The sequence below is a fragment of the Acartia tonsa genome, chromosome 7 (genome assembly GCF_053477335.1).
Source record: "Acartia tonsa isolate MP-2025a chromosome 7, ASM5347733v1, whole genome shotgun sequence".
Classification (NCBI taxonomy): Eukaryota; Metazoa; Arthropoda; class Copepoda; order Calanoida; family Acartiidae; genus Acartia; species Acartia tonsa.
Window position 1 is genome coordinate 49,914,172 of NC_137266.1, and position 144,179 is coordinate 50,058,350.

A 144,179-nucleotide genomic window follows, 5' to 3' on the forward strand; every position below is an offset into this window, starting at 1 on the left:
TGCTCCATATTAATAGGAATGTTGACAAGAAGTTTCAGCCTTATATATTTTACAGGAGCCGAGCAAATCAGTTTTGAAAAATAAAAGCGGCTAAAAAGATGCTTAAAAGCAGTCTGACCGCTATTGATGTTTTATACTTAATAATGCTTCATATCAATAAGATTGTTGACAAGAAGTTTCAGCCTTCTCTCTTTTACAGGTGCCGACCAAATCAGTTTTGAAAAATGAAAGCAGCCAAAAAGCTGCTTAAAAGCAGTCCAACCGCTATTGATGTTTTATACATAATTATGCTCCATATTGATGGAAATGTTGACAAGAAGTTTCAGCCTTCTCTCCTTTACAGGAGACAAGAAAATCAGTTTTTAAAATTTAAAGCGGCTAAAAGCTGCTTAAAAGCAGTCCGACCGCTAACGATGTTTTATACTTAATTATGCTCCTTATTGATGGGAATGTTGACAAAAAATTTCAGCCTTCTATCTTTTGTAGGAGCTGAGAAAATCACGTTTCCCCCAAAACGTTTCTGACAGACATACATACATACATACAGACGGATATTTCAAATTATAGAGTAGCTTCGCTACTAATAAACGGCTACCCTCCTGCCATATTGTGTATTTTTAAGTGTGGTTGTGTGTCATAAAACTCGTTTCTAAGTGCGTGTGTGTGTAACAATGTGTGTGTACGGTGCGTGATTTTCGAATTTGATTTTCGCTTATCATCCGCCTGCTAAAAGAACAAAAGTTTCTAAAAAACCAATAACAAGTATTTTTTTAGCAACTTGTTTTCCAATTTATAAAAATAGAATTACGAAGAAGGCTATCGTGTAAGCTAAATCAATTTTAATAAAACAAGTGGCTGCGCCCCTTTGATGCAAAGAATTAATATTCAAATGGGACAAGAAATACTCTCAATCCATCCCAATAAAACAGTCTAAAACCATCATAGGTCCTATGTAAAGCTATGTAAAAAAAAATAGATAAAAAACAATACTAAACTGTTATATAGTAAAAGTAAAACTTTTCTGACTTGACATATTTTACAACATTTTTATTGTGTCTGAACTGAAAAGAAAAAAAATGCCTAGTCTTTGAGCTGCATAGAGACTTTAATCATAACGATCTTTTAGTGACGAACAATCAAACATACTGACATAAGCTAGTTATACAGTAGCCCCCATTCTTCGAAATATTTTAAAAATTTGCTGTTTTTAGTCAAAATAAATTGGTTAGATTGTAGAACAAATCTGCAAATTTCTACAACTTTCTACGATACCTTAGTATTTTTACCTTTACATAGTTAGGTAGTTATAAGTTAAAATGTTAGTAAAAATAATTAAATTCTTACGGCTAAAAGTTGTAACATACAGAAATGTTCCAATATTTTTGTTGTTAATATTATGCTGTTGGGGTTTTGTTATTATAAATAACTTATCATCAAATGTTATAGGTAAAACATTTAATTAGTATATCTAAAATGTTTTTTTTTTCGGTAGTAAGCCAGTTATACTGTAATTATAAAGTAGCCACGCTATATGATATATAATAGTGTCATATATCCTCTTATAAAGGACTTTAAGTTTTTATGTTATACATTCTAAATAATCTTAAATTTTGACTCTTCTTTTAAAATTATTTTAAAGCGAAGCTTTTCTACATTTAAGGTCGGTATGTCCGCCCGAACTGTCAAATCTGTTTGTTACGTTAGACATGGTGTAATATTCATATTGATTATATTATATTAATTTTATAAAAAGGTGAAGGGGTTCTGTGCTCGACTTGGTTCTTTCAGGAAACCGTCAAATCCTTCAAATCTTAATATCTCAATTTTGCTTTAGATGGATTTGATAATAATTATGGGATGGATTGTGACGAGCTAAGAGAAGTTATTCAGGTTAAAGATAGATAGATAGATAGATAGATAGATAGATAGATAGATAGATAGATAGATAGATAGATAGATAGATAGATAGATAGATAGATAGATAGATAGTTAGATAGATAGATAGATAGATGGATAGACAGATAGATAGATAGATAGATAGATAGATAGATAGATAGATAGATAGATAGATAGATAGATAGATAGATAGATAGATAGATAGCTAGATAGATAGATAGATAGATAGATAGATAGATAGATAGATAGATAGATAGATAGATAGATAGATAGATAGATAGATAGATAGATAGATAGATAGATCACGCTTCGTTTTTTATTAAATGAATAAGTTGGGGTACAATGTTTGCACTTTCGATATAAGTAAATGATAATAAACAAGGATGACAACATCCATAAGTAGCGAAGCACAAAAATTATGTATAAGAATTCAAAGATTAGTAGTCAAAAACATGTATATTGGGGAAAAATCACGAAACCTTTTCAACATTTGTTTTTAATTTTTTAATACTTATATATCAGTATGATGACTAACAGACTGACGGTCAAAGTAAATTACATACTGGATGCTCAAAACAACGTAAAATTTTTATTTTGATATTTTTAACTAAAAAAATTTTGAACTTGGACCATAAACACCAAAGATATGAGGAAAAATGAAAATAATATAAAAAATAGCCAAAAAACTGCAAAAAGGCAGTCTGACCCCATTGATGTTTTCTTGAAAATACAGGAAATTTAATTTTGATATCTATAACTGAAAAAATAGATAGATAGATAGATAGATAGATAGATAGATAGATAGATAGATAGATAGATAGATAGATAGATAGATAGATAGATAGATAGATAGATAGATATATAGATAGATAGATAGATAGATAGATAGATAGATAGATAGATAGATAGATAGATAGATAGATAGATAGATAGATAGATAGATAGATAGATAGATAGATAGATAGATAGAAAGATAGTTGATATTAATTATGGTATAGATTGTGACTAGCTTAGAGAAGTTATTCAGTAGAACATTTATTTTTGAGACACAAATTCTATTATATTAAGTAGTAGGGTTTTTAGTCTGAATCTTAAGATCTCAATAACTATTGAACTACTGGGTTCTCTATTTAATTTAATCAAGCTTTTTATGGCTCCTGTGCTGATTTTGGGGAAAATTTTTTTAATGGTTTAAACTTATTTCTAGCCCAAGCCTGCCACTTTTTTATACCTATTAAAGCATGGGCGACAGATAGACAGACAAAGCAATGTATAGACTAGATGATATGCACACAGGTCAAAGAAATCTTTACTAAAATTTCAGTTGTCTATCTTAAGTAGCAGCCAAGTAATTCCCACATAACGTTCAATACTGACTGACGGTCGGACAGGCATAGTGAATTATAGAATAACGTCGCTAATTAATTTTAGGTTTGAAGTCATATTTTTAACCTTTAAGATATGTTAACCATCTATCTAAAGGGATAAGACAATGGCTGATAAATTAATCTACATTCCCAATGATGTTGCAAAAAAATATCAATTCTGTAGATTAAAATTAGTGGTCGAAACAATAACCTATGATAGATAGATAGATAGATAGATAGATAGATAGATAGATAGATAGATAGATAGATAGATAGATAGATAGATAGATAGATAGATAGATAGATAGATAGATAGATAGATAGATAGATAGATAGATAGATAGATAGATAGATAGATAGATAGATAGATAGATAGATAGATAGATAGATAGATAGATAGATAGATAGATAGATAGATAGATAGATAGATAGATAGATAGATAGATAGATAGATAGATAGATAGATAGATAGATAGATAGATAGATAGATAGATAGATAGATAGATAGATAGATAGATAGATAGATAGATAGATAGATAGATAGATAGATAGATAGATAGATAGATAGATAGATAGATAGATAGATAGATAGATAGATAGATAGATAGATAGATAGATAGATAGATAGATAGATAGATAGATAGATAGATAGATAGATAGATAGATAGATAGATAGATAGATAGATAGATAGATAGATAGATAGATAGATAGATAGATAGATAGATAGATAGATAGATAGATAGATAGATAGATAGATAGATAGATAGATAGATAGATAGATAGATAGATAGATAGATAGATAGATAGATAGATAGATAGATAGATAGATAGATAGATAGATAGATAGATAGATAGATAGATAGATAGATAGATAGATAGATAGATAGATAGATAGATAGATAGATAGATAGATAGATAGATAGATAGATAGATAGATAGATAGATAGATAGATAGATAGATAGATAGATAGATAGATAGATAGATAGATAGATAGATAGATAGATAGATAGATAGATAGATAGATAGATAGATAGATAGATAGATAGATAGATAGATAGATAGATAGATAGATAGATAGATAGATAGATAGATAGATAGATAGATAGATAGATAGATAGATAAATAGATAGATAGATAGATATATAGAAAGATAGTTGATATTAATTATGGTATAGATTGTGACTAGCTTAGAGAAGTTATTCAGTAGAACATTTATTTTTGGGACACAAATTCTATTATATTAAGTAGTAGGGTTTTTAGTCTGAATCTTAAGATCTCAATAACTATTGAAATACTGGGTTCTCAATTTAATTTAATCAAGCTTTTCATGGCTCCTGTGCTGATTTTGGGGAAAATTTGTTTAATGGTTTAAACTTATTTCTAGCCCAAGCCTGCCACTTTTTTTTATATCTTTTAAAGCATGGGCGACAGATAGACAGACAAAGACTAGATGATATGAACACAGGTCAAAGAAATCTTCACTAAAATTTCAGTTGTCTATCTTAAGTAGCAGCCAAGTAATTCCCACATAACGTTCAATACTGACTGACGGTCGGACAGGCATAGTGAATTATAGAATAACGTCGCTAATTAATTTTAGGTTTGAAGTCATATTTTTAACCTTTAAGATATGTTAACCATCTATCTAAAGGGATAAGACAATGGCTGATAAATTAATCTACATTCCCAATGATGTTGCAAAAAATTATCAATTCTGTAGATTAAAATTAGTGGTCGAAACGTATGAACACTTAATGAAGCAACCAAACAAAAATCACTAAATTCCCCAAAGTTGTTAAGAAAACGTTATTATAAACTCTGGGAACTAGTGTAATAAAGAGCCCATTGTCTCCTCTCTCTCTCTGTATGTTTTAACTTTAAGTTAGAACTAAAATCTTTATAATATTTTTATTTAGAAAAATGTGACCCAAGGGAAAGACACAAAATTTGTGGATATAACCTATAACAATGTCATAACAATGGTAAGAATAGGGTTAGATCAACAATAGAAAGTTTGTCATCTCTTTCAGATATCTTCTTTTTTTCTTTATGGGGCCTGGAAGCATTCCATGGAACCTAAATTTTCTAACACTACAAATTACTATCCATAACTAATACTTAGTCTGTCAGTACTTCTCTAAAAATTTATCTGTAAGAAATGTGCATTTTTTCAGCTGTTAGAAAAGATAAGTTGCAGGAATTTTGTATGAAGATTCATATAGCTACAGACAATATATTCTACTATTTATTATGTCTGTCTGTCTTTCTGTTATGTTAAGTTTGAGATTCATATTTTATTGGAGAAATGTGATTTCTTCTCAGTTGCCATATTTAATGGCTGTTCCCCTTAAACTTATACTAAAGTGCTTCACTGCTTATGAATGTTGTTATCCTTGTATTGCATTTTCATTTTCACTGTAAGCGGTCGTGTTTTAAATGTAAAACTCTTCTATAACTAAGGTCTGTACGTCACAAGTAGCTATTTTTGTTAATTTAGGCATGTTAGAATTGTTCTATTGTTTGTTTGTTCTACCGTTTGATTTCAGAGCTTTGCTTTATGTATGTTGTCATCCCTGTTTAACAAAGCTTTTACTATTTCAGGAAGATCTAAACGACAGAAATGCAAAATTAGATGTGATATTTAAAATGAGGTAAAATAACTGTTCTTTTAGTTTTTTTCTTTTAGAATATATATTTAATTTATTTTATCAAAATAAATATTGTAAGGGCATCGATCCCATAAACCGAATGTTTGGTACATTTAAAAATATAAATTAGTCACGGTGGGGAACTAAACTAAGTTTAGCTTCATTTTAAAAAGTATAAGGGTAACAATTTCATAGTTACTTTGAAAAGAGGTAATAAATAGATGAGATGGGGCAAACAAAACTGACATTTATTTTTTAAGACATTTCCATTTTATAATTAATAAAAAAATTGTCTTAAATACTATCCTATCAACTTTTTAGGCCATTGTTGAATTGCTTAGATCCAGATGAAATTTATTTATCAGGTATTTATAATTGTATAGCATTATTAGTTCGGTTACTATATACCCCTTTTTTTAACAATGTCATGGCCATAGATATTTTATATATTTTTTTATAAAAAAACCTTTGTCTAGTGAAACTTTAGATCTCATAATCGCTAGACTGATTTGGTTCTCATTTACAGTGAATATGGGAAGGTCTATCTATACCCATTTTTGGGGGAGGGAACCTCCACCCTCCAAAGAAATATCATCCATCTGGATAAAATACCCCCTAACTAAAGTTTTTTTTTTAATCTAATATTTAAAGTGAAGTGGCTCCTCCACACCACACCCTAATTACTTTGCTCTAGTGATCCTAACTAAAGTTGCCTCTAGAGGCGTAGCTGCTAATTTTTATATAAAAAGAAAAAAAGCAATGGATTATTTCTAGATGTATTAAAAAAGGACTATTTTGTCCCACCTGCAAGAAGAGATGAAAAATATGTTTTAGAGAATGAGCAATGGTTGGGTAAGTAATTTTTGCAAATACCATAACAACATCCAAAAGTAGCGAAGCACAGAAAATCATGAAATTGACAAACGGACCAAATGGGTTATTGTAGAACAGAAGAAAAGAAAGAGAGAAAATGTACAAACTCAAAGAAAATTCGCGTAATCTTTGAAGATAATGGTCTATGTCTTTTGAAGCAATACCGATAAACAGAAGGACAAAGCAATGAATGACCAGATGCGCAAATCATATGTCACAGGAAACTTCATTGAAAATTTCAGCTGTTTGTCTTATATAGCTGTCGAGAAGATCCCACACTCCCCATAGCATTGCGGACTGACTAATGGACTTAAAAGGATTTATCTACAATACTTAAAAATCTTATATTTAAAATATGGCAGGGGATAATTTTATTGACATAAATAAAAGTACTTTAAATTAAACAAAAAATTACTACAAAGAATTTCTCACTTTGTTGAATTGTTAATAAACGTCTTTATTTTGATAGATATGAAATATGAATGCAACCAACAAGCTTTGGATGTAATGCAAATGGTTTATAAAAACAATCTAACAGTAAGTTTTAAAATAATTTACAGCCAAAATTAAAGGGGGGGGGGGACCTAAATTTCAATATTATAATAATTTTTTAAAAGGTAAATTCTTTAGTGTGGGGATATTGGGCAGTAAGTTACACTTGTACCCAAAGTTTTAACATGTTCTCATTGGTTGGTTTAAAACTTTGGGTACTCTTTACGAAATTTTATTCAAACCAATAGTGTCAAAACTTTTCAACTAACAGTTTTAATCTACAGAAGAGTAATCATGTTTGACATAAATGGGAATGCATAACATTTTATCGTCTTCTCTTATCTCTTAAGATCCATAGATCTAATCATAAGGAGTTAAAATTAACTTGTGGGATCATGGAAAGAAAACGAGGTAGCTGATTTTATCGTAATTTCACAGTAGCTTATGATAGGCTATTTTAGGTTAGGTAAAAATCAATGATTACCCCGCAGGGTTAGTAAATTGGCCTCGCAGGGTTATAGTGCCCGGAAGGGACTTGAAATGAGAGAAAAGCTACTGTGAAGATAAACGAAACCCGCTACTTCGTTTTCTTTCCATGATCCAACTTGTGTTTAGGGAGGATTTTTCGTGGAGGCTGGGGCTGCCGACTGTGAATTTTCTGTCTCACTCCCTCTAGAACATAACTACAACTGGACAGGTTATTTTATTTACTTCTAGCTTATACCTTATTTATGGGTTCATTTTACTATTTTCTCTGATAACTTTCATTTCTTATCAGCAATATGAATAACAAAGTAACTCTAGGTATTAGAGTAAAACACTATAGGGAGAAAGAGTTAAATAACTGTATCTCTCCATAGCAACCACCTTGTGCAACCTTTCTATTGGGTCATTGAAAATCAACCAATGGTGTCACTTATAATAACGCAGCCAAGTAGCAGAAAATATTTTAGAAGCAGACGAATGAGGTCTTTGAAAAAGAAAGGGAGGTAGTTGTCTGTATATACATCTACACTGTAGATCTGTTCTCTAGGCATTTCAAATGGCAGGCCAAACAGCAAACAACTAAAGATTACTTTTTTGAAAACATTCTTTTTTACTGATATAATCAAGGATATGCCCAAAAACTGGCATATTTTGTATTTTGGTATTCACAACTCTTTCACATTTTAATGAGAAAAATTTATCAAAATTGATCCAAAGTGCAGTTCCAAATTATAAATAGTTACACTAAACCACTTTTTTTTTTTATAAAAAATTAAATATTTTTCAGGTGTTTTGATTGAAACAACTACATTCTTCTTTAACAAATGTAAAAAGGTAGGTTAAATGGAAATTTCATAGTACAAAGAAATATTTCAATTGAAGAAAACTGGTTGATGCCAAATAAAATTTTGTCTTTATTCAATCAAAAGTTTATCAGATTGTTAGCAAAAGTACCAAATTTTAAGGGACTGGTTTGAAAGCTTAATAAAATGATTCTCTGAAAATGAATTAGTCTAAACAATGAATGAAGATTGTAGAATATAAGTTGATATTATGACCGGAAGGAAATTATCGTCGATTTAGCTTGCTAACATGGAACACGTTTATTAGTCAGTTCGTTTATTCAGTAGGACGGGATGGGGTAAAGGGGGGAATCATTATCCCAGCACGCTGCAAGTTTCACTTTAACATGTTAATCTGTTTTAAGATTCAAGTAACAATATGTCCATTCCCCCCATCTCCACTGATTCCAAATATTTATCTCACCATTCCACTTTTTCTTTTATTTTAGAAAAGAAGGAAGTCATATTTATTGAATCACTGCCTTGGCACACAGACCAGAGCTCATTTTACAAAATTCAATATTAGAAGGTATGGAATAAGACTCATTTCAGAATTTGCATTTGACAAGTCTTGTAAATTAGTATTTTTGATCTTTTTTGGTCTTTTTGCAAACAACTATAGGATTTACTGTGAAGTTTCTTGAAATGTTGAAAAAACCTATAAAAGTTATATTTACCTGTAGAATAAATTAATTTCAGTTCCAAAAATATGTACATAAAAATAAGATGATATTATCAAATAAAATGTACTTTTGTTCTAATTAAATGAAATCTTATTTAAAGGACGCCTGCAAGAAATACCACGCTTAAACTGCTGAAAGACTGCCACAAGTAGACCCAATACCCGAAATTTAAAGCCTTCAGCTTCAATAACAAAAAAGTTCTAAGCATTTCAAAAAAGCATTTTATATACAATGGAAATTTTGAAAGATTTCCGATGCTCATAAAAGAAAAAACAATATTAAATTACGTCGCCTAGACACAAAATTATAACCTTATCTTTGTCAAAAATTTAGATTGCCGGTAACTGATTACATTTTTAACAAAAATCATAGCGGAAACAAAGGGGGAAACTTCTGCAAGCTCAGCTGTGATTGGTTGCTAAGCTGATTCAGCCTTCTGGTTGGCTACAGTACACTCGGTACAATGCAAGTTAAACTTAATTTTTTTAATGATTTTGACTATAAAAATTTGTATTTTTATTGCAAATATATAATTAGTTACTGGCAATGTAAATTTATGACAAAAATAAGCTTATAATTTTGTTTCTAGGCCACGTAGTTTAATTTCAAAATTTCTAACATTAGCATTCAAATTCTTTCAAAATTTTCATTGTACATAAAATGTCATTTTAAAATGCCTAGAACTTTTTTGTTATAGAAGCTGAAGGCTTCAAATTTTGGGTATTGGGTCTACTTGTGGCATTCTTTCAGCAGTTAAAGCGTGGTATTCCTTGCAGGCTTCCTTTAAAATATCCCAATAGGAATAATATTTTGAAAGGCTAATACAGACAAATTTTGACAAGAACATTATTATTTAGTGCAGGAAAAACCAAGGATAATCAGTCTGCCATGGGTGGATTTAGTGGGGCTGATAGTGCCAGTGAGTATGTTTTTCCGGTAGGTGCTAGTTTTGTTCATCTATATTTTCATGTTTTTATCATGTTTTAAAATAATCACTTCAATGAGTTGACTAAAATCACCAACTTCCAAAATTATACATTTATCCTTTTACTAATTTATATTTAAAAGGCATCTACAATGTCATTAAGTACCACACAGTAACAGTCATATGCTTTGACTGATTTTGTTATAAAATAGTATTATTTTGACAAAAAAAATTTTTGTTCGTGTATTTATTGTAACAAGATTGAAAAAAAATCCCTTGCATGATTCAACTAAACATGTAGGTGCAATGTTTTAATCTTGAGAGCATATTACAAGCGGCTGGCAAGCCTACTGTAAATCTGTTCATACTGGACATTGAGGGCTGGGAGCTGGCTGTGCTGAGAAGTATCAACTGGGACCATGTAGACATTGAGGTAAAAATTGTCGGGAATCTAAAGGGATAAGACAATGGCCGATACATTGATGTACATACCTAATAATGATACTCAAAATTACCATTTCTGTAGATTACATTTAATGGTTAAAAAGTTTGGACACTCAATTTAATGAACCAACCAATTAAAATTCCATAAAAAGTCCCCAATGTTGTTAAGCCAACGAATAAAAAATGTTATCAAAAAACTTTGAGGACCAGTGTAATAAACAGCCCTATGTCCCCTATCTCTCCCTGAAGAATTGTTGTACTTACATACAAATATCTCTGTAGTATATTCATAAAAAGGGACGCGCACCAACTATTCTATTCCCCAACAAGGCAAAAAATCAACACATCAGGCACCGAAATTTTTCGTTTATTGGCATAAACATCATCAGGGTCTAAAAAAATATTAAATTTTTTTCACAAAAAAGTATAAGAAATGGTTATATACACAATAACATAACAAATCATTTTAGCAAAATGGTCAAAATTTAAAGAAACAAGGACAATTATATCAACAAAAAGCGTAGTAACAACAGGACTATGTAAATTTAAAATATGTAATAAAAAAATTCTATAAAATAAAACAACTTACATGGTTATTTATATACATTTTTTCACATAAAATTTAGCAGCATCTTCGTGCATTGTCAAGAATAGAATGAGTTTTTTGGGGGAAAATTAGTTTGATAACAATACAGGCGGTCAAAATGGTCAAAATTTGGGTGGTTGTTGAAAATCATCTGTTTAAAGGGTTAAATAACTATTACAAAAATGTCTCTGTATCAGAATAAGATACAATTATGAGTAAGAATCTTAGCAAATTGGTCCAAATAGTGAATCTGGAGGGGATTTTACTATAAAAATATAGTTTTATTATTGGTATTAGCTGTTGTTTGGTTCAGTTAATCCCTAAAAAGAAGCTGGGTGTTGGTAAAGGACCAATAAAGTTTTTTTTTCAAAGGGTGGGGGATAGACTATATAAGTTTGAAGGAATTTTAATTAATATAATAGATTTGAAATCTGCATAAAATTTTAAGGTTTTTTTATTAAATTCGTTTTTTATTTAATTCTTTATTTAACGTCGCAAATACGATTTAAGTTAATTTATTTTGACCAATAGGAAAGCTAGATTGAAACCTACCCGCGCTCTAATTGGTTGAATGATGTACGACACTTAAGCTTCTCCAATCAGAGCGCAGATAGTTTTCAATCCACCAATCACAGATGTCAAAATTAATTAACTTAAATCGTATTTGCGCCTTTAAATAAAGAATTATATAAAAAACGAATTTTATAAAAAAAAACCCTTAAAATTTTATGCAGATTTCAAATCTATTATATTAATTAAAATTCCTTCAAACTTATATAGTCTAGTGGGGGAGTAGCAGGATCGAACCTTTCTTGCTTTTAGAGAAATAGCCAACAAAATAAACACTCATAACTAAATGATCTTAAAATTATTTTTAAAAATCATTTGTGAGAAATTAACTCCTACATATGGCTTAAAATGTTAAGGTTCTATCTGTAGAAACTTTTTTGGCAGGCGAATTGATGAAAGGTATACTTTAATCATTAATAAGATATAATATTTAATTTAATTGTTAAAATATTTGTGATCATATTTATTCAATTTCAAAATGCATTTTTAAGTCAAAGAAAATGACACTTGTAAAGTTTTTTCTCGTATTCATTCGAATCCGGTGGATAGGAACCGGTTCTCATCCATACAAAAAAACTATGTCTAGCATCGTATTATATCCAGCTTTCTACGAATATAAAAATGTACAATCATAAGATTAAAACCAGTTTTTTTAGCCCGTGCCTTCGGCAACTCGGGGCTAAAAAACTGGTTTTAATCTTATAATTGTACATTCTATATCCGCGGAAAGCCGTTTATAATACGATGCGAGAAATAACTATTCTCTTGGTTCAATATACCTATTGAACAATGTACTTATGAATATCTAGAATATTAAATTGTTAACACTAAATATTTTTTTATTCAGATTCATCTCCACAACTTATCATAGACTTTTTAAAAGACAAGGGATACACCAGGTATATGCGTGTTTATTTGACAATACCTTTCCTTACTTAAATATTATTACTCTTGTTTATTCAGCAAATTCCATTTGAAATTGCTAAAAATTTTGATCTTTAAGTGGCATAACTTGTTTTGTGATTTAACTGAAGAGAAGTGAGTAAGAAGGGGGGAAAAGAGGGAAGTTGGTTGTAGGAAAATTATCACTTAGAATCCTTGTCCCTTGTTTTCTACATGCTGAATAAAGCATGATATTACTTTAATTTTTAACATTTCTAACTCAATTAGTGGTTTCCCAACTAGCCAGTAGAGACTTTGCTTCATAGAAGGAGAAGTCCATCTTTACGCATATAAAGCTTCTCTGAAAAGAAGAAGCCAATCAAAATGACATTTCCTCATTTTTTTGCTCAAAAGTAAAACTAAAAACACTTTCTATATTTTAGACTAGTTGCTTTGCCCCTTGCTTATGGAAGAGTTGGGGAGGTTAGAAATAGCCTAAAACCACCTAAAACATTTATAATTTCAGATTTAAGCACAGAGAAGGAAACTACAAAAGCCCGAAAAACAAGCCACAAAATGATATGTTTGTTCGTAATGATATTGTTCAAAAATATAATGTTGTTCAACTACTGTGATCATAAATTTAGTCACAATAAGACAAAAGGGGGGAGGCCGTTAATGCAACCATCTCGTAATCAGTGATTAAATGGCACTTAGAATTCGAATTTCAATCTGAAATTTTGCATGAGTAATCCTTGGTAGGTCTATTTTCCCTAAATCGAACAAAAAGTTGGAAAAGTAACGGCTGGCGGCTGGCAGCTTAGCCGTTTTTTGCCTATTTTCAGGGCAAATTCATCATTAATTACGTCCGAATCAACTTTGAAACATATTTTTGGTTTAATTCATGGTAAATGATAGCAATAATCATTTTTTCAATTTCTAATACCAGCTGCTAAACGGCTAGAACCGGCTGAAAACGGCTGGGAGCTGCCAAGAGTATTAAGGGTAGATATGGCTTGTGACGTATATAGGGGTAGGTTTTTATGGATGCTGTACTCAAAAATAGTGGCCGCCAATTCATATGGCAGCTGGGTAACAGCTGCAGCTCAGCTGGGAGCGGCCAAGAGTAGAATGAGTAGATAGAGATTGTGACGTGTCTAGGGGTAGGTTTTTATGGGTGCTAAGCTCAAAAATACTACCAAAAATAGTGTAGGCCCATCAATATGGAGGCTGGGTAATAACTGCAGCTCAGCTGGGAGCGGCCAAGAGTAGAATGAGTAGATAGGGATTGTGATGTGTCTAGGGGTAGGTTTTTATGGGTGCTAAGCTCAAAAAAAACTACCAAAAATAGTGGTGGTCCATCCATATTGAATATTTCAGTATTGATTTAGTTGTTAAACACCTGAAATTGGCTGAGAACAGTTACCAACAGATAAAAGTAAAAGTTTAAGACATAGCTTGTGATGTGTTGGGTAAGTTTTTATAGGTGCCAAGCTTATTAATACTCCCCAAAAATAGAAAGGTCCATCCATATGGCATCAGGGCAACAGCTGCTTCTCAGCTGTAGCTGTTACCCAGTGGCCATATGGATGGGCCCCCAATATTATTGGTAGTATTTTTGAGCCTAACACCCCCAAAAAAAGTTAAAAAACCTACCCCTAGAAATCTCACATGCTATATCTACAACATATACTTTTGGCTGTTGATAACTGTTTTCAAACGTTTTTGGTAGTTTTCAGTAAAATCTGGAAATTAAAAAAGTGTTACTAGTAATATGTCCATGAAATAAAGTTATAATGTTATTTGGGAGAAGTTTAATTCTACTGAAAAAATAAAGGGTGGGGGGAAGGTTTTAATGCAACAATCTCGTAATCAATGATTAAATGGCACTTAGAATTCGAATTTCGATCTGAAGTTTTGCATAAATAATCCTTGGTAGGTCTATTTTCCCTAAATTGAACAAAAAGTTGGAAAAGTAACGGCTAACGGCTCAACCGTTTTGCCATTTTTTTGGGAATATTAAGAGCAAATTAGTCACAAAACCTATCTACACATAATACTTTTTGTCGCTCAAAAACCTTATTAAACGGTTCTAACCGGTATCTGTTGGTAATAAAAATTTAAAAAATCGTTATTGCTATCATTTAACATGAATTAAACCAAAAATATGTTTTTAAAAGTTGATTCCTACATTATTAATGATGAATTTTCCCTGAAAATAGGCTAAAAACGGCTAGACAGCTGAGCCGCCAGCTGTTACTTTTCCATCTTTTTGTTCGATTTAGGGAAAATAGACCTACCAAGGATTACTCATGAAAAATTTCAGATCGAAATTCGAATTCTAAGTGCCATTTAATCATTGATTACGAGATGGTTGCATTAACCCCCCCCCCCCCTTTTTTTAATATCCTTGACACATCACAAGCTATGTCTTTTTACTTTTACTTTTATCTGTTGGTGACTGTTCTCAGCCAATTTCAGCTGTTTAACAACTAAATCAATACTGAAATATACCCCTTGACACGTCACAAGCCCTATATACTCATTTTACTCTTGGCTGCTCCCAGCTGAGCTGCAGCTGTTACCAAGCTGCAATATGGCTAGGCCGCCACTATTTTTAATAGTATTTTTGAGCTCAGACCTACCCCTGTTACCCAGCAACCATGTGGATGGACCACCACTAATTTTGGTAGTAATTTTGTGCTCAGCACCCATAAAAACCTACCCCTAGATATGTCACAAGCCCTATGTACTCATTCTACTCTTGTCCGCTCCACACGGTTCGTTTTTTATTAAATTAATAAGTTAGAGTACAATGTTTGGCACTTTCGATATAAGTAAATGATAATAAAAAACCCATAAAATACGATAATAACTTCAGAAAAATTGATGAAAATAGTTATTATACTAAATTTTGTTTTTTTATTTTTTTTGAAAAATGTCACAGCAGAAGATGAAAAATGTCGTCTTAGTTTTTCTAAGGGATCTATATTCTCTGAAATCTAAATTATTAAAATAATTTTTTGGTAAATGATTATATGATATATGTCAAACATTTTATCAGAAAAAATATTTTAAATTATAAAGTAGAAACCTGAATAATTTTTCTTGTGGAAATAGTTTTCTGCTAATGTTGATAAACATATGTCTGCTAGCATTAAGATTTTTGTACTGCCAATACACGTTGGGTTTTATATTTAAAGAATTTCTTTAAAATGTTGTTTTTTTACCTCGTATACCAATAACGAAATATTTGCTATCAGGAATTTGGGAACATTAAAAAATCATATTGTAAAGCATTTGAATTGACAAAGGTTATGCTAATATTTTACCATTCAAGTTTATTTAATATTTTAAAAAATAGCAAAACCCTCCAAGTTGTAGCTACTTTTCCTGAACATATGATTTGAAGAATATGATGTGGTGTAATGTCACAAGAGGAAATTTTAATATTCATTAAAAAAATGTTATTTTTGCATATATGTAACATTTTAATGTGTTTGATGGCTCAAAAGAAAGATAATTAAAATTTATTTCATATTTTATAGTTTAAATTACATTAGATAACCTAGAAATAGTAAAAAGGCCCCTTTCTTTTTTTGTCGCAAAAGAGAAATTAACAAAGATTTTTATTAAAAAACACCTTAGTGTAAAAATTAAAAAGTTTAAATATGGTCATAAAAAGATTCAATTAGTTTATTAAATGTTTCATTTTCATTAAATAACGATTAATTTCTATTACAAAGAATAAAGTGTAAAAAGATGTTCTCGTTTTGATTTTAAGTAACTTAAAATGCATTTTAATACCTTTTAATGATTTATTTTTTAAAACATCATTTTATAAAATGTTATTGATTTTTAAAGTTATATATTATAATGTTTTTAAATTTTGTTAACATTTTGTTTAAAATGTAGAAAATTGGTAATTCTAAACATTCAAAAAATGATTTCATTAAATTTTCATCAATTAAATTGTATGTTTGATGAAATTTTCAACTGATAATTAAAAAAAATCATTTAAGTTTTATTATATTTTACTTTGAATTGTTTAAAAAATATATTATTGTCAAAAAAGGAGAAGTTATACTTTCCTCAATAAAGACCTAAAACATGAAAATTAACACATGTAATGAGATTTTTTTGCTTTCAGGCTTAATTTTAAGTAATTATTGATATTTTTTGTAAATATTATTTTATATAAAAAGTTTTAAAACTCGATTTAAGTAGTGGTGCGAAAAAAGGTTGCAAACTTTTGCAATTTTCTTGCCAAAAATATGTTCTCGGATTTTAAAAATAGCAAAGGGTGTTATTAGACGTACTTACAGATACATTTGCTAAGTCAATTTGGCCAAACACTAAAATAAAGTTTTTACATCTGAGGGTGGAACAGTGTCCAAGCTGAGCTGAAGCTGTTACCCAGCTGCCATATGAATGGGCCGCCACTATTTTTGGTAGTATTTTTGAGCTCAGCACCCATAAAAATCTACCCCTAGACACGTCATAAGCCCTCTCTACTCATTCTACTCTTGGCTGCTCCCAGCTGAGCTGCAGCTGTTACCCAGCTGCCATATAGATGGGCGGCCACTATTTTTGGTATTATTTTAGAGCTCAGCAGCCATAAAAACCTACCCCTAGACACGTCATGAAATTCTGAAAATGAAGAACATAATATTAAGAAATTAACTTTTAAAGTTTTAGATTAAGGTAACTCTTTCCAGTTATATAACTTTTAACATAAATGTAATTGAGCAAAGATTAGGGATCGCAAAATGCAACCAGGGATCTAAAGGGATAGGACAAGGACCAATAGATTGATGTACATTTCAATGATGATTCACAAAACCACCCCCTCTGTAGATTACAATCAATGGTTCAAAATTTTGGACACTCAACTTAATGACCAACCCGTAATTTTTTTTTATAAAAATCACCAAAGTTTTTAATCCAATGAATAAGAAAACGTTAGAGTACACTAAAAAATCATATATAGCAACGTATTACAGACACTTTCCCAAAAATAAAAAAATAAAATCTTTCACAATTCCTTTTGACGATTAAAGATCCTTGCTAAAAACTTTAATAACTTTTTTGTACTAAGATAGGAGGAAATGTCCAGTTTTTATCTTACTCAAGACACTTTTATAATAATTGAAACCAAAAGATTCATAGGCGTCCAAGGGGGGGGGGGGGGGGTAATGGGGCGATTACCCCCCCCCCCAAACGATTTTGGGGGTGCCCAAAAAAATTTTCATTTTACCCCCCCCATTTAAAATTTACCCCTACCCTGGGGGTGCCGTAGGCAACCCTAACCATTTAAAAAATAAAAAATCTATAATAAAAAAAATTTTGCGCGCTTCGCGCGCATTTTTAATACTAAATATTTAATAAAATTTAAATTACCCCCCCCAAAAATTTTACCCCGGGGGTAAATTTTGGGGGGGTAAACTAAATTTACCCCTGCCAACAGATTTCAGGGGGGGTAATTACCCCCCCCAAGCAAATTTTACTCCCGGAGTAAAAATTTTGGGGGGGGGTAAAAAAAATTTGCGGCCATTTTACCCCCCCCCCAAAAAACGAATTCCCCCCCCCTTTAAAAATTTTTACCCTCCCAAAATAAAAAGCTTGGGCGCCCCTGAAAAGAATAAAATTTAATAGAGCAGCTACTCTAAGTTTAGGTCTGTTTAAGGACATTTAAAGCTCATTGGAATACCTTTTAACTACAACCAAAAAAAGGCCTTTGTAAATATACAAGATTATACCCTGCATAAAACTTTTATTAACAACTTGGGTAAAAAAAAATATCTTCAGTTTCTTAAATCAAGACATTTTTGTACATTTCACAACCCAAAAAAAAAGTAAGTGACCGAAGGCCCGGGCCAACAAATCTATAATTATTAGTAGTAAAATTGTCTCTGATTTGATAAATGATTTTTATGTATTCCACAGAACCGGTTCTATCTGAATTGCCATTGTTTTTAAAAAGCTATCGAGCACGGCAGGACTCGAACCTGCAACCTTTAGATCCGAAGTCTAACGCCATATCCATTAGGCTACGCGCCCTGTTGTAACTTGATGTATTGTAAAAATATATTGTTTTATCCATTTGTTATTACAACTAATGTTCTAATGTATTATCAACTGCCTGTTGAAATTTGTTTTAAACAAAGTAATACTTTTACTACAAGTTTTGAAATAATTTCTTAGTATTTCAGAAGGGGGAAAGTTGGCGTCAATTTAGGTTGCAAACATGGACTTCATTTAATGATCAGAGATGGGTTTTTGAAAGATGAATGCCGCGTTTTTTTCGATTTTTTTAGACATTGATTGATTGAACGAGGAAGATAGAATTTCAACAAAGTATACAACTTAAGAATTCAAAATTTTAAAATTATTATTTTAGCCATTTGTATAATGTCTAATACAGCTCTAAAAAGATGCTTTAATTAATATGCAGCAAAAATGGATTGAAGATAATTTGTTTTTCATCTATGAAGGCCGTACCAACAAAAGTGAAATAATTAAATAAATTGTTGTATACTCTGTTTAAATTTCGCGAATTAAAAAAACGCGGCATTAATCTTTCAAAAACCCATCTCAGTATAGTTCAGAACCTGGTTGAAATTAAAGCTATTACTCATCAAAATACATCGAGCACGGCAGGACTCGAACCTGCAACCTTTAGATCCGAAGTCTAACGCCATATCCATTAGGCTACGCGCCCTCTGGCAACTTGATGTATTGTAAGGATATATTGTTTTATCCATTTGTTTTTACAACTAATGTTTACATTTATTATGAACTGTCTGTTGAAATTTGTTTTAAACAAAGTAATACTTTTACTACAAGTTTTGAAATAATTTCTTCGTATTTGAGCAAGAGGAAAAATTGTTGTCAATTCATGCTAACTTGAACATCACTTATTGATCAGTTTGTCCATCCAGTAAGAAGGTATAGGGTTAAAGTTGATGAATGGGGGGGGGGGGTATTTTAGCCAGCTACGAGATTTACTTTTTTAGAGTACATGATGATCTGGTGTTAGATCAAAGCAAAGATAAATGCATTATTGCTCTAATGTATTATCAACTGCCTGTTGAAATTCATGTTTTATAAAAGTATTACTTATACTACAAGTTTTGATTTTTTTTTTATTTAGGCTGAGAGTTCATGCCACCTCGCCGTTACGGATTAAAATGAAATCATTATACAAACATTATGAAATTATATATTTAAATCTCTATGGATAACATAAATATAAAGTATGAATATATGAACGGATGAACAAACAAAGTAAGTGACGGAATAGACACCAATAAAGAAAGGAGAATCTTTCCAACAATATTCAGTCAGACAGACAGGCAAACTCATGTCAGACAAAGTTACTTAAAGAGTAGTTTCGCTATTAAAAAAAAGAAAATATTTGACAACAGTTAATATTTATTTAAAAATAATACACAATATTACTACAAATTTATCAACAATTATTATATGAGTATTTTATTACATTATAAATTGATTTTTATTATTTTTGTACAGATTAAAGTGATTTTTATTAACATTATTAACATTATCACAAGTATTTTTAAGAAATATATATGTTACTTTGTTTTTTTAAAAATGGTAAGCCATCATTCCCGTATTATCCGAAATAGTTAGTATTTGTAGTGCCTATAAAAAGAATAAATTTAAAACTATTGGGCGAAAAATCGCAAATGACATCATATTAGAATAAGAATTAAAATAATATGACGTAATTCGGGATACTTTGGCCAAGCGCATATTAATTCATATCTTTTTTAAAGACACTTTAAAGAGCTTAGAATTTGGCCTTAGAATTAATCTACAATGTTCATATCTAGTAGGAAATGATAGAACACCTTAGGTGGATTCTTTAAAAAAATTGCCCCACTAATCACTTAGTGGGGCAAAATTGTTTTCGTGAAAAATCCTCCAAAATCACATAAAAATTCTACAAAAATTAAATAAAATCTTATGTTAATAACCCTTCTATGATTTTGTTTAATTTGTGTAGATTTTTAATGTAATTTTAGTGTTTTTTTCACGAAAACAATTTTGCCCCACGATTAGTGGGGCAAATTTTTATTAAGAATCCACCTCAGAACAATGAAATATGCATGGATCTAAAGGAATAAGACAATGGCCGTTTAATTGATGGTACATCCCCAATGATTATACACAAAATAACTTCTTCTTTAATATTATTATAAGTGGTTGAAACGTTTGAACACTCAAATTAAAACTCACTTAAAGTTCTTAAAGTTGTTAACCAACCAATAAGAAAACATTTTTGTAAAATATTGGGGACTAGTGAGATAACCAGCTCATTGTCAATTCCCTCCATGAAAGCATGTCTCAAACATAAAATGGCTTCAATTCCCTATACAATCTTCAAACAATCTAAAAAGACAATTGTTTTATTGCGTAAGTTCTTTTTAGCTTTTTGAACAACAAACAGAATAAATGTTATTTTTTTTCTTCCTTTAATCTTCCAACAAGGAAAGCTTTTGAGTGTTTTAATTTAGGGATATAAAAAAATTAGACAATGGCCGATAAATTTAAGTACATCCCCAATGATGATACACAAAATTCCCTCTTGTTTAGATTAAATTATTGGACACACAACTTAATGTATAAACCAATCAGAATTTAATAAAGTCCTCAAAGTTGTTTAGCCAACGACTAAGAAAACTTTATTATAAAACTTTGGGGACTAGTGTAATAAATGGCCTAATGTTCCCTTCCTCCCTGGTCTAAATTACATATTAGTTTTTCAGCATTTACAGTCATTTTAAAAAGATGAAAAAATATTTGTTAAAATCAATTAGACTTTTCAAAAGTTTTAGAGTAAGTTTTTGGAAAAAGATGAAATACTTAAATTTTAATATTTTAAAAGATAAATACAGTTAATAAAAACTTAATCTTTTCTTAGAATATGATAAAAATGTTAATCTTTAGTTAATTACGAAAAATATATTAGAATATAATACATCAAACAATTTTATTAAAATACTTTTACTTTAATATTAATATATTATAATTTACAGTAATCACAGTAAAACATTTTTACAAATTAATCTTTAGCTACTACAAGACACTTAGTTATATAAAAATACTTTTTTTACTTGGTTCGACAGCCGCGCGACAGCCATAGTAACCGTTATTTAGTACTTTAAAAAAAATTAGAAGAACAAAGGGGAATAGTCCCTTTCGTGGCAACGCCCATTAAAGGGCGATTCGTCGTATTTTTAAAATGGCTTTTGATGGGTTATTTTAGGTTAGGTTATATTGGGTTAGGTGAATGCCTCACAGGGTTAGGCAAATGGCCCCGCAGGGGCTGGAAATAGGAGAAATGCTACTGTGGAAAAAAAACAAAGAATCGCCCCTTAATGAGCGTTGCCACGAAAGGAACTATACCCGATAAGTAATGCTTTTTTTTAACCATTTACCATTGACATAATCTAATAAACAATATTCTATTTTCTTCATTTAAGTGTGGATTTTATATCAGAAAACCCCTGTATATAAACGGCTTACGTGCAGCTGCCAAACTTGCTTTTAAATAAAATTTTGAGATTTTTTAGTAAAATATACTTTTTATTATTTTTGAGCACACTTGAGATATCTTTTAGTTTTGTGAAATATTTAGTTAATTATACAAAATTTAAGTTTTTAAATTTTACATGATGATTAAGGAATCTTAAAAGATAAGACAATTCGTCGATGAAATGAAGAATCTACCCAATGATTTAAAACTTAGTTAAACTTTATGTAAATTAAAATTATTGGTAAAAAGTTTGGACTAGTATAATATCCAAAAGGGCTATTGGGGTTGCACATTCACTAATAGTTATTTTATTTTGTTCATATTCAAATAAACAAAAAGCTTAAAATTAATTTGAAATATATAATATTGGTGCAATTTTAGGTGAGTCCAATAGTGGCTGCGTTACTGCAAAGAATACTATACATAAACATGTGTAATTAGCTGTGCTGGTATCTTATCAGTTTACTCTTGTGCATACAAGCATATATGTAGCTTACATGTTGTGCGTTCATTTCCTAACATGTATCAAATCTTTAGAACCCAGAGAGTGAGAGAGAGAGAGAGAGAGAGAGAGAGAGAGAGAGAGAGAGAGAGAGAGAGAGAGAGAGAGAGAGAGAGAGAGAGAGAGAGAGAGAGAGGGGGGACAATGGGCTGTATATTATACTAGTACCCAAAGTCTTACAATTACGATTTATAATCCGTTGGTTTGACAACTTTGAGGACTTTAATTGAATTTTGATCGGTTGCGTAATTAAGTTCATTGTTCAAACGTTTCAACCACCAATTGTAATCTACAAAAGGGGCGATTTTGTGTATATTTAGTATAGGGTTGTACATCAATTTAGAGGTCATTGACTTATCCCTTTAATTACCTGATTAGAAACGCATATTATAAGCACCTTCCCCTATCATTATTCATCTATTCTGATTTAATTGAAATTATATTTCTTTGAGAATAAAAAGCACATATTAGTTGTGAAACTAAGCGGAAGTGAGTGCACACCGACATACATATAAGTCACGGATCATATACTTCCATTTACTTGTTCTCCGCTTGATAAAAATAAGGAATAATAGATTGGGTATTTGACAGGGATCTAAAGGGATAATACATTGGCTGATAATATGATGTACATCCCTAATTATGATACATAAAATTACTCTTTCTGTAAATTGCAATAGATGGTTGAATTTTTGGACCCACAACTTTAGGAACCAACCAATAAGACTTTAATTAAAGTCCCCGAAGTTGTTCAGCCAACGAATACGGAAACGTAATAATAAAACTTTGGGTACTAGTGTAATAAACAGTCCAATGTCCCCTTCCTCCCTAGTATTTCATGTTTGGTTATTAGGAATAATATTATTGTCATGTATTTGTACATTTTGATATTTTGTGCATGCATAATAGTTATTTCTCGCTTCGTATTATAAACGGCTTTCCGCGGATATAGAATGTACAATTATAAAATTAAAACTAGTTTTTTTTAGCCCCGAGGTGCCGAAGGCACCGGCTAAAAAAACTGGTTTTAATCTTATGATTGTACATTTTTATATTCGTAGAAAGCTGGATATAATACGATGCTAGACATAGTTTTTTCGTATTGATGAGAACCGGTTCCTATCCACCGGATTTAAATGAATACGAGAAAAATAATTTATTATTCCAAAAGTTTAGTTTTATATATTTATAGTTTTATCCCCCCTCTTCAACAATTAAAACTCCTGTTAAAAAAAATAAGGCGTTTCGCACCAATAATTATTTTTGTTTTGTTTGCTTACACAAATATCAGAAAGTTACTTTGGATTAAGTTACATTCGGCCTTTTAATATCTTAAAAAAACATCCTAAATACAAAATGTACAAAGCCTGAATATTTTTGTATAAACCATATGGGTATTATGTACCAAGCAACAATACCTTAATATACTTTATTGTATTTTAGAGTTCTTACAAAAAAAGGAAAAAAATCATTTTTTGCACAATTATTTTAGCTTTTAGTATTTTAAAAATTACTTATCGGTTAAAACTTAATCTTATATTGTTTTTTTTTTCATTTTTAATTATAAGGGCATATTCCAGTGATAAGATAATGGCCGATTAATTGATGTACATCCCCAATGCCGATAAACAAATAAACCACTTCTATAGATTATATTTAGTGGTTGAAACGTTTGGAAAGTCAACTTAATGAACCAACAAATCTAAATTCAAGAAATGTCCCCAAAGTTGTCGACCCAACAAATAACAAAACGTTATCATAAAACTTTGGGGACTAGTGTATCAAACATCCCGATGTCCCCTCCCTCACTGCATTTTGAAGTTTTGTATAAATACTGTTTTGTTTTGTTGTGTAAATAAAGCAAAAGAACAAAAAAATATGATATTAAGAAACTAATATACAATATACTTTACAGTTTTCTTCAAAGACCTCTTTGAAAAGCACTATGAAATATTAATTGTTTATTAAAATTTGTATTCTGCAAATAGGTATTCTATTCACAAGCAGCTTAATAATAATACATACTATAACTAGGATGACAACATCCATAAAAGCGAAGCACTGAAACGGTAGGACAAACGGACATTAACACTTGTATAATGTCAGAGTTAAATAATCAGAATATAAATGTATAAGAGTCGATGCAAAATTGTAAGTAAATTTGTTGAAAAACTGCTTGATACAGAATAATGTTTATGGACATACTTACATTTTTAGGACTTAATTATAGAGTTGCTTCGCTTATACTATTGTACTTTGATGTCCCAGGAATCAGTATACAAAAAAATCAGATCGATCGGATAATTAGATCATATAAAAATTTGTTGTTAAAAAAGTAAAAAAAATCAACATGTTTAAAATGGACGTACGGACATTCTGGTAATGATTATAGAGTTGCTACGCTTTCTAAATCGTACCTAACTACTACAGGCATCACCATGCAAAGTTTGAAATCGATAGGACAATTCTAACATGCCTAAATTAACGAAAAAAGCTACCGACCGACCCTAATTATAGAAAAGCTTCGCTTTTAATAATTATAGAAAAGCTTCGCTTTTAAAAATGAGACCTTTTTTTTTTAAAAATACAAGTTAGGAAATGATTTAAAATTAAAAGTAATTTGCAAATTTTCTGCTATAGGGACAAAATAGGTCAAATTTTGGTACCGCCCCCCCTCCCTTACAATTGGTTTTGTTTTACCTATGCTTTCTTTGGGTGGGTTAGATCCCAAAGTGTTATAATAACTAATCTTTTATTCGTTGGCTTTATGACTTTCTTAAAATCTGGTTGGTTGGTTCATTAGGTTGTGTGTCAAAACGTTTCAAAAACTAATTATAATCTACCGAAGGGGTAATTTTGTGTATAATCACAGGGAATGTACATCAATTCATCGACCATGTCTTATCCATTTGAATTCCTGTTGTATAAATCAAAATCGTATCGAAAATAATATTTTCAAAGTTTCTGGTATCATCTTGTACAAAAATAAAATCTTTGGAAAAGACATAATAGCCGTGGGATAAAGTTTTCTCATCAAGAAAATTAATTTGTTACGTTGCTGACCACAAAGTAGAAAAATAATTTTATACAACAATTTTTCCAGTATGGCTACGAAACCGAATAATATCCGCTGGATTAGAACCGATTCTCAGTCAAACAGAAAATCATGTATAGCATCGCATTACAGACAATTTCCTACGGAAATTAAAATAGAAATAATAAAAATAATACCATTTTTGTTAGTCCTTTCCTTCGGTCCCTCTGTGCTAACAAAACTGATTTTAAATTTATAATTTTTACTTTTAATATCCGCAGAAAGCTGTCTTTAATACGAAGCGAAAAATAACTATTACAAGACTTCCGTATATGTACTGTTCACAGTTTACACAATTTAGACTGTGATATAAGTCAACTTAACATATGGAACTTACTTTTAGTGTTATTTAATGTGTAATTTAATATTTTATGTGCCCTTTGGACAGCCCCTGTGACCACAAAGTATCGGTGATTTTCCTCAATTTGCTTAATCAAGTACTGAATCCTACCCCATATTTGAAATAAATTGAATATAGGCTAGAAGGTGGGGTGAGGTTTTTTATTTTGTATGTTTATCAAGTTATATTTGGATCTGGATAGCCCCGTAGGGTTAGGCAACACAATAGAGCCCCATGCAGGGGTTAGACTTATTTGGAAAAAACTTCAAACTCTCCAACTCTCATCCTTTAATTTAATTTTAAAATAAAAATAGTTGAAGGTTTTAGTGCTCGAGGTAGAATAGATTTCTAATATGAAATATGTACCTAAGTAAAACTAATTTTGGTCAGATATCTAAGGGGATAAGACAATAGTCGATAAATTGATGTATTTCGCCAAAGATGATACACAAAATTACCAATACTATAGATTACAATTAGTGACTAAAACGTTTGGACACTCAACTAGAAGAACCAACCAATAAGAGCTCTATAATAGTCCCAAAAGATGTTAGGTTAACGAATAAGAAAACGTTATTATTAAAATTAATTTAAAATTAAAAATTCCGTCTCTGAAGAAAATCTAATTTTGGTAAAAGGAAATTGTACGAACATAGTTGCTTGGTAATCGCATATAAATCTTGGATTTGTGTCATTCTAACCAGGGAGGGAGGGGACATTGGGCTGTCTATTACACTAGTCCTCAAAGTCTTATACTAACGTTTTCTTATTTGTTTGCTGCACAAACTTGTGTCCAAACGTTTCAACTACTTATTCTAATCTACATAATTAGGGGTAATTTGGTGAATCATAATTGAGGATGTACATAAATTTATCGGCCATTGTCTTATCCCTTTAGATCCCTGCATTCCTACAAAATAAAAACCAACAAATAGTTATCAGGTTAGATTCAGAAGGAAAAATATATTTTATGATGGCCCTGAAGCCACAATTGCTTTAGGTTTCACCTTTTCTCTTTTTTTTTGGAAATTCATAGCTAGGGCAATGCAATCTGAAAATTTTATACAAATTTGCGGCTGCTTTCAGAAGGGTTAAAAAAATATCCTAAACCTGTCCTGTGACCTAAATCTAAAATTAAAATAGCCTAAATCCATCCTGGAACCTATGTGAAGCTCCACTGAAAAGGAGAACTTAATATGTTCAGTGGTTATTGGAATCTTAAGGTTCAGGCAAAAAATACTTACTAATTTATATATTAGGATTTGTTTTTCATTCCAATTAAATCATAATGCCTAAAACATTTAGAAAATCAAAATTCCATTATATAAAGTAGTAGTAGTATTTTCTGTGACTTAATATTTTGAACTTATTGAGTTTGTGGTATAAAATTTTTCAAATTAGAAAAAAATGAGGATAACGCCCAAAAACTATTGAATAAAATATGAATAGGAACAATATTAATAAAATAGTAGTCTTTTTTATTATTTAATTACCCTAAAGTCTGGAGATCATTGATAGAGATGGTAATAAAATCAATTTATTAAAATGTTATTATGACGAGTATTTTGTGATGTCTTATGGCAAAGTAGCCACAATTTAGCATAATACAAAAATGTATTTATTATTACTTGGATCTTAAACCAAATTATCATGTACTCTAATAAGTTAAACTTGTAGCTAGCTAAAATAACGATCACCTCATCCACCCCCTATACCTTTACAAATCACATATGAACAACATCTTTAAAACATTCGTCAAATAATATTTTGGGTCAGTAAATATACAACTTCACTGCTTGCATTCAGCTTGTGGTTTTAAATATCTATTTAATTTCTGACATAAATTTTAGGTGTTTAAAAACTAATTAGATCATTGAAAGAAAATGAAGTAGTGGGTTTGTCGTATTTTCGCAGTAGCTCTTGATAGGTTATTTTAGGTTAGGTAAATGTTAATGATTGCCCCTCAGGGTTAGAAACTATTCCCCGCAAGATTAGACCAAGGGACTTGAAATAGGAGAAAAAATACTGTGAAAATATGACTACATCGTTTTCTTTCCATGATCCAACTTATTGTAAAAAGGTTTAGAATATTTGTCTATGTCTTATATTTTTAATTAATTAAGGAATTCATTAAGAATCAATCATTAATTAACATAAAAAAAAGAATTTGTTTGTAACCCTGATAAATAATCATTTTTAACTATAATTAATTATGTTATGTTTGTTTATTGAGTTTTACCAAATATATATTATAATTTTTATTATCAATTGTCACATATATACTTTTTTATGTTCAATAATCTAATAAAAATTATTATATTTTCACTTTTATATCTTTTTATAGATTTTTTTCAGGAACTTTTGTGGATTTTTTATTTTTTATGTTTAGTTGAAAGCAGTTTCCTTATTTTTAATTTTTCCATTTAGCGCATGTGGAGTAGGGGCGTGGGTGTGTTCCGGGGGGAAAGTCAGTTTTCCATTGGGTGTCAGGTTCGACTCCTCTGCCCCGATGTTTGTGGTGAGGTGTACATGATCATGGGGTTCTTGATCAATGTCCTCCGAGTCGCACACAGATATACAGATCTTGTCCACTGCGAGACGGCTAGCTCTGCAATATAAAAGAAATAAGGTTAGTTGAAGAGTAGAATGGTTAGAAAAAAAGAATTAAAACTATTAAGCTGTATGCTTTTATTTTTTTCTAAAAGATCAGTTAATTGTAATATATATCATAATAAATGAAATTCTGCAAAAATAGATTTTATATTGATTTGATATATCCTTATAATAAAGTAACATGATGTCTATCGATTTGTTTGTTTGTTTTTCTGTACCGAAGGATCTCGCAAACAGATCAGGTTATCCTTGACAAAGTAGCTTCTCATAGGTCCTGGGAAGTTTTATAACTATTTTGGGGGAGAGTACCACAAACCTCCCAAGAGCAATCGCCCCTAGAAAAATTACCCTCCCCCCCCCCAAAAAAAAAAATTAAATATTATGTTGTGGAAGGGGGAGGTCGCAGAGATCATGTATAGCATCATATAGTAGGCAACTTTCCACTAATAATAAAAGTTAAAGCCTAAAATCAATACTTTTTTTTAAGCCCGGGCATTTGGCTCCTCGGGATTACAATAATGGTTTTGACCTTAATTTTTTATTTCAATATCCGCAGAAAGCTGTTTTTAATATGAAGCGATACGTAACTATACTTTTGTACTGTCATTTTTTAAAAATCTTATATAAAATGAGCTTATAACGAAAGAGTATTTTAATCCAGGGAAGGAGGGGACATTGGGCTGTTTAATATACTAGTCCCCAAAGTCTTATAATGACGTCTTCTTATTCGTTGGCTTATCAAATTTGGGGACTTTTAAGGAATTTTGGATGGTTTATTAAATTGAGTGTCCATACATATCAACCACTAATTATAATGAAGAAAAGGGTTATTTTGTGTATCATCATTGGGGATGTTCATTAATTTATCATCCATTATCTTATCCCTTTAGATCCTTGATTTTGATGATTAATAATTTTGGTCTAAACTCATCTTCCTTATATACCACCTAGGTTCCGTAAGTAAACGTATTTTAACAGGGATCTAAAGGATCTAACATTCCAAATGATGATATACAAAATTACCCATTTTGTAGATTAAATTTAGTGGTTGAAACGTTTGAACACTCAACTTAATAAATCAACCAATCCAGTTCCATAAATTCCCCAAAAGTTAAGCCAACTAATAAGAAAACGTTGGGGACTAGTGTATTAAACAGCCCATTGACCCCTCCCTCCCTGATTTTGATGATTAATAATTTTGGTCTAGACGCATCTTCCTTATATACCACCTAGGTTCCGTAAGTCTATGGATAAACCGATTGGTAAAGGGACCAAAAATAATGTACTTTTTTATGAAACAAATTGGGGAGGTTATGGTGTATGAGGGTATTATTAAATATCAACTAACAGTCCACCAAGTTGACGGGTTTTCAATCAATCGCGTTGCTTTGTAAAAAAATATTTAACAAATGTTATAATTTGTTGTTGTTATTGTTTAGCAATTTCTTTACATAATATTGTGTGTAATCGATTAGTCAAATGCGCTTATTAGGTCAACCTTTTTCTTATTAGGACCATTTCTTTTTATACATTTAGATATAATTACAAATTAAGAACAGTTTGACTTAATAAGAGTATTTGACTAAACGGCTAAACACAACTCTTTGGAAATATGTGAAAAAAGTATCCCATTCATTTAAAGTATTTAATACACGATCCTACTCAATTCAATACTTTTTTCAAGGAATATAGCGACAACGCATATCATTAACATGCTTATTTAGTCCTTCCTAGAACCCTGCTTTATAGATATGTTTTTGTGTTAATGTTTTATATATTGTTAGCAACAAAAACCTTTTAAGAAACTTTATTCAGGGACAGTTATAAGAATTCAACGGGAAACGTTTTGAAACATAGTCTTAAATTATTAGGCTAGCTTAGATCTATATGGATTATTAATTAGAGGGCTCGGCAGCCGCGCTTTATTTGCCTGTTAGCCTCAGTTTTTTTAGTGAGGCAAAATTATCCCCTCTAAATTTTTAGTGAGCCTTACTGATTTTAATGAGGCAAACTGATTTTAGTGAGGCAATTTTTTAAAAAAGAACTCACCACTGATTTATAATATAAAATACAAAATATATAGCCTGTCTGTCTCTCCATTAAAGTCTCCTAAAGCTCTAAACCTCTAGACCAGGGGAGAAGTGGGAGATACAAAAATTTTCAAAATTGAAAAAAAAATTCTAATAGGATAACGCCCTTTTTAAAATACTTTAAAGTATATCTATCTCTTACTGAACTTATTTACCACAAGATAATCTTGTCTATTATGTACGGATTAATGATCTTACCTAATTTAAAAAAAACTTTCTGTTAAGAATATAAAACATTAATGTGCGAGAGGGGGGACAATGGGCTGTTTATTATAATAGTCCCCAAAGTTTTATTATAACATTTTCATAAAATTTTTTGGTTTAGAACTTTGGGGACTTTTTGATTAAATTTTGATTTTTTTCAAGTTGAATGTTCTAACGTTTTAACCACTTCTACAGAAGGGGTAATTTTGTATATCATCGTCACAGACATCAATTTATCGGCCATTGTCCTATCCCTATAGATCCCTGACAGCAATGCCATATTTAAAAAATCACTTTTTATTTTGTTAAAGTTAAGATTTCACATTCTTATTTGAAATTTAAATTTGATATTTAAATTTAAAAGATAAAATTTCTAACTGTAATATTTACAATATTTTAAAAATATTTTGAGGAAACTAGATCTTCTTAAAATGATATCATTTTTAAATATTGATATACCAGGATGTTAACACCATTTAAAGCAAAGCTTAATAAATATTACAATAGGAAAAAGCTAATAAGTAGTTGCACTATTTTAGATGTAGCGGCTGGCAATCAGTTCAGTAATTTACGAAATCTAAAACAAAAAAACAACAAAAACTATAATACTTTATACTTTAGGATTTATTGGAAAAATAGTTAATCTACATTTTCAAAATGGACGTCTAGACATTTTTGTTTTGATTGTAGGGTTGCTACATATTTAATATTATTCAAGTATATAGCTTGATATTAGATGGACGGTAAGAGTATAATAAACTGATTGAAGAAAATTAAATAAAATATTTTTACAATAAAGTTGAAGAATAGAGAGGTCATGGGTTAAATAACTTTATAACCCCATCTTAGAGAGACCCTATAACACAATTTAGCTTATGAGCTTTCTGGCTGCTGAATATAAACTACCGTCTGCAAACTTTTAGGTCCTGGCAATGGAGCCAGGTAGTTGTCTGGAATATACATTTATACTTATTATACCCATTATATTTACCTGCTTAGAATTGAGTCCAGAGTGGAATTCAGGTCTTCATTTTTGCAGACCATACCTAAAAAAAACATAAAAATGTGAACATAATACAAAAAATGTGCGTTTGTCTATCTGTCTGTCTGCCTAAAAAAATCAATATGATATGACAAAATAGGATCTATCACTTAGAATAACAAAAGGTAGACGTACAATTTTGATTTGCTTTTTTTATTTTGAAATGATGGTACTATCAAGTTATCAACCTCTTGGCCCACCGGGTATGTTGAACGCTGCAATTTTAGATTTATTCTTTTTAAACATGAAAAACGCATTTTTTGTATAACTATCTATGATTTATGTAATAAGCAACAGCAAGAGAATTGCTGAAAAACAATTTTTCAAATTGTTACAAGATAAAAGTTTGGAAGATCAATACTAGAAAACATTGTGTGTACAGTTTTCTATGCTTTAGGTTATATGCTTTATAAGGTAGAGGGAAGGGGTAATGTTTATTACCTTGGGAAATTTTTATTGGTTGGTATCTTTAGTTGAATGTTCAAAAACTTTAGCCACTAATTGTAATCTACAGAAGGGGTAATTTTGTGTATCATTTATGGGATTTACATCAAAAATAAATACAGCGACGTACAAAATGTGAGTTGTATTGTTGGTCACAAAACTTTTTATGTTGAAACTGGAAAAACAAGTTGTTCGTATGAAAGTTTTATGTATATCTCCCTTATATAAAACTTATCTACATCAAAATTTTAAACTTAAAGAAAATAAATAATGTAGAGTAGGTAAATAAAGAAACAACAATTCAGAGCTGTTGAAAAAATAGGAAAAAAAGCTTCAATATTCAAACTTAAAAGGATTAGGAAAGAATGGTTTGGAAAAAATAGACTAAACCATCCGAACGCTTAAATCTGAATATGAATTAGTCTAAAACCATCCCAGGATCTATGTGATGCTAAAAAAGAGAACCGAATCAGTTTAGTATAGTGATTAAAATCTCCAGACAAAAAAAACTTACAACATACAAAATAGCTTGACTGTTATTTCTCATAAAAAATGTTAGGCTTTTTTTGTACATTGTTTGTACACTTAATGAGTAAGTTTGCTTTAAAGATTCTTACATAATTTATTTTACATAAGTATGTTAAAGATAAATTTAGGTTTTATGCAAATAAAATGAGGATTTTTTTTTAAAATAAGCCTAATTCATGAGGAAAAAAATAATATTGAAAGTAAACCCAAATTGGATTAATAGTTTGTAATCTATATCCCCAATGATGATACACTAAAATATTACTACTTCTGTAGATTACAATTAGGGGTTGAAAATTTTAGAAAATCAACTAAATAAACCATCCAATCAAGATTCAAGTCCCCAAAGTTATTAAGCCAACGAATAAGAAAACGTTTTTGTATGAGTTTGAGGACTAGTGTAATAAACAGCCCAATATAACCTCCCTTCCTGATATGTTAGTTTTATTTTTCATATAATTATAGGTAACAATTAATCAATTTTAGAGAAATTATTGAAAGTAGAAATAAACTAGGAGAAAAAAATAGTTTACCTGTGTTTAGATTTGTAGTTCTATTGTGTAAATTGTTCATTTGTTTAACAACTCCATGGCTTCGTCCACTTGAACTAAAAATAAAACAAATACATTTTTAAACTCTTTAATTATGACGGAGTTTTCGCCGCTAAAAGGCCCTTAATTAAGATTATATAATCAAAGCAAAAGTAGTATTCATTCATAATTAACATACCTAGAAAATTACAAATAATTTCTAAAAAATGTTACATATAATATTTCTTTGTAATTAAAAGTAAAACAAGAATGACAACAACAATAATAGTGAAGCTCATAAAATTCTACTTAATAACAAATAAACATAAATGATCATACCTAATTGTTTCAGAAATCCTAAATTAAACTTAATCTTTAAAACCAGGTTATAGACGTAAGGACAGAAACACTGTACACTGTACATGTAGAAAAGTTTTGAATTTAACAAATTCTTGGTAGTTTGTTTGGTTCTACTTAGTTGTAGGTAGTTTGATTGGGAGTTCGTGGAATACCAATGCATTTGTGGAAGAACTTATTGTACATACATGTAGAATCATTCAGTAAAATAATAATTAAATTTTTAAAAACGAAGCTTTTCTATGACTAGGGCAGGTCCGTCAATACGTGCGTTTGTCCGTCCAAAACGGTTAGCTCTTTTCGTTAATGTTATAATTGTTCTCCCGATTTAAAAATTTGCATGATGATTCTCAACACCGTTAGGTACAAATTAGGAAGCGTAGCAACTCTATAAACGTTACTAGAAAGTCCGTACGTCCAATCCTCCATAATACCTGGAATCTGGAGAGGCATTAGCATCCTCTGGAGTGGCTATCTTACTGCTTCCATTTACACGGGGTGAACTAGCGATGCTGAAATAATAAATACAAATTAAATCATTTAATATTTTAATATAATTCATTAAGTACATTATAACAGAACTAGTTTACCACTCTGTTCTTCAGATAATAAATGTCAAGGTTTTAGGCTATTTTTTTTTTTAAGAAACCACTAGTAAGTAATAATGTCCAAATAATTCCAAATTTTAACTTTAAAAATGTTTTTTATTTGTATTTGTTAAACATGTATATTGATTTATTGTGCATTTTCCTATCCATTTTTCCAATGTTTAGGAATGATCACTTCTTCTAGCATTTATGTTTAATTAAAGTGTTTTAAGCTCGATTAAATCTAAAAGTAGCGAAAAATAGGGTATTTTTATTATGAAATAGTGAAGTAAACCAGTAAGAAGTGGCCTTACAACGAAGAAATTCGCAGATGTAGAGAAAGCCTAAAATGCTGCTTAAATGTAATGTGTGACGTCATAAAAATTCATCTCTTTTTTGAGGTTTCCTTTTCCACTTTTCCTCTCATCCTTTCCTTTTTATGACGTCACATGTAAAGACATTTTAGCAGCATTTTATGGTTATGGAATAGACAAGAAAATCACCAATAAATGACACCTTGACTTTATCAAAGCCTTTAATGTACTATCAAAAATATAACTGTAAGGTATATTTTATGCAGTGTTGTAGAGCCTGAACTGGAGCCTTTATTTTCAGAGTGGCTCCAGCTACGGGGGAAGCTAAAACAATATCTTGAAAAAAATTATACACCTTGATAAAATTTAATGTTTGAACTTTATAATTTGGAAACCCTTTTTAGTGTTTTAAGTCCATTTTTCTCAAAAATTGAACTTTTAAAACCTTTAAAAAACAAAACTTTTGGTTCAGTTTTTATTGATTTTAAGCCGTTATTTTCAGAGGCGGCTCCTAGGAGCCGGAGCTGGAGCCGCAACAAAATCAAACGGCTCTACAACAATGATTTTATGAATTGAGAATATTTGAATAAAAGTAATTTCTGAAAAGGTGAAATGTCGATTATACTCTGTATGCTTTTTGAATCTACATTACTTCAATTTAAAAGAGACTTGCTTAATATGTGCTCAAATACCAGAACTTAGCTCTAGTATATTTAACAAGGATGACAACATCCATTAGTAGCAAAGTAAAACACATTATGAAAAGGACAAACGACAAAGTTAATTGTAGAGCAGATGTTGAATAAAATTCATAAAAAAGAATAGAAAGATGAATAATATTCAAAAATTTTTTAAAAATCACGAAACATTTAAAAAGTACGGTTTATGTCTTTTAGAGCCGACAGACAGACGGACAAGAAACTATATATAAAAGATGCATTATGTAAAAGGAATATTCACCAAAGATTTTAACTGTTTATCTTCAAAAACAGCTGAAAATAATCACATTTTTTCTCTAGCGTTACGGACAGACAAAGTTAATTATAGAGTAGCTTCGCTATTAAAAAGTGGGTGAAATGTCTCATAACCATGCATAAATTTCCATACTAAGGTCCTATAAAATAGAACAAGAATTCATAATACAAAATGTATGTATACCTATTGTAAATTTGATGTCTTGCCGGTTGGAGATGGCACATCTTCATACCATTCCTATCAGTTTGTTTACCCTAAAGAAAAAGAAGTTAACTTAAAGTTTAAAAACTACATTGCAGTTTTGCACAAAACAAATAGTTACAGTACAGTATAGGCCAGAAAAATAGATAACATTTGAATTTAGGGTATTTTAGATGAATTAAATGAATTATTATCGGTTATAGATTTAGAGTAAAATATAATGAATCAACGAAATTTTTGAAAAATTTCTTACTTACCACACTAAAATATCAGTTTTAGCAGGTATTGTGATCAAACGCTGAATAAGGAAAAATATGTATATTTTTTCTTTTAAATCACCAATAATGAAAAAATGAATGTAGGTATGCTGTATTTATTTGTGACGTTCAGACATATCCAAGTTGTAGAATAGCAGCGCTATCAGAAATTCAAAAATGCATAAAAAAAGGTTATGATATAAATGAACTAATTTCTAAACTATGTGAATCATCAAATTTGGGAACTTTTATTAGTTTGTTTACTAAGTTTCTGCCACTTATTGTAATCTACAGACATGATATCTTTGTGTACCATCAGTATCATCATTGTGGATTTAGATCAATTTATCTGGCATTGTCTTATCCCTTTCAATCCCTGGTGATGTTACCTCTTGATTAGTTGTACTTCCATTGCAGGTCCATGGGAAGCATGGCATGTACTTTATAATAATGTTACCTCTTGATTAGTTGTACTTCCATTGCAGGTCCATGGGAAGCATGGCATGTACTTTATAATAATGTTACCTCTTGATTAGTTGTACTTCCATTGCAGGTCCATGGGAAGCATGGCATGTACTTTATAATAATGTTACCTCTTGATTAGTTGTACTTCCATTGCAGGTCCATGGGAAGCATGGCATGTACTTTATAATAATGTTACCTCTTGATTAGTTGTACTTCCATTGCAGGTCCATGGGAAGCATGGCATGTACTTTATAATAATGTTACCTCTTGATTAGTTGCACTTCCATTGCAGGTCCATGGGAAGCATTGCATGTACTTTATAATAATGTTACCTCTTGATTAGTTGTACTTCCATTGCAGGTCCATGGGAAGCATGGCATGTACTTTATAATGATGTTACCTCTTGATTAGTTGTACTTCCATTGCATGTCCATGGAAAGCATGGCAGAAAATAGGACAGCACAAAAGCAAATCCTTTCCGGAACCTAAACATAATAATCATATTAGAAAGAAAAAATGATTGATTTCTAGGGCGATTTAGTAAATAATCAAATGCACAATAACTATGGTTATGACATTTAAAAGTATGAAAATTGTGTATTTATATCTAGAAAAGTCAGACTATTAAACTTAAATTCTGCATTAATGTCGGCTAAAAATATGGAAAGCTTTTTTTTATATTATGCATATAAATATGTTGATATAAAAATATGTATAAATTCAAATGCATATAAACAAAATAAGTTTTTTTTATACATACTTTTTATATTTCAAGTTTGTATCAATGCAATGATGAAGATTAATTTATTATGCCTGTTAGAATCGTCATTTCATTAATAAATCTTGCATTGCGATTTCTGAAATGATAAGGCTCGAAGCTCCACTGTCCTTGTCGCAAGATAAACTCATCCTATTGTTTTCATACTTTAAATGGTAATAATATTCTTATTCATAGAGATTTTTATGAGAAGCTTAAAGCGTAACAACTCTACGACTTTGAAATAAAGGTATATTTAGTATTCTGTAAATTTCTCAATTGTATAACTAATTAACAGGAATGTTGTAAGAGATTCTCGCATGCCCTAATACAATGATTCTCCCAGCTGGCTAATATAACGGTACCCCCCATACACCTTTAAAACTTTACCCCATCACTTAGATTCTAACAATGCAGGAACGTTATGACCAATATCTGACGGCTATATTAGCAACCATAGTTATCCAAAAATTCCTCTATCATATAATATCCACGTATTCTATATCTATTTAAGCAGTAAGATTTTCAAAATGATATACATACGACCATATCCCAACTGTAGAAAAGCCATAGAGAAAAAAATAAAAGAGAGGAATCGAAGCAACTAGAAGACGAAAATAGGCAGTGGGCCTAGAGGCCTACTCAGCGCTGTTGCCGCGCTAAAATTTATTGCTATTCCACTACTTTTCAAATGGGAGGATTTAAATTGTTAAAAAAAAATATTTTTTTTAATTTTTACTATTTCCATATTTAGGGCAAGAATATTAGATTAGATATTTTCGTTTTAATGTTTTAATTAAAAATTACATAGAATTTTATTTTTATTTAAAAAAATTTGTTCATGAAAGATGAATCCTTCTATTTCTAAAAAGGGGAAAATTCTTTTCATAATGAACATTCAGCTGATTCTGACCGCCCACGGCTGTTTGCTAAATATCGCTTTTCTTTTTATTCACATTATTATTTATGATTGACTTACAAAAAGCCCTGGGCGGCTTTTGATTTTCGTCTGCTTCTAAATTTAGGGATGGGGAAGTAGTATTTTACCATGAAAAAGGGGTGAGTATTCATCCTCTTATCCTTTTTCCTTATGAGAAAAGCTAATTTCTTATAGATGGTGATGAGAAGCTTTAAAAATGACGACATACTGGCCTTCCATTGGTCAATTAAAATGTATACTGGACTTCCATGCATTGGTTTTAGCTTGTGTATTGGCCTGTCATTGTGTATTTGTATTGTATGACGTCATTTTTTTAGGCACTATAAAAATCTTCTGGTAATGATTATAAGATTACCTGGCGTTCATATAGCAGTAGATCATTGGGTTGTACATTGAGTTAGACATCGCCATCCAATACACTGATAGATAGATATCCTGAAATTTTAGAAACATAATTTAAATTATTCTAATATATTACAAGTTTATAACATCAGTAGTTCAAATCGATATATTATTACTTGAATTTTGCACCAGATTTTCATATAGTCTAATAAAGTGATGCTCGCAGCTGGCTAAACTAACGATACCCCCTTCCTAGTAGATGAACGAACTGACTAATTAATAAGATCCATATTAATAAGCTAAATTAACAACAAATTTTCCCGTGTCAATAAATCCACGTGTATCCTATAGCCATTGTGGTTTATCATTCACATTTAATCCAAACTTCAAACAGAATCCATTTATGGACATTAGATGCAAACAATAAACATCAAAGATACAGAAATTGATTTTATTGGACATTTCAATCATTATCAAGCGTAAAGGAAGGGGCCATTAAAGTATAATTTATATTCATACAATAGTTTTAGAAGTATTTCATCTAAAAACTTGGTTCAAAAACTTTAGAAACTTTTATTAAATCTTAATTGGCTAACTTACTAACTGATGCTTTTACACATTTATTTAGAAAAGAAGTATATTTGCAGTCTTTTATTGTTTTTATTTTTTCAAATTTAGTGTTTTTTTGCTGTACCTTTACACCAATTGTAGGTAAGAAGAGAATAATATACTGATTATCTGCAAAATACTGTCATTCAAATAAAAGTAGAAAATATTTTGAATCTGTTCAGAATATATAGTAATAAAATACAGGGATCCTAAGTAATAAGACTTTTTTTCATCCCCAATGATAATACACAAAATTACCCTTTCTGTAGATTACAATTAATGGTTGAAACCTTAAGACACTTCTAACAAATTAAAATTCAATAAAAGTCTCAACGTTGCCAGTCTAACGAATAAGAAAACTTTATTATAAAACTTTAGAGACTAGCATAATATACAGCCCAATGTCCACTCCCTCCCTAACTATAATAAAATGCAAAGAGATGATAAATGTTATTGATAACAAATATAGTAACACAACAGTGCAAGATTTATTCTGTAGTATAAATTATGAAGTTAGTAAATTTAGAAAATAACAAGGATGACAACATCCATAAAAGCGAAGCACTGAAACGGTAGGACAAACGGACATTAACACTTGTTTAGTGTTAGAACTTAATTATCATAATATGAATTTATTAGAGTCAATGCAAAATTGTAAGTAAATTTGTTGTAAAACTGCTTGATACAGGATAATTTTTATGGACATACTTACATTTTTAGGGCTTGATTATAGAGTTGCTTCGCTTATTACATTATACTTTGATGTCCCAGGAATCAATATACCAAAAATCAGATCAATCCGATGATTTGATCGCATAAAAATTTGTTGTTAAAAAAGTAAAAAAATCAACATGTTTAAAATGGACGTACAGACATTTTGGTAATGATTATAGAGTTGCTACGCTTTCTAAATCGTACCTAACTACTAAAAATATCACCATGCAAAATTTGAAATCGATAGGACAATTCTAACATGCCTAAATTAACGGAAAAAGCTATCCGTTACGGACGTACGGACGGACGGACGGACGTACGGACGGACGGACGTACGGACGGACCGACCCTAATTATAGAAAAGCTTCGCTTTTAAAAATAGAGTTGTAGCTTAGTTATTTGAATTGTTGGAAATTGCTCAATATGAATGAATATGACAGGTTTTAATATCATCAGACAATACTTTCATGTATAAAAATGCAAAATGCCTAACTATTTCCGTATAGAAAAACTGTGCTTATTGACCTTTTTCTTCTTTCATTCTCATATTCAATGATATACTATTTATATGGTAAAAGAATCTATTTTTAGTTTTGTAACAGAGTGAATATAAAAAAATGTTTTTTATCTAAGGCTCTGATAGCCATTAGTGAAAGATAAGTCCACTAATTGGTTACAAACATTCAGAAACTTGCCTCTTATTGGCTATAATTCTAAACTTACGCTCTGATTGGTTGCAAACAAAAATACACTCTTCTCTTATTGGTTATAACTCTTGGATGGCTCTCTGATTGGAAATAAACAAACAGACAGTCTTCTTTTACTGGCTATAATTCTAAACTTGTTCTATGATTCGTCATTCATAAAATCAAGATAATTGGAATGGATATTAATTTCAAATATAATTTAGTATTGAAACTTCTTTACATTAATTAATTACATAAGTTAATACAAAGTTTATATTTACTAAAAAATTATAATATACCTCAGGCCGGCCATCGTTTATTTACATGGCCCCAACCATTTTATCAGTAAGGCAGATTTTTTTATACATATTTTGTGATGATCCTGTAATAAATAAATTGATTGGCCTATATATATTTGCAGTGTTATGGTATTGACAAGAGAGGAAGTACAAGAGGAAGTCAGGGATCTAAAGGGATAAGACAATGGCTGATAAATTGATGTATATTCTCAATCATGTTACACAAAATTACCCTTTCTGTAGATTACAATTTCAAGTGTTTGGAACTTTTGTACACGCAGGTTACTGAACCAACCAATCTAAATTCATCAAAAGTCCCCAAAGTTGTTGAGTCAACAAATAATAAAATGCTACTATAAAACGTTGGGGACTAGGGTTATAAACAGCCCATTGTCTCCTCCATTCCTGAGAGGAAGTGCAATAGGAAGTATTCTATTCTATCATCTTTCTATTTATACTATTGGTTGCGCCACTAGCATCTAGGGGATATGTACTTGAATAAGAAGAAAAGAAATGAAAAATAGCCTAAAACCAACATAAGACTTAAACTTTAAATAAAATAGTAAAAAAAATCGATTCAGTGGTCATCAAAATCCTAAGCTTCAGACTAAAAACCTTATTACTTTATATAATAAGATAAAACTTCAACCTTAGCCTCAAGGGTTTTAACTATGCAACATGAAAGGTATATAATACCTAGGATCAATTCAAGTTCTGTGAGGCAAATAGATAAAAATAGTATTAAATTTTCCAGTATGGCTTTGAAACCGATTAATATCTGCTGGATTAGAACTGATTCCCAGCCATACTGAAAGGCCAGTTTTCATTTTTATATCAGTGAAAAGGATTCAATATATATTTTTTTTGTTTTTAATAACTTATATTTTAACTTTTATAAACTTAAAACACATTTTAAGCTCCTTTAAAAATCCCCTTTTCTATAAATTGAAAAAATTATTATTTTTAAATAAAATTTAATATTTAAATTTTTAATGAATTGTTTTTTTTTATATAAAACAATAAACTGCTAGAATATATTTTGATCCTGCCATGTCCCACTGTGTACTGCAGTCATCTTTGATCTTGAGTGTTTTGCTTTTCTTAATCCAACCTTACCTTAATTTATCAAGCTTCAAGAATATATGTTTTACCAAAGTTTTTGTATATACTTTATTCTGTTGGAGAGAAATTGCAGCAAGTGTTATCCTTTCACTAGTCGCCGGAAGGAAAAAGCAGTTTTTTGAAATGGGCTATCTGAGATTATTACAGATTCTGATATATACATGTATAGACTAATGAAAAATGCAAAAAACGAAATCAAAAGCGTTCCTTCTTGGGAGAAAATCCGGGAAAAAGATTTTAGCTACTTTTAACCCAAAATTCACATTGGCAAGCCTGTATAAAAAATATACAGACATTTTTAAAATGGCATTGCTCAGCACCTAGAAGTTGTAGAAAAATGCTACACATACCATTGGAAAGCTCATAACCTCTAGTTTTCATATTGGTATATAACGTTTTTGTACTATTGTTAGTTTTTGAGCTATCCTCTGAAGTATACACAAGTTTTAAAAATGCAGTTTTTTCTTGAGAATTTTAAGTTTGATACTTGTTACACAAACCTTTTTTAGATTATATTACTTAGCACCTAGGAGTTATAATTATTATTAGTTATATAATTATTTTATATAGGTAAAATTCTATATTTTGGGTACTTTCAATTTTAGCTTAATTAAAAATTGTCTTTGAAATGTGTACAGTTTGTAGTAAGAACCAAGGAGGTAGGGGGGGAGTTTATACACTTATAGGAAATGAAATTCAGTATAAATTTTTGCCCTGGATGTTTTTGGGCTTGTTGTTATGGTTATTAACCTTTTTGTAAAATCTCTTATATTATTAAATCTACCAGTAAAACTTTAAAAATTGAATTTTGGCACTTTTCTTCTAGGGGCTAGTGGGTTAAAACAGCTCCCAAAACACTAAAATCTAAGGTCTGAGCATATTTTTTGAGATATCAAGCCAATTTTTTTAATGTAACCTTTTTTTTACATTATTAAGCTAAGTAGTCACTAAAGATTTCATTTTGTCACTTTCCTTCTTGGGGTTAGTGGGATATAACACCCCCTAAAACATTAAAATTTAAGGCTTGCGCTTATTTTTAGAGATATCAAGATGTTATTTTAAATTTAAAATTTATTCTCCTAATTGAGATAAGTAGCCACTAAAGATTTTTTTTGGCACTTTCCTTCTTGGGCTAGTGGGTTAAAACAACCCCTTAAACATTAAAATTATATCTCAGTATCATATTTTGCCCTGGCTGTTTGGACTTGTTGTTATAGTTATCAAATGATTCTTTTTTAATATTTTCTTATAATATAAGATTATATCTACCTTTAAAGCTTTAAAAATTTAATTTTGGCACTTTTCTCTAGGGGCTTTTGGGGTAAAAAGCCCCTAAAACACTAAAATTGTAAATAATGAGATTATTTTTAAAGATTTCAAGCTAATTTTTGTAAACATTTTTCACATAATTGAACTAAGTAGTCACTAAAGATTTCATTCTGGCACTTTCCTTCTAGAGTCTAGTGGGGTAAAACACCCCCCAAAATACAAATATTATGAGTTCTGAGCTTATTTTCAAAGATTGAATTCTAATGAAAACTTATTTCACATAATGAAAAAAAAAATATTTAGTCCTTGAAAGAGAGTGCCTAATTGAAATCTATAGTGATTTGAAAAAAAAATATTCATTAACAAAATCAGCCCAATAATTTTAAAACTAAGTTTTAGTAGTTTTGGAGCAGTTTTACCCCACTAATCCATAGAAGGAAAGTGCCAAACTTAAGTTTTACTGGTAGTTTAATCATATATGAGATTTTACAATGATCAGGTTTATAACTATAACAACAAGCCCAAACATCCAGAGCAAAATTTTATACTGAATTTCATTGCCTATAAGTGAATAAACTCTCCTTCTCTCCTTGGATCTTATAAGTTTACAATTGGGGGGTGGGGGGGTGTTTCACCCCACTATCCCTTAGAAAGAAAGTGTTTAAACTAGCTCCTAGAAGAAAAGTGCCATAATTCAATTTTTAAAGTTTTACTGGTAGATTTAATCATATAAGAGATTTTACAAAAAGGTTAATGATTATAACAACAAGCCCAAAAACATCCAGGGCAAAAATTTATACTGAATTTCATTTCCTATAGGTTTATAAACTCCCCCCCCCCCCTTCCTCCTTGGTTCTTACTACAAACTCTACACATTTCAAAGACAATTTTTAATTAAAACTGCATTTTTTACCCCAAAAGCCCCTAAAGAAAAGTGCCAAAATTTAATTTTTAAAGCTTTAAAGGTAGATCCAATCTTAAAAGAAAATATTAAAAAAAACTCATTTGATAACTATATGAAAACTAGAGGTTATGAGCTTTCTACAACTTCTAGGTGCTGAGCAATGCCATTTTAAAAATGTCTGTATATTTTTTGCAGGCTTGCCAATGTGAATTTTAGGTTAAAAATAGCTAAAATCTTTTTCCCGGATTTTCTCCCAAGAAGGAACGCTTTTGATTTCGATTTTTGCATTTTTCATTAGTCTATATATGTATATATCAGAATCGGTAATAATCTCAGATAGCCCCTTTCAAAAAACTGTTTTTTCCTTCCGGCGACTAGTGCTTTTCATATCCCCAGGGAGGGAGGGAACATTTAACTGTTTATTAGACTGGTCCCCAAAGTTTTTAACATTTTCTTCGGGGTTGGCTTAGCAACTTTGGGGACTTTTATTTAATTTTTATTTGTTGGCTTATTAAGTTGAGTGTTTAAACGTTTCAACATTAATTATAATCTACAGAATGGGTAATTTTACTCATCATTATTATTGCGGATGTACATCAATTTATAGAACATTGACTTATCCCCTTAGATCCCTGTTATATCCCACTATACTTTAATGTTATTTAGCATTACCAAAATTATTGTTATGAACAAACAGACATACATCCAATTACTTGGGATACAAATAACCTTTTAATGCCTAACTAAGTTCAGGAGAAGCTTAACTATTATACAATTTTAAGTACATAGTAGGTATGAGCATATTTTAGAATTTAGTTACAACTTTATTTTTGTTATGTCTAGCTGTATACAGGAGATATTATATACAAGTTTGTTGCTATTTCCCTTTCAATGCAAGGAAATGAAGTACCCTTCCTCCAAACTACTAAACTTTTTTTCAAACATATTTTTTTGATTTATCAGTTCAAGCATTTTTTTTATCAAAGTTCTTTAATCCTTTATTAATTTCTTATACTTTTTTATTGTATTTGGTCCTATGAATACCATTTAATATCTGAAACTAAAGTTTTTATTCTTATATGGTGCTTTTTGAGTATATAATATTCAAGAAAGGAAGGTGGGGGGGGGGATTGTGCTTTGCAATATGCAATGACGTCATAAGAAGGTAGCATAACATATTGTATGTACTGTACTGAATATGTCTAAAGATAGCTACTCAAGTTTTGAATACAAACGGAAATTCATTTTGTTACAACTTTTTAAGTTTTCTGTAGAAAAACTTCTTGTCTCTTAGATAACATAACTTAATGTTACATAACAAGCAGACAATTTTTTAAAAAAATATGGATGACACCATCCACATAAGCGAAGCTCGAAAACGGTAGGACACAAGAACATTAACTATCATATATTTTCATAACTGAATTAGAAAAATATAAATGTATAAGTTTTGACAAAATTGTACGTTAATTTGTTGCACAGCCGCTGGATTAGAATTTAGAACCATTTCTCAGCCATACTGAAAAATAATTACAGAAAATTTTTCACAAATGTTAAAATGAATATCATAGTATTTATAACAGTTTTTTTTAGCTCAGGCCTTCGGCACCAAATGGCTAAAAAACTAGGTTTAATATTTTTCTTTTATTTTAATATCCGTGAAAAATCCCTCTTTAATACGATGCCATAAATGACTAGAATCTACACATTTATTATATTACAAAATAAACTGTAAATGCATTGTGTTGAGTATTTACCGATGCAATTGTTAGAGTAAGAAACTATTGATGTTTCTTCAAGTGTACATAAATAGGTAATATGCATCAATGGATTTATTATTACTTGGATCTTGCACCAGATAATCACGTACTCTAATAAAGTGAAACTCGCAGCGGGCTAAGTTAACAATACCACCCATCCATTTCCTTTATCCCATTTCCTCCCCTCCTACAAGGTGAACGAACTGATCTAAAATGAGGACAATTTTCCTGTTGTCATAATATCCACGTATATTCTATATCAATTTATGCATCATTTGAGTACATTTATTTGTTTATACAGAGAGATTCAGATATGTTTTGCAGGGACCTAAAGGGATAAGACAATGACCGATATATTGATGTACATCCCCAGTGATGATAAACAAAATTACCCTTACCTTAAAGTACAAACGTTTCAAACCCTAATTGTAGTCTACAGAAGGGATAATTTTGTATATTACTATTGGGGAAGTCATTGTCTAAAAATTTATTGACCATTGTCTTATCCCTTTAGATTTATGATATGTTTATTTTTAGGTTGTGTACCATATTTGTAGTTTTACATGAAGCATCTCTTTAAAATCTATTTTTTGGTTGAAATTTCATTTCAAAAGTAAGAGCTTATTTTTCCGCGTATGTATTTTCTATAAAGTTGTGTGTTATAGTTTAGTCAAATGCGATTATCAAGTCAAACTGTTCTTAATTTGACGAAAAGGATATATATTAAATAGTCATATTGAAGAACAGTTTGACTTTATTAACGCATTTGACAAAACGGTAACATATATAACTTCACAAAAAATATGCCCTTTATATTTTCTTTCTGTCTCTTTCTTTCTTTAAATCTTTTTCTTTTAAAATATTTTTTCCTCTGTCTTTATCTATAGCTACGCTTATTTGAATAATAAGATTTGTTAGTTTTCTCTATAACTATAATATTTGTTGTTGAATATATAGAATACACATTCTATAGATTTTTGTACAACATACAATGTTGATAGAAAGATTATGATAATATGTAGTCTTCGATGAATGCTGTCCCTTTTAAATTCCAATTTTCCTTAACAGGGGGTTTCTTATAGGTCCTTCCTCGCAAAAAATGTACAATTTTCTTGATAAAATATGAAAGTTCTTACTTTTTGTCTCTTGTTTTTAAAAAGAAAAATGGTTCTTTCTTTCAAAAAATCTTTTTAAAAATCAAAGTTAACCCTCCCATGATAAAAAAAAATGCCTTCTTCGCCAAAAAAGTACTGTTTTCTAGATAAAACATAATTTTTATTTTCAGTTTTTAAAACGAAAAACTGTTCATTCACTCAAACATATTTATTAAAAACAGATACTTGTAAGTTTAACCCTACGACGAAGGAGGGGGGAGGAGGTTCTGACCCTGTCGGGCGTAATGCCTACGGGGAACTTCATGCATGCATGCGGGACTCTACCAGCCTTTACTTAATCTAATCTTAAATAAGCACAAAAATACGTTTTTTTTAGAGTTCACTTGAGTTAATATGCAATATGAGGGAAACCGCCGATAAAAAACTCACCTGAATATAATTATTGAGATTGATGGTTGGATCAATGCCAGCAAGGATGAAATATCCGTGGTAGGGCAGCCAACACACACAGAAAATAATCACTACAAACAGCAACATCTTTACCACCTGAAACAAAAACATTATATATTCAAGAGCAAAATCATTGATCTAAAGGGATGAGACAATGGCCGATATATTGATGTACATCCTCAATGAAGATACACAAAATTACCACTTCGGAAGATTATAATTAGTTGTTGTAACGTTTGAACTTTTAACTTAATAAACCAACCTATCAAGATTCACTAACTCCCTTAAGTTGTTAAGCCAACGAATAAGAAAACGTTATTATAAAACTTTGGGGATTAGTGAAGTAAACAGTCCGTTGTCCTCTCTCTGCGTGGGTAGTTTTCATTGTAGTGGGGCATTACCCCCCGGGGCTTCAACCTAAAGTAAAACACTAACTCACGAAAACTATTCGCCTCTTATTTCCTTTTCATTTAAAAATAGGGGCAATGGGTTCAGTCCTCGATTTATAAATTGTAGGGAAGCTTCAACTTATCCCTTTAACAAATAAGTTTTGGGGAGAAGTGGTAATAGAATTTATTTATTCAAAATTTTATTCTTAAGTTAGTCATCAAATAAATTCAATAAATATAAAAAAAGTATTCTTTTTATTATCTGCTATAAAGCAGTTCAACTAATTCCAGCTTAATCCAGCTACTTATAAAAGATTAAGATATTTAACACAACAATAACAATCTAATTTGATTGTTCTTAAAAGATTAACGGTTTTATACAAAGATTATATTTTATTATCAAATAAAACAATGTAAGTTGAAAGGTTCATAATAAACAATATAAAAATAATAAGAAAAAATAATGAAGCTATGTTATAATAATCTTTGATAAAAAATCATTTTTTTACATAAGCTTTGAGGACTTTAACTTCCCTGTTATTCCTTCACTTTTCTTTTAAAAGGCAAAGCTTTTCTATAATTAGGGTCGGTCTATCCGTCCATCAGCCCGTAACGGTTAGCTCATTAAACATACAGTCATCGTTCTACTTTGTGTTTTAGACTAGTAAAAAAAACTTACTTTTCTCTTTGACTTGATGCTTTCCATTTGAATTGTGGTGGCTTCGCCAATAGCTGCACTTCCCCACAACTGACATCCAATTCTAAAAAGAAATAATACATGACTGTAGAGGATCTAACTGTTGGGTACCCTTTATTATGGTCTGCTAGCAAATTACTTTGTAGCGACTGGGCTGTGTTAATATTTCTGACGTTATCGGTTGATATTCAAATTGAAACTCGGCAGAGGGTCTTCGGGATGGGGACATACAGTTATTTAACCCTTTCCTACTCTATTGTTTTACTCTAAGGTAAAGCTTTCCTGTAACTCTTCATGGTGGGAAGATTTTATGTAACAATAGTTTTTTTTTATCTTTCAATATATCTATTGTTTCTTTAAGGATTCGTTTTATTTTATAAAAGCAAAGTATTTTTACAAATAGTATGGGTCTGTCCGTAACGAATAGCTTAATTGCTAATTCACGCATGTTAGACTTGTCCTATTGATTTCAATTTTTAATGATGACTTAGTTAAACAGTTTGTTACAATTTAGAAGGCTTAGCAACTCTAGAAATTACCAGAAAGTCTATTTCTATGATATTTAGTCTTTTATTTACCTAGTTTCCTAAAACAATAAGGCATATAGCGAAGTGCCTACGTTAGTTTGTTCGATTGATTTATAGAGTTGCTTGTATTGGAAGCTTTTTATATTACCTACAAAATGACGTCATACTGGCCCACCATTGGTCAAATAATATGTATTTTAGCCTGGCAATGATAATTTAGTCTTTGTATTGGCCTGTAATTGTTTTTTTTTTGTATTAAATGGCGTAGTTTTTGTATAGACACTTTGTATTGGTGTTTTCATTCTTGTTTGAATATTTTAATTTTGACGCAAAAATTTATGTAAAATTTCACAATTTATAAATTTTATCCTTATTTATACATGATATAAGGAAAAAAACTGGGAAAAAAAGAAAAAAAATAGAAAAAGCCGACAATATCTATCATAATATCATGGTAAATTGGGTTATATTAGCTCAATGCTTTGCTTAATACAATCTATCTTTCATCTTCATGGAGAAATAAAATATCTTCTTATATTTATTTCTTTTCTTTTATGTTTAATTTGCTAAACTGTCCTTATTTCAATTTTAGAATTGTAAAATCAGTTTAAAACTTTAGTTTTACTGTATATCAGTCAAATCACACTTTAAACACATAAAAAACGTGAAAACACAAATGTTCAATCATCTGTATAAAAAATGATAAAGTACTTGATTATTTTATTTATCCTAGAAAAAATTGGAATATGATTAGTGAAGCTTGTTACTATTTTAAGCGCCTGTACGCCCGTCCGTAAGTACTTATAATGCTAGTAATATACATACGTCCTTGTGTGTGTTCATAGAGATTTGTGAAAACTCTAGATCTTTAATCAAAGCTTGGCTTTAGATATATTTTACTCAAGTTTAAAAGTTATGGGTAGAGCACCATACCCTTCCAAGTGAAAAATAACCTTTTTCCCCTTATATACATTTTTTGTTTAAAAATATATCATTTGCCCCTGCAGTGGTTTCCAACTAGGGACCTATCCTTATGGGTTACACCTAATCTTTATCCCGACCTAACCTAATACAAGCTAAAAAAAAACACGTTTCTTTTCAAGCATTTCTTTGTGGTCAATACGTGATATGAGGGAAACCATCAAAAATTGAGCCAAAGAATGCATGGATCTAAAGGGATAAGAAAATGGCCGATAAATCTATATACATCCCCAATGATGATACACAAAATTACCTCCCCTTTAGATTAAAATTAGTGGTTGAAACGTTTGGACACTCAACTTAATGAATCAACCCATCAAAATTCATTAAAATTCACCAAAGTTGATAAGAAAATGTTATTGTAAAACTTTGGGGACTAGTGCAATAAAAAGCCCATTGTCCCCCTTGTTTTATATGTACAACAGTATACATTAAAAGGAGATTGTCTTTGATTTATGAAAAGTTTTGATGTGTATTGTATCTAGAGACATGAAAGTCAAAGTTTTCCTTTTATTGTGTTCTTTCTGTTTGTATGCTTTCAGGGATGAATGAACAATTAAAATGAATATGTGATTTTTCTTTTCAATTGTTGTGGACAATAAAGTAATTGATACTGGAACCTGATGATCCCAACTATTGCAGAATATCATCCCTTTGATTGTACGACGCTTGTCTGGATGTCTTAACTTTGTATGGTATAAGTGCCTGTTTTTTATGGGCCAAGGCATTTCCCTATTTATGTCGCGCATCTAACATAGGAGTAGTAGGAACCATACTGAGTATACTGCGTCTTGGTTGTGCTTAAACAAAGTAACGATGTCCAAACTTTTCTACAAATTGGTTTGGCTTGCATACGGATCATAAGTTTTGAAATGTATATTTTTTGCCTATTTACTTTTTCCTTTTTTTCAAGGTGTATATGACAATATTGTCATGTCGTCGCACCAAATCAAAGTTTTATTATTCCCACAAAATAACTACATGTATCAAAATTAGCAAAACTGTTAAATAAAGTAGTAAGATTTTTTCGTATTAAAAGATCTCCAAAACAGATGATCATTTGTGGTTGTGCTTTGAAGGAACTTTTTAATATAATAGATAATGTTTTTTTCCCAAGAAACTAAAATACTAAAATGCGTAGATCCTTTAAAGAAGGAGTAAAGCCAATAGTGGTAACTAATAGATATAGCAACTGTGTTAATATTTTATTTTCAAAATTGTTGATAGTTTGTATCTACTAGGCTACATATGGACATAGTTATCCTTATTATTTAGTAGAGATTTTGTTAAAAGTTAGGTATATCCTAAAGATCAATTTACATTGTATTTGCTACTAAAATGGTATAGTTTAAAGGAACACTCTGTTGAAGAATAGTCGGGTAAAATGTGATATGAATCACAATTAGTATACAAAAGCTAGGATTTATGAAGCTTTTTGTCAAGGATCAATATTCAGAATACAAAATTTAGCACCCAGAAAGCATATGATATGATTGGTTGAGCCGTTTACGATATTCTTCTGAAAATAAACGTACATACAAATTAATACTTTAAAGTATAATAGCAGCTACACTCCTAGTATCTTAAAAAAAATAGCCTAAAACCGTGCAAAGGCTTAAATCTAAGAATAAAATATCCTAAAGCCATCCAGGGACGTAAAATGGAGAACCCAATCAGTTAAAAATCTTAGCCTTCAGAAAAAAAACATACAACAAAATAAACCTTACTACTTTATATAACAACTAGCGGCTACGCCCCCTAGAGGCCTCTAGGGGCACTTGAGGAGGTGAGAGTCGAATTTGATAACCCATTTTCTTATTTTAGATTTTAAACGAAAAAGTAAAAAAAAATTTTTTTTTTTTTTTGGGGGGGGGGTTGGGAGTGTCCCACCCCCAAGAAAATAGTTATAAACCTTCCCGGGACCTATGAAAAGTTACTTTGTTAAGGAGAACCCGAACGGTTCAGCGGTTAGCAAGATCCTTCGGTACAAACAAACACACAAACACACAAACATACAAACACACAGACACACATCCTGTTACTTTAGTATAAGGATTAAACCTTACTACTTTATATAACAACTAGCGGCTACGCCCCTAGAAGCCTCTAGGGGCACTTAAGGTTGGAGGGGAAAAAGTCAACATCATCCCATTTTAAATTTGAGTTTAAAAAGAGTAAAAAAATATTTGGGGGGGGGGGAGTGAAAACACCCTCCCCTAAAATAGTTTAAAACCTTCCCAGGACCTATAAAAAGCTTCACTGTAAAGGAGAACAATATCGGTTCAGTGGTTAGCGAGATACTTCGGGACAGACATGTCTTAGAATAGTGTAATTTTTTTAAAGTAGGTTGAAAAAAATACTAACTAGACAGACAAAAAATGCTTACTACTTTATATAATAGGAGGGGGGAAAGGGGGTGAAAACACCCTCCCCTAAAATAGTTTAAAACCTTCCCAGGACCTATAAGAAGCTTCAATGTAAAGGAGAACAATATCGGTTCAGTAGTTAGCGAGATACTTCGGGACAGACATGTCTTAGAATAGTGTAATTTTTTTAAAGTAGGTTGAAAAAAATACTAACTTTAAAACAGACAAAAAATGCTGACTACTTTATATAATAGGAGGATAAAAACAAATATTTTAAGTCTAAAAAAATATGAAGTGGCTCTTCTCAGAGGAGACTATGAGCTGTTTATTACACTAGTAGTAGTCCCCAAAGTTTTATAATAAGTTTTCTTTATCTCAACAACTTTGGGAACTTTTTAATGGTTGGAGCATTAAGTTGAGTGTTCAAATGTTGTAACCTACAGAGTGGGTAATTTTGTGTTTATTATCACTGGGAATGTACATCAATTTATCGGCCATTATCTTATCCCTTTAGATTATTTTTAAGAAATGAAGTGTCTACTTGAGGACAGAATTGTCATTTTCATCATGATTTATTAACCCTTCTTATACACAACTAGGACGTTATGTTCATAGGCGGTGCATCCTACAATAGAGAAAGAGAGAGGAAACAATCAGCTCATACCAATAACGAAATTAATTCAGAAGAAAATCACGAAACCTATACGTGTTTTTCAGCTGTCGTTGGGGGGCAACACATCGTAAAATTGACGACCTCTCCATTTGCCCCCCAAACATTATTTTAGATTTATTTTGCTTGTTGGTTATACCTTATTCCTGGGAAACAATGGCCTTTTTATTACACTAGTCCTCAAAGTTTTATAATAGCGTTTCCATATTTGTTGGCTTTACAACATTGGGGACTTTGAATGAATTTTGATTAGGTAGTTGGTTTATTAAGTTGGGCGTTTTAACGTTTCAACCACTAATGTTAATGTACAGATGGGGTGGTTATGTGTCTCATTATTGGATATGTGCGTCAATTTATCGACCATCGTCTTATCCCTTTAGATCCCTGCGTAAATTTTCATAGGTTGCTCATCACAAAGACAAACATCCACGTTACTATAAAGAATTCACACAAAAATACAAAAGATAAATGCATAAAATTATCTACAAAGGAGGGATCTGAGGTGGATTCTTAAAAAAAATTTGCCCCACTAATCACTTAGTGGGGCAAAATTGTTTTCGTGAAAAATCCACCAAAATCACATTAAAATCTACAAAAAATTAAACAAAATCATAGAAGGGTTATTAACATAAGATTCTATTTAATTTTTGTAGATTTTTTATGTGATTTTGGAGGATTTTTTACGAAAACAATTTTGCCCCACTAAGCGATTAGTGGGGCAAATTTTTTTTTAAGAATCCACCTCTGAGGGAAATCCCAGGGATCTAAAGAGACAAGAAAATGGCTGATAAATTGATGTACATCCAAAATGATGATACACAAATAAACCCCTTCAGTAGATTAAAATTGGTGATTAAAATGAACACTCAACCTAATGAACTAACCAATAAAAAATTATTGAAATTCCCAAAGTTGTTTCAGACAACGAATAGAAAAACCGCCATTATAAAACTTTAGGAACCAGTGCAGTAATAAATAGCCTATTGACCCATCTCTCTCTCTTTAGCTAAATAATCCACTGTAAGACTAAATAGTTATAGAGTAGTTGCAAAATTTAAATCCTTAATTCTAAAGTTTAACATAATGGTAACAGTAGAAATCTTGGCTGTACCCAGTTGTTACTTAATGCTGTGAAAAATCTATAAACCAGCTGAAATAACAAACAGACAAAAACCCGCAAGTGTCACTTACAAATAATAAAAGTATAAATAAAACAAAACAAAATAGTATTTGAATGATTGTCCCTTAATATTTCTAAAGTTGCAGGAATTACATATCTTTATACCAATACTTGTTTTTTACTAACTGTGTATTGTGGTATAAAGTAGAAAATAGTTATTTCTCGCATCGTATTATACGCAGCTTTCTGCGAATATAAAAAAGTACAATTATAATATTAATACCAGTCGTTTTAGCCCCCAAGATGCCGAAGGCACGGGATAAAAAACTGATTTTATTGTTATAATTGGTACAATACTAGATATATTACGATACTAGACATAATTTTTCAGTATGGCTGAGAACCAGTTCTAATCCACCGGATATTAATCGATTTCAAGGCGATATGGGAAAAGATTTTCCAGTATAACAACGAAACCAATTAATATCCACAGGATTAGAACAGGTTCTCAGACATATTTTACTATCCGCGGAAAACTGTCTATTATACGATGCGAAATATAACTACTATTAGATTAATTTGTTATCTATTGTTCTAGTCCTGTAACCCTGCTGTACCTTTCCTAAACTGAAGCTCGAGGATGCTTTTAACAAAACACTCGACACTTCTCAATTAGAACATTAAGTTCTATCTTTAGAGGTAAGCGGGGACAAGAATGAAAAACTACAAAAAAAAGTTTTACCAATATATTGTTTTAAAAATATAGTTCCTAGGCTAGGTAAAGTCTCTATACAGGGTTAATCCATCTGCACTGTAGTGGCTAGAAACATTTTTGAAACCTAAATTATGTTGAGGTGATGGATTTTTTATCATATTTATTGAAACCTTGCTTTTTTAAAGTCAGTGTTACTTATCTTAGTAAAGTATTTTTCTTCTTTGGAATTATTGTTCTTCTTTAGCTGAAATTTGTTATTTCAAGTTGCATTTTCTCTGTAATCTAGCATTTACTATATAACTGACTTAATTTGCTCATCCATCTTTTATTTTTATTGTAACAGTTTCCAGTATGGCTTTCAAACCGATTAATATCTTTTGGATTAGAACTGGATCTAAGTAATACTGAAAAATCTTGTCTTGTATTGTATAATAACTAATATTCTACGAATACTAAGGTTTAATGTCCGCGGAAAGCTGTCTAAAATACCATCCATTATATACCTATTATGGAGATTTATTTTACACAAGAAATGTGATTTTGAACAAAAATGATATTTGTATGGTTATATAAAGCTGGAAACATAATTTATTCTAAAATTATATAAATTTCCCATCTTGGGAGGAAAATGTAATTTTGTTCTGTATTGAGATGTTTGACATTTTCTGTTGAAGGAGTTGTCAAATAACAGGAATCTAAAGGGATAAGACAATAGTCGATAAATTGGTATACATCCCCAATGATAATAAACATAATTACCCCTTATGTAGATTACAATTAGTGGTTGAAACCAACTAAATGAACCAACTAACCAAAAATCCCCAAGGTTGTTTAGTCAACGAATAATCTTTATTATAAGACTTTGGGGACTAGTGTAATAAATATCCCAATGTCCCCTCCCTCCCTGGTCAAATATACTTACTTTTTTTTTCATTGAGTGTATAGTGTAGTACATGTTCAGAATATAATTCAAAATTTTATAATATAAAACAAGAACAATAATGTCACATTGTAGCTGAGATTCTCATGAGAAAAAAAAACAGAAAACAAGCTAGTTGTAAACAATTGATTATTTCATTTTTAAAAGTAAACATTATAGTGGTATTTTTTTGTACCTTAATTATTAAAGTAAAAGAATAGATGGAACACGGATTGAATAAATTGGTGAGACCCTGTGTCGATTTTCAATTAGGTTTATAACATCAGCAAATAGCCTTGTAAATATTAACACAGTCAAGTCGCTACAAAAAAGCAAGAAGCAATTTGATAGCAGACGAAAAAGGTTTCCACCACTGGAACCATGCAGTTGTTTGGGTTATAAATCTAGTCTTATACAATTATTCCTTTTTTATTAACCTGTCAATTTTATTATTTATTGTTTTAAAATGCGTGTTTCTATAAATATGGCAAAATATGTATGAATTGTATAAAAGATGCATTTATCGACTTATCAAAGTATTGAATACTAGTTTAATATTTTTGTTCAATATATACCATATAACAAAATACGCTGTAATGCAATTGAAATAATAAAAAAACATATTTGTTTAAAAAGCATATATTTTTATAAATAAATTTGTTAGCCTGTCAAAATATCCAGGTAATATTAAATCCATTATCTCAATACTTAAATTTAGAAATAAAATCAATCCTGTAAAACTTTCCTAAAATCTTAACTAACTTAAAAAATCCTTACTTCTTTATATGAAAAGATAGCACCTGTAAAAATAATGTAATAAAAATCAACTTACCTTGTGTAAGTGTACAGCATCGCCAATACAGGTAGGAAGTATGTCATTACCATGAACGTCACATTGTACCTAAAAAAATGAAGTAAAACCCATGTAAACATAATTTTTTACTGTAATGCAAGCTATTAACAGGAGACCTATTAAAATACTGCATTATTCTTACTGTTTTAAAAGTCTCCAATAAAAAGACTACTGATAAATAAGAAATTCCTTAACCCTTACAGATCGGGCCCCAATTCCCACCTTAATAGATCGGGGGGGGGGGGGGGGGCTCAAAGAGCCTCCCCCTCTATCTCGGCTTCTGGTACAGATAAAGACGTAAATTTTTTTTCTGGTGGTTCATGTGTATTTTTAGAGAAAATTACTTTTTCTAGTCATAGCAGTCAGACCGCTCCTTAGCCGCTTTTTAGCGGCCAGCCGCTAAATTTTAAAACAGCTGTAGAGCGGCCAATTTTCCAGCTAGGATGACCAAATTTTAGGACGAACTTTTATTTTTCATAATAAAAAAATTACTTTTTCTGATCATCGCCGAAAAACGGCAAATAACGGAAACCGCCATTTTCGGCGGTTACGGCGGTAAAACGGCGATTGGCGGCGCAAATTAATATTTTTATCTGTTTATTATTGCTCAAGGATTTACCAAAAAAAATTATAGGTCTCTAGCTGTAATAGAAGCCACGATATTCATGATACATGTCTGTAGTAAAAGCCGGACAAAAATCGGTCATAAAGTCGGTCAGGGAGCGGTCAAACGGTCATAACACCACTTTTCTCAGATGGTCATTGATATCTAAGTATTCACCAAAAAAAATTTAGGTTTCTACCTTATACACAAAAGTCATAATGTAGAAATTAAGATTTATTTAGAATTTTTTCTAATTTTTTTTGCTACCCAACCGACTTTGACCGGACACCACGACCGACACAGACCAGATATCCTAATAAAATCAACTCTTGCCGACGTATAATTACTAAACTTAAAAAGTCATGAAGTTACAGCTCTCCATCTTACATACAAAAAAAATGAGTTAAAAAAAAATAGAGGGGGGGGGGGGGCTCTGGAAATTTGTGTAGAATTATTTTATTTTAGAATATCTACCTAATAACTAATGAAATTTAATAAACATATCAAACACTTTTATAAAGTCAAACTACGCTACCTAAAAGCAGGGACAATGTTCTGTGATTTTGCAAGAAATACTTTATAGGAGTACTAGCGGCTTCGCCCCTAGCCTCTAGGGGCTTTTTTCTGAAGGTTTAGGGGAGAATTTAAAAAATTTTGTTTACATTTTTTTAGATATTTTTTGTATTTTATAACAGTTTATAACTATTTATATCATTTTATAACTCTTTATAACTTTTTATATTTATTTATATTATTTAAAACCTTTGAATTTTTCTTTTTTTTAATGTTTTTTTAACATTTCTTTGCCATTAGCCTATTTGGTGCTTCGCCCCTACAGGAGAAGGAAGTTTTCACAATCTTTTTGAATTTGATAAAACAAAGTTTAAAAGAAGAAAAGAAATTTAAAAAGATGAAAAATAATTGAAAATATAAAGAAAATATAAAAAAGTATAAAGAAATAGGTATAAAAATTTTTAAAAATACATAAAAAGATATAAAAATATATAAAAACATAAAAAACATTAAAATTAGAAAAAAATATAAACATTTTTTTTTTGGGGGGGGAAATTTTTATTTTTGGGGGGTTGGTGTTGTCCCACCCCCCCAAGAAAATAGCTTAAAACCACCACAGGACCAAAAGGTATATACCCTGAAGAGTAGAATCTAATCGGTTCAGTGGTTACCGAGATCTTAGACAGACGGACAGACATCATTCTACTTTGTATTATAGATCAATAAAAAAATTGATGCTTTTCCTGAAATGGCAGGCGATCAATAATACCAACCACATCTCTATTATTTTTGAAAAAAAAATATAAAATTAGGGTGGGGGGTAGTTTAGGTATTGAACAAACATAATTTTAACCCCCTTGCCTTATTTGATTCTTTAAAGAATGGGAGTTGGATTATCAGTGCTTTTTGTAATAGAACTAGAATATGTCATCTTAATAAAAATAAGATCACCTGTATTCCAATTTACTTTCGAATCCAACTGCGTCTGGCCACTTGGAAATACACGAATATCTTCCTTGGTTGTCCGATACAAGGGTCTAAAATAGAAGATCTTTATAGTGCCTATAAGGGATACAATAAAAGACGATAAATTGATGTAAATTTCTGAGAAAAAATTAAACTAATGGCTGAAAAGTTTGAACACTAACGTATCACGATTCAATAAAAGTCCCAAACGAACAAAATATTATGTGGATCAACTGAAGTTCACCGTAAAATATTCCTGGTAACGAATATTTGCAAAAATCTATTATTTTTAAAGGCTGCTAGCTGCCAAACGGCTGAACGTACAGATCATACCCGCACACCAGTTTAAGCGGCATAAGAAGGCCTACAAAGGCTTCACTGCTTAAAATAGGTATTTTTCGCGCATTTCTCTGCACTGCGAGATAATTATGCATTATTGATTTATGGTTATTCCAGATTATTTGTAGGCCTTCTCATGCCGTGTAAAACAGTGAGCGGACATGCTCTGTACGTTCAGTCGTTTGGCAGCTAGAAGCTTTTAAAATTGATAGATTTTTGGAAATTTTCTTTACAAGCAATATTTTACCGTGATCTGAAGTTGATCCGATTATGTTTATAAAACTATGGGTACTAGTACAATATATATTCCATATCTCAACCCTTTTTGCATTAAATTCATTTACCAATCCTATATCTCTGAAGTAAAATATGAAGATATATCCGGTGTCAGTATCATATTGTCTAAACTCACAATATTTTCAAACTTTTAATAAAATGTCTGCAATTGAAGCTTAAATCATCCATTTTTTTTATCAGTGGGGAGGGAGATGAGATATACAAAGAAAAATTATCTATTTTGTATTTGCTATAATATTTCATTATCGTTTAGAAATACACTTTTTCAGTACGGCTTCGAAACTAATAAATATCCGCTGGATTAGAACTGGTTTTAAGCTATTTTATTTTTATTTGGCGTTAGAAAAGCACCCTGTAGATTTGTTTCATTTGTATATGAAAAAAGTTTCTAAAGTTGCGTAATCCTAACTTTTTTTTCAATTTAAAATATTGAATTGTAAAGTTTTACAATTTAAAATCAATAAGGTTGCATAAAAAAAAAAAAAATATTTAAGTAATACATTAAAATATTTTTTACAAAAAAAGTCTTAAATAATAGATGTTTTTAAGCATAATGCATAATATATTTTTGTGTTTTTTTAGATTTTTTATCAATATAAACCTGTAGTCATAATATAATACCTGCAATTGAATAGACACTTGTGAAGGAAAACTGTACATTTTTTGACATTAATAATATATTACTAAAACAACAGCATTTCTATAATAATATAGCTATGGCCAGCCCAGAAAGAGGACAATGGGAAGTTTATTACACTAGTCACCAAAGTTTTATAATGATTTTTTCTTATTCGTTGGCTTAACAACTTTGGGGAGTAAATTTTGATTGGTTGGTTTAATAAGTTGAGTGTCCAAACGTTTCAACTACTACTTATAATCTAAGGAAGGGATAATTTCGTGAATTGACATTTGGGATTTATTGGTATTATCCTTTTAGATCCCTGGCTATTATATCAGTAAAAACCCGTAGTGATAATATAATGTCTGCCATAGACACTTGGGAAGGAAAACTGTATATTTTTTTTTTTACATTAATAACAGATTTCTAGAATAACCGCATTTAGATAATAGTATAGCCATTAGGGTTGGGCCGGATATCCGGCCGGATACCGAATATTGAAAATATCCGGCAGGATATCCAGCAATATAATATTTTATATTGTACTACAAAAATCCCTACTTTTTATATTTTAAATGCCTATATTTTTCTTATTTTTGAAGCTAGATGACAGAAAATGTTTCTTTATATGAAAATTTTATGTTAAAAATATCAAAATATGATTTTAGCTGCGGCAGCAGTACTTGGCAGCTGCCAGCCGCCGAAGCTGGTAGTCGGAAGCTACTTAAAATATCCAATTATCCGGTAATTTGTCGGATATCCGGTATCCGGCCAAACCCTAAATTATCCATGACCCATTTAATTTAGTGCAGTCATTAATATAGTATAGGTATAACCCAGACAAGTACCTGGTTCCAATGTTGGGAACCTTTTTAGTCTGCTATAAATTACTTTCTGTCTGCTCTTATGTAGCGACTTTATTGTGTTAATTTTTCCTACGCTATTGGCTCATATTCAAAGACCCAATCGAAAGTCGGCAAAAGGTTTACGGGGTGGGTAAGTACATATTTTTAACCCCTTCCCCCTCTATTATTTTACTATAGTGCAATAAATTCGACAAAGACCACAACATGAAGACTCAACATGAAAAATGTCCATATTCTTTTTTTAAAAATGTATTTGTTCTAGTTAATTTTCTATTATTTTTATACAAAATATTTAATGAAAAGTTTAATTTATTGAAAAATGTAGGAAAATGTGAGGAAAAAAAGAGCGTTAGAAAAGAGACACATATTCCAAGATTTAAATAAATAAAATAAAAAAGCAAAAATAAATTACACTTCCAGAAGCTGTGTCATTTAAACTTATACTCCACCTGCCATTTAATGCTATAAGAAATTTATTATAGTTTAAAGTTATTTTCTATCCTAAATAATTTCATAGCTTACTATTGCTATTTTCCATACTTTTTGGGGGGCCTTTTTAATGCTCGCTTTACTATTTTGTGAAGAAAAAAAGTTTATTTTCAAACCAAGCATGAGTCAAATCGATTAAAATAATAGATTATCTATCTCTGTTGAAAGTTGCATCTTCAAAGAATGTATTAACAATACATTGTACATTGTACAGTTTAGTATCAATTATTTGTATAAAAGTTAGATGTTGTCATACTCATTTTTACTCATACATCAAAAAAATGCAATAAGACTAGAGACCCTTTTTAATTATTTCATGATTTTATGAAGTTGGTTAGTTTTAAAAATGTAGTTAAATAAGAAAAAACAACTATATTTTCTTTTAAAACAGATTAAAAGACATTATACAAAACTGTAATTAATTTTATGTTTTTTTTCTAATAATTGGAAAATTGTCTGCAATACGATGATATTTACATTATTCAGTATGGCTGAAATCTGTTTTAATCCAGCGGATATTAATCGGTTTTGAAGCCATACTGAAAAAATTTACTTTAATAGTGCAGTTAATATTTAAGTAAAATATCTGTATATTTATTTAAAGTTACGCTTATGCAACGCCAATCATTGATGCATAGCAGAGCTAAAACTTTCTTTTGTCGCAATAAATTACTGAAAACTTTTTGGTATACAATAATATGAGTTAAAAAGCTATAATTTAGACTGTTGTATAAATAAACTTTAAAAGATAAGAGAAAAAATATTTCATTAACCCTTAACGGTCGGGGGGGGGGGGAAGACGTTGAACGCCCCCCCCATCCGGTTTTTTCTATCTCATTTTCTGTGTGTGAAAGATAAAGAGCCCAAACTGCGTGACTTTTTAAGTTTGGGTATGACACATAACCAAGAGTTGGAATTTTTTGAATATCTCCATCCTGGCGGGCACAGGATGCCAGCAAACCTGGCAGGGTCATCCAGGTAAAGAGAAAAAATATTTTTTTGACTTAAAAAAGCATTTGATCTTACCAAAATACTAAAATATCCTCTAGTAGTACATCCTTATATTAAATACAGGTGTTCAAGTCAATTTCAGGTTCCAGGTATGATCCTGCAGGTCCTGATCCTCCAGGTCTCCAGAAATCTTTAATTGGCTCCTGTGGCCACAATTTTTGACTTAGAGACTTCAAATTTTAAACTTAAGCTTTTCTTACATGTCTACATAACGTATTAAAATTTCATAAAGATCCGCCGCCGTTTTCCCGCCGACTGCGGCGGCTGGCAGCTGCCAAGTACAGCTGCGGCCGCTGAAATTTTTATTTTGATATTTGAAATATAAAATTTACTTAAAGATTAACATTTTCTGCAAAAAAATTTTTATTCTAGCTTCAAAAATAAAAAAATTACAGCCGTTTGAAATTTTTAAGTAAAAAGGGACCTAAAAACAAATGTTGTTAAATAAAAGGGTGAAGGAAGCGAAAATTGATCTTGACTTACTTAAGGTCGGAAATTCATCATAAACACAGGGGACTTACACAAAAAAATTTAGCCCTCTAGCTCTAATAGGAACTGAGATAACATGGGGGGGGGCGTTGAACGCCCCCCCCCCCCCCCCCCCCCGACTGATTAAGGTGCGGCAAGGGGCCCGACTGTAAGGGGTTAAATAATAAAATGCGAAGCTTTTAAAAAGGTTTTGGGGTGTTGGTCGGTTGCAGAGAGAGGGGGACAATGGGCTGTTTGCTATTCTAGTCCCCAAATTCGTTGGCTTAACAACTTTGGGGACAGTGAATTTTAATGGCTCATAAGGTTGAGTGTTCAAATGTTACAACCACTAATTTAAATCTACAGAAGGGGTAATTTTGTGTATTACCACTGGGGATGTACTATCAATTTAATGGCCATTGTCTTATCCCTTAGGATCCGTGGTCGGTTGATGTTCCAAACAACAGAGGCTAAAATTTGTAATGATCAATTAGATATATCATTTGAAATTATGCCAAAAACGTGAATATAAAGATTGCAGTTTAAATAAAAGAATATGATAAATTCACTGAGTGAAAAAGTCTTTGATACTTCCCAGCTATTTATTGAAATATATTTCGGTGGACATTGCACCCTCTTCAGTCTTGAGTTTAGTTGGATGTTAAAAGAAGGTATAGAAAAGGATATGGTAAAAAATATATCACCTGGTAGAAAAGTGGTGGAATTGAGATGCAGATTCCTAAAATAAAACAACATAATCATCAATTGTACAATAAAAATAATATTATTTTATTCTTAAAATATAATTTATTCAAAAATTCCAACATAATTGAACTATGCATTTTTTTATAAAAGAAGTATTCATAAATCTTTTTGTCACATATGGTTTTCAATTCCATTTTCCCCTTTTCCTTTTTAGAACCCATTAGCGGCTGCGCCCTTAGCATAAGTGCTTTGTATTCAAAGGAGTAGAGAAATTGGAGTAAAAGAGCATAAAACCATCTTAAGACCTATGTAAAGCCTTTTTAAAATGGAGAATCCTATCGGTTTAGTAGTTTTCGAGAACTTTAGCTTCATCCAAAAAAAATCTTAATATTTTATATTATAGGATAATACATATACTAAATATGTAGTATTATGTAAATAAAAATTCTGCAAGAACATGTTTAACAAAATTCTTTTAAATAATAATTTGAATTCATTTATCACAGGAACCCATTAGTGGTATGAAAAATTATAAAACTTGCCAAATCTCAAAACTTGATATTTTAAAGGTTAACGGAAAGTTAATTTTAATTTAAAATAAAAAGTTATTTTACTATTAGAGTAAAACACTAGAGGGTGAAAGGGTTAAATAACTGTATCTCCCAATCGCATCAACCTTGTGCTACCTTTCTATTGGGTCATTGAAAATCATCCAATAGTGTTGCCTATATTAACACAGCCAAGTAGCAGAAAATAATTTAAAAGCAGACGAAATGGTCTTTGAAAAGAAAGGGAGATAGTTGTCTGTATATTTAAATCTATACTATAGATCTGTTATTTTGCTTAGATTATCAAGTTTTTTTTTCACCTATGCCTAACCCTGCAGGGCGACTAAATACCCAATATAACCTATTTAATTATGTCCTATGATAACATTACAACGTAGGTTTATGTTATGAATTAATTTCATTTAACTACCGTTCAGCAACGATTATTTTTATGCTTATTAAGTATTCCTTTCTCCAAATTTGGTACAACAGTTTTCCAAAAATGATTGAATATTGTATAAGCTTTTAAACTTTTCATTTTTATCCCAAATATATTATTTAATTATTCTCTCTATTAATAGAAATAGCTAGATCTTTGGGGACCTTTATAGAAGGTACCCAAGGTACTATCATCCCATATATTGCAGACAACAAACCCTTTGATTGTATGACATTTGTCTGGAAGTCCTAACGTGTATGGTAGTGAATTATGCCTTTTTGGGTCAGAGCATTTTCCCTACCCCTAATAGTAATTTTTGCATATCTGAAATTTCAAAGAGATCAGACAATGCAATGGCAGATAGATTTATGTACATCCTCAAGGACAATATACAAAATTGCCCCTTCTGTAGATTAAAAATGTAAACGTTTAGACACTCAAAATATTTAACACAGCAATCAGAATTGAATAAATAAGAAAACGTTATTATCATAGAGAAAAAAATAAAAGAGAGGAATCGAAGCAACTAGAAGTCGAAAATAGGCAGTGGGCCTAGAGGCCTACTCAGCGCTGTTGCCGCGCTAAAACTTATTGCTATTCCACTACTTTTCAAATGGGAGGATTAAAAATTATTTTTAAAAAATATTGTTTTACTATTTCCATATTTAGGGCAAGAATATTAGATATTTTTGTTTTAATGTTTTAATTAAAAATTACATAGAATTTTATTTTTATTTTAAAAATTTTTTTCATGAAAGATGAATCCTTCTATTTCTAAAATGGGGGAAATTTTATTCATAATGAACATTCAGCTGATTCTGACCGCCCACGGCTGTTTGCTAAATATCGCTTTTCTTTTTATTCACATTATTATTTATGATTGACTTACAAAAAGCCCTGGGCGGTTTTTGATTTTCGTCTGTTTCTAAATTTAGGGATGGGGAAGTAGTATTTTACCATGAAAAAGGGGTGAGTATTCATCCTCTTATCCTTTTTCCTTATGGTTATTATAAAACTTTGGGGACTAGTGCAACAAACAGCCCATTTTTCCCTCTCTCTCTGAAAAAATCTACAACAACTTCTCAAAAATCAGCAGATTAATACATTTTCGAATCTTTTTCTGCCATATAAAATTGGTTTTATTTATTATATGTCCTTATCCATAGACTAGAATTAAATTTGACAGGGAAGGGGAAACTAAATTGAAAACTGGTATATAAAAATAAAATAGATGGTTCAATAGAATTCAAGATTAACAATTTCCTGTAAAATATATACACACGTACACAACAGACTAGTATACCAGGGAGGAAGGGGACATTGGGCTGTTTATTACACTGGTCCCCAAAGTCTTTCTTCGTAAGTTTAACAACCTTTGGGAATTTTATTAAATTTTGATTGGTTGATTGGTTGGTTCATTTAATTGAGTGTCTAAACGTTTCAAACAGTAATTGCAATCTACAAAAGGGGTAATCATTAGGGAGGTAAATCAATTTATCGGCCATTGTCTTATCCCTTTAGATCCCAGCTAGTATACAGTCAATAAACATCCAAATTTGATGGAAGAAGCAGGAATAAAACTAGAATACTAATGTTTAGCCATAAACTAACACAATCTTTTAGACCTCAATTTATGAAGGTGGTGTGAGGACCTGACACAAAATTCTTATGTTTATTGACTGTATGTATGCTGGGATCTAGAGGAATAAGACAATGGCCGATAAATTGATGTACATTCCCAATAAACCTGCATGATAATACCTGTTACATGAAATTAGCTTGTTTATAACTAGGATAACTTTAGTATTTTAGCCTCATTTAATGCTTTTTAAGTCACTAGCAGTTGTGCCCCTAGCCTCTAGGGGCTATATATGGGGTAATAAGGGGGGGGGAAAGGAAAATAGAATTCTTAAAATAAGGCTAAAATAATATGAAAAACTACTATGACATGTTTCTAGATTCCAAAATACTTTTCTTGATTATTACTTATTCCTCTATTGAAACTACATGTTATTCGCTTCCTTACTTCTGTGTGTGTGACTTCATATCTTTCTATTTTGAGTACTATTCATTCTATTAAATTCAAACTTTCTAAGAAATTTTAGTACAGGAAAAAGTTTAAATAGGTCATGGTTATATACAGGATGTCTGTATGATTGTTTGTTTGTACTGAAGGATCTCGCTAACCGCCTGAACTGCTATTGGAATCCTTTACAGGATAGCTGGGGAAGGTTTATAAGTATTTTAAACTAAAATTAAAAGAAAATTCAACTCTTCTTTTAAAATCTAAAATAACAAAAAATGGTTAGCCAATCCCCCTTCTCGATCTCAAGTACCTCTAGAGTCCTCTTGGGACAAAGCCGCTAGTTAAATATAAATCCTAGCTTAATGAACCCGACTATTTTAAATTTCCAACCGCCTCGTGATAATAGAAAATTTAAAAGTCCATCAGTAAGATTGGAAAATTTTATTTCTAAATTTTTATACTGTATAGAAAAAGGAAAGAAGAATAAAATTTATTTTAGACAAAAAGAATATTGTTATGTCTATAAAGGGCGTGCAATGTGATTTACCAGGGGTGAGTGTAAAAAAGAGTGGATAGATAGTGGCATTCTTAATTTTAATTTAAAGGGGGATGATGACACATCTTTCCGCACAATACTGGCTCTATATATATGTATAAAAAAAATATGACTTGAAGAGTGACTTTACAATTACAAGAATTGTTTTGTGGTATTTTTAATATTGATATTCGTCTGTATATTATAATAAAACAAGTAAAGTAGTACACCAATAGCGCTGAGATGTAAAGCTAACACCAATCTATATAAACCTACATGTAAAATACAATTTTAAGTCAATATTAGTTGTAAAATTATTTATACGGGTGTAAAACTTTTGTAAATAAATCACTAATTATGACATTTTGTTGTCTATCTTAAAAAATCGTACTTAATCTATCTTTTATGACTTTGATTACTCATTTGCAAAGATGAGGACGGACAGCCTAAAAATATAAAGTAGCAGCACCAATATTAATATAAGTCTGTGTATTAAAGATAAATCCTCTATAGTCATATTCAATAATATAAAAAAGTATTATGTATGCATACATATGTAAAAAAAACTTTGGATCATGGAAAGAAAACGAAGTAGCGGGTTTCGTCGTATTTTCAAAGTAGCCTTTCTCTTATTTCTAGCCTCTGTGGGAGGGCTCTAAACCTGCGGAGCAATCATTAAAATTTACCTAAAATAACCTATCAAAAGCTACTGTGACGAAACCAGCTACTTTGTTTTCTTTCCATGATCAAAAATTTGCATCTTTAAGCAAAAGGTTTAACAAAAAAGACAATCCTGATGTTGAAGTTTCAAAATTGGAATAGTTCAAATTAATACATTGGTATTTATGATTAGGTTTAAATACTTTTAGAGAGGAAAATTTCTTTTTTTTGTTAGTTTTATTTCATTGTGGATAAAAAAAACAATTATTATTTTTTCTTCAAGTCTTAAGGACGTATGTGTTCTTGTAATATATGATTGCATACTTTTAGAAAGTTTTCTAATATATCTTTTATTATTTTTGTATTCAAGAAAAATATTACAATCAAGATAATACATATATTTCTTAGGGTATACATAACTGAAAACATGTTTCTTCATATTTCATTTAATGTATAAAAGTAGACATGCTTGTGTTTTCGAAGTCGATCTAGGAAAAATTTGAACCAATTAACTTTAGTGTTTCAGGAAAGCCCTTTATAGTGCCTTTTAAAAAAGAGATAAATTCATATAAAAACTTTGTGCCGAAGTATAACAAATGACGTCATATTGTCATGTTAGAAAAGTTCTTTATTCTAATAAGACGTCATTTGGGATACTTCGGCCAAAAGTTTATAAATTTATCCCCTTTTTATTGGCACTTTAAAGAGCTTTTTCCATGTAAAAGAATTTATATAATTTTATCTTATTATTAAAAACTACTCTTTTTTGAGAGGAAACCCTGAAAATCTAGAGGCACAGACACATTAGTGTGCACATATGTTTTGGTTACAATATAATTAACCAAGCTAAATTAGTTCATTTTCTTATACAAGGAAAAAAATATAAAGAAAATAAATAGAGCTATAATTAGGTAGATTCTAAAAGTTTAGAAAATGAATAGAGATAAGGATTGAAGACGAACACAGAAAATGAAAAACTTTTTCAGTATAACTTTGAAACCTATTGATATCCACTGGATTTTTCTATCGTATTACAGACAAGTTGCCATTAATTACAAAGATTACAAACTATATTTACTTTTACGAAATCTGTCGCAAAAACAAAAACTAAGGGAAATTGCGATTCATTTACAGGTGCAATCATGTGACATAATAATTACTGTCGAGCGGCTGAAAGCGCGTCTGACAAACTTAGGAGAGAAAGAAAATCTATAAAAATAGTGAGAAAAAAAATGTGAAAGTTTAGCACAAAGGAAAGGCAATGGTTTGGAAAATTGTTTTGGTCGGTAAGGAGACACAGATAAACCAAAACAAGAATATAAACGTCCATAGGATAAATGTATAGGTAATAGTCTAGATAACTACTGAGATCCAATGTTGGGCACATTTTTGATCTGCTATGAAATTGCTTTCTGCTCTTTTGTAGCGATTTGGCTGTATTAATATTTCCAACGCTATTGGCTTATATTCCATAACCCAATTGAAGTTTGCACAGAGTGGGTATGGAACATACAGTTATTTAACCCCTCCCCCCTCTATTGTTTTATTTAAATTTATATATTTAATGTAAAAGCTATATTAACTGAACCTGATTAATGTACCCTCAAAAACGTTTTTAAAAGTTTCAACCGAAAAGAAAATTTTTATCTTTAACTAAGAGCTTTTTTTCTTTGGAGCTCTCATAACTAATAATATTCCTAACATAATCTTATCATTGAAAACAACTTATTTATGGTTCATTTTGTTAGCATGGGTGAAAAGACACGACTTAAGCTAAATAATTCCATTTATAATTGTTTAACTTTTATAGTTTGTATAACTAATCCTTGTAGAAACGTTGATGCGTTTTTAAAATTACACTTTTTGTTTCATTATTGAAGTATAATATATTTAACTGCAAAAAAAGATTTGGTAAATTAAAACAGTTCTTTACTTTGTAACTAAGTACATTAGTTTTAAATGAGAAAAAGGATAGTAGAATAAATTGTTAAACATTGGAAATTTTTATTTCGGTATGTCTCCGAAATCAATTTATTATGGATTAGAACTGTTTTTTTAGACATACTTACATAACATGTATCGCATTGAATAGTAAAAAAATTTACAAAGAAGGAAAATTATATTCTGTTTTGTGCCCCTATTTATAACATTCTACGTAGAAAACACGATACGATAATATAATGGTGCCCTATTTAGGGCTAAAACTATTTTAAGAAATTAATTAAATCATTCATACTTAAAATGTATAAATTCAATACCTTTCCTCTCCTATTCCATACAAAAGGACACCCTTGGTTTGTAAGATCTTAGAGGACAGACATCCACAGTCTACACATAAAATCAGCAAAACTCTTTTAATTTTACTAACCTAGAATCCAAATAGAAGTAGCAATGACAATTGTCTTGAATCTGGAAAGTCTCGGCCGTAGCGGGTGAATTATGGCATTGTACCTAAATAAAACATTAATAATAATTTTGAAGATTTTCTAAATTTGTTTTGGAAGATTTTGGGATCATGGAAAAAAAACGAAGTAGTGGTTTTTATCTTATTTTTACAGTAGCTTTTCTCCTATGTCTAGCCACTGCAGGGGGCTCTAACCCTGCGGGGCAATAATTTACATTTACCTAACCTAAAATAAGGTCTCAAAATCTAGAGTGAGAATACGACGAAACCCGCTACTTCGTTTTCTTTCCATGATCCGATTTTTTTTTGCAAAAACTAGGTATAAATAAAATTTTACTACACATTAACCTTTATCATTAATTATTAAACGTTTATTTTAGATCTTTTAAATTTATTTACGTCTTCTAGAAAAGTTTTTTTAAAGAATACTTTTATATAAAACATACTCTTACAAAAAAAGCTAATTTAAATTTCATAAAAATCAGAAATTAAACTCCGAAGAAAGCATATTTTGTAAGAATATAATTAAATTTGCTATGTGCTATGTAAAATACAAAAAGGGTAAGGCCAAAGAGTATTAAATTCATCTACGTGAAATTCTTTACGCAAGAATTATAAGTAATCAAAGGCTCAAAACTTCAGGGGATTAATAATTTAACGTCCATTGTTCAATCCCAGCAGCTCTGATAAAATAGCATAATGTTTTATCCAACGCAAAACTGTTCTTTATAATTTAACAAAGATGATAACATCCATAAGAGGGAAGCTCTAGAATGAGACGGTAGAACAGCTGAACAATAACATGATTGCTGAAATACAGGATGATATCTAAGAAGATGATTATCTTTATTGCACTGACGTACCAACCCAAATTATAGAAAAGCTTCCCATTTAACAAGGATATCAATGAGAACTTATAAATCAGTCTGGAAAGTCAAGATCTTTTTAGACTTACAAATTTTTTTTTAAATTAAAGAAAAGCACCAAAAGGCATGTGATCAAATTATTAACTTATTAAAAGTTTGATTCCTTTTACAAACAAAATATTTTGTTAATAAACACAGGTAAAACTGACTAACACACCCAAGATTTATGAGAAGCTTTGCTACACATGCAAAATGAGAAATGTAAAAATTTAATTTGCCCATTTATTGTGACAGTTTGACTGCCTAGCATACCACTCAGAACCATAACCCAAAGAAATATTGCCCACTGTCCAAATTTGTGGAAATCTAATTTGTTGAAGTAGCAAAGACATTCTATATAAGTAAGTGTGTCTGTCTGTCTGTTCGCACTGTTTTTTTTGCAATTCCTTTTTCTGAATGTATTACATACAACTCCAGACCATAACCCAAAGAAATATAGCCCACTGTCCAATAATGTGGAAATCTAATTTGTTGTAGTAGCAAAGCCATTCTATATAAGTAAGTATGTATGTCTGTCTGTTCACACTGTTTTTTTTCATTTCTTTTTTTAAATGTCTTACCAATGAAATATGGCCCACTGTCCAATAATGTGGAAATATTATTTGTTGTAGTTTATATGTTATCGTTTAAAAAGCCATGACATGGTTAAACGTTTTGTACTTGTTGTTTTAAATTGTGTACAATCTGACTTTTGAGATTTGTAAATTTATATATATATATATATATGGATTTCATAATTCTAGTATTATTTCTTAAATAATATGATAAGTGAAATTAAATTTTAGAAGAATAATACTAAAAAATATATGTAATCAAGTGCTTTGTTGATATCAAACTGACACTAATTGAAAAGCTTTTTAATAACAAAACAATTGATGATCGAATAACAGCGATGAATTATCCTTATTACTATATTAAACACTAGCGGCTACGCCCCTATAGGCCTCTACGGGCACTTGAGGAGAGGAGAGTCGAACTTTTTAACCCAATTTATTATTATAGTTTTTAAAAGAAATTTTTTATTATAAATTTAGAGGGGGGGTTTATTTCTTTTTTTGGGGGGGGTTTGGGGTGCCCTCACCCCCATTTTTAATTTTAGTTTAAAAAAATTTAAAAATTTTTTGGAGGGGGGGATTTTTTCTAGGGGCAATTTCTCTTGGGGGGGGGGGGTTGGTGGTACCCTACCGCAAAATAGTTATAAACCTTCCCGGGACCTATGAGAAGCAACCCTGTTAAGGAGAACCCGATCAGTTCAGCGGTTAGCGAGATCCTTTGGTACAAACACACAGACAAACAGACAGACATCCTGTTACTTTAGTATAAGGATACTAGCAGCTGGGCCCTTGCCCTTTGGATTGATAGTGGTAGGGAAAAGAAAGGAAACATAGCCTAAAACCATCCTAAGATTTAAACCTAAAAAATAAATAGCCTTGACAAAATCTTAAGCTACATACAAAAAACAAAAAAGAATAAATAAAAGATTTTTTTATAATATTATATTAGTATATAATATGGTAGACACTAAATATATCAGATTTCAGAATATGGTGGCATAAATAAATACCAAGCAAACATTTACTAGTGGCATAACTTCTCTATAATATAACATTATATTAGTATATTATATGGTAGACACCACATATCAGATTTCAGAATATGGTGGCATAAATAAATACCAAGCAAACATTTACTACTAGCATAACTTCTCTATACTTCATCTGTCCATCAACGAATAAGTAAATTGCAATGAAATTGAAGTTAATGTTTTTAGAAGCTTTGATATACTAGAGGCGACGCCCCCAGAGGCCTTTTTTGGCCCTCGATTTAAGGGGAGGAGGGTGAAATTGTTTCTACGCTTTAAATTTTAGTGATTTAAAGAAAAAATACTAATACTAGGACAGCAGGGTAATGTCTCTTGGAAGTGTACAGTTACATTTACTCAAAAATTTTCCTGGATCTATGAAAAGCCTCACTTCTAAGGAAAACCACATCGGTTCAGCGGTTAACCAGAGATTAAAAGGTTTATATAAAAAAGAAATACAAATGGCCTAAGTTTTAATGATCCATGTTAAAACACTGTTTCTATCACTTTACGTGTCAACCCTTCATAGCTTTTTTGCTATAAAGCGCCTTAAAAATATTATATCATTGGACTTTTGAAATATATTTGAGCTAGCATCTAAATGTTTTTATCCTTGTGGAAAATGCCGCGTGTGATATTTCCCACCCTGCTTTGAATGTAATATGAATAGTTGGGAATTAAGCATGTCACAGACAGCCAGGGATCTAAAGGGATAAGACAATGGACGATAAATTGATTTACATCCTCAATGTTAATACACACTATTAACCCTGCTGTAGATTGCAATTAATGATTGGATCGTTTAAGACAACAAATCAAAATTTATTAAAAGTCCCCAAAGTTGTTAAGCCAACGAATAATAAATCATTCTTATAAAACTTTTGGGACTAGTGTAATAAACAGCCCAATGTCCCCTCTCTCTCTGATCAGATCAAGGACACTTTTTCTTCTAAGATAAACCGAGCCATCTTTTAGCTTGAAAAGCCTTAGTAAGACATCCCAAATTTATATTTATTAAGCAAGGGTGATAATATAAGGGAAGCGAATCTCATCAATAAAAGACAATTCGAAAAATAAAAAAGTTTTGCCAATATGAAAAAATTTCTTAAATCTTCATTACAGTACATGGGAAACACACTAGCATTTAGAGGCTTTTTTTGAGGAGGGTAGGTGGGGGCTGAAAAACTTAAATTTTTAAATGGAATAGCCTAAACTCTAAATCTCGGGACCCGTAAAAACTTCCTTAAAATGGAGAACTCAATAGGTTCAGTTGTCTACATAGAAGAACCTTACTACTTTATATCAGAGAATTAATACTAATATATATTAGAATATTCAAGTTTCTAGGGTTTTGAGGTTATTATGTTATGTGTTCTATATATGAATAATGGATGAATGCAAGATTAGTAATCTTCAAGTCTATGACACTCATTCATTTACTAATAGTGACTGGTTGATAAAACTTTTTCCCGCATTTGTACAGCTTTAGCTTTCATAAGCAATTTAAATAACATAAATAAATCAAATACAAGGTTGTCTTAATTTGATCATATGCCTTTTATAAGAAAGTCCTAACTGTAGTAAAATTATTTATTTATGGCATCGAAGACAGCTTTCCGCGGATATTAAAATGAAAAAAAGCCCAGACTAACAAAACCGGTTTTATTCTTGTCATTTTTATTCTTTCTTTAATTTTATTCTCTCCTCCCCCCTTTACCTCACAAGACATTTGATAACTCTCATTTTACCCCCAAACAAATAAGCTTGGACGTCCTTGGCATGAATAGTAAAAAAACACATTTTTTAATGTACAAATATTACAAATAAGACTAGAAGGTCTAAGGACTGGTAGGTAAATTAGTCTAATTATTAATGCACAAATATTACAAATACGACTAGAAGGTCTAAGGACTAGTAGGTAAATTAGTCTAGTTATTAATGTACAAATATTACAAATAAGACTAGAAGGTCTAAGGACTAGTAGGTAAATTAGTCTAGTTATTAATGTACAAATATTACAAATAAGACTAGAAGGTCTAAGGACTGGTAGGTAAATTAGTCTAATTATTAATGTACAAATATTATTACAAATAAGAATAGAAGAATAAGAATGGTAGGTAAATTAGTCTAATTAATAATGTACAAATATTACAAATAAGACTAGAAGGTCTAAGGACTAGTAGGTAAATTAGTCTAATTATTAATGTACAAATATTACAAATAAGACTAGAAGGTCTTAGGACTGGTAGGTAAATTAGTCTAATTATTAATGACTCGGAAAAACACCAGGAAAATACCAAAACTACTCCATAAATACATTTGTTTGTATGTCTGTTTCTATTGGAAATTTAGTTTTAATGTTTTGATTTTTGCATGTCCATAACGAAAATCTATGAATTTATGTATGTAAGAATGGTTCTAACCATTTCAAATTTTGCATAATGAGTTGTGTAACATTTCCGGTACAATTTAAAAAGCGAAGAAACTCTATAATCGTTACCAGAAAAAAATACTAGTTCTAAACTTTCGACAATTTCAAAGTTAACAGTTTTTCCTATATCCCTATAGTTCAATGTTAATAATGTATTTAATAAAGAAAGAGAGATAGGAAAATGGGCTGTTTTTTACACTAGTCAACATAGTATTATAAAAAGTTTTCTCGTATTCATTCGAATCCGGTGGATAAGAACCGGTTCTCATCCATACGAAAAAACTAGCATCGTATTATATCCAGCTTTCTACGAATATAAAAATGTACAATCATACGACTAAAACTTGTTTTTTTAGCTGTGCCTTCGGAACCTTGGGGCTAAATTTTTAAAAATCTTTTAATTGTACATTCTTTATCCGCGGAAAGCTGTTTATAATACGATGCGAGAAATAACTATTCATATATCCCTAATGTTCAATGTTAAGAAATGTATTTACCAGAGAGAGAGTGGACAATGGGTTGTTTATTACACTAGTCCACAAAGTTTTATAATAAGTTTTCTTATATGTTGGCTCAGCAACTTTGTGGACTTCATTTTTATAGTTTTTTTTTTAAGTTGTGTGTTCAATCGTTTCAACAATTAACTGTAGTCTAAATCGGGGAGTAAATCAATTTATCGGCCATTGTCTTATATCTGAGATTTACACTAAATAATCTTGTTTACTATGCAGATACTGATTTAGAATTCAGGGACAGCACAATAAAAGATAATATAACGTTCCCCCAAAGTATTATGACTCTTTGGGATATAAAGGCAATGGCCGACAAATTGATGTATATAATCAGTGATGATACACAAAATTAACTCTTCTGTAGATTACAATTAGTGGTTGAAACGTTTGGACACTAACATAATAAACCATTCAAAATTTAACAAAAGTCCCCAGTTTTGTTAAGCCAACGAATGGGAAAACTTTGGGGACTAGTGTAATAAACATCCCATTGTTCCCTCCCTCCCTGCATAATTTTGCCTTTATCGCTTTTTTAAGGTGGGGAAAGTTTTGTCTCCTTACTCCCTAAACAAAGAATAATTTGAATACTGCATATTCATTCATGGCTTTTGGCAAATTAACTCATTTGGAAATGTATGAGTCAGCAAAAATTACACTTTCTCTTGTTCTACTAATTTAAGATTCATGGGGAATTTTTCACGTGGGGGGGGGGAGGGGACATTGGGCTGTTTATTATAAAAGTCCCCAAAAAATAATAATAACATTTTCTCGTATTCATTCGAATCCGGTGGATAGGAACCGGTTCTCATCCATACGAAAAAACTATGTCTAGCATCGTATTATATTCAGCTTTCTACAAATATAAAATTGTACAATCATAAGATTAAAACTAGTTTTAATCTTATAATTGTACATTCTATATCCGCGGAAAGCCGTTTATAATACGATGCGAGAAATAACTATTCTTGTATTGAATTTTGATTAGTTTTTTAATTAAGTTTTAAACACTTTTTTTGTAATCTAGAAGTAGGGTACTTCTGTGTATCTTCATTGGAAATGGACATGAATTGCAATATATCGGCCATCTGTCTTATCCCTTTAGATCCCTGGTAATTTTTACAATAATAATATATAATTAACTCAAACAACGTATATTATAAACCTATTAATATCCGCTGGATTAGAACCTGTTCTAAGCCATAATGAAAAATCATGAACAGCGTCATATTATCTATCTATGTAAAAATCTACCTGTCAATAGAAATAGCCACGAGTGTAAAAACGGAGCACGTGACAGACAACAAGGAGAAACAGGTTCCAAGTTTGCAGTAGATCAATCCTAAATAAATATCATAAAACGAAATAAATGCCGTGGAACAAAAGTTACAAATAACTATTGCAATTAACAAGAGTTTTAAAAGGAGAGAAGCTCTTTATAAAAATGACGTCATAGAATAAAGAATCAATGTTAAGCCAACGTACAGACTATATCACCAATGGCAGGCAAGTATACATCTCAATTGACCAATGCTAAGCCAGTATAACGTCATTTTTAAAAGCACTTAAAAGTTTTAAAGGAGACAATACTACCTTGATCCTATTCTTGCTAAAAGTAGTTTGATGTACATCTATCTGTAATATGCAGGTAGGTGGGAGATATTGAGCATAAAAAATATACTGGTTACCAAAGTTTCTCCCATTCGTTGGCATGGAACACAGTAAAAGTGTCGGACTGATTATGACGTACAAAAAATAGCCAATGAGAGGCCATTATTGACCAATGGTAAAATTTATAGTGGCCTCTCATTGGCTATTTTTTTTACGTCATAATCAGTCCGACACTTTTACTGTGTTCTTGATATGGAAACTTTAAAAAATTTTATTGAATTTTGAATTGGCTGTAAAAATTTCTTTCAATTTCAATCAACAAAAGGGATAAAGAGGTCGTTTTTTGTGTATTTTTCGTAAAGGTATGTGTTAGCGATTAGTCTAACTGTTCTTAATTATAACCAAATGTATTTATATGAAATTATTAAGATCAGTTTGACTTAACAAGCGCAGTTGACTGAACAAACAACCATACGGAAAATATGCGGAAAAAATTACCCCTATTGATTTTCATAGTTGCGGTTGTACATCATTTTTACGTCAATTGTCTCCTTAAGATACCTGGTAATGACGAACTAAATAATCTTACCGAAAGGCCAGTGACCAGAAAGCATATAGGTGAAGTTGGGGATTACGTTGAAGGTGGCGTTGATGATATCCGCCACTGACAGGTTGACAAGGAAGTAGTTGGTCACGGAGCGCATTCGCTTGTCAGACACCACGATCCAGATTACTGAATAATAGAAAAATATTTAAAATCATTGGAAATTATAACAGAAAAAAGGATCTTGGACAAAATAGCCTCTAGGACAAAATATCCTCTAGGAAAATTTGCCTCAACTGTTAAAATGATCGGCCCCCTGGTCTGCCTAGCCGTTAGCGCTCGGCCTTCTAGCCATATAACCTAACAAAATCGAAAAATTGAAAAAAATATTATTATTGTACAAGGACCTACCAAACACTTTTTATTAAAATCAACAAAATTCTAAACCACCTATGTATTAACAGTTGAGGCTATTTCCTAAAGTAAATGTCCTGATGCTATTTCATCCGAGGCTATTTTGTCTGAGGCCAATTTATTCAAGGCTACTTTTCCAAGATCCGACAAAATATAAATCCAATATAAATATAAATCAAACTAACTCCAACATATTTTATCATATCCTGTTATACTTTTTTTATTTTTAAAGCTAAACTTGGAAGTGAAGGATCGATTCTTATAATTTATTTGCATGCTACGTAGTTGTACTGAATAAACCACAAAGTGTTCCCCTTATTTTATTATTATATTATATTAATCTTTAAAGTTAACTCTATATAAGTTTAGAACATGAATATAGAGATCAGTTATGATAGCAAAAATATTCATTTTTAGTAGCGAAGTTACTCTATAATTTCAAATGTCAGTCCGTCTGTCTGTCCGTAATAGACAAAGTGGAGGAAACGTGATTTTCTCGGTTCCTATTCAAGATACACGGCTGAAACTTTTTGTCAACATTCTCATCATTAAGAAGCTTAATCCATTATAAAAACATCCATATCGGTCAGACTGTGTTTTAGCAGGTTTTTGGCTATTTTGACATTTTTGTGGTTTGGTTTTTTGAGGACAAATCTCAAAAGAAGATTAACTTATTGCTTCTTCTAATAGAATAATAGTTATTTCTCGCATCGTATTATACACGGCTTTCCGCGGATATAGAATGTACAATCATAAGATTAAAACTAGTTTTTTTTAGCCCTGAGGTGCCGAAGGCACCGGCTAAAAAAACTGGTTTTAATCTTATGATTGTTCATTTTTATATTCGTAGAAAGCTGGATATAATTCAGTGCTAGACATAGTTTTTTCGTATGGATGAGAACCGGTTCCTATCCACCGGATTCGAATGTATACGAGAATTTGAGAAAACATTGTTATAACCGTTCAAGTGTTTTAACGGTCACACACACAGAGACAATTAGACATCCTATTACTTAAGAATATATGTAGGATTTAATGATTCCTGTAACTGTGGTATAACCAAAGCAAACTTTACTTGAAACAAACTTAATTATTAATACTCTGTGCAGTGCATACTAGGATAGGCATAAACATTGTAAAAACAAATAGTACATTCGTTTTATAATAAGGATTTTTATCATGAAGAAAGTGGAATCGAATACGCCTATAACATCTAAGGGCAATGTTTTCTTATGGGTAAAGACATAATAGGCAAAAGATTAAAACCTTTAAATGACTTAAATCTGAAGAAAAAAACCATCACTGGACCTATGTGAAGCTTCCATAAATAGTGAACCTATATATTCGCTTCTACTCTTCTATTGCCTGTTTATAGAAATACATGTCCTTATCTCAAAGTATAAGTTTCAATTCAATTATGCAACAGATTTTTTAAATTCCCCTAAACATATGTACAGCAAATTCTTTATGGCAGTATTTTAAAATCCCCAAAGCAGTCTTTTTTCAAAGGGAAAAAATATTCAATTTAGGATAGTTATTTATCGCATCGTTTTATAGACATCTTTCTGCGGATAATGAGAAACATAAAAGATTAAAACGGGTTTTGTTAGCCCCGAGTGGTCTTAGGCCTGGTCTAACAAAACTGGTATAAATCTTAAATCTTATGAGTTTACATTTTACAGTAGAAAATTGTATACAATACATGATTTTTCAGTACCGCTGAGAACTGGTTCTAATCCAGCGGATATTAATCGGTTCCAATGCCATACTGAAAAGCATGTTAATATTTGCTTTTTATTCTTTATTTCTAGGTTAAAAGAATCTCATTTCAATATTTAACCTCTGAGTGTTGCAATAAAAATATAACGATAAAATTTAAAATTAGCAATAAAAGCGAAAAAATGTATCTTTTAGTTTTAGCTTTAACTGGTTATGAATTATTTAGTTTCTTGAAATTATATTTGTAGCAAAGCTAATATTTTGTCTTTACCACTAGCCGCCATTTCGGTAAAAGTAATTTACTAGCATCTAGAACCTCTGCATTCAGAGCTAAAATATGACTCAAAACCATCCAAGGACTTAAATTTAAAGATTAGTGAGCCTAAAATATCGATGTAAAACTTCCATTAAAAGGATGAACACAACTCAATCAGTTCAGTAGTTAATAAAATCTTACGCTACAGACAAAAAACCTTGCTACTTAATATAATAGGATTTAATGTTTTTTTTTATAGTTCACAGCTTTGATGCTATCATCTTATTCTGTGTATAAAATCTAATTTTGCTAAACTTGTAATAGTTCATTTGCTGTCTCACAAAAATACAGACTTTCTTTAAAATTGTTCTTTGATGTATGAAGATATATTTACATACGTGGAGTAAAAGACATCTAGATGGTCCATCTAAATCTCATTTTTAGGGAAAATACAACTATTCATAGATTAGAGTAAAACACTAGAGGGAGAAAGGGTTACATAACTGTATCTCCCCATCGCAACCACCTTGTTCAAACTTTCTATTGGGTCATTGAAAATCAGCCAATGGTGTCACTTATATTAACACAGCAAAGTAGCAGAAAATAATTTAGAAGCAGACGAAAGAGGTCTTTCAAAAAGTAAGGGAGGTAGTTGTCTGTATATACATCTATACTATAGATCTGTTATTCATAGAGAACTTGTTATAGGTTTTGTCAAAATCTTTACATTTTATGAGGAAAGAATTTTTACAAGAAATAATAAATGTACCAAAATCTATAAAAATATTTCAACCAATGAGATGTCTTGAATGTACCTTTGCTGTTATCCTATTGGCTGATTTAGAGAGTATGTCTCTAGCTTATCACTATTCATGGAGAATAAAATATTCTCATTGCATTGAAATGAAGGTCCATTCATTTAAATTTAATGTAAAAATAGAATCAAATATTATTTTTTTTTATCTTAATCAAACTTTTGACTTTTTAGTTTCAATAAAATTTAAATTTTAAAATAATTTGTAGCTTTGAATATTCAAAGTTTGAGTATTCAAACTAACCTGATATCTAGAAAATATAACAGCAATCCTTATACTAAAGTAACAGGATGTCTGTTTGTGTGTTTGTACCGAAGGATCTCGCTAACCGCCGAACCGATCGGGTTCTCCTTAGCTTCTCATGTGTCCCGGGAAGGTTTATAACTATTTTGGGGGAGGGTACCACCACCCTCCAAAGAGAAATTAAAAAAGTCGAAAAAAATTAAATATTTGAAAGACTTGATCGTAACATAAAGAAGTATCGTAGAATTTAAAAGCAATAAAGAGGTATCGTATAGACTTGAACAAAAAAAAACATTTAAATTGCCACTAGAGGCCTCTAGGGGCGTAGCCGCTAGTGAAAGAGTAAGTAAAGATAAAAAAAACAATTTTGTTGTCTTTGAAAATTGAAAATTTACCATCACTTACTAATAGTCAACATTAAAGCAGCTTTTTTAAAAATGATAAAAAATTCTTAGCCATCCTTTTTTATGTCAGGATTTTAATCTTTAAAACTTTTAGCTATACAACTTTGCATGTAACCATTCTTCTTACACCACAACTGTACTGAGAAAATTAGGTTACAATGCACGCCGCTGTACAAATAAAACTTGAAAGGGGTATTTCCCTCTAAATGACCATTTGACCACAAATAAACTACCCTTCATTAATGTAAAGCAATAGAGAAGGAAGGGGTTACATAACTGTATGTTCTTAACCCGTGGGCCCTGTGCCGACTTCAATTGTGTCTTTGAATACCAGCCAATAGCGTCGCATATAATAACAAAGTCATGTCTCTCCAAAGAGCAGAAAGCAATTGGCTAGCAGACGAAAAGGGTCGCCAACACTTGATCCGGGTAGTTATATGGATTATATTTACATTTATTTACATTTATTCTAACTAACCAGAAGGGTAACATTTATATTTTTTAATTACCTAAGATAGGTATCAAAAATAGTTGTTGTTTTTTTTTAATCTAGAACTTATTGGGGGAAGGGTGTTCTTCATTGGTGCTCCACTTACGGAATATTACCCATAGAAGTTTGAAAGAAACTTTTTACCTTTTCAATAGAAGTAATAATCTACAAAGAGAAATTTCTCATGTGTCCACAGGCTGTGAGAATTTCATTAAAGTATAATCAAAAGTGTTTGTAGTCTGTCCATTTGTTCATATTTTAACCCAGAATTTTGGTGATTTGAAATGATGAAGTTAGAAATTGATTATTTAGCTTATAATTTCAATGGGCTTCGCTACTTTTGAACTTTATCGACTTCAAATACAAAGGGCTATTTATTACAATAGTCAACTAGTTATTAATAACGTTTTCTTATTTTTGGCTTAACAACTTTAGGGACTTTAAATATATTTTGATTGAGTGTTCAAACGTATGAACCACAATTCTTAACATACAGAAGGGATAATTTGTCTGACATAATCATGAATGACTATCAATTTATCAGCCATTGTCTTATCCCTTTAGATCCCTGGGTTATTTACCTATCATATTCCCCAAATCAGCAGCCGCCACCATGAGGGAGAATATGAGGGTGTACATAGCTTTCCTCCAGGCGGGCATAGCGAAGGGGTCCACCTCATCCTAGATAGATATATAGATAGATAGATAGATAGATAGATAGATAGATAGATAGATAGATAGATAGATAGATAGATAGATAGATAGATAGATAGATAGATAGATAGATAGATAGATAGATAGATAGATAGATAGATAGATAGATATATAGATAGATAGATAGATAGATAGATAGATAGATAGATAGATAGATAGATAGATAGATAGATAGATAAATATATAGATATATAGATAGATAGATATTTAGATAGATAGTTAGATAGATAGATAGATAGATGGATAGATAGATAGATAGATAGATAGATAGATAGATAGGTAGATAGATAGATAGATAGATAGATAGATATATAGATAGATAGATAGATAGATAGATAGATAGATAGATAGATAGATAGATAGATAGATAGATAGATAGATAGATAGATAGATAGATAGATAGATAGATAGATAGATAGATATATAGATAGATAGATAGATAGATAGATAGATAGATAGATAGATAGATAGATAGATAGATAGATAGATAAATATATAGATATATAGATAGATAGATATTTAGATAGATAGTTAGATAGATAGATAGATAGATGGATAGATAGATAGATAGATAGATAGATAGATAGATAGATAGATAGATAGATAGTAAGATAGATAGACATATATTATTTATATCAAAGAATTGCTATATCATATAAATATCTTTATATAACTGTAATGATTGTTATGTCCAGAGTCAACAAAACTCATTTTTCTGACCATTTTGCAATATTTTTCACATGTAACACAAAAAAAATAACAAATCTAAAAAACCCAAAAATATGAAGCAAAAGTATTAAAGAAAAAAAAATGACATATATAATAGACTATAAAAGTTTTAAAGATTTTTAATCAATATAATAGATTTGAAATCTGCATAAAATTTTAAGGATTTTTTATAAAATTCGTTTTTTATATAATTCTTTATTTAAAGGCGCAAATACGATTTAAGTTAATAAATTTTGACCAATATGATAGCTGGATTGGAAACTACCTACGCTCTAATTGGTTGAATGATGTACGTCATTTAAGCTTCTCCAATCAGAGCGCAGATAGTTTTCAATCCACCAATCACAGATCTCAAAATTATTTAACTTAATTTGTATTTGCGCCTTCAAATAAAGAATTATATAAAAAACTAATTTTGTAATAAATCCTTAAAATTTTATGCAGATTTCAAATCTATTATATTGATTAAAAATCTTTAAAACTTTTATAGTCTAATATATAATATATATAAAAATTTTACAGATAGATAGTGCAAATAGATTGTATAGTGTTTTCCAGGGTGGGAGGGGACATCGGGCTGTTTATTAAACTAGTACTCAGAAATTTGCAATGACTTTTTCTTTTACGTTGGCTTTACAACTTTGGGGACTTAAGTAAATTTTGATTGGTTGGGTCATTTACTTGGGTATCCAAACGCTAACTGTAATTTACATAAACTGTAATTTTCTGTATCATTATTGGGGATGCATAGGAGATTTATAGGTCATTGGCTCATCCCTTTAGATCTTTAGTGGTCAAAATCAATCTTAGAGAAGCTGCGCATCTCTGTAAATTTTATAATAGTTCTTATTTTAGTATTTAAGTGAACGACACTAAACTTGATATCTTTTTTTTAAATGTGTTGATATATAATTCCAGCAAAAAAACTTATTAAGGATTGTACAACATAGCACAGTTGCATTTTGTGGACAGTATTGATACAAAGTAGCTTGATGTCTGTCCGTCCGTCCGTCTGAAGCTTATCTCGGTAACCACTACGCCGATTGGATTTTACTCTTCAGGGAATATATCTACTGGTCCTGTGGTGGTTTAAGTTATTTTCTTGGGGGGTAAAACATCCCTAACACCCCAGATAACAAAAAAATCCCCCCCCCCAATTTTTAAAAAAATATTTGAAATTAGTATTAGCAGCTCCAGTAGTACTAAATTTTTTTACTTTTTTATATTATCTATTGAGGCAAAGCCCCTAGAGGCTAGAAGCCGATAGTCCTATTATATAAAGTACTAAGATTTTTATTGTCTCAAGTTTAAGATTTCTATATCTGCTGAACCTATGTAGTTCATCTTTACAGAGAAGCTTCACATGTGTCTTTGAATGGGTTTGGGTTATTTCAATTTTAGATTTAACCCTTTGGATGGTTTTAGGCTATTGTTTTTTCCCTCCTCCCTATCCCTTTACATACAGAGCCTCTAAATGATAGGGACGCGACCGCAAGTTCTTAACAAAATGCCCCAGGAATGACAAACTATGATCGCAAGTAATCTAAAATACTTCATGAATGCAAAGCTTAGATCCCCAAGTAATTTTCTGATTATTAGATAAACAGTAGGAATAGTATGAATAGTACTTTTTTGTTGCTTTTGATTATGTAAAGATTGATTGGCCATAGTTATGTAAGTTTTATAAACTTTTTAGAAGCAAAGCTACTATATACATAAGTAATAACTAATAATATAGGCATAAGATTCTTATGGCGAAAAAATAGAGTTTAGAACCCAGTAATAGTGTCGGACTAATTATGACGTAAAAACAAAATTAGCCAATGAGAGGCCATTATTGACCAATGGTAAAATTTATATTGGCCTCTCATTGGTTAATTAATTATTTTTTTACGTCATAATCAGTCAGACACTTTACTGGGTTCTAGAGTTTACTTGGTTGCTATTATAGTTCGTGTGTTTTACTGTAGAAAATTCTACGATAAATTCTGGGGGGACTATGGTCTGTTTATTACACTAGTCCCCTAAGTTTTATAATAACGTTTTTTGTTTCATATATTAAGTTGAGTGTTTTAACGTTTCAATCCCCAATTATAATCTACAGGGGGGGTGGATAATTTTGTACATCATCATTGGGGATGTACATCAATCTATCGACAATTATCTTATCCATTTAGATCCCTGGATTGGGATTTTTCGACTGATCTTTATATCTTAACATAAGATATATATGTGCTTTGCTACTTATGACTGTTGTCATCATTGTTTCATAACTTTTTTTTGAGAATACCAATACAGTACATTATTCTTTAAGTCAGGGATCTAAAGGGATAAGACAATGGCCGATAAATTGATTTACATACCAATTGATGATACAAAAAATTACGCCATCTATAAATTAATAGTGGTTGAAACGTTTGGACAAACTACCCAATATTAAGATTTCCCAAAGTTGTCAAGTAAATTAATAAGAAAATATTATCACAAAACTATGGGGACTAGTATAATAAACAGCCTAATGTCCCCTCCCTCCCTGAAGACCAATACAGTACATTATTCTTGTAGTCTTTTAGTAAACATAAACTTTTACAAAACAAATACTCATGAGAAATAATCTTTTGTGCTATCTTTCATATATTATCTCATTTATTTGTCATTTATATAAGAGTCCAACATATGAAGGGAGGAAAGGGGCATTAGAATGTTGTTTATACTAATCTCAAAAGTTTTGTAGACATGATCTATCATTGACATACTTTTTAAAAAAAATCATACAAGGGTTATTAACATAAGATTTTGTTTGATTTTCGTAGATTTTTTCTTGTGATTTTGGAGAATACTTCACTAAAATAATTTTGACGATGCAGCGACCCGAATTTTTTTTAAAGATTCATCCTCTGATAAATACTTTTACTTTAGTATGTTTAAATGTGTCATACCTTTATACAAAAGCATAGAATTAGTTAAAACTTAAAAATATGTTTATACATTTCAATGTATATTGATACAAAAATATTCATTTTTTAATGCATCTACACCAGGTTGCGGTCTTGGTTGCATATTAATTATTCATCTGTGTATTGTTTCTGATCGATCAAACAAACGTAGCTACTCTATAACTTATATTATACAACTTTGAAACATAAAAACATATTTTAAAAGATTCTGCTAAATTACTTTGGAACGAGTGGAAAACTAATTGCATCGCGTGGTCTGTTTTACTGTTACCAAAAGCTTATAAATACTTGAAAAATTATGGTATAAGCCAATAAACGTTAAATTTATGTACAGCCTAAATTCCTAACCTAGTAATAGTGTCTAACTTTTTATCTTTGTGACGTAACAAAAATCGAAGGAAGAGAGGGGAGGTGGGAAAGGAAACCCCTAAAAAAGAGATGGATTTTTGTTACGTCAAAAAGATAAAAAGTTAGACACTATTACTAGGTTCCTAAATTCCCAAATGATCCACTACTGTTTAAGAATCAAACAACCAAAATTCAGTGCAAGTATAAGATAAATTGGTTGAAAAATGTTGGGTACCAGTATAAATTTTTGTCCAATATCCCCTTTCTTCCTGATAAATACGTTATTTTGTTTGTTGACTGAAAAACTTTGGCTAAAAGTGTAGATGTTGATTGGTTGTTTCCAAGCTCGTAGTGTCCAAATTTGTCAACCAATAATTTATCTCAACAGAATGGGGATGTTTATCAACATATCCTCTATTGTCTTATCCCCTAGGATCCCTGGTTATACTGGAGAGGGATTAATAAAATGACGTCTTGACAAAGCTCTTTATAGTGCCTATAAAAATGACGTAATACAATACAAACGACCAATGAGAGGCCAATAAACAAACTAAATTACCAATGGCAGGCCAGTATGATCAATGGTAGGCCAGTATGACGTTATTTTTTTATAAGCACTATAAAAGCTTGTGCTTTGACAAATGAAACTTACATTGAATGTATTGTTATCATAGATGGAGCCTCCATCATAAACATCTGTGGAATTCATTTCAATTCTGAAAATAAAAACAAAATAATAAGATGATTATAATTTCAATTTACTAATATATTTTACAGAATTGCTTAATATCCGCTTGATTAGAACCGGTTTTCATCCATACGAAAAAACTAGGCCTAGCATTGTATTATATCCAGTTTTCTACAAATATAAAAATGTACCATCATATGATTAAAATCTGTTTTTTAGCCCCGGGATGCGGAATTTTTAAAAAGAATATATTATGATCTATAAAAAAAATTACATTTAACCTTCTATTTCACTATAACCTTTTTTTGGTGATTGTAACATGCCTATTTTGGGTGGTTTCAACCTTCCCCCCACACACAAAAACTCAAGGTTTTAAATTGATTTCTCTTGGTAGGATGGTGGTACCCTCCCCGCAAATAGTGATAAGCCTTCCCAGAACCTGTGAAAAGCTACTTTATAAGGAGAATTATATTTATTTCCTTTATTTTAAGGCTATAGAGCATACAAAAAAGTAAATTGTGACGATCTTCATGGCAACAATGATGAAGTGATAAACTAAATAATTTTACAGCAATTTTGTATTTGTATTGTAGAGAAAAGATAAATTATTTGCCATAAAAAAGAAATTGTTATGTTCATAATAGAATTACAATACACAAAATTGTATATAAACAAGGATATCAACATCTATAGGCTTTATAAAAACAACTTTAGGGCACAATATTGACAAACCAAATGTAAAACACAACAATTTTTCAAAATATGTCAAAGAGGGTCATTTTTTCGCATATTATTTTGGAAAACCCAGTAATAGTGTCGGACTGATTATGACGTAAAAAAATAATTAGCCAATGAGAGGCCTTTATTGACCAATGGTAAAATTTATAGTGGCCTCTCATTGGCTAATTATTATTTTTACGTCATAATCAGTCCGACACTTTTACTGGGTTCTATTTTGGCCTGTATGAAAACAATGTGTGAATACACATTACTGCATACTTTCTACCTTTTAAGAAACTGCCATTTGGGAAGAAATTTTCATGTAAAATTTGACTGTATATATAAATGGATATGATATTCATTTAATTCATTTATTATTGTTGTTCTTTTTATGTATGTACACCCAAGAATAATAATCTAATCTAATTTAAAGTTGACGTTTAGTCAAATACGCTTATTAAGTCAAACTGTTCCTAATTAAGACCATTTGGTCAAAATTAACAACAGTTCGAATTAATAAGTGCATTTTAGTTACACACAGCTTTAGGGAAATTAAACTTAAAAAATAACCCTCTTTGTGGAAAAAAATATTACCATTATAATACAATGATGGTAACCCACATTTGATTGAAAAGCTACGCTTTTCAAAATCAATAATCAATAAAGAAAAGAAATACCAAAAAGTGCAATTCAATATGTTAAATTAAGGAAAAGTATAAAATACAAATTGAAAAAAAAGAAGAAAAATGATAAATGATGTATATGAACACTAAATATAAGTTGCGGTATATTTAGCTTTTACAAAATGGTATTCAATTTAGAAAAGCTATTACTATCAAAAGGCATAACATAATAAGACATTTTAGCATAGATAATAATACATTTTAGATAAAAACAAGCTCTCAGATCGAAAGGTAGAACAAACGTTATTACTTGTAAGCAAAATGTTATTTTAGAAGTCTAAATAAAATTGCATAAAAATTTGATCCAAAATATCTGCATGCTAAAAGTCCATTTTAGCAAGCCACAGGCAACCATCCTCTTTTTATTTCCCTAAGCCGTTAATAATAGTTCCGTATCGCATCATAAAAGACAGGTTTCTGCGGATATTAAAATGAAAAAAAAAATATAGGATTAAAACAATTTTAGTTAGCCCCGGTGAGCTGAAGTCCCGGGCTACTAAAACTGGTATCAGTTTTATAATCTTTATTTTAATATCAATGGAAAATCGTCTTTTTTTAGTATAGCTGAGAACAGGTTCTAATCAAGCGGATATTAATCGGTTTCAAAGCAATATTGGAAAACAGTAAAAGTGTTTGACTATGACGTCAGACAAAATTAACAACTAACCAATGAGAGGCCGCTATATATTTTATCATTGTGAATACTGGCTTCTCATTGGTTAATTGTTAATTTTTTCTGACGTCATAGTCAGACACTTTTACTGTGGCCCAATATTGGAATACTTGTTACTAAGTAACTTATCTTACTGAAAAATGTAGCTGAAAATATCTATTTCTATATTCTGTAAAAATGCAGGGATTTAAAGAGATAAGACAATGGCCGATATATGTATATACATCCCCAATGCTGACACACAAAATTAACCCTTCTGTAAATTACAATAAGTGGCTGAAACGTTTGGATAATCAACTTTATAAACAAACCAATCATAATTCAATTAGTTCACAAAAGTAATAAGAAAGGGTTATCATAAAATTTTGAGGGACTAGTGTATAAAATGTCCAATGTCCTCTACATCCCTGTTAAAAATGTATGGCATTAATGATTGGGCTGTCCAAATATGTCAACTTTAATTAGGAGATACATGATAGAAATAGTTTATTACATGGATTTTGCTTCTTTCTTTTCCATTTCTTATTTTCCTATATTTTTTTTTTGTTTCAAAGAAAGTACAAATATTTTTTTTTATATCTTTGTAATAAAAGTAAAGGAATCTCTATCTGTGTATACCAAAGTATCTTCCTAACCACTAAATCGATATGGGTATCTTCTCAGTGGTCCTGGAAAGGTTTATATTTTTGGGGTAGGGTACCACCACCTTCCCAAGATAAATCGCACTAGAAAATATCCCCCTCAAAAAAATATGTGAACTCTAAAAAAAAATTCAAAGTTGCGGTCGACCTCCCCTCTTCCTTAAGTGCAACTAGCGGCCGTTAATAATATATATAATTACAAAATCTGGGTGTGTTTATGTGGAATCAGGTATAACGTAAAATCATTAAGTGAAATAGATCTAAAATGATATTTGGGACGCAAACCGAGAGGTCGTCAATTTTACTAAATGTTGCCCCCTTAACGACAGCTGAAAACCACGTACAGCGCTATGATGGAAATTGGGTTTATTTTTTTTATTCAGGACGAATTTTAAAACTCCAATCCAACGTCCTATATAAGTCTACAACATATTTGATTAAGTTGGAAGGTACATGATTTGTTGATGCTAAATTTGGCTCACCAACATTTAATTGACAAAACCAGAGATCCAGAAATAAGTAAATAAGCTTATCATTTCATTTTTGTATTTTTTTTGTTTTTTTTTAACAGAAATATTACTAAATGCTAAACAAACTGGTTTATTAGGATACATACCTTGAAGATATATTAACCTTTCTTAAGCAACAAACACAAATACAAGCTTTAAAATAATTAATGATATACAAAATTACCCCTTCTGTAGATTACAATAAGTGGTAGAAACGTTAAGACAATAAATTTTGTTATTAAACAATTAAAAATTTTAAAAAGTCCACAAGGCAAACAAATAAGAAATCTTTAGGGGCTAGTGCCCATTGTCCCCTACCTATCTAAGCGCTAATATAAAATTGAAAAAAAAGATTTATATAAAAATGTCTAAACTCCTGAAAAACGTAAAATTAATTAGCCTGGTGTATTGAGCCCTGTAATAGGGTGTAATCCACTTTATTAAATCCTAATAAAACTTGATGGGTAAAGAAATGCTCAAAAATAAAATAGTGATTAATTATAAAGATACTTTAAAAATGGTACTGTTGGTTTGTCTGGCACGTGACACTTTTTGTAACAGAAGGGTTAGTTGACTATTGGATGTTACTTAACCTAGTATCCTATTTTTGGCGTTAGATCATTGCATTCTCTATATGATCTCTTAAAATCGAAGGAGAATCACTTCCAGACCCATTAATTTAGGATAAAATGAAAAATAACCATATAAACCAAAAACAACACAAAATGTCCAACTTAATCAAATGTATCTATTTCACAAAATAATACATACACTAAAAAGACAATAAATAAATGATTTTACTGACTGCAATGCAAATTTTGCAATGTTATTTAACGCTTTTCATTAATTGGTGTTTTTACGTTCAGAAATATAATGTCTGCCGCAAAGTAGCTATTTTTACAAAGAATAAATTTGAATTCTATTTGATGAAAGAGGAATGTGTTAACCACTATTAGAATTTTACATTTTTTAAAAATATAATTTTTTCTCATTCTAAAATCCTTTTAAGGCTACAGCCTAAATACTTCATAGAGACGTTTAAATCTTTTTTTGCTAATACTCTTTGAACTTTTCTACAAATTAAACTACATTAATACTTTTTTACTGACTAATCACTCATTGACATCACATACTACTAAACAAGTGTAACTCAATAATTAGACCTTCTTAAAAAGGCAACTAGAAAATTGCCCGCATGTAATCTAGCAGTTGTTTTTCTCACGAATTTTATACAATAAAGTTATTTGTATTATTAATGTAATGTAAATTTTAAAAACGTTAGGAACATATTTTAAAATCATCGAAATTTGAGTTTCTACTCATTTTTATTACTTTCATCTATGATAAAATCTTGCAAAACTAACTGTGGCGTTGCCCTTGGATTTTAAAATATCAATTTAACACAAGAATCTAAAGGTATAAGACAATAGCCGATAAATTGATTTACATTTCCCATGATGATACGAAAAATTACCTCTTCTGTAGATTAAAATCAGTGGTTGAAACGTTTGAATACTCAATTTAATTAACCGACCAATCAAAATTCACCAAAGTTGGTAAGCCAACAGACCATTGTTCCATTCTCTCTCTCTTTTTTTTTTCTCTCTCTCTCTTTCTGCATTGAACAGGGATGACACTGTCCATGAATATAATACCAAAACATCATGATAAACTTGAAAAAAATTATAGGAATAACAGCGCAAATGACCAATGTCTCGTACGATAAATAGATGGGCAGACAAAATGTGTTATAAAGTAGCTTTGCTTTAGAATAAAATTGATCATTTTAGATTTTTAATTAACTTAAGATTTTAAACATTTATTTTTGATATAAAATTTAAAAAAAATGAAGAATAATCAATCTAAATAGAAATTCTATATTGCTAAAATGCAGAAAAGAAAAAATCCATCTTAGATCTATCAAAGATTTATTGCTAGAGTTGCCAAAAATAATATAAAGACTTTATGTTTAATATCCAATTCTTTTTGTATAGCTTCATTGCCGCAGCAAGCCGTTTAGAGATCTTAGTGGTTATACAAAAAATCAGATAGACAAACATAATGTCTCATGACTTATCCAGGTATATTAATCGTTTTGTAAATATCCTTATAATAAAGTAACAGGAACTGTGTGTGTGTCGAAGGATCTCGCTAACTATTGAACCAATATGGTTCTCCTTTTTAGGTAACTTCTCATAGATCCTTGGAAGTTTTGAATTTGTTTTTAGGGAGGATATACCAATTAAAATTGGGGAGGATGTTGACTCCCCCCCCCCCCCTCCTCCCTCAATGACCCATGGAGGGGTTGCCACTAGATATATAGATCTTATTTTTTTAGGTCAATCAGGTCAATTTGTGAATAAGTCAACATGTTGATAAGTATCAATAAAACATTAAAGTGTTCATACAAAAAAGAAAAAAATATATGTTTTATTACAATTATTTCATAAAAAAAACTATAAATATGTAGATATAGAACTCTAATTGAATGCTTAAACTAGGTTTATAAATGAAAATAACAACATTTGTAACAAACGCAAAACAATATTAGCAACATTGTTTTAAAACCTTGTAAAACCGCAAGTTATAAGAAGAAGATGAATAGCCAAATGCTGTACTATCGAAAAGCAAAATAAGGTGTTCATATTTTTAGACATACAGAAAACTGTCCATTTTTCAGCAATAATTTACTTTAATCCTTTAATATGCTTTTGATTTTTTTTCTTAATGAATCAAAAACAAGAAGTTACATACATTTTACTTTATAGTCGCCTAATTAAGTCTTTATAAAAAAAAGGATATTTGTCTCTTCGTTTGTTTTTGATTATCTGTACCATATGCTCTTGCTAACCGCTCCTTTACAATGAAGCTTCTCATAGGTCCTGGGAAGGTTTTAGCCCATTTGGGGAAGGATTTCACCAACCTTCTAAGAGAAATCACCCTGACAAAAAATGACCCCCCCCCCCTAGATATACCACACTTTTCTGGGATCTTGCTGTGTCAAGTATCAACTGTTGGGAATATCAAAGGATGACTCCATGCAAAATTTGAGCCGGATCCGGCCAAAACTGGCCATGAATTTTATGAAAAACCGGTTTTTTCCGGTTTTTAGGGGGTATCTGTAAATCGATTCAGCTGGAGCAAAACCAGTTAGAGGTACAAAAAATTTTACTATACATGAAATTTAGCCAATGCAATTGCCTACAAAATTGTACTTTATCATCAACTTGATTGGACAACTCTTTCCCCTCCTAAATGTCCATTAAAACCTCGGAAACGGCAAAAATCACACCTTCGGCGTAAAATAACGGCTAAACGGTCAGCCGGAGGTGAATGAAACATAAATAAAGTAATGTCTGCCTCAAAAAGTTGTTTAACATCAAAGAGATGCTTGAAGTCTCTAAAACGACTCCTTCCTCTCCTTTAAGGGGAAAAACTGAAAAAACGTGATTTTCAAAAGTATGCCCACTTCGTGGGTGTGGGGGGCACTGAACCCGTCACCCCAGGGTCACCAAATATAAAGTCTAGGCGGCCCACAATGCTGAATTTTCACCAAGTGAAAGTCTTGTGTCATTATCTCTTATGAGAAAAAAGTTATTAACTAATTAAAATTTTAAATTGTGATTTTTTGATGGATTTCTTTGATGAAATGACAGGCTGGTCAATTTTTAGGCCATTTTTGCGGTTTTGGGCCGTCACGCCCAAACGGTTTGAGATAATCTCACGGGACCTTTTGCCCAACCTAAGTCTGGTTATTTGTGAGGTCTAGGAAAAAAAACAGACTTACGCAAAAGATTATAATTATAATCTTTACACAGAAAAATGGCACGAGGTGAGGGTTTGAGGGGGCAAAATGAGCCGACCAGCGATTTTTGACGGCACGCAGCGACGTCGTGCTTCATCCAATCCGGGATTTTTTTTCCCTAGACCTTACAAATAACCAGGCTTAGGTCGGGCAAAAGGTCCCGTGAGATTATCTCAAACCGTTTGGGCGTGGCGGGCCGAAAACAGCAAAAAATGGCCTAAAAATTGACCAGCCTGTCATTTCATCAAAGAAATCCATCAAAAAATCACAATTTGAAATTTTAATTAATTAATAACTTTTTTCTCATAAGAGATAATGACACAAGACTTTCACTTGGTCAAAATTCAGCATTGTGGGCCGCCTAGACTTTATATATACAGATACCCCGGTTTTTCATAAAATTCACGGCCGGTTTTGGCCGGATCCGGCTCAAATTTTGCATGGAGTCATCCTTTGATATTCCCAACAGTTGATACTTGACTCAGCAAGATCCCAGAAAAGTGTGGTATATCTACCCCCCCCCCCCTATTAACTAAATTGGGTTCTATAAGCGTAGCTGCTTGTTTATCCATAAAATTATTTTACTATTTTAAAGAATAAAAGACAGCTGTTGTTTGGAAGGAACCTATGATTGAAAAGCTTTCATCTAATGTTCTTTTTATAACCTGCCTATTATCCATTTATTTTCAACGCAAGAATAAACGCATTCAAATACATGTTTTATGGGAAGCTTAGTTTTATAGAAGTGAAGCGTTTCTTTAATTATGTTGTTTGGTTCGTTATTTATCCTTTTATATAAAGTAGTAAGTGTTTTTTTCTGAAGCTTAAGGCCTCACTAACTACTGTACTGTTTGGGTTCTCTAATTTATGTGAACTTCACATAGATACCATGATGGTTTTAAGCTATATTTTAGTCCCTTTGTATACAAAGCTCCTAGATGTTAGGGGCGCGGCTGCTAATTTTTTTTATTTAACCGTTTTAGATCAATAATTTCAAATATGAAGTAGGCCTAACATTAATGCATGTTGTCATCCTTGTTATTTTATTGCCTATCTATAGAATAGTGTGGAAGGTAGTTAAAATGCACATTCAAAACAATAGGAAACATACATTGGAACATTCATAAGTAGCAACGCGCAGAAATATAAAAGCATTTATCAAAATATACAGAATGGGCATGATTTTAAGTTACTTGGCAAGAATTTTGGAATTAGAAGTCAAATTTAAACAGAAGATCAAAAGACTATTTTTCCTCCACAATAATCAAATCACAACAATAGGATAATGAGTCAATGACAAAATAAATAAACGCTTAATGTTAAGAGGAAACTAAAATAAAAATTCGCTGATGTTTAACGATAGCTAAAAATTCACATTGACAAACATTTGGAATTTTCGGGTATAATCCCTTTCGTGGCAACGTATTTTTAACAGTAGCTTTTCTTCTATTTCTAGCTCCTGCGGGGCCAATTGCCTAACCCTATGGGGCAATCACCTAACCTAACCTAAAATAAACTATAAAAGCCATTTTAAAAATACGACAAATCGCTCCTTAAGGGGCATTGCCACGAAAGGAACTATTCCCGAGTTTTCAATCTACCACAGTGGCTTCACAACTAAATTGTTGGCAAGCAGCTTTATTTGTAAAGCGCTTCCAGAAAGGAAGCTTACATAGAAAAACATTGCGTTGACTGTTATCGGGATCAGAGCGGTATAACTTGCATGTGATTTTTGATGATCGTCTGCAAGCTTCTACCATTTAGTTAAGTAGATATCAACTAGTCATTATTTCCCTTTTAAACATTCAAAAGGATCGTGCCGAAATGGAGGTAACTACAAGTACTTTTTAACCTATTGTTAAAAAAATGTGTACTTGAATTATGTACCGAAGTATTTTTTTAAAAAGCAATATTTTTTAGAAGGATAAACCTAAAATAATTCTAAAAAGTAGAAAACTTTTATTTTTTTCTTTACTCTAAAAAAGCACATATTGTGTAAAAAGCATTTGGGACCCCTAGCGTGAAAAATTGTAACTTTATAAAGTAAAAATTTAGACTAAATTGTAGAAACCTCGCTATAAACCTATTATTTAAGTAAGATTTTTGTTTGAAGCTTAAGATCTCAAAAACTATTAAACTGATTGAAATCTCTATCATAGGTAAGCTTTACATAGGTCCTGTTACGGTTTTAAGCCATTTATTTTTCAGATTCAAGACTTGAGATAGTTTTAGACCTCTTTCTGCCCCTTTGAATAAAGTGCCCATAGATACAAGGGGCGCAACCGCTAGAAATAAGTAAGGGGATAAAAAAATACAAAAATCACACTGCACACTGATAAAAACGGAAGGGACATATATAAAAAAAAATATTGGCATAAAAAAATCAAGAAACATTTGGATGACTGAATTATCCCTAATTGTAGGTTAGCTGCGTTTCTTGGAGCTCTTTAAGGGCCTATAAAAAAGGCATAAATTAAGAAACGTTTACCAAAGTATTCCGAATGACGTCATATAAGAACAGTTCATATTTTCAAAATTGACGAAATTAGAGAATTTTTATAGGCACTTTGTGGTTCTTATGATATCATGAACATCAAAAAAAGAATTAATACAATATAATAATGACGTATTCTATCAAATTAAATTATTTTTCTGAGAATTTTTATCTTTCAGAATTCCCCTTGATAATATATTTGAAAATTAGCATCTTGTTTTCCATATAAGATTAATCTATCATATTAATAGATATATTATTACTTGGATGTTGCACCAGACTTTTGTGTACTCTGATAAAGTGATGCTAGTAGCCGGCTAAAATAACGATACACTCTTTACCAAATTGTCTCCCCTCCTACTGGATGAATGAACTGACCAATAAATGGGGTCAATATTAGCAAACAAAATTTACGTCAAATTTTCCCCTGTTAATGTATCCACGTATATCCTATATCCATTATCATATTATAATGAGATATTCACTTTCAAGAACCATCAATTTCATGATGTGCATTGACGTCCGCATATGTACTACAATACAGAGAGAGAGAGGACAATGGGATGTTTATTACACTAGTCCTGAAAGTTTTATAATAACGTTATGTTGTTCGTTGGCTTAATAACTTTAGGGACTTGAGTTGTATTTTCATAAGTTGGTTAATTAAGCTGTCCAAATGTTTTAACCATTAATTTTAATAATTGATGTGAATTCACAGCCAATTTTATTATATTTTGACTTACAGAAAAAAAATTGTAATTAATGGAAATAATCTTACCTTTAATAAAATCATACATCGACCATATTTATCCTAATATACAAAGTTGTTTAATTTGTCCGTTTAGATCTCACTAGATGTTAAACTGTTGAGTTCTACAGATGAGGAATCGTTAACTACTTATTATTTTTAGATTTGTTTCAGAAAGTTTTATGCTATTTTGCTACCCTCCCTCTTATCCTGGTAGGCGTTTAGCCTCTTGCATTATAAAAGTAGGTACAATACAAGCAAAATTAAAAACTAACAAATTGTATTACATAAAGAATGATGTCAATAATAAAAACCAATAGTTGATTTAAATATTTGTACTTTTTACAAATCTTAATGATCAACACCATCTATAAATCAAAAAGAAAAGTTATCAAAACCAAAAATACTTTGACATAGAGTTAGAAATAATCAAAATATACTACTAAAGTGTGTATGTGCCAAAAGATCTTAACTAAAATATTACTATTTCAATAGAATTAGAATTAGTACCTTTATTACTACTAGCGGCTTCGCCCCTAGCCTCTAGAGGCTTTGCCCCAAGAGATGATCAAAAAAAATTAAGGTGAAATTCGTAAAAGGACCAAGGAAATCTTCTGCAAAAAAAAGGACCAAGGAAATCTTCTGCAAAAAAAAGGACCAAGGAAATCTTCTGCAAAAAAAGGACCAAGGAAATCTTCTGCAAAAAAAAAAAAAAATAAGGGGGGAATTTTTTTGTTTTTTTTGGGGGGGGTTGGGGGTGTCCCACCCCCCAAGAAAATAGCCTAAAACCACCACAGGACCAGTAGGTATATACCATAGATTTCTTAGTAATATATGGTTCTACCACCTTATCAGAAGTTATTTTTTTCATTAGTAATCATAATTGAAAATCATAAAGTAACTCTTAAATAATTATTTATATAATAATTTGCTGAACTCTACACGTTTGTTTCTGACATATTCACGATACAAATTAATGAAGCAAATTAATACAAAATGTAAAATATACACAATCTATAGTACAAAGTAAAACGATTTCTGTCTGTCCGTCTTAAGCTTAAGATCTCAGTAACCACAGAACCGATTGGACTCTACTCTTCATACCTACTGGTCCTGTGAGGGTTTTAAGCTATTTTCATGGAGGGTGGGACACCCTTAACTCTCAAAAAATGTAAACCCCCCATCCCCCCAAAAAAATTATTTTTAAAACTAAAATTTAAAAAGAGAGTTCGACTACCCCCCTCCCAAAAAAAAAATTCAAAAGAAAAAGAAATATAAAAAAAATTGGTGGAGGAGAAATTTTTTAGGAGTCTCTACGAAAACTTGAAATGAAATGTGGGGGGGGGGGGGGCTATGAGAAGCTTCACTTTATAGGTGAACCTTATTATTTCAACGGTTCAAGAGTTCCTTCGGTACAGACAGACATACAGATACAGACATATGTTTTCTCGCATTCATTCGAATCTGGTGGATAGGAACCAGTTCTCATCCATACGAAACAAATATGTCTAGCATCATATTATATCCAGCTTTCTACGTATATAAACATGTACAATCATAAGATTAAAACTAGTTTTAATCTCATAATTTTACATTCTATATCCGCGGAAAGCCGTTTATAATACGATGCGAGAAATAACCATTCATTTGTTTTACAATTGAAATATTTACGTTTACTAATGAAAATCGTCATTTTATTTAAATCTTTTATTCAATAGAACTTACGTATTTAAACGGTTTTGTTCAACTGTAATGTGAAAGGCTATTCGTTAAATTTTGAATTTGTATAAAGTGTTGGAATGACAAATAAATCTAAACTTTTTAAATGATTTAAAGTTTTAATTGTTTATACTCTAATTTAGATTAAAATGTCTAATTTACTAGACCTTACTGTTCATTAGCAGGAAGAGGGGGGGGGGCATTGAGCTGTTTATTACACTAGTCCCAAAAGTTTTATAATAATGCTACTTATTCGTTTGCTTTACATTTTTTTGGGCTTTTATTGAATTTTATTTGACTGGTTCATTAAGCTGAGTATCCTACCAGTTTCTACCACTAATTGTAAGCTACAGAAAGGGTAAATTTGTGTATCATCATTGGGGAGTACATCAATTTATCGGCCAACCTATCAAAATTCACCAAATGTCTCCAAAGAAAACGTTATTATAAAACTTTGTGAACTCGTATGATAAACAGCCCAATGTCCCCTCCCTCCCTTATACATTTATTACTTACACTATACCAAATCAATAAAATTATTTATCAAAATATATTTTTTTTCTTCAAAATCTTGCAATTTTGGTTAAAAAAAATTTCTGTAAAAATGCAAATAAATCTAAAATGTGAATTCTCTTTGTACTGCAAGATTCAATATGTAATACATAAATAAATAAAAACTAAATTGAATCATCATGAAAAAAGAGAATTTTTCAGAAACTTATGCAACCAAGTTTTATTCCAAATTGAATCTTTTTATCCTGGTTTCTAAGAGTACATATAGTAGGTGTAGTAGGAATTACAGAAATCTGAAGGGATAAGACAATGGACAATAAATTTATGTTCATCCCCAGTGATGAAAATTAAATTAGACACTATTTTGTTTTAAAAAATTAATACTGTTAGTTTTTTCGAAGAGGTAGACCATACCTTAAATAGTTTTTTTTTTAAATTTAACTTGTCCCCAAAGTTTATAATAACGTTGAATTTTGATTAGTTGGTTCATTAAGTTTAGTGTCCAAACGTTTTAACCACCAATTGTAATCTACAGAAGGGGTATTTTGTGTATCGTCATTTGGGATGTACATCCATTTATCGACCATTGTCTCATCCCTTTATATCCCTGACAAACAAGCCAATCAATTAACACTTATAACTTTCAACACATCTTAAAAACACCTCAAAATTAAGATAACTAAAGTTATTTAAAAATAACATGTTTAGGTACATGAACGATAACTAACTAGTGAAAATTGTCCTGAAGATGAATAACTGCTAACAGGAATCTAAAGGGATAAGCCAATGGCCGATAAATCGATGTACATCCCCAATGATTATATACAAAATTACCGCTTCTGTAGATTACAATTTATTTGTGGTTGAAACGTTTGGACACTCAACAAAATGAACAAAAATCAAAATTTAATAAAAGTCCCCAAAGTTGTTAAACGAAAGAGAAAACGTTATTAGAAACTTTGGGGACTAGTGTAATAAACAGCCCAATGACCCCTCACTCCCTGTAAAACACCACAAAAATAAGATAACATGTATATATGTATACTGAATAAGAACTAAAACTAACTAAGTGCAAATTGTCCTAAAGATGAATAACTGCAGCAGCTGACCTTCGTAGCGAGGGAAAGATAAATTAACAGTTCAGTGAAAATATTTCAAGATTTTGCGTTAATATAGTTACTGCACTGTTATCAATCTTAAATTTGTATAACTTAAAGGGAGTGAGGGGATATTGGGCTGTTTATAACACTAGTCTCCAAAGTTTTTTAAAAACGTTTTCCTATTGTTTAGCTTAATAACTTTGCGGATGTACATCAATTAATCGATCATAGTCTTATCCCTTTAAGTCCCTGACAAATCTTTCCAATAATAAATATTTTTAAACTTGTTAGAATAGACCCAGCAATTTTAAGCCTAAACATTATCTAAGTGTTTAAATAATGCCTCTAGGGGAACCTAGGGGGAGAATTTTTGTTAATGCAATTTTTCTTAATAGGGTGAAGGTACCCTGACCTAACATAGCTATAAGAAGGAGATCCATATCGGTTTAGCGATACAGTAAAAACACCCTGTTACTTTTATATAAGAATGACATTCTATCTAGTTCAATTTTTCTCTGCATGTAAACATTTTTTTCCTTGTTCACTCTAACCCTTACTAATATAATTTCGTGCAACTTTTCCACAAATATTATATGTATGTACGATATTTCTTCGGTCTGAATCCGACCGTTATATCAAATGCAATGATTACTAAGGTTAATTTAGGTTAAATAAAAAGCTGTCTATTATACGATTCTATTCATGATTTATCAGTTTGACTGAGAACTGCGTCTAATCCAACGGTTTCGAAGCCATACTGAAAAAAGAATATAATTATTTTTTTTATTGGCAACGCTTTAGAAATAAAATATATGTATACTCTTGCTCATATTATTTTAAGTATGTAAATATTATATTTCTGTATAAAACAAATATACTTATTGATCTGACATACAGTTTTTTATCAAGGGAAGAAATGTTTTATGAAAAAAAAATATACATAATTCTTACAAACAAAAACTGAAATAACATTATAATGTGTAGGTATGATCATATCTACAAAGGTCACCTTATCTCAAAAATACATACACTTATCTAACATTTAATAAAAGTAAGTCATCATTTTCGCGTATTTTCCGTAAATTTGAATGTAATATTTTAGTCAAATGCTCGTCTTAAGTCAAACTATTCTTAATAAGAGCAATTGAATAAAAGGTTGCACCTAAATTTACAGAAAATATGAAAAAAAGACCCCCTTTCTGAAACAAGTTTTAAAATCTGCACGTTTTAAATGGATTTATAGACTTTCTAATATTGATAGTAGAGTTGCTACACTTTCTAAAGCCTACCTTTTACAGGAATCATATCACAAAGTTTTAAATCGGTTATTAATTTATGTCTCTGTATTGAGGCACTTCTATAATATAAAGTGAAGGGTTAGATACGCATTTGCTTTATGTATTCAGGGATCTAAAGGGATAAGACAATTGCCGACAAAGTAATGTACATCCCTAATAGTGATACACAAAATTACCCCTTCTTTAAATTACAGTTAGTGGTTGAAACATTAGAAGTCCCCAAAGTTGTTAAGCCAACGAATAAGAAAACTTAATCAAAACTTTAAGGAGTAGTGTAACAAACATCCCAATGTCACTTCCATCTCTGGTAGGTATTACTATTGTAGTATTGGATAATTGATTAATATTAGATTGAGTGCCAAAATATACAGGCTTAAGAACAAAAGAAAGAGAGAGAGTCCCCAAAGTTTTATAATAACGTTTTATTGTTCTTTGGCTTGACAACTTTGGGGACTTTAGCGAATTTTGATTGGTTGGGACATTAAGTGCATTAGTGTATAAACTACTAATTTTTATTTACAGAAGAGGTAATTTTGTGTATCATCATTGAAGATGTATATGTAAATTCATCGGTCATTATCTTATTTTTTTATATCCCTGAATAAAACAGTAAACCTCTATATCTAATAGCTGAACTGTTTAAGAATAAACTTTTGGCCTTATAACCTTAGTAAACCTCTATATCTAATAGTTTAACTGTTTAAGAATAAACTTTTGGCCTTATAACCTTAGCGAACCTCTATATATAATAGTTGAACTGTTTAAGAATAACCTAGTAGCCTTATAACCTTTATCCGCAGAGTAAACCTCTATATCTAATAGTTGAACTGTTTAAGAATAACCTTGTGTCCTTATAACCTTTATCCAATGTAAACCTCTATATCTAATAGTTGAACTGTTTAAGAATAAACTTGTGTCCTTATAACCTTAGTAAACCTCTATATATAATAGTTGAACTGTTTAAGAATAACCATGTGTCCTTATAACCTTAGTAAACCTCTATATATAATAGCTGAACTGTTTAAGAATAACCTTGTGTCCTTATATCCTTTATCAACAGAGTAAACCTCTATATCTAATAGTTCAACAGTATAAGAATAATCTTGTGACCTTATAACCTTTATCCACAGAGTAAACCTCTATATCTAATAGTTGAACTATTTAAGAATAACCTTGTGGTTTTATAACCTTATTAAACCTCTATATCTAATAGTTGAACTGTTTAAGAATAACCTTGTGGCCTTATAACCTTTATATACAGAGTAAACCTCTATATCTAATAGTTCAACAGTATAAGAATAATCTTGTGACCGTATAACCTTTATCCACAGAGTAAACCTCTATATCTAATAGTTGAACTATTTAAGAATAACCTTGTGGTTTTATAACCTTATTAAACCTCTATATCTAATAGTTGAACTGTTTAAGAATAACCTTGTTGCCTTATAACCTTAGTAAACCTATATATCTAATAATTGAACTGTATATGAATAACCTCGTGACCTTATAACCTTTATCCACAGAGTAAACCTCTATATTTAATAGTTGAACTGTTTAAGAATAACCATGTGTCCTTATAACCTTAGTAAACTTCTATATATAATAGTTGAAGTGTTTAATAATAACCTTGTGACCTTATAACCTTTACCCACACAGTAAACCTCTATATCTAATAGTTGAACTGTTTAAGAATAACCATGTGTCCTTATAACCTTAGTAAACTTCTATATATAATAGTTGAACTGTTTAAGAATAACCTTGTGTCCTTATAACCTTTATCCACAGAGTAAACCTCTATATCTAATAGTTGAATTGTTTAAGATTAACCTTGTGGCCTTATAACCTTAGTAAACCTCTATATCTAATAGTTGAACTGTTTAAGAATAACCATGTGTCCTTATAACCTTAGTAAACTTCTATATATAATAGTTGAAGTGTTTAATAATAACCTTGTGACCTTATAACCTTTACCCACAGAGTAAACCTCTATATCTAATAGTTGAACTGTTTAAGAATAACCATGTGTCCTTATAACCTTAGTAAACCTCTATATATAATAGTTGAACTGTTTAAGAATAACCTTGTGTCCTTATAACCTTTATCCACAGAGTAAACCTCTATATCTAATAGTTGAATTGTTTAAGATTAACCTTGTGGCCTTATAACCTTAGTAAACCTCTATATCTAATAGTTGAACTGTATAAGATTAACCTTGTGTCCTTATAACCTTTATCCAATGTCCCATTCAGTGTATTAATATAATTTATTGATAATAATATATGCTAACAAGGATTACAACTTCTAAGAGAGAGAAGGGACAATGGGCTATTTATTATTTTAGTCCAAAAAGTTTTATTAAAGCATTTTTTTATTCGTTGTCTAAACATCTTTGGATACTTTTGGTGAATTTTGATTCACTAAGTTGAGTGTCCAATCGTTTCAATCATTTATTGTTATCTACAGAAGGGGTAATTTTGTGTATCATCATTGGGGATTTGCACCAATTTATCAGCTATTGTCGTATCCCTTTTAATCCCTGCAAGTTTCACATAAAAGAGTCTGGCAATCAAAAGTAAGTATCACAAAAATATTGAAAAACAAAAAAACTCTTCATGTTTTTGAATAAAATTTAACCCTCTATTAGAAATGAACTTACATACATTTAACTCAAACGTTAGTGGTTATAGAACTGATATGATTAAAACAAATTGGCTACGCATCTCAGAATTTTTTTTATAAAAGATGTAGAAAATCTTCTCTTTCTGGTGTAAGTATATGCATATAGAGAGGCTTAGCATCTTAGCATACTCGATATTCTCAGGATCATAAAATACTCTTTTATTCAGATTTATATGTCTCTATATTCAGGAACATAAAGGGATAAGACAATGGCTGATAAATTGATATAAATTCCCAATAATGAAAAACAAAATTCTCTCTTCTGTAGATTACAATTGTATGTTAAAACGTTTGGTCACTCAACTTAATAAATAAACCTATCAAAATTCATTAAAAGCCTTGAAAGTTGTTAGCAAAAGAATAAGAAAATGTTATCAGAAGACTAGTGTAATAAACAGCCCATTGTCCCCTTCTTTCCTGCTCTGTATCTAATTATCTATAGACATTCTAAAAGTAAAGAAACGCTTGGAATTTTATTGATATTTTTGTACAAAAAATATCAGTAAATATTAACTAATTGTACTGACTACTATGAATAGCTAAATTTATGTTTTTAGTATCGAGGTTTTTTATCTGATAAATCATAAACTTTTTTTTACACTATAAGACACTTTTTTAAAGATTTAGGTAAATGAAAAAATGTATCTTTTTACTGCTATATGACCACTGAACACCTGCTTAATAACTTAATTCGTCCGTTTGTCCTTTCATGATTTAGTCATGCTTCGCTGCTTCTGGATGGTGCCACCCTTGAATATCATTTATATAATACATCTTTTTATAAAGAGCAATTCTCTTTAACTCAATATACATTAGGGTAATTACTCGATGAAATTCAAATTTAAAAACTTGAATAGTTATTTCTCGCATCGTATTATAAACGGCTTTCCGCGGATATAGAATGTACAATTCGGCACCTCGGGGCTAAAAAAACTAGTTTTAATCTTATGATTGTACATTTATATATTCGTAGAAAGCTGGATATAATACGATGCTAGACATGGTTTTTTCTTATGGATGAGAACCGGTTCCTATCCACCGGATTCGAATGAATACGAGAATAGTTATTTCTCGTATCGTATTATAAACGGCTTTCCGCGGATATAGAATGTACAATTATAAGATTAAAACTAGTGTTTTAGCCCCGTGGTGCCGAAGGCACCGGCTAAAAAAACTAGTTTTAATCTTATGATTGTACATTTCTATATTCGTAGAAAACTGGATATAATACGATGCTAGACATAGTTTTTTCGTATTCATGAGAACCGGTTCCTATCAACCGGATTCAAATGAATACGAGAAAACAAATTAGACGTTCCAAGCCCTTGATGAATTTAATCATATTCAATTAATTACACTTATTGAATTTCGAGATTTATCTAAAAAGTGTTTAAATTTCTAAAAGAGGCAGTAAATATAGTATTTTTATTTAGTTAACGGGCTGACAAACAGTCAAACGAACATGATATTTTATAAAGTTGCTGCTCTCCTAGAAATAGTTCAAAAAACAAAAAAAATAATTAAGATTTTCATTGTTTTATTGTCTAGAAAAGTTAATATTTTTTATTTGTTTTAGATAAACTCTTTCATGAAAAGAAATTATAGTTTTATTGTTTATCGTGTGATAACTAAAAATACTTCTCTATATTTTATATCTATATCTATTTAACAAAAATGTTAAAAAAAACGTCAATTTAAGTGGAATTTAAGTGTTAATTAATGTACATCCAAAATGATGACATACAAATTTACCCTTTTTGTAGCTTACAATTAGGGGTTAAAACGTTCTTAATGAACCAACCTATCCAAATTCTTCTAAGTTGTTACATCAACAAGGAAGAAAACGGTATTATAAAACTTTGGGGACTAGTGTAATAAACAGCCAATTGTCCGCGCGCGCTCTCTCTCTCTCTCTCTGGTTTTATGGATGTTATGATCCTTGTTAATTACTAATTGCACGCACCAACTACTAATTAATTTCTCCTACTACTATGTGCAACCATTAATGTATTGCTAATTAAACACTAAAATGATCCAATATGCAGGAAGGCAGGGGACAATGGGCTGTTTATTAAACTAGTCCCCAAATAACTTTGGGGACTTTTAAGGAATGGTTAATTCATTAAGTTGAGTGTCAAAACTTTTCAAACAATATTTGTATTTTACAGAAGAGGTAATTTTTTGTATCATTAATGGGGATGTACATAAATTTTTCGGCTATTGTCTTATCCCTTTTGTTCCCTGTACAATATGCTTCCATAGACATGGTCTGAATATCTAACAAACAAACCAAAATCAATGACATAAAACTATATATATTATGATTTAGAAAATATTGAAATTCATTAAAAAGCAGGTTTCAGTACAATTTCTATGAGGTAGTTTTTTTAAAAACTATTCAGTATCGGCAATAGCTTATATGTAGTTTTACCATCAGAATATGAAAAGAGCTATAAGGGTCCCCAAAGTTTTATATACTGTTATGCTGGTAGGTAAATATTTTGAGGATATATTTAAAATCATATTTTGAAACTACAAATTAGAAGAGTCCATCCATTTAAACTAATGATTTGAACTACATACGGGGTATTTTTCAATATGATTTGGGGTGTACATCAATTTATCGTCCATTGTCTTATCTCTGATAATATTGTTTAAAATACTAAGAACAAGGCAATAAAGTTCCTAAAGCAATGAAGGAAACCAAATGCAATTATTTTCTTTTTGATTTTGATTACAGAGAGAGAGAGAGAGAGAGAGAGAGAGAGAGAGAGAGAGAGAGAGAGAGGATAATAAGCTGTTAATTACACTAGTCTCCAAAGTTTTACATTAACGTTTTATTATTCGTTTGCTTAACAACTTTGGGGACTCTTAATGGATTTTGATTGGCTGGTTTATTAAGTTGAGTGTCTAAACATTTAATCCACTAATTATAATCTACAAAAGGGGTAATTTTGTGTATTAATATTGGGGAAGTACATCAATTTATCGGCCATTGTCTTATCCCTTTAGATCACTGTTTTGATTATCTCGTATATTTATCTCAACTCTATGTCATATGTAATATATACCTACACTTGCAAAACCAATATTTATTTACTTCATTTATTTGCAATAGAAAGAAACATAGTTTTTTGCTATCTCAACACGTAAAACAAGGTTGACAACATCCATTGAAAAATTGATCTAATACAGGATACGTAAAAGAACATACTTTCATACAATAGTTTTTCTAGTACTCATTACTAAACAAGGATGACAACATCCATAAAAGCTCTAAAATAAGACAAACGAACATTAACACTTGAAGACTGTCAGAACTTGAAAATCAAACATCAATTTTTAAGTCAAGTCCACATTTTACATAAATTTGTTGCAAAATTGCGTAAATACAGGATACAGTAAAGTTTCATTTTTAGGGTTTATTATAGAGATGCTTGTTTATGATATTATACATATTATATATTATATATAGTTCTAGGAAACATTATTGAAAAAATCAGATGAATAGGATAAATCATAAAAAACATGTTTTGAATAGACGTACGGATTATCTGGTAAAGATTATAGAGCTGATTTGCTTCCAAAATCGTACTTTACTGTTATAAGCATTGCCATGCAAAGTTTAAATCGATTGAACAATTCTAACAGGTCTAAATTAATGAAAAGAGATATCCGTTAAAAAAACATAAATTGAAAGAAAACCACTTCAATTCTATGACTTATTTACGTTTTCAAGTTTTTTTTCGCCTCAAACCTTTTCTGCCCTGTTCTACAACTTTATGCAAAAAGATATGTTTACAGTTATAATTTACAATTTTGATTATTTTCTCACTAAAAATATTATGTTAAGCTAAAGAAAAATACTTGTAATATATATTATACTTGTTATATATATCAATTGATGTCACATCCTTAGGACTTAAACTTAAACTGCCCCTCAAGTTTTTTTTCTTCTTCTTTGGATGTTGCTCTGTGAGAATCTTGAATTTCTCCGCTCATTTAGCGGAGACAGGGTTACGATGTGTCGGAGTAATATTGAGAGAGAGACAGAGAAAGAGAGAGAAAGAGAGAGAGAGACAGAGAAAGAGAGAGAGAGAGAGAGAGAGAGAGAGAGAGAGAGAGAGAGAGAGAGAAGAGAGAAAGAGAGAGAGAGAGAGACAGAGAGAGAAGAAAGAGAAAGAAGGGGGAGGTTACAGGGAGTTTGGAATAGAATATGGGAAAATGTAATGATGGAAAGGGCTTGAAATAAAGGAATCATCAATAGGTTTTAATATTGATAACATAAAAATTAATACCAAGCTAATTTTTTACAAGTACATATATAATGTTATTTTTTAGCATCTTTAACATTTTTTTGGTTGCTTCCAAACTAGAAGTGTCTAAAAATTTACACCAATGATTCTACAGAAAGTGTGATTTTACGTTTTACTATCGTGGACATCAATCCATCGTCCATAGTCTTATCCTTATAAGATACCTGGGTAATGCACTTTTGAATAAGTTTATACTTAATGAAAGACTTATTCTCTCATGTCTTATGCTATTGATCTAATATATAATACAAAGTAGACTGATGTCTGTCTGTCCGTCCGTCCTTTAAGATCTTGGTAACCACTGAACCGATAGGATTCTACTCTTCAGGGTATATACCTTCTGGTCCTGTGGTGGTTTTAGGCTATTTTCTTGGGACACCCCCAACCCCCCCCCCAAAAAAAATTAGGTTGATCAAACCTCTTGGAGTTAAGCCCCTAGAGGCTAGGGGCGAATCTGCTAGTCTTATTATATAAATCAATAACCTTTTTTTGTCTGTAACGAGGATCTCACTAACCGCTGAACTGATTTAGTTCTCCTTTTCAAGGAATCTTCAAATATGTCCCAGGGTGGTTTTAGGCTATCTTATTTCCAGATTTATGTCTTAGGATAGTTTTAGGCTATTTTTGCCCTTTCCTACCTCTTGAAGTACAGAGCCCCTAGATGCTAGGGGTGCAGCCGCTAGTTCATAATAAAGGAAAAAACTGATGTTTTTATATATGCAAATGAGAACTTTTGGTATTGGAACACAAAAAAAACTATTTTTTTCCTTTAACCACTTTAAAAACGCATATTTAGATAACATGGTTTTTAATGGACAAGAAAATGAACGATAAATTAATGTACATCGGCCCGATTTTGTATGTTCTTCATAACTGTATACTCAAAAATGTCTATAATAAAGGAAAACGGCTGTTTTTATATGCATATGAGAACTTTTTGTATTAATACATGAAAAAGGCATTAGTACCTTTACAAAAGTGTCTCGTCCTACTCCAGAACCAGGTAGAGATTATGGCGAAAAAAATCTCAAATAATATTTCGGGGGTTGATAATAAGATAATTCGTTGCCCTCGAAAATCACGAAACCTTTAGGATTATTTTTTTTCTTCTTGAATAAATTAAATTATTTCGTTAAAGCTATCTTAAAAGCTCGTTATAATGCTTATATTAAAAAAATAACGTCATACAATACAATTGACCAATGATAGGCCAATACGCAGACTTAATAACCAATGACAGGCCAGTATACATTTGAATTAACCAATTTTTGGCCAGTATGACGTCATTTTTATAGGCACTATATAAAGCTTCAATTTTTTCCTTAGATTACATAAACCTGCTTATTGTTTCTTTATATTTTTAATGTCTATTAGTTTTTATTTTTAGTGTACACTCATATGATGACATTAGAGATATGATTTAGAGTTTTAGTGCACTTTTTAGAAGAAAAATGATTATGTTTATCTATCTATACGTAAAAGTATGTCTATATGTAAATTTTTTTCTTCTTCAAAAATGAATTATAATGTAAAACCTAATAACATATAAAAATGCAACCTCTTAGAATTAATATTTTAGAAGAAAAAAATTTAAATGTAAAATCAGAATTTTAGTAGAATTCAAGAAAATTTTTAATATTATTCTTATAAAAAAATTGTTGTTTGATAAATATTACTTGTTGCTTTACACCTAGCCTCGGTTGGCGATGTCGGATGGTGGTCAGGATAATAGCCAAAAACCACCCACACTGTCCCACCCCTCTTTAAAATGGCTTAAATGAATTACCACAGGACCAGTAGGTATTTTTTCTGGAGAGTATAACCCTACTTACCGAGATTTTAAGCTTCAGACGGACAGACAGACATCAAGCTTCTTTGTGTTATAGATAGCTAGTAACCAAAATGAACAATTATATACATAGTCAGTCTAAACTATCCCCATTGTAAATACACGTATATATTGGCAGGAGGCCAAAATTTCAAGCAAAATTCTGACTCTTTACTTTCATAAGACTACTTGAAAATCACACATCTATAGTCACACCTATTCTATGTAAATAATTTTAGAAAGCTAATTTTTACCTTTATTCAGTTCTTGTTTACCCGGCTGTTTACTTAATGTTCTAGTGACTTATCCTGTTATATAAGTAGTTTATTGTCAGATGCTTAAGATCTCAGTAACTACTGAAGTTATTGGGTTCTCTAATTTAAGATTTACATAGGTCGTGGATTGTTTTAGGCTATTTATTTTCATATTTAAGTCTTTGGATGGTTTTAAGTTATGTTTCTTGCCTATTCGTGTGCCTTTTAATAAAGAGCCCCTAGATACAAGGGGCGCAGTCGTTGTATTTATATATTGTGTTTACTTATGTTTATATAAATTTTTGTATTTTTTTTACAGAATCAGAATGGGTTTAAAATTGCGGCTTGGTCTCGCATTGTCAGGTTTCATTACTTATTTTAGCAAATTGAAATTTTATATAAAAAGAAGGATGACAACACCCATAAAAGCGAAGCTCTGAAACGGTAGGACAAACAAACATTAACACTTGTATAGTGCCAGAACTGAATAAGCAGAATATAAATGTATTAGTTTGTCAAACACTTTTAAAATCACATGATCATTGTACTGACAATCTGGTAACATTTTTTGAATTTCTATGCTCTCTAAACCTTACACAACTACTACAGAAATTACAATGCAAAATTCGAAATTGATAGGACAATTATAAAGGAACAAAAAGAGCCATCCGTGACAGACGGACGGACGTAAGAACGGAGCTACCCTAATTATAGAAAAGCTTCGCTTTTAAAAATTACTTAAATTTTGAAAACTAGAAATGAATAAGAAATATGCTGTACAAAATTGGACCATGAATTTGCCTATGATTATAAACCAAATGAAACGTCATCCAAAAATATCTCTTAATTTCATCATATTTAAAACTAAATTTTGTCAGAGAGTGATGGGACAATTGGCTGTTTATTACACTTGTCCTCAAATTTTTACAATATCGTTTCAACAACTTTTGCGGCTTTTACTGAATTTAGATTGGTTGGTTTAACAAGTTAAGTATTCAAACGTATGATTTAGAGAAAGGTAATTTTTTGTGTCATTATTGGGGATGTACATCAATTTATCGGCCAATATCTTATCCCTTTAGATCCCTGTAATCATATTTTAAACTTAATTTAGTTGAATTTTAGGTCTATTGATGTCAAGTATGTTTGGAGTGGATATGTTAACTGGAATTAAGGTGAACACTTTTAATATTTTAATTAATTTTTACCAAAAAAAATCTTCAAATATTTTATAAAAAATCTAGGAATAGATTAAAATTTGATTTCTAGAAAAATTACAGTTGATAGAATTTAACAAGGATGAATGACAACATCCATAAGTAGCGAAGCACAAAAAATTGTGGATGGGAATACGTAGAAGTAGATTTAAAGTGTATTTATTAAAATCAAGAATAGATTTATTGGTGAAAATAAACACGAAACCTTGTTTTATTTTGTTTGATGAAGACAGTTAAAGTAAATTACATACTAGATTATATTACGATGGGAAAAAATATTTTAAAACTGGTAATGCAAAAAGTTTTAAAATTGGACCAAAAATACCAAAGATATGGGCAAATAGGTCAAACATATGAAAATAACCAAAGGCAGTTTGGGCGCCATAGTTTCTTTTCCTTAAACGCCAGAAATTTAATTTTAATATCTTTAACTGAAAAATTTTTGAAAATTGGACCATAAACACCAAAGATATGGGTAAAATTGTGAAAAATATAAAATTTAGCAGGTTCTAGGCTATTTTTTATATTTTCCAAATTTTCCCCATATCTTCATTAATTACGGACGGACGGACAGACGGACGGACGGACAGACGGACGGACATTGTGAATTATAGAGTAGCTTCGCTACTAATAATAGTTATTTCTTTCATCGTATTATAAACGGCTTTCCGCGGATATAGAAAGTACAATTATAAGATTAAAACTAGTTTTTTTAGCCCCGAGGTGCCGAAGGCACGTGCTAAAAAAACTGGTTAGTTGACATATAGAGCAGATGTTTAGTGGGCATAAAAAAAGGAAGAAAGAAAGATAAAAATCACTAAAATTCCTAATTTTATCTTTATAAGATTTTTAAGCATGACCGACGAACTGAAGAAAAATAAGTTGTTGACTAAATTTGTTCTTTAGAAAGGAATAACTTAAAAAAAAGGCATTAATAAAAGCGAAGCTTTTCTATAATTAGGGTCGTACCGTTCGTCCGTCCGTACGTCCGTCCGTAACGGATAGCTTTTTTCATTAATTTAGACATGTTTGAATTGTCCTATCGATTTCAAATTTTACATGGTGATTCCTTTAGTAGTTTGGTACGATTTAGAAAGCGTAGCAACTCTATAATCATTACCAAAATGTCCGTACGTCCATTTTAAACATGTTGATTTTTTTACTTTTTTAACAACAAATTTTTATGTGAACTAATCATCTGATTGATCTGATTTTTGGTACATAGATTCCTGGGACAACAAAGTATAATGTAATAAGCGAAGCAACTCTATAATCAAGTCCTAAAAATGTAAGTATGTCCATAAACATTATCCTGAATCAAGCAGTTTTTTTCAACAAATTTACTTAATATTTTGCTTTATACATTTATATTATGATTATTCAGTTCTGACACTATACAAGTGTTTATGTTCGTTTGTCCTACCGTTTCAGTGCTTCGCTTTTATGGATGTTGTCATCCTTGTTATAATTAGGGTCGGTCCGTCCATACGTCCGTCACAAACGGATAGCTTTTTTCGTTAATTTAGGCATGTTAGAATTGTCCTATCGATTTCAAACTTCCTTTAGTGATTCCTTAAGTAATAAGGTACGATTTAGAAAGCGTAGCAACTCTATAATCATAACAAGAATGTCCCTACGTCCATTTTAAACATGTTGATTTTTTTACTTTTTTAACAACAAATTTTTATTTGATCTAATCATCCGATTGATCTGATTTTTGGTATGTTGATTCCTGGGACAACAAAGTATAGTCTTATAAGCAAAGCAACTCTATAATCAAGTTCTAAAAATATAAGTATGTCCAAATACATTATCCTGTATTAAGCAGTTTTTCAACAAATTTACTTACAATTTTGCTTCGATGCTTATTTATTTATATTCTGATTATTCAGTTCAGACACTATACAAGTGTTAATGTCCGTTTGTCCTACCGTTTCAGTGCTTCGCTTTATAAATTATATAGTAACTTCGCTGATTAAAAATGTTAATGTCCAATATTATGAAACAATTCGATAAAATTAAACTAAATAAATGAATATGAGGAGTTGAATATAAACAGTACAACAGTAATGGTTGTATTAATTCTTGGATGTTACACCACATAAAGTGAAACTTGCAGCAGGCAAAAATAACGATACCACACCACCCACCTCCTTTCCAATCTATCAATAAATGAGTTCTATCTAATCAACTTGAAAAGACGACAATTTTTCCCTTGTCATAATGTCCACGTATTTTATATATCCATTATAACAGTGAAACAAAAGTATATTTATATGCGGTTCTGATGATTTGATTGCGGAAGCGATTGCACAGCAATTTAGACTTCCTACTACTTATCTGAAAATCAGCAAAGAGAGAGGGGACAATTGGCTGTTTATTACACTATTCCCCAAAGTTTTGTAATAACGTTTTCATATTCGTTGGCTTAATAGCTTTGGAGACTTTTATTAATTTTTTTTTCAACCACAATTTGTAATTTACAAAAAGGGTAATTTTGTGTGTTCTCATTGGGGATGTACATCAATCTAGCGGCCATTGTCTTATCCCTTTAGGTCCCTGCCAATATAGGCTTCCTGCTACTTATCTAAAAATAAGACAAGTACATGAAAACACAATTATCAGATATGCAACATAAAAACAAGGATAACATGACTTGGTAGGCTCTTAACTAATAAACTTGAGTAAATATTGTCTATAGAGTAGCCAGATCACTAAAATTATTTAAGTATAAAATCTACCCATATCAGATTTAACATCTACAAAAATTAAATACTACCTATTTTTATAAAAGCTTCTATGTATCGCCTAAAAAACTGGAGTGATAAACGTCGGAGTGGACATTTAACCTAATCTAACGTAATGCAAATCATCTTATAGGTTTATTTGTATACTCCTATCTTAACCTCATAGAAATACTTAACTTTATATTTTTTTAAACACGGTGGCTAATTATTGTTTGGATCTATAAATGAATATAATACACAAAACAATCAAAATAAATTTAAAGTCAGATAATTCAATTAACAAAAAAAGCTAAAATCATCTAATTTGAGTATTTTTTTGTAATAAAAGATGTAAAATATAGCAATATGGTTATAAAAATAAGGGATTTAAAGTGATAAGACAATGGCCGATAAATTGATATACATTCCCAATGATATTTATGATACCCAAAATTAACCCTTCTGTAGATTACAACTGTTGGTTGAAACTTTTGGACAGTTAACTTTATAAACCAACCAATCAAAAATTGATAAAAGTCCACAAAGTTGTTACGCCTGTAGGAATAAATAAACGTTATTATAATATTAGGAGACTAGTGTAATAAACAGGTTAATGTCTCCTCCCTCCCTGGTTATTAATCTATAATGCAAAGTAGCTGGATGTCTGTCCGTCCCTTAAGATCTCGGTAACCATTTAACCGATTGGATTCTACTCTTCAGGATATATACCTATTGGTCATATGGTGGTTTTAAGCTATTTTCTTGGGGGGTGGGACACACTAAACCCTCCAAAAATAAAAATTCCCCCCCTCCAAAAATAAAACTTCCCCCCCCCCCAAAAAAAAACTACTTGACATAAAATGGCAGCACCAGAATTTTTTAAAATTACCTTTTGTGGAATAAAAACCCTAGAGGATAGGGGCAAAGCCGCTAGTAATAATACTAAGTAGTAAAGAGTAGCTATGCTTGATCTAACCAAGAATATTCAATGTGCATATCATTTCTAATTACCATATATATGATAATGAGGATAATACCATCCATACATGATAGACAGGGAACCAAGGACGACAGCATCCATAAAAGCTAAGCTCTGAAACGGTAGGACAAACGGACATTAACACTTGTATAGTGCAAGAACTGAATAATCAGAATATAATTTATAAGAGTCAAAGCAAAATTATAAGTAAATTTGTTGAAAAACTTCTTGAAACAGGATAATGTTTTATTTTAGAATTTCTGGACATATTTAAGACTTGATTATAGGCTTACTTTGCTTATAATATTGTACTTTGTTGTCCCAGGAATCAGTATACCAAAAATCAAATCAATCGGATAATTAGATCAAATAACAATTTGTTGTTAAAAAAGTTTTAAAAAATCAATATGTGTAAAATGGACGTACGGACATTCTGGTAATGATTATAGAGTTCCTATGCTTTCTAAATCGTACCTAACCTTACTACAGGAATCACCATGCAAAGTTTGAAATTGATTGGAAAATTCTAAATTAACGAAAAAAGCTATCTGTCTCGGACGGACCCACCTTAATTATAGAAAAGCTTCGCTTTTAAAAAATCAAGTTGAATTGCTGGAAGGACAAAGTTGGTAGAGTTGACAATATTGTGTATGGTTAATCTTTTAATAAAAAGGATGACAACATCCATAAAAGCGAAGCACTGAAACGGTAGGACAATCGGACATTAACACTTGTATAGTATCTGAACTGAAAAATCGGAACATAAATGTATAAATGTCGAATCAAAATTGTAGGTAAATTTGTTGAAAAACTGCTTAAAAACAGGATAATGTTTATGGACATACTTACATTTTTTGACTTGATTATAGAGTTGCCTCGCTTATAATATTGTTCTTTGTTGTCCCAGGAATCAATATAACAAAAATCAGATCAAACGTATAATCAAAACACTTGAAAATTTGTTGTTAAAATAGTAGAAAAATCAACATGTTTAAAATGGACGTACGGACATTCTGGTAATGATTATAGAGTTGCTACGCTTTCTAAATCGTACCCAACTACTACAGGAATCATCATGCAAAGTTTGAAATCGATAGGACAATTCTAACATGCCTAAATTAACGAATAAAAGCTATCTATCTCGGACGGACGGACGTACGGACGGACGGACCGACCCTAATTATAGAAAAGCTTCGCTTTTAAAAAGTAAAGGCATCATAAATACTTCAAAATGGCAATACTAAAAGTATTGAATTTACTTCATATATTATGAAGTAATTCTCTTGTTATTAAAACTCAAGAAAATAAATAATCTATAATTCAAAGAAGCTTGATGTCTGTCCGTCCCTCAAGAACTCGGTAACCACTGAACTGATCGGATTCTACTCTTCAGGGTATATACCTATTGGTCCTGTTGTGGTTTTAAGCTATTTTCTTGGGGGGTGGGACACCCCCAACCCCCCTAAAACAAAAAAGTCCCATCAATGTTTTTAAATTTTTTTTGTTGATAAAGATGATACCAAATATTTGGTGCTGCACCACACGTACTACATTTTTTTTAATTACCTCCTGGGGCAAAGCCCCTAGAGGCTAGGAGCGAAGCTGCTAGTATCATTCATGAAGTAACACGATTTCCTCTGTATGTGTAGCCAAGGATCTAGCTAAATGCTGCAACCAATGTGATTTTACTTTGCATGCAGTGAAGTTTTGCATTGGCCCTAGGAAGGATTAAAACTATTTTATCCAATTGTATTCAAAAAGAATGTTTAAAAAGCCAAACATTTGCTCAAAATTAGGAACATTTTGACTTAATAAGCGTATTGGACTATATGCTAACATTTCGGAAAATACGCAAAAAATGACCACCTTTGTCAACGTTTTGTCTTGCTCTACTTATGGACATTATTCCTTGTTATCTGTATATTAATACACAAATTTAACTCTACTGTAAATTACAATTAAAGGTTGAAACGTTTTAACACTTAACTTAATGAACCAACAAATTAAAATTCTATAAAAGTCTTTAAAGTTGTTGAACCAACGAATAGAAAACGTTATTATAAAGACTGGTGTAATAAACAGTCCATTGTCCCCTCTCTCTGTCTGTTTATTTGTCAGCATTTTGTTGCTGCTCTACTAATGGACATAATTTCTTGTTATCTTTGTATCTTTCTCTACATGTTTGGAACTGCGTGACATTGTATATATTTTCTAGTTATTTATAAGCATAAATATGTATATATTAATAACAGCGAAGCTACTTTACACTACTTACACTGTTTGTTACACTAGTCTCCAATGATTTATAATTAAGTTTTCTAATTTATTGGCATAACAACTGTGGAAACTTTAGTGAATTTTTATTTTTTTAGTGTTTAAACGTTTCAACCTCTAATCTACTGAAGGGGTAATTTTGTGTATGATTATTATGCATGTACATTAATTTATCGGCCATTGTCTTGTCCCTTTGGATCCTAACGATTCCAGTAGAGCTAAATTTTTTTGGCCTAAAATTTTTTTTTATACACTAAGCACTGTATCACCTTATTTGTTTCTAGCTTTAGCGCCCCTAGTATCTAGAGGATCGGTATTTGGAAATGTGAGACAAAAGCCTAAAACTTCCCAATATTTTAATCTGAAATTAAAATAGCCTAAAACTAACCCTTTAACCATGTGAAGCTTCCCTAAATTTAGGAACTCAATCTGTTCTGTAGCTATTAAGATCTTAAGCTTCAAACAAAAAAAAACCTTACACTTTATTTAATGGGATTGTTCTTTTGACTTTTGTTTTTATGCGTTTATTCATTTGTATGGATATTATTATCCTTGTTTATTCTAAATATAACCATTTTTTATGCATTTATTCTGCAATACTCATTAATAGAAATAGGACACTACAACATGTCCACTTATTTTAGACAATCAAAATTATATTTAAACAAAAACAATCATTTTTGAAAGTTCAGCAGCTATTCATAAAAACATTTTTTTAAACTAAAATTTTAGCTTTTGTTATAATATATTTGTCTAGATATTTAATATTTTTTAAGCAATATATATTCTTTAAATATTTAAATTTGTCAATAAACACAATTAAGTAGAAAATTTAAGACAAATAAACCGAAATAACAGAAAGCAGAGGTGAATTCTTAAAAAAATTTGCCTCACTAAAATCAGTGAAGCTCACTAAAAAATTAGAGGGATAATTTAGCCTCACTAAAATTTTAGTGAGGCAAAAGTTTTTTTAAAGAATTCACCTCAGGACTAAAAATCAACATTTTACTTATTGGTAACTGTTTCACTATTCGTAAGATTTTGTTAGAGGAATCATCATGTAAAGTTTGAACTTGATAGGTCAACTCTAACATGTTTAACTTAACAAAAATAGCTAACCGTTACGGACGGACCGACCAAATTATAGAAAAGCTTTGCTTTTAGCAATAGATAAATAGAAATAAAAAACACTAAAAATCAAAAGTTAAAGAGTTTCCTCCTAAGGATATGTTTGATGAATAAGAATGAGCGTATGGTTGGATAGAGTTCATCATAACATTCATTAGGGCAATGTATCTTTGAAGGGAGGCAAAATTTGGGCTGTTTATTACACTAGTACCTAAATTTTAATTATGACGTTTTCTTATTCGTTGTCTAAACAACTTTGGGAACTTTTACTAAATTTTGATAGATTGGTTCAGTAAGTTGAGTGTCCAAACGTTTTAACCATTATTTGTAATCTACAAAAGAGGTAATTATGTGTATTATCATTAGGGGATGTACATTAATTTATCGGCCATTGACTTATTCCTTTAGCTCCATGCTTATTGGATCTTTGGCGATATTTACTACAATTAGATAGATATAATCTAGATTCATACTTTCTAAATCAGCCATTAGGAAATTAGTGGCGAGACAATCCGGCTATTTTATTTGTTAGAAAGTGTACAGATTTTGTTACAAAAGGGCAGTTATTTTTTTTTATTTTGTTCGCACTTCTTGGGATAATTATTTGGGTAAAAAAAACATGTAAAATTGCTTTTCTTGTATATTTTGAAGCATAATCTTATTTTTTTTTATTTAAACTATATAATCATTATTTAAGTATCTAAATCAAATTATGTCGATGCCAAAGAAGTTATACAGGGTTTTTTTAATAAGACAAAAATATTACCTAATTTAACCCACTTGCCATTGACAGAAGTTAATGATCTATATCTTAATTTCTTCATTGGGTTAGGGAGTTTTGTATAAGAAATAAATACTTGGAGATTTTCAACAAATTATGCCTTAAAAACCGGTTTTCTTAAAGTACCTATTTTTGGAAGATTTTTGGATCATGACAAATTTAAAGGGTGTGCAAAAATGCATACATTTTTAAAAATCAAATTGCGCAGCTTGTGTTATTATTAGAAAAATGCTATGAATACCGTTAGAATCGTCATAAACTCTAGTTTTTGGAAATATATGTTTCATACTTATGCTATTTGTAGTATAGAAGCTACGTTGGAAAATGTGAGAAAGGTTGAAAAGTTTTAAGTCACTTGGGACATTTTACCTCGTAGCTCCTGAACTATGCGTAGTACAGGAAAAGTTCTTTAATATCTAAAAACCTGAGTCTATGACGATTTTAACGGTGTACATAACATTTTCTACTATTAACAAAAGCTGCGCAATTTAAATTTTTAAAAAGTATGCATTTTTGCACACCTTTTAAATTTGTCATGATCCAAAAATCTTCCAAAAATAGGTACTTCGAAAAAACCGGTTTTTAAGGCATAATTGGTTGAAAATCTCTAAGTATTTATTTCTTATGCAAAACTCCCCAACCCAATGAAGAAATTAAGATATAGATCATTAACTTCTGTCAGTGGCAAGTGGGTTAAATTAAGTAATATTTTTGTCTTATTAAAAAAAACACCCTGTATTTTGATGTTAAATGTCATTACAGAGAATTAAAGCCGAAACTAATATGATTCTTCAATTACTTATATGAATATATTCTTGTTTGAAGATCAAAGCAAATAGAGACTAAATGCTTCCTAATTTAAGCTTTTTATTTTTTTTTTAATGATATAATCAACACACAAACATCCTGTTACTCTACTAAGCAATAAAAGAAAATCTAGTACATTCTATAATTGTAACATATTTGTATAATTGTAGTTAAAACTAGTTTTTGTTGTTTCTTTACAAATGACTTAAGTTTTTTATTCAATTATTGTTGCAACATTATTTTCAACACATTTTCTACAAATAACAAGGATGACAACATCAATAAAAAGAGAAGTTCTGAAACGGTAGGACAAACGAACATTAAAACACTTGTGGAGTATCAGAACTTAATAAGCAAAAGATTAAAAGTCTAAACAAATTTATAAGAAATTTTTTTGCAAAATGTAGGAAATTGTTTCAGGACATACTTTTATATTTTTAGGAATTGATTATAGAGATGCTTCACCTATACCATTGTACTTTGTATTATTAGGAATCAGTATAGTATTTCAAACCAGATGAATAGATTAATAATATCATAAGAGGAAAGTTACAAATCAGCATGTTTTAAATGGATGGACACACTTTCTGGTAACGATTTAAGAGTTGCTAAGCTTCCTAAATCGTATCTAAATATTATAGGAATCATCATGTAAAGTTTGAAATCAATAGGACAATTTTAAGATGTCTAAAATAACAAAAAAAGATAACTGTTACACAACAAAAAGCTAACCATTCAGACAGACGGACCGACCCTATTTATAGAAAAGCTTTGCTTTTAATAACCTGATAAAATGTAGTTGAAAAGGAATATAAAATAAAGATTTTCGCCCAAAAATTACTTTAATGAAGCAAGTCTTAAAATTTAATCGACTAATTAAGGAAGTATTTACCTTCAGAATTTATTTCATTTGCCAGTGATAATAGAAAATCATTACCGACTTCAGATTAGTATATCCCAGGAATCTAAAGGGATAAGACAATGGCCGATATATTGATGTACATTCCCAATGATGATACACAAAATATCCCCTTTTGTAGATTGACACTTTACTTGATGAGCCAACTGATTAAAATTCAATTTAAAAAGTCCTCAAAGTTGTTACTGGATATATTACTTGGATAATACACCGATGATTCATGTTCTCTAATAAAGTGAAACTTGTTTTTACAAAGTATATAACTTAAACATTGAAAAGCATTTTTAGAAGAAAAAAAAATTGTATAAAATATGTGATTGGGTTTATGATTACCAAATGGAGTTAGAGTAAATTAGTCTCAAACCAAAATCTAAGGACCTACAAACAAAGGTCGTGAAATTAAAGAGTTGGTCGTCTAAGTGTTACTTAATACTCTTTCGATCATTACTTCCAATCTAAAGGCACTTCCAAGCTAGACCCGTCTACCTTAGCCTTCAGAGTTATTCTTTCTCCCAAGCTAGGACTAGCTTATGGATCTTTCCTCATAAGCTATAAACAGCTACCTGACATTTGATTTATAAGTATATTTGTTTAGGATTATGTGGACACAACTGGGAACATATTGGTCGACATTGCAGACTATTCTTATTTTAGGACTATGTGGACACAACTGTGAACATTATGGTCGACATTGCAGACTATTCTTATTTTAGGATTAATTAGACCCAACTGGGAACATAATGATCGACATTGCAGACTATTCTTATTTTAGGATTATATGGACACAACTGGGAACATAATGGTCGACATTGCAGACTATTCTTATTTTAGGATTATGTAGACACAACTGGGAACATAATGGTCGACATTGCAGACGGCATTGGAATGATTTCAAAGGTAAAAACTTTTAATTTGTACTGGATACGAACCGGTTTTAAACGAAAGAAAATATAACTTTTATTTCTTAAATTTATAGTTGTAGAAATGCAATTATGTTTTTAATTTTTTTAAAAATACTATCAAATACTTTGCTAATGTAAAAGAGTCTCTAAATATGAAAATTAGAAAGATAAGAATTAACATTATTGTATGTTTTCATTGGAAGATTTTATTCTCAATTTTTTTCAGTTCGAAGATCTTTTTATCAACGTTTTTTAGTCGAATTTTTTTTAGTAGATTTTTGGGTATATTCTTTTTCTTAGCAACGCTCAATAAGGGGCGTTTCTTCGTATTTTCACAGTAGCTTTTATCCTATTTCTAGCTCCTGCGGGGCAATCATCTAACCAAATATAACCTAACCTAACCTAAAATAACCTCTGAAAAGCCATTTTGAAAATACGACGAATCGTCCTTTCATGGGCGTTTTCACGAAAGGGAATACACCCAATGATCTTTCTTAATGTTTTTTAACTCATTTAAAACCTAATCTTTTTGGAATCGTTAAAACCCCCCTCTGACAAAGAGACAACGGCCGAAAAAAAATTAGCAGAAGTCAGAAATAAGAGAAAATTAAATCAACAAATTTGTATTAATCTATCTTCTATTTACCCATCCCTCCATCACTGATAAATATAATGTTGTATAGTAGGTGATAATCTGAGTCATAAAGTTGATTGAATAAAAACATTTTCTATAATGGAAAACAAAATGATTACATCAATTTTCTTTATTAAGTTTTATGCTCTTTGCTTCACAGGTTTTATTATGTGTTTCGTTATTCAATTCTATAATAATTAAATCTATAATACAAAGTAGAACGATGTCTGTCTGTCTGTCTGTTTGTTTGTAACGAACGTTCTCGCTAACCGCTGAACTGTTATGGTTCTCTTTTACAGGGTAGCTTCTCTCTGGTCTTGGGAACGTTTTAAACTATTTCAAGGGGAGGGTACCAACACACATCAAAGATAAATCACAAAAAACGACGAAAAATTTTTGAAATTTTCTCGAAGGGAGGCGGTAGCGTAGAAACACGAACAAAAAAACAGCTGATCTTAACATAGACAAATTGTTTTTAGGATAAGATATTTAAGATTTAAAAAAAAACATTGGAAGTGCCACTAAAGGCCTCTATTGGCGTAACCGCTTGTATTAAGTAATGTATTTGGATGTATGGGCATAACATTGTATTTGTGTAATCCTGTAAGATATTGAAAGTTTTTTTTTCTTCAGGCGTTTAGAATATGATTAGGATCTTGTTGGACAGTAAAGTGATTGATTATGATAAACAAAATTACCCCTTGAGTAGATTAAAATTAATGTGGAAAAGGAAATTAATAATTTTGCAGAAAACAAAAGAGATTTTATAAAAGTACACAAAGTTTTAAAGCCATCAAATGAGATAACTAGTTTACAAAACTTTGGATACCAGCATAACTTTCAATGCAATGTCCCCTCTCTCGCTGATATTTTCCGGCCAAAGTTATTTTGTGGATAATTTTTTCCTCTACGAATTTTCATTAAGAAACATCGTTGCGAACCTGATTAATATCCACTGGATTAGAACCGGTTCTCAGCCATACTGAAAAATCATGTATCAAATCGTATTATATTCAGTTTTCTACTAATATAAAATGTACAATTATGTCTCGAGATGCTGAACAAAATTGGTTTTAATATTTTGATTTTTATATCAGCGGAAAGCTGTGTATAATACGATGCAATAAATAACTATTTATATTTTCAGGGTTTAGAATATTTAGAATCATATTTGGATCCTCAAGGGAACCCAACGCAGGAAAAACAAGGTAAAAATTAGATTTTTATCATATTAAATTTTAAAAAATCTCTAAATTAGTCAAATTTGATATTAATTTGATGGTTAGATGAGTAGCTACCCTAAGACTACAAGCATTCCGTTCGCGATTCATGAAGTTATTACGTCAAGAGTAACTTAATCCCTTAAATAGTTAGGGGATGGGGGGGGGGGGGGGGGGCTTTCATCAAACCCCGATTTCCATCAACCAATACTTCTTTTTTTTATTTTAAAAAGGTTTGTTCACACAAACTGATGGTTGAGCACTCATAAATCAAAAAAAATAAGGAGGGGAGTTGTTAAAATGAATTTGAAGATCTTTCAGAAGTTTTATGATATTAATTGGATGCCAAATACTATTTAGAATGTATTTTGAGATATTTATTTTCCTTTAGATATAAATTATAAAAGAGTGACACTCTAAATTGTTATCACCTTGTCATTTCTTGGAAACTTATTGATTTAAATCTACTTGTTATCTTGAAATCACATATATGGAAGTTGATTAAAGTCCCTCCAGAGATTTTACGATAGAATAACCAATGAGAGGCCAGCATAAATTTTACCATTGGTCAATTACAGTGTATACTGGCCTCTCATTGGCTATTCTATCGTATGACGTCATAATCTGTGGAGGGACTTTAATCACCTTCACATATTCGCTGAATTTAATACTGACATCCTCGTAATGATTTAATACATTTAAAATACTAAATTTAAAAAAAAAACAGAGTGGGTAGTTCAAATTAAATTCTTATAACACAATTTAAATCAAATTCATAAAACAGTTTTAAGAGATTATCAAAATATCACGTTTTTTATCACACTTTGATTACTTAAAACCAAAAAGTTTGAAGAAAAAATAACGTTCGAACAATGTTCTAGAAATGTAGCATTTTTTGTGATAGACAGACAGACAGACTGACAAAGAGATATACATGCATTTATAATAGAGTGCCTGCGATATCAATTTTTAGCTTATAGTTGAATTAAATCATTTAGTTATATTTAGTAAGGACATAAAGAGTTATTAAATCAGAAATACAATTAGGAACCTACAGACATGCTAACAAGAATTGTACAGACGTTATGCTAAACATAAATAATAAAGTACATGTTAATAATTGTACATTATGATTGTTAGTATTAAATTTGTAAGTGCTCTAAAAATATAATTAAGCAAGCTTACTTTAAAATTGTTTAGTCAATTAGTATAAGAGCAACTGTTACAGTACATTTAAATGGAATTGTTTCTTAAACCTTTTTTGTTTGAGATGATAATAACTTCCGCTAGGAGAAGCAAACAGATTTTGGCAGTAGGAAAATTGAAGACAAAGAAAGTCCCTCAATGACGTCTTAAAAATGAAGGATGAGGAGTAGGAAAGAAAACCCCTAAAAAAGATATGGATAATTCCTTGTTTTTATGACGTAACATGCAGATTATTTTAGGGACTTTCTTGATCTTCAGGAAAATTGGACGCTAAACTTTTATTTTTCATGGAGGAAGTAAATTTAGTTTTCGAGGGGATGGTAATTTTTACAACATCCCAAGACATAAATAAATCAATACAAAGTGTCTAGTCGATCCCACAAATCTTCCTACCCCGTTCTTTGAAATTAGAGGATAGGTTTTTTTTAGCTGTCTGTTTATTACTTCAGTTTGGTCAGGTTAGGCTAGGTTATGCTGGGTTCTGGCGAAGAAGTTAGCAATAGAAAAAAGCTACCCTACCTTATTTTCTATCTATTTCAAAAATAGAAAAGGGGTTAGGTTTTTCATTATTGAATAGGCACTGTAAGTGAAACCAACTAAAAAATCTAGATTGAAAAGCACTAATAATAACTAATTTTCCAGATATTTTGGTCGAGACCAAAAAAATGTTCAAATTATTATGTAAATATAAAAAAATTTCTAGGAACTGCAGACAACACCCCTCCTCCAGGTGGCACAATTGAACAGCCTGTGGGTCAACCTCCCATTCCTACAGTATTCCAGGTAAAAATATCCAGAAATTGCAGACAACACCCCTCCTCCAGGTGGCACAAATGAACAGCCTGTGGGTCAGCCTCCTATTCCTACAGTTTTTAGGTAAAATTATCTAAGCACTGCTGGAAACACACCACCTCCAGGTGGCACAGTTAAACAGTTTGCGGGTCAACCTCCTAATCTTACAGTATTCCAGGTAAATATGTAGGAACTGCAGGCAACACCCCTGCTCCTGGTGGCACAGCTGAATAGCTTGTGGGTCAACCTCTGATTACTATAGTATTTCAGGTATATATCAATTTGTAATCTGGAAGGGAGGAGACATATAGAAGTAAATTATACTAATAACCATTTTTTAAAATTGTTCTTATTAGTTAGCATTTTTTTATTAAATCTTGATTGGTTGATTAAAATTAGCATTGTCCAAAGTTACAACAAATAATATTAATCTTTACCTATCTCTCAGTCTCCCTATTTATCTAATTCAGTTTTAAATCCATCTATATATAAATGTGTCTGTCAAAATATATATTTATCTACTTATCTCCTTATTTACCTATCTATCTACTCTATAGGCAGAACAAAATATTGTCTATCCATCTACCTATATATCTATCTATCTATTATATAGACAGAGGAATTAGACCCTGAACAGCCAGCAGTGCTATGCCAAGGAAGCAAATGTTACCCCTATGATCCAAACAAAGTTAAAAATCCTAAATTAACATTAGAAGCAAGACCAGGTATTTCTTATCTTTTTTAACCATCAGAAGAACCAAATATTAACTGATAAAGATTTGTATTTTAATTTTATTAATCAAAGATAGTCGGCTGCATTTTTTGGTGAGTATTTAAGCATCTAATCTTAGACTCACTTTGTCTGTTTGTCCATAATACGTCTTAGTTTATCTGTTTGTTTGGCTTTTCCTTATTAAATCGTTAGGATCATACGAAAAAAAGTGGCGGGTTTAGTCGTTTTTTCACATTTACCTAACCTAACCTAAAATGACCTATCAAAAGCTACTGTTAAAATACAACGAAACCTGTTACATCGTTTTCTTTCCATGATCCAAACATTATTTTATATGTGCTTAGCTTCTTAATGTTGTCATCCTTGTTTAGGAATGATTCTCACTCCCCAACAGCCGGAAAAATCAGAGAAATCCTCGAAATTCAGGTGCACATCAGAGATTTAAAGCGATAAGACAATGGCAGATAAATTGATGTACATTTATAATAATGTACATAAAATAACCCCTTCTGTAGCGTTATTTACTGGTAGAAACGTTTGAACACTCAACTAAATAAACCAGCCAATCAAAATTCACTAGTGTCCCCTTAGTTGTTAGGCCAACGAATAAAAAAAAACGTTATTATAAAACTTTGGTGGCTAGTGTAATAAATAGCCCATTGTCCCCTCTCCTCTATAAGTACACATGCAAAATCTAATTACATTGGAGCGATTAAACTTAAAAGTAGAAAATATTTGTCGAATTTATGCAAATTAGAATGGTACAAAAAAATCTTTTTTTAAAATAAAGAAATTTTACACATTTAGTGTTTATATAAGTGTGTCTCTTCTATAGTAAAGCTTCTTATAGGTCCAGAGAAGATTTATAACTATTTTGGTTAGGGTACCTTTACTATCCTTAGAGGAATTTCCGCTGAAAAAAATACAACCCCCAACAAAACAAAATAAAATTACTGTCTCATTTTTAAACTAAAATTTAAAGAGGCGTGGTTGGCTAACCTTTAACCCCCTTCCCTTAAATGTCCCTAGAGGCATAGGCGCTAGTTTTTTTTAAATGAACAATGTGCCATTTGTGAAGTAAGTGATATTTTTAATAGACGAATTAAACACTTTTTAAAGAAGGTGTATCAACTTTTTTTTTATGGCTAGCCGGTTCTTTTAGTAAGTAGTAGATGTAAAATTTTTCATAGAATTCAGATATGCAATCGTTTTTTTTGTAGACCTCTTATTTTTTAAGTAATTTAAGTTTTTTTAAAAAATAATTAAGTCGGTTTTAAGGTACTAAAACGCAACAAAATAAAAGAAGAAAATGGCCAGTAAGAACAAAAATAGTAAGATCTTTAATTTGACACCTTACTTTTAAAATTCTGTTGAGTAATTATTGAAAAAATCTATTTTTTTAACCTCGGTTTAATAAAAACTTTAGACCTAAATATTTTCTCAAACAGACATAAAAAACATGGGTTCATATATACCTTTAGAATCAGAAAAATATTACGAATCCATTGTAAGCAAAATTGAAAAAAAGTAAAAAAATTAAAAAATATAAAATTTGCCAATTGTATTTTTTGTTCTGGCAACAATATCGTCTTCCCTTTTTTACCCCCTCTTTACCCCCTCTATACCCCCTTCCCATTTTTATACCCAATTCAAAAGTTAAGACATTGTCTGTACAATATAATATGATATTTTCATATAATTCCTTTTATTGTAGTTTATATACTATATTGTAAACTTTTTTTTTCAATTTTGCTTACAATGGATTCGTAATATTTTTCTGATTCTAAAGGTATATATGAACCCATATTTTTTTACTTGTGAAATGATAAAATTGAGTTCAAAGTTTTTATTCTCGTGGGTTTAAAAAAATCGATTTTTTCAATAATTACCTGACAGAATTGAAAAAGTAAGGTGTCAAATTAAAGATCTTACTATTTTTGTTCATAATGGCCATTTTCTTTCTTTTTTTTGTTGCATTTTAGTACCTTAAAATCGACTTAATTTTTTTTTTTTAAACTTAAATTACTTAAAAAGGTCTAAAAAAAACCGATTGCATATCTGAATTCTATGAAAAATTTTACATCTACTACTTACTAAAAGGACCGGCTAGCTATAAAAAAAAGTTGATACAACTTCTTTAACAAGGATGACAACATCCATAAAAGCGAAGCACTGAAACGGGAGGACAAACGGACATTAACACTTGTATAGTGTTAGAACTTAATTATCATAATATAAATTTTAAGAGTCAAAGCAAAATTGTAAGTAAATTTGTTGTAAAACTGCTTGATACAGGATAATTTTTATGGACATACTTACATTTTTAGGGCTTGATTATAGAGTTGCTTCACTTATTACATTATACTTTGTTGTCCCAGGAATCAATATACCAAAAATCAGATCAATCCGATGATTTGATCACATAAAAATTTGTTGTTAAAAAAGTAAAAAAATCAACATGTTTAAAATGGACGTACGGACATTTTGGTAATGATTATAGAGTTGCTACGCTTTCTAAATCGTACCTAACTACTAAACGAATCACCATGCAAAATTTGAAATCGATAGGACAATTCTAACATGCCTAAATTAACGGAAAAAGCTATCCGTTACGGACGTACGGACGGACCGACCCTAATTATAGAAAAGCTTCGCTTTTAAAAATCAAAAAAAAAATAAATGCCAATACAAATATTATTGTAAAACAATATAGGGGGAAGGAATTAAATAACTGTATGTCCCCAGCCCGTGGACATTCAATTAGATCTTTGATTATCAGCCAATAGTATCATAAATATTAACACAATCAAGTCGCTACAATAGAACATTAAGCAATTCGCTAGCAGACGAAAAAGGTCCTCAAGACTGGCGCCAGGTATTTGTCTTGGTTATACATCTATACTTATACATTTATTATCATAATATTCTGAAAAAACTTTTTATGACATTCTAACGTGAAAAGTATAAAAAGAACATTTAAATTCTATATGAAAAATTGAAAATGCATCCTTTGATCAAATTCAATTAAAACTTTAAAAGATTTTCCAAAGTTTAAAGTTTAAACATCAAAATTGTTAATATTAGTTTAAATACTTTTGTCCCCGAATTTTTTGTCAATAAAACATTTGAAAGGATATTGTATTTTTTTTTTGGAAATGTACAGTTTGTCGTTCATCGTTTTGGCAAAGTTATACAGGGTGTTTCAAGAGAAATGACATTTTTTAAATCTTGATTATTCATGGAAAATAAAACAATTATATAAAATGCTTTATATATTTGGAAAACACATTGTGGGGCATTTATGTTTCAAATATTAAAAAAATATTATTATTTCAACAAATTATTCCCTAAAAACCTGTTTTTCCAAAGGCCTTTTTTCAAAGATTTATGGAAAAAAAACAAAGAAACGCCACTTAAGGAGCGTTGCCACGAAAGGGACTATACCCGTTTGTTATTCTTACTTATGGGCCAAGAAATCACCCTAAGTTTAAAATAATGAAGATGATTAAAGTCCCAGTATACACTGTAATTGACCAATGGTAGAATTTATGCTGGCCTCTTATTGGTTATTCTATCGTATGACGTCATAATCTGTGGAGAGACTTGAATCATCTTCTAACATAATAGCAGTAGAAAAGAAACCATTTTGAAAGACTTTCATTTTATTGCATGTGGTTTGGGCATAGGTTCGAACCCACTTCCTATCAATTTTTGTTTATCAAATGTAACCAAGAAACATTTATTTTTAGGAAGGGAAAAACTGAAGATTTATCAAAGAAACAAAATCATAAACAAGGTAAAGTTTAAAATTCATTAAGTACAACATTTAAAAGTTTGTCTATACCAATAAGTTGTATCTTCCAAATAGGTTAAAGAAATAATTTATAAGAAAGGAAAACTCTCATTTAATACCAATATTTGTGACAACTTTTGTTTTATAAATTCTTTCAATTTTTAACAACTATACAAAAACCCCTCCCCTCTCAGAGAGAATCGAACCCGCTACATATAGATGAGGTAAGCAACATTCCGCAATACAATATATTATCATCATAAATGTCTTTAAGATAAGCTACCAAAAATAGATTATCCAAACAAATATATTTTAATCTTTATTGGCTTGTGGTTATTTAAATTTTAATATCAAAGTTTTTGATAACTTTATTTTAGCTAGGTCCTAACATAGTTAAAGAAAGCGATGAAACAAGAACAAAATCTACCAAACAATCACAACCAACAATAAAAGGGACACTTAATTTTATTAATTATTTTAGTATATATTTACGTCAGCAAATATGACAATATCCATAACGGTTGTACAAACGAACATTATTACTATTGAAGTGCCAGAAGTATAAGTAAAATAAAATTTTGAGTAAATTTGTTGCATAACTGCTTAGATACAGAATACTGTTTAAGAACGTACTTACATATTTAGGACTTATTTTCTCATAGATAATTGTGCTTTGTTGTTCTAAAAATCAGATGAATAGGATAATTACAATAGAACTTAAAAATTGTTTTTTTAAACAGTTAAAAATCAACATGTTTTAAATGGACGATTTCTAAATCGTACCTACTTACTCCAGAAATCACTTTGCAAAGTCTGAAATAGATAGGACAATTCTCACATGCCTAAATCTACGATAAGAGCTTAAGTCATTACTTAAGAAAATCTTAAGTCATTCAATTAAATAGTATCAAGTGTGTTTTTGAACAGTAATAGAACCATTAGAGGAGCCCTTACCCCCCAACCCAACAGTAGCTGAAGAAGCCTCTGAAAATGTTGTAAATATGGATACTGATACTCAACCTACCACTGCAAATGATTCTGTTACAAGTGCCAAGAAGATTATCACTGCATCTAGGCATCTTTTAAAATCAGATTGTTAATTCAACAGATTTGCTAAATCTTTTGTATTTAGATCTCAAAAACTACTGAAAGAAAAAAGTTTTTAATTGTTAGGGAATCTTTGAATTGTTAATGACGGGTTAAATATTTTTGTTCTTTACCTGGATGACCCTACCAGGTTTTCTGGTATCCTGTGCCCACCAGGATGGAGATATTCAAAAAATTCCAACTCTCAGTTATGTGTCATGCCCATACTTAAAAAGTCACGCAGTTTGGGCTCTTTATCTTACACACACAGAAAATGAGTTAGAAAAAACCGGAGGGGGGGAAGGGCTTTCAAGGACCCCCCCCCCCAACCGTTAAGGGTTAAATATATTTCTGATGAAGAGCAGATGGTTTATTTTATTTTTAGCTTCAAAACATTAGTATAACTCATTCTGCTAACTTTATTTAACTTATAATAAAAGAAGTACTTCATACAAACTTAATAGGTTTAGATACTAAGCACTTTATAGTTCTTAGAAAAAAAGATGATTCATTTAAAAACTAGTTTCTGAAAAATTCCTAATGACTCTTTTTTAGACACTATAAAGACCATTTTTTATACCATTTATTAAGCAGGCTGCAATATAAAAGCAAAGTCATGATTGACCATCAAAACGTTATGCAGCATAGTTTTATATATCTTGTTCCTTTTTTCCTGAAGCTATATATACAAGAATTAGGAGAGAGGGGACAATGGGCTGTTTATTACACTAGTCCCCAATGTTTTTGATAACGTTTTCTTATTCGTTGACATAATAACTTTGGGGACTTTTAATGAATTTTGATTATTTGATTCATTAAGTTGTGTGTCCAAACATTTCAACCAATTATTATAATCTGAAGAAGAGGGAATTTTGTGTATCATCATTGGGGATGTACAGCAATTTATCTGCTTTTGTCTTATCCCTTTAAATCCCTGATATATATAACTAGATTTTAAAATTTTCACATAAGTGATAAACCTCAACAAAGAGTAAACTTTAATTGAAATATTTTTAAAAATTAAATTAATCTTTAAAGTTTTATAGACAAATTAATTGATCTAACAAAAGGGAATAATTTGTTTCGAAAATTTTCCGTAAAATTGTGTGTTATATTTTAGTCAAATGCGCTTATTAAGTCAAGGTGTTTTTAATATTTGCCATTTTCTATATGTATATAAATTTGGTCATAAATAGGAACAATTTGACTAAGTTGCAACTTTACGGAAAATATGCGAATAATGAAACCCTTTTACATTATTGTATGTAATGTTTATCAGTCTTATGAACCTATTACTAAACTAATTGTGTTTATATAGTAAAACCTAATTAAATTGATATAGAATACTTATCCCTATATTCTAATGAAAATAAACTCATCAAACTTAGGCGGAGTCAATTTTTAATTTTGATATTAATATCAGAGAAAAAGTTATTAAAGGAAAAATATTTTGAAACGTTCAAAAAAAGTTCTTTACGTTCTATTGTATACTATAACAGTAACAAGCCCTTTTCACTCCACATGGGGAGCATAGGCCGCTGACAATTTGTCAGTGTTTCTGTAACAATGTGGCTATTTATGTATATGGGATAGGATTGTCAGCCCTAAGCCCTATGATTGCGGTGTAAAGCATCCATTCGCCCATCAGACAACCAACCCTTTGATTGCACGACCTTTGTCTGAGAAGTCCTAGGAACCATTTATAACGTCTTTAGTTATGACGCGGTGAAATTCGAACCTATCACCTTCCCGACGACGAGCCGATACGCTACGTGTTGAGCCACGGTCGCGGGTATACTATGATAAAAGTTGCTTGATAAAATGAAAATATTTAAATTCAGATGCCTAATATCTTTTTTCCCTGTAATAATTTGCAGGGACCTATGGCCAATAAATTTATGTACATCTCCATTGATGTTACACAAAAATACCTATTCTGTAGATTAGTGGTTAATATTTAGACACGTAATAAACCAACCAATCCAAATTCAATACACCTCAAAGTTGTTGAGCCAACGAATAAGAAAACGAAATCATGAAAGGTTGAGGACTAGTGTAATAAACAGCCCATTGTCCCTGTAAAATATGCATAATCTGATTATTTTGAAATTATTTTATGAGCCTTACTTGAGCCATTGTCTTATCCCTTTATATCCCTGAATAATTTGCCTAATCTGATTTTGAAATTATTTTAAGAGGATTACTTGACAACTTGAGCAAACTTCTAGTTAGACTTGTCAACAGGTAATATATAGATAGATAGATATATAGATAGATAGATAGATAGTTAGATAGATAGATAAATAGATAGATAGATAGATAGATAGATAGATAGATAGATAGATATATAGATATATAGATAGATAGATAGATAGATAGATAGATAGATAAATAGATAGATAGATAGATAGATAGATATATAGAAATATAGATAGATAAATAGATAGATATATAGATAAATAGATAGATAGATAGATAGATAGATAGATAAATAGATAGATAAATAAATAGATAGATTAAAACCACTTATGTAGATCTTTTAAAATTCTTTTTGACAATCCTACCTTTTATCCATATCCTTGATTATACAATGAACTATTCTTCTGTATTTTTGTATATTCAAGTAAAACAATAGGGGAAGAGTTTAAATAATTGTATATCTCTACCCCCTTAGACCCTGTGCCGACTTTCATTTGCTGTCTTTAAATATCGGCCAATAGCATCGTAAATATTAACACATTTAGATCGCTACAAAAGGGCAGAAAGCAGTTTGTTAGCAGACAAAAAAAAGGTCCCCAAGACAGATCTATTTAGTTGTCTGGGTTATATACATCTAGATCCATACTGTTACATTTATCCAGAGGCAAGGGAAAGTGATTCTGACAAACATTCTAAGAGAAATTTTCCCCATGAACCTCTTCCATTATTTATCCCCCTTCTTATACACTTCCCTTCTGTTACATAAAAAAGTTTTACGCCAAAAACATATTAGTTTTTAATTTCAAATGTAAGTAACTGGCTGAATCACAGCCCCTGCATTTAATATTAAAATGTTAATAATTTTTATTATTTCAGAATGTTTCCCTGGAACAGACGAGCACGTCGCCGCCTTTCTGGAGATGATGATGAACTATAATTGATTTTTAAAAGTGAAAATAAGAGGACTAGGCTTGATCAACACAGATATTCTACATTCAATTTTGATAACAAGTGGTTTGAGAAACAAAAAAACTATAAGAAATCTGCCTTAGAACAATATTTTTCATTAAAAAGTATATAAAATATCTAAAATGGTTCTTGATAAATATCTTGAGAGTGACTAACATAAATAAAAGTTGTGTTAAAAGTGATATAATAGATATTTGTTTTAGGTTCGTGCTTAAACCGTTGTTTAGTTATGATTTTCATGACATACTACTTATATTTTACATTTTAAATTGGATATAAAGGCCACATTGTTACTCGAATTAATAATTAATTATTTTCTACAATTTACTGGTAAAACTAAAATTTCTTACTATCATGAAGGAAAAGAATAGTTACAGTTCTATTAAACTGCATCCCTTACTTCTTCTAGATATGTGCCAAAATGCAAATTATTACATAATATATATCAATTAGGGGAAAATTAATAAATCGTCCATAGTTGTATCCTTATATCTTTGATTTTTTAGCAAATAGCTTTAAGATGAAAGAAAACATTTGATATAAACCATTCATTCATTTGTAAAAATAAATTTTCAGTGTGTTTTCACTTCTGCAAATGCTTCATAAATGCCAATTAAAACTACAGTAAAATTGCTGAAAGAGAGAGAGGAGACAATGGGATGTTTATTAAACTAGAGCCAAACATTTTAAACAACACTTCTTATTCGCTTGCTTTAGAACTTTTAATGAATTTTAATTTATTAGTTTCAAACATTTCAACCACAATTGTTACCTACAGTTAGGGAATTTTTGTGTATTAACATTAGGAATGTACAAAAATTCATCGGCCATTGTCTTATCCCTTTAGATCCCTGGCAAAATTGTCCTATCAAATCACCCCGCAATTATATGCTATTATATTACCTTTTTGTGATTATGAAACGCTTGGCGATTACGAGAATATGCGGTAGTAATGCCACTCCTAAAATAGTATTGACAAATGAAAAAGCAATTAGAAAATAATCATTAACACGTTTATTACATAAACTGTACTTATGATTTATTTTTTTCCAAAGTAAAGCTTCTCTGAAAGTTTATGTTCACCGACCAATATACTAATGTATTGAATTGCACTTTTCATATAGTTAATGACTATTACATAAACCGTATAACATCCGTTCGTTGTCAGAAAGGTGATAGTTTAGAATTTCGTCCTTTTTTAGATTATATTGATCATAAAAAGGTGTAACTTATTTTTACTGTCATTATGGACTGCAAGTTAAAAGGTTGGTTGTCTAAATGGTGTTTGATCACATAATCATGCACATCATTAAGCGATATTTGGTTCAGAGATGCACCAAACCTCACTAGACCTGACTAGACCTCTTGGTGTATTTCGTCCTCTATAGGCTATCCGAGGACAAACCGAGCATAAGGAACATTTGGAACGTATCCATAATTTATGATATTTTTACACTAGTCCTCATTTTATTCCTGTCTGATTCTTTTATAACCGTTTTTCTTCTTCTTATCAAACATAATTATTTTCGCACTCCAAATGAATTTTTAACAGGGAGGGAGGGGACATTGGACTGTTTATTACACTAGTCCCCAAAGTTTTATATTACCGGTTTATTATCAACTTTAAGGACTCATATTGAATTTTTATTGGTTGGTTCAATTAAGTTTAGTTTCCAAATGTTTCTACCACTAATTCTACGAAAGGGGTAATCTTATGTATCATTATTAGGGATGGGATGTACATCAATTTATTTTCCATTGTCTTATCCCTTTAGATCCCTTGAATTTGAAACAATGCATAACTTTATTAAAATCTAATATTTGCTATAGTTGAGAAAATTAATTTCAAATATCCTTTTGTTTGATGATATTTGTTCATTGTTTGTTGAAATTATGTTCAAATAAACTAAATTAAAATCTTCTAATTGAAAATAAGATTTTAATTTAGTTTTGCAATTCTATTAGCGCTGTTACTCTATTTAGCAGAGATCTTAAGGAATAAGACAATGGCAGATAATGATAATTAACAAAATTTCCCCGTCTGTAAAAATGAAATATTGATTAAAAATTGTGGAAACTACTAATTTGGAACCTACCAATCACAATTCAATAAAAGTACCCAAAGTTTTTTAGCCAACTAATAAGATAATGAGGTTATAAAACTTTCGGTAACTGTGTTATTACCAGTCCAGTGAAACTTCCCTCTCGGATAATTAGAATTTGTCTGTAAATTAATTTCAAAAGTATTTTATGATAGATACAAATAAGTTGAAGAAAATAAATTTTACCAGCAAAAAATGATTGTATTCACAATTTAGCATGGTACTTGGCCAAAAAAAATAAAACTTTATACCATTATTTATAAAGATTGGCATATTTTAATTTAAATAATAAGTTTAATGAAAGTAGTCTCACTAAAATTGTACAGTTATGCTGCATTACTTATAACTAAAATTGTCCTTGTTTTATCATTTTCTTACATTACAAATAGGGTCCAATTTTTTGTAATTCCGTAGGGGTTGTAGTCAAATGCTCTTATTTAGTCAAACTGTTCTTAATTATGACCCATTTGATATTTAATACATTTAGGTATAATTAAAAACACTTAATAAGAGAATCTAACTACAACTAAGTAACCAACTTTAAGTAATTACACAGAAAAATTTGCCTCTTATTTTAGCTTTCACTCCAGTTTGTTACAATTTCGTTCTTGTTTTATCTTGTTTTAATTTGTTAAAATTTCTGTGATATAAATATTGTGTAAATATGCTCTTTTTATAATAAATATTATATTAATGCATGACAATTGTTTTTTTTTTAAAACACTCATAGCATGTTCTATAAAGATTAACACTCCCGGGAGGGTGGTGGTACCCTCCCCTTAAATATCTATAAACCTATGAGAAGCTACTCTGTAGAGGAGAACCATATCAGTTCAGCAGCTAGCAATATTCTACGGTACACACAGACAGAGATCCTTTTACTTTATTACAAGGATATTGGTAGTGCAAATGGGGCACTTGTCCAAAATCTGTGATATGGAGATCGCTCTTCTATGAGTACTACTTAAATCCTACTTTTACTGCAATACACATAGACATTCTCAAAGTCGGCTTGTCAGTGAAGAATGCTTTTCCTTTTATTCCCACAAGTATAATACGAATTTGGTTGAACCCGTGGCAGTCCAACAAATACCCACGCACGGTATTATATTGCTTTAAACTAAGAATAAATGGCTGGTTATGATGTTCGATCTATATAATATAAGTATATCAAGTGTAAATTAAGGAAGATAGTTTAATAAAGTGTTTTTACATTACAAGCAAATCAATTAAGTATAAAAAATACAGGATAGGAGATAATAAACATAAGTAGTGTAGGACAGGAGATTGCCTTAAGTCCAAAGCATCTAATTGTGCATAGTGTTAGGCCTCTAACATAAGACCTATGCACAATTCATGCTAAGTACTAAGGAACCTAAATTTAAACTACAATACATGCTAAATTAACTAAGTTCATTAATTTTAAGCCAGAAGAGGAGAACTTTTTAGTTCAAGAGTTAGTAAATAACTGACTGATTTTAGAAGGTACAAGCTATAAACACAACTTATTACCTGGATTTAATGTTCTGTCTGTTCATGACAGTGTCTGTATGTTAAGCTTATGACGTAAATGTAGCACTAAACTGTCAATCAAAGGAGGAATAATATCTTATATAGTACCAATTTATAGTAGGGTATAAATAAATTGATCTAGATGCGAAGAATTTCTATAAAAGATTTGTCTGAATGTTCAAAGTATTTTGAAACTTAGATCTCACATCTCCAATATAATTCCAGAATAGTTTCGAAATTGATTTATCCGTTTCAGGGCTGACAAAACAGCGGAGAGCTGTCTATAATACGATACGATAAATGATTTTAACTGTACATTTCTATTATTAGTTAATATTATTGTGTGTTTAAGAGAATAGATACAACTGTAATTGTTCATTTGAAGTTTCCAAATTATAATTTCTAATTTATATCACTTAATTAAATTCATATGATTGTTTCCTATGTACTTGTTTCACTTAATAGACATACAAATATATAAAAGTAATGGGATGTCTATGTGTGTGTTTGTATTTGTAGTGAAGATCTTGCTAACCGCTTAACCGTTATGGTTCTCCTTTACAGTGAAGCTTCTCATAGCACTAAATAAGTTTGTAATTATTTCCAAGGAGAAATCACCCCTGAGAAAATGTCCCTTCCTTTTTTTTGTTTTAAAATTAAAATCAGAAGTGAAGGTGGGAACCTCTCCAATCCCCTTTTCCCTTAAAACAGCAACAAATAGCTATATTGACTCTTTTAAAGAATAAAAAATCTACCAACTACAATCATCACTCAACCTCTCTACCATATACTTAATTAGCCCTTCTTGAACTTTTGAACATAAAATTGTTGATTTATCTCTCATTGACCTATTTATAATGAAACAAGGATCACTACATCCATGAATTACCAGAATATTGTCTAAAAGTCGAAATAAAATTTTAGATAAATTTGTTGAAAAGCTGCTTAAATACATCATACTTACATTTTTAGGACTTGATTATAGAGATTCTTCGCTTATAACATTTTACTTTGTTGTCCTAGGAATCAGTAGTCCCAAAATCAATTCAATGGGGTAATTTTATCTTATAAATATTTATTGTTAAAAAAGTTAAAAATCAACATGTTTAAAATGAACGTATGAACATTCTGGTAACTAAATCGTACCTAATAACTACGGGAATCAGCATACAAAATTTGGAATCGATAGGACAATTATAACATGCCTAAATTAACGAAAAAAGCTATCCGTTACAGACGGACGTACAGAGGGATGGACCCTAATTATTGAAAAGCTTCACTTTTGAAAATAGACAAATTAAGTTGCATTTTAATGGCCGGCTTTATTTTAATTGGTTTTGTACAGTAAAATGAAAACTGTAATCTTAAATTAAAAGTCTAACATATCCTCTGTGTAAAGCAGGGCTCGGCAGCCGCAAAATCAGCCACAATGGTCGTCGTGAAGTAAACCTGCAGCCGCTCTTATCCGTGTTGCTTCGACGAAGCTGCAGTTGCAGTCGTAACAATCAGTGCAGCTTCGCTTAAAAATCAGCAACTCCAAAAAGCAGCAATTCTAAGCGAAACTCAGCCAAAGCCGCGCGGCTGCAGGCGTATCCGCCAAGTCATTCTATAGTGTGAAAAATGACAATGGCTGACATATAATCATGTGATACTCTATTGGCTGAATAATTATGTTGATACAATTACAACACAGAATTATGACAGTGCAGTATCAGAGAGAGAGGAAACAATGGGTTATTTATTACACTAGTCCCCAAACTTTTAAAATAATGTGTACTTATTTGTTGGCTTTACAACTTTGGGTCCTTTGATAGGTTGTTTCATTTAGTTGAGTGTTCAAACATTCCAACCACTAATTTTAAACTACATCAATTTATCGGCCATTGTCTTATTCCTTTAGATTCCAGAAGCAAAATACAAAAAATTGTTAGCAAATGTAACTAAAGGAAAATGATTAAAAAGAAATATTTTGAAGTCTAAATATCAAACTTGCACAATTTTTCTTTTATAAGAATTAACAACAGGACTCATATTTGACTTATCATATAAATTACAACAAATAATACCAAATAAACCAAAAATAAATTTAGGTAAACAAGAATGACAAGAATATTTAGGCTTATCTTTAGGGCATATTCACTGGTCTGGGAGAGAATACACTCAAATAAAACAGTTTATAATCAACACTTTTTATGAAAAACAGTTTGTGGGACAGCTATTTAATAGTCTAGAAATAAGTTTTTCCAAGAAAGGGCAGACATTAACTGCATTGATTTGACCTCAGAAGGGTTAGTTATGAGTTAAGATTGATGTATAGAGTTATAGACTCTAGGGGGCTAGGTGTCGCTTCGGGTACTAGACCTCTCTCCACGCACCTTGGAACATACATACAATACTTATGATTGCGGTGTAAAGCGTCCATTTACCCATCAGTCAACCAACTCTCTGAGATGCACGACCTTTGTCTGAGAAGTCCAACTGTGCATGGTAGCGAGTTATGCCTGTTTTGGGCCTTGGCATTCCCCCACTCTAACTATTTACGTCGCGCATCTGACATAGTAGCAGTGGGAGCCATTTTTAACGTCTTTTGTTATGACGCGGTGTCGGACCGAGATTCGAACCTATCACCTTCCCGACGACGAGCGGATGCGCTACGTGTTGAGCCACGGTCGCGGGTTAAGATTGAGGCAAATAGAAGGGGTAAATAGAAGCGTCAATGCATGCTTTACACATTACTCGACACAACCAAGGGTCTATCTCTGATATTTTAAACACTTTGAACCAGTACTTTGCACTTTGAACGAGGAAAACGTCTTATATAGACCATAAATTGTGTGAGTTATTTGTAAATCATGTTTAGGCTTATCTATAGACGACACCTTAACAGATTCTTAAACCTAGCCGGCCTTTTTACTAAGGTAATTTCTGCTTTTTTAAAAATCGTCTTCTTTACACGATCAGAAATAATCAATATAATCGAATAAAACCTTTCCCTCCATATAGTTAGTTACATAGCAGCTTTGCTGCAAATTAATATTGTTAGATAAGTAAAATATTTATTTACATAAGATTTACATTATTTAGAAAATTATTTTTGTATATACCATAAATTAATAGCATAATAAATGCCTCATTTAGTCAAATAAACATTAAAATAAATTTTAAAACAAAGCAAAAGCTTATTTTAATTTAAGATTTCAGTCACACGTCCCCCCCCCCCCCCCCTATTTATTTACTATGGTTTTTTTTACAATGTAAAAATGATAGTGTGACGTCAGAAATAAGGACAATAGGTTTAAATTGTGAATGATGAGAACAGCTGCAGTTATTGGTATGAAAACCACAGTTTTTAGAAATCCTCCCCCCCTTCAAGCCCTTATAAGTTTGCTTTTATATCTTTTGCTTTCTATATATAAATAAGTCATATTATGACGTCACAGATAAATTATGAATGATAAGAACAGCTGCAGTTATTGGTATGAAGACCACGGTGGTTGTAGCAACAGACAAGGTTAAAGTCATCCACAACCGTCCAGCAAAACTGATTCAATTCAAACAATTGATAATGATTAAATAAATTTTTGTTGAACTTCTATGTTTACATACTAGTTGCTTTTCCTTAGCGTCTAGATGAATGTGGTAAAGGTAAGGAAAATAAATTAAAACCACCACAATACATTAAGGAATCCTCTAAAACCCAATTGCAGCAGCCCATTCGGAGTAGCAATTTCCAAGATCTTTAACTTCAGATACTTTATACTAGCAGGGGCTTTTTGATCTGAAGGGAAACTATAATAAGAAAAGTAGCAGAAAACCATTCCAAGATTTAAATCTAAATAAAAAAAAATAGCTCGAAATCATCCCAGGACCATTGTTAAGCTAACCTTAAATGGAAAACTTAATTGATTCAGTAGTTATGTGGTATTCGGCAACCGTGAGCCATGTCTATGGCACCCCTGATCTGGGGTTCGGTGGAGGGTCAATGGCCCTCCCCCGAGTCCTGGGGAAGGGGTCTAGTGACCCCCTCCCTACGCTTAGAATTAATGATTTGAATCTGTCATGTTTATTATGGCTAACTGTATTCTTAATTCTCCCCCACCCTTTCCAGGGATGGGGGAATCATTATTGCCCAAACTGACCATTGTACATATATTATTTATGCTTTTATGTTATGATTATTTATTCCTATCCATGTAATTATTGTTTGTTGTATATAACTCCAGTATATCTTAAGCCTTCAATAAAGTGACAACTAAAAGTAGATGTTGATCATTATCTAGTGAAAGCTAGAGAAGCGTAGCTTCTCTATAGTAAGGTGTCCACGTCTGTCACACTGCCGTAATCTA

At 30.7% G+C, this 144,179-nt stretch overlaps 3 protein-coding genes, 2 long non-coding RNA genes and 2 other non-coding genes across 7 annotated transcripts; 3 read left to right on the forward strand and 4 right to left on the reverse strand.

The window, feature by feature from the left end:
* The first annotated feature begins 1,274 nt into the window (after positions 1-1,274).
* On the forward strand, positions 1,275-13,421 carry LOC145323928 (uncharacterized). Its single transcript, XM_080166530.1, has 15 exons — positions 1,275-1,446; positions 1,835-1,890; positions 5,182-5,247; positions 5,867-5,916; positions 6,235-6,278; positions 6,688-6,765; positions 7,256-7,323; positions 7,894-7,975; positions 8,552-8,598; positions 9,056-9,135; positions 10,147-10,225; positions 10,516-10,647; positions 12,171-12,213; positions 12,662-12,713; positions 13,223-13,421. The coding sequence occupies exons 1-15, from the start codon at positions 1,317-1,319 to the stop codon at positions 13,329-13,331; spliced, it is 1,116 nt and encodes a 371-aa protein (XP_080022656.1). The 5' UTR covers positions 1,275-1,316; the 3' UTR covers positions 13,332-13,421.
* On the reverse strand, positions 11,010-11,285 carry LOC145323929 (uncharacterized). Its single transcript, XR_013881140.1, has 2 exons — positions 11,248-11,285; positions 11,010-11,050 (listed from the first exon to the last, which is right to left on the reverse strand). It is a non-coding gene; the product is annotated as an uncharacterized LOC145323929 (long non-coding RNA).
* Positions 13,422-18,683: 5,262 nt separating the features above from the next.
* On the reverse strand, positions 18,684-18,756 carry TRNAR-UCG (transfer RNA arginine (anticodon UCG)). The gene has a single exon. It is a non-coding gene; the product is annotated as a tRNA-Arg (tRNA).
* Positions 18,757-19,344: 588 nt separating this feature from the next.
* TRNAR-UCG (transfer RNA arginine (anticodon UCG)) lies at positions 19,345-19,417 on the reverse strand. Its single transcript has one exon. It is a non-coding gene; the product is annotated as a tRNA-Arg (tRNA).
* An 8,852-nt stretch (positions 19,418-28,269) lies between these two features.
* On the reverse strand, positions 28,270-87,898 carry LOC145324365 (substance-P receptor-like). Its single transcript, XM_080166969.1, has 17 exons — positions 87,839-87,898; positions 83,020-83,119; positions 78,143-78,286; positions 77,197-77,284; positions 70,459-70,541; positions 63,882-63,916; positions 59,074-59,159; positions 56,985-57,053; positions 48,837-48,918; positions 47,748-47,864; positions 38,854-38,933; positions 37,202-37,286; positions 36,062-36,132; positions 34,437-34,514; positions 33,649-33,722; positions 32,093-32,147; positions 28,270-28,802 (listed from the first exon to the last, which is right to left on the reverse strand). Exons 1-17 carry the CDS (start codon positions 87,893-87,895, stop codon positions 28,580-28,582), a joined length of 1,527 nt encoding a protein of 508 aa, XP_080023095.1. The 5' UTR covers positions 87,896-87,898; the 3' UTR covers positions 28,270-28,579.
* Positions 87,899-112,177: 24,279 nt separating this feature from the next.
* Positions 112,178-132,415, forward strand: LOC145324366 (uncharacterized). Its single transcript, XM_080166970.1, has 9 exons — positions 112,178-112,217; positions 112,980-113,029; positions 123,517-123,582; positions 125,369-125,429; positions 127,351-127,430; positions 128,053-128,164; positions 128,544-128,598; positions 131,922-131,968; positions 132,343-132,415. Exons 1-9 carry the CDS (start codon positions 112,181-112,183, stop codon positions 132,351-132,353), a joined length of 519 nt encoding a protein of 172 aa, XP_080023096.1. The 5' UTR covers positions 112,178-112,180; the 3' UTR covers positions 132,354-132,415.
* Positions 132,416-132,893: 478 nt separating this feature from the next.
* LOC145323930 (uncharacterized) lies at positions 132,894-136,333 on the forward strand. Its single transcript, XR_013881141.1, has 3 exons — positions 132,894-133,040; positions 135,248-135,295; positions 136,127-136,333. It is a non-coding gene; the product is annotated as an uncharacterized LOC145323930 (long non-coding RNA).
* Positions 136,334-144,179: the final 7,846 nt, after the last annotated feature.

What these genes read in the sequence shown, in the direction of transcription:
- LOC145323928 (XM_080166530.1), top strand. Translation starts at nt 1,317, where the DNA reads ATGTTAGTAAAAATAATTAAATTCTTACGGCTAAAAGTTGTAACATAC. An exon ending in GATGTGATATTTAAAATGAG is followed by an intron (nt 5,917 to 6,234) that starts GTAAAATAACTG and finishes TCAACTTTTTAG; the next exon opens with GCCATTGTTGAATTGCTTAG. An exon ending in TCTTTAACAAATGTAAAAAG is followed by an intron (nt 8,599 to 9,055) that starts GTAGGTTAAATG and finishes CTTTTATTTTAG; the next exon opens with AAAAGAAGGAAGTCATATTT.
- LOC145324365 (XM_080166969.1), bottom strand. Translation starts at nt 87,895, where the DNA reads ATGAATTCCACAGATGTTTATGATGGAGGCTCCATCTATGATAACAAT. An exon ending in GTGGCTATTTCTATTGACAG is followed by an intron (nt 70,542 to 77,196) that starts GTAGATTTTTAC and finishes TGTTTTATTTAG; the next exon opens with GTACAATGCCATAATTCACC. An exon ending in TACTGCTATATGAACGCCAG is followed by an intron (nt 37,287 to 38,853) that starts GTAATCTTATAA and finishes TATTATGTTTAG; the next exon opens with GTTCCGGAAAGGATTTGCTT.
- LOC145324366 (XM_080166970.1), top strand. Translation starts at nt 112,181, where the DNA reads ATGGGTTTAAAATTGCGGCTTGGTCTCGCATTGTCAG. An exon ending in CCATTCCTACAGTATTCCAG is followed by an intron (nt 127,431 to 128,052) that starts GTAAAAATATCC and finishes TCTATTATATAG; the next exon opens with ACAGAGGAATTAGACCCTGA. An exon ending in AACATTAGAAGCAAGACCAG is followed by an intron (nt 128,165 to 128,543) that starts GTATTTCTTATC and finishes ATCCTTGTTTAG; the next exon opens with GAATGATTCTCACTCCCCAA.